Source organism: Garra rufa, chromosome 17, assembly GCF_049309525.1.
Source record: "Garra rufa chromosome 17, GarRuf1.0, whole genome shotgun sequence".
In the NCBI taxonomy this organism is placed as follows: domain Eukaryota; kingdom Metazoa; phylum Chordata; class Actinopteri; order Cypriniformes; family Cyprinidae; genus Garra; species Garra rufa.
The window spans coordinates 4,993,825-5,138,003 of record NC_133377.1 but is presented as its reverse complement, the minus strand read 5'-3'; the positions used below and the strand labels follow the sequence as shown (position 1 = coordinate 5,138,003).

General features: G+C 36.8%; 3 protein-coding genes across 7 annotated transcripts in view; 1 reads left to right on the top strand and 2 right to left on the bottom strand.

Moving 5' to 3' along the window:
• Positions 1-43,287: 43,287 nt before the first annotated feature.
• zbtb10 (zinc finger and BTB domain containing 10) lies at positions 43,288-71,436 on the bottom strand. Its single transcript, XM_073822190.1, has 4 exons — positions 69,958-71,436; positions 61,142-62,063; positions 49,350-49,525; positions 43,288-46,142 (listed from the first exon to the last, which is right to left on the bottom strand). Exons 1-4 carry the CDS (start codon positions 70,618-70,620, stop codon positions 45,843-45,845), a joined length of 2,061 nt encoding a protein of 686 aa, XP_073678291.1. The 5' UTR covers positions 70,621-71,436; the 3' UTR covers positions 43,288-45,842.
• Positions 71,437-72,738: 1,302 nt separating this feature from the next.
• Positions 72,739-110,404, top strand: tpd52 (tumor protein D52). 5 transcript variants are annotated; one of them, XM_073821404.1, is made up of 8 exons: positions 72,739-72,875; positions 98,821-98,942; positions 99,161-99,309; positions 99,558-99,659; positions 103,696-103,722; positions 106,655-106,696; positions 107,815-107,863; positions 107,945-110,404. In XM_073821404.1, exons 1-8 carry the CDS (start codon positions 72,857-72,859, stop codon positions 108,065-108,067), a joined length of 633 nt encoding a protein of 210 aa, XP_073677505.1. In that variant the 5' UTR covers positions 72,739-72,856; the 3' UTR covers positions 108,068-110,404. The 5 variants fall into 5 exon arrangements, with proteins under 5 accessions (XP_073677505.1, XP_073677502.1, XP_073677506.1 ...); XM_073821401.1 differs by lacking the exon at positions 72,739-72,875 and adding an exon at positions 87,007-87,477; XM_073821402.1 differs by lacking the exons at positions 72,739-72,875; positions 103,696-103,722 and adding an exon at positions 87,009-87,477.
• Positions 110,405-122,851: 12,447 nt separating this feature from the next.
• The window catches only part of znf704 (zinc finger protein 704), a 78,050-nt gene continuing 56,722 nt past the window's right edge, over positions 122,852-144,179 (bottom strand). The window contains exons 3-9 of the mRNA XM_073821258.1: positions 138,750-138,853; positions 136,925-137,166; positions 131,795-131,895; positions 127,413-127,671; positions 125,219-125,329; positions 124,687-124,784; positions 122,852-123,064 (exon numbers count right to left, since the gene is read on the bottom strand). Coding sequence (XP_073677359.1) covers positions 122,950-123,064; positions 124,687-124,784; positions 125,219-125,329; positions 127,413-127,671; positions 131,795-131,895; positions 136,925-137,166; positions 138,750-138,853 — 1,030 coding nt within the window. The 3' untranslated portion in view covers positions 122,852-122,949. The remainder of the gene's footprint in view (positions 123,065-124,686; positions 124,785-125,218; positions 125,330-127,412; positions 127,672-131,794; positions 131,896-136,924; positions 137,167-138,749; positions 138,854-144,179) is intronic.

Below are 144,179 nucleotides of genomic sequence, written 5' to 3'. Positions count from 1 at the left end.
GGGCTGGCAGGCGACAGAAAAGAGGGGCTCTGAGAATCCCCCTGACCACACCCTAACCACCAGCGAGAAAGAATGTGGGTAAGAAGAAACAGACGTACAGACAGAAAGAAAGTAAGACAGAAAGTTGATTGGAAAGAGCATGGGGATTCTTGTTGTTTTCCATCACTCTCAGGCCTTAACCACACCACACACGCAGAGGGGCCACAGTAAAGGACGGGGCCCCATCTGAAACACAGCGGTCCCAGCATTGATCTCCTTCAAAGAGCTCATGTTGACTGCTAGAGTTAACTGCTCTCTACCAAAGTCCCTTTAAGGCAAGTCATGTCACCCGGCGGCCATCTTTGAAATGCTACTCGGGCAGGCAAGTGCAGCTCCTATCTGTTTGAATGGGGAAACATCAAATTCTCCAAAACTGTTCACCAAGCTGACGATTAAATTTCATATTTTAAATCTCCAAAGAAATCCAACAAGAACTACCTCATAAATATGGTTCCTTGTGCTCCAATTGCTTTAAGAAACGCTTATTTTGTCCGGCTAAATGAGCAGTACTGAGCGCACGTCTTTGAGCGCCCATTGTTTCTATAGCAACCGGTACTTCTAACGGCAGCTGCAGTGACGCGCTGACTTTACTAATCAACGATTGGCTCTTTTACTAAGAAGGCGGGGCTTCGCAGCCATAATGAACGTTGCATTTTTCCCCATTCAAAACTACACGAGTGACATGTCTTGGGTATTCTATAGTCTTTGTCTCTACTTTCCACACAGCTCTCTCCGGGTATAGATGACAGTTCAGTCTGAAGTTGGGGTCACATTTACGATTGTTTGGCGAATTTTCATGAACAAAATCCCAACCTGATCTAACGACGAAACCATACCTGTGGGAACTTTTTTTTTAGAGTGCATTCTTTCACTGCATGATTCAGTCTATTAAAATGCATTTAGAATTATGATATGGGGGTAGATAATGTATATATTTATATAATTTCAAGTTACAATCAATATCACACAAAGAATGCCGTTTTTTCCTTCAAAAATCAGCAGGACTACAAATGATGTTATACAACAGTTCAATAAACAAGAAGTTAATATTAAAAGACTTCGCCAATTTCGCCAACAAAAATCATTCCAAACACATTACTGTTTTGCGTCTCCTGAGCAACAGGACAGTGTTTCGTTCCTGAATGAATCAACCATTTAAATGATTCAGTTCAACCGCAAATACTGGTGATTCTAATTTCACATTCAAAGTATCTTTTCACTTTTAAAATAATTTCAAATATCAGTATTCAACGTTTTAAGGCGAGACACTGCAGGTGAATAGGGTAAACAAATGAACTTAGTTATCACCTTATACTTACCCAGTTGATTGATTACATTGATAATTGCAAACATTTTTTGTATTACAAGTTTTCTAAAATGTTAGATTTAAATATGCAAATGAGGCATTATTTAATGAAATATGCGCTAATTTGCATACATTTCTAGTACAAAATTCTAAACACTGGTTGAAGTCAGTTTCAAAATTCTTGTTTAATTTTTTTGACATATTAAGAGTCAAAAGTTTTTCAGAGGGAATTATGGGTATCTAATTTCGTCACGACATAATTAAAAAAAAACAGACAGGAAACACTATAGTTTCCTAAATTTTTTAGGGAATAAAATGTAAAAAATCAAGCAAATGATATATGAACAAATCCCTCTGTAAAAACCTTCAGGACATAAAAAAGTGAAGTCTGGTGTGTGTAAGTGTTACTGAAGTAGAGATTTATGGCTCAGTGTAGGAGAAAAAACTCATTTTGAGAAAACGGCCTTTAAAAATATGCATTGTAATTGAAATCTGTTGACACAAATAGATAAAGTGCTATAAAAGAAACACTTAACAGTGTCTTTTGGACTTTTTCTTTCCATTAGTCTGAAAAAACACTTTATGAAAAACCAAAAAGTCCAAAATCTCAAACTCGATAGGTGCATAAAAAAACAGCATTTTTGCCTGCAGTGTCTCCCCTTAATGTTTAAAATATCAATACATTATGTATGCATTTGTAACTGCAGGTTAAAGCATTCCATGTCCCTCTAAGCTGCATTAAAACGTGTGTAAATGCATCTCAATGCCACTTCATATGCAACTTCTGCAAAGATGAATTTTGTTGATACAGATTTAATTTGTTTGGTATCAGCCTTAATGTATTATTATTAAAATTGACTGATTAAATGTAAGAATTTGGCTCAAAAGATAATGCACACTTTTAAAAAATGGCTTTTTAAAGGTTAAAATGCCAATAAAATGTAAAAATCAATTTAATTTCTATCACTTCTATAAACTAACCACACAGAATATGAAGAATATCAAAAACTTTAAGAGTCAGCATGGTAGTCCTTAAGCACAATAACATACACAGCAAAATATTGTCTAATTATTGTTATAGATAAAATCCCAGAAAATACTGAGATATTATTTTTTGTCAATATCGCACACCCCTAATATGTACTCATTGGTACGTATTACGCATTTTATGAAAAAGTTCCCACAGGTAGGTTTTCGTCATGAGATCAGGTAGATAATAACACATCTGGTTTAAACGGATAGTTCACCCAAAAATGAAAATGACCCTCAAGCCATACTAGGTGTATCTGGCTTTCAACTTTCAGATAAATGCAATCAGAGTTATATTAAAAAATATCCTGGCTCTTCCAAGCTTTATAATGGCAGTGAATGGCTGTTGAGATTTTGAAGCTCAAAAAAGTGCCTCCATCCATCATAAAAGAATACTTAACATGGCTACAAGGGGGGTTAACTAAGGCTTTCTGAAGTGAAAAGTTCAGATGCTGCCCTAGAAGATCAGTCCAACATTTCAAATCTCATTGGCAAGGTCTTATTCCTCTTATATTATTACTAGAACACATCAGTGAGGAATTTATGACTCAGGGCCCCACAGTGGAGCTGCACGAGTGTCCACATGAACCCTAGCATGGAGGAGATTTGTCCTCCTGCACCTGGTAAAATAACCCTTCCTGCATGACCAGGCCTGCTGCCTGAGGAATGAACTGTGTAGGTGAGGTTATGAAGGTGAGAGGTAGATCAGATCCAGAGCTCTCCAGAAGTGTTGAAGCCCTGAGGGGAGGAGATGACAATTAAACACAGGCTCTAGCCTTTCAAAGGAGGAAGGGAGAGAAATAATAGACGAATGACAGAGCGGGCTAATGTTGCATTCTGAAACTTTGAACAGTATCGTACTGAAGTGTGAGTTTAGTGTAAATAACCTTTGGGTCGGCTTGCCAGAAGTGATGTGAGCTCATGTGTCATAACACGGGGAATGAAGAAGGTCAGATTCACAGATTTAAAGTCGGCTGTCGCAACCCATTTTATCTATGTAATCTGACATATTTATGACTGAAACTGGATATTCAACAACAATACGTTTTTTATTTATCCGTCAAGAATTGGTTGGAGGGGTTTCCACCACATGGAAATGATGGTGGTGGAAATTATATTTTAAACATTTTCTTGCAATAAGCATCGCAATAGACTAGCATTGTATGCCTCCTAAATATACATATTAACTCTTTTTAGGGAAATAAACATTTTAGAGAAAAAAAGTTTGATTAAAAACAACACTTTTTTTTTTACATTTGAACATTGTTGTCTCCTTTACAAAAAAAAAAAAAAAAACATTTACTGGGAAGAAATTGTTGGTCATATACTGTATTTTTTTTTAAAAACAAACTTTTAGCTTTATTTCACTATTTGTTTAGGTTATATATGGTTTTTAAAGTCTATATATTACAATTTTTTAAAAATAAATATGTATCTTCACAACAATTTTAATTGTATCTTAACAATTTTATTGCATATTTAAGTATTTATTTGAATATATGTTTTATTATATTATATTATTTGATACATAGTAAAATTTTAAAATAATTTTGAAAAAATTGTAAATGATTATTTCAATTTGAAATAACTTCTTTTATTTTAATATATTTTAAAATGTAATGTATTACTGCAATGTGTGTGTGTGTGTGTGTGTGTGTGTGTGTGTGTGTGTGTGTGTGTGTGTGTGTGTATATATATACACACACAGGTTCAAATGTTTGGGATCAGAAATATTATAATGGTTTTTTTTTAGATCGTCTCTTATGCTTATCAAAGTTTTATTTTTGATCAACAATACAGAAAAAAACTGTAATATTATGAAATATTATTGCGTTTTAAAATAACAGTTACCCCTTCAGTCGAATCACTTCGACGTTACATTGGGATCTCGCCTGAGAGACCGATCACCTCTGAGCCTTATTAAAAAGGCCAATTGAAAATTGGCGAGTGGACGTGCGCGCCGGCCACGCCCCCGTACATACGGGTATATAAGATGGCTGCGCGCACCACTCAGTCAGTCTTTTGCTTTCAGAGCCGATGTGTCGAGCCTCTAAACAGCCGAGAAGAGTTCTTCAGAGTTCATGCTCCCTCCTGCTGCTGCGCTGCCATAACTAAAAGAGTGTTTCACAGAAAGAGCATTGTTTGGCAGCCGCCAGCGCGGTCCCGCGGGCGGCCGTTTTCACGGCCATATAAAGCCTTTTTGCATTCCAGCGAGCAGCCCCGGCGAGTGCATTGCCCCGCGGCGCCTCCCTGGGCAAACCGGGATCACAAAAGAGCAATTTCTAGCGGCCGTTTTAGACGTTCTTTTCAGGATGTCTTTTCGGCCGTGCGTTTCTGGATGTGGTAGTTTCCTCTCCTCAGCGAACGGACATGAGCGCTGCCTCACGTGTTTAGGCTTTGAGCACATTGGGGTGGTGCTCATGAATGGTTCATGCGGTGAAAGCATGACCATGACCACGCTGAAGTCCCGCCGCTCGTTCGCGAGCTGGCTCCCCCCGCCTCCCTCCCGTGGTCAGCCGTTGAGCCGCCTATGCTCTTCGGCCACCGCGGTGGGGCGCGGGGGGGGACATTCAAATTACGATAGACAGCGTTCCACCGGCTCAAAAAGCCCTGCGGACCTCTCTATCTCAGCGCGGTCCCGTTGAGTTTCCGCAGCAGACGCTTCCCCGCCTGGCGGGCTGAGCGTCTCCTTCGGTGCTCCTGCAGAGGATGAGATGTCTGTCACAGCATCAGAGGGAGAGTCAGACGGTGACACATCTCTTCCCGCGGCGCGGCGCCCACCCATGGTCGCTGCCCCCCTGGAGGTTGATGTCGAACTGTCGGCTATGCTTCTCCGGGCAGCCGGGGGGGATCGGTTTGAAGGTTCCTCAGGGGCCCGGCCGATCCTTCTAGGCTGGACGACTGGTTCCTGGGGGGGGCCCGGCGGCAGCGCCGCGCTCCCCCCCGGTCCCGTTCTGACCGGATGTGCATGAGGAGCTGACAAAATCTATGGCGCCCTATTCATTTGACGCGCTCTCCAGCTCCTCTCCCCTCGCCACTCTCCATGGCGGGGCAGCCAAGGGGTACGTGGCGGTCCCCCAGGTCGGGCGCGCCATCGTGGTGCACCTTTGCCCGCGGGCGCGGCCGCCTGGTGGGGCCCTCCGCGTCTCCCTTTTAGGGCATGTGAAATTCTTCCGCCCTCATCGGCTGGGCCTTTTCTGCGCCCCCCGACACGCTGCCCCGCCCTGCAGGCCATGGCAACACTGCAAAAGTGCCAGGTGCAGGCACCTTAAGGCCTGCACGAGAGTGGTCCTGACCAGGGGGTACTTGAAGAACTCCGCGCCGCCACTGACTTCGCCCTTCGGGCTACTAGGTCGCAGCGTGTCCCCTTGGTCAGGTGATGTCCACCTGCGTGGTCCAGGAACGCCTCCTATGGCTGACTCTGGCCGGATGGCAGAGGCCGACAAAGTCCGCTTTCTCGACTCTCCCATTCCCCAGAGCGGCCTATTCGGCGACACCGTGTAGGGTTTTTGCTCAGCGGCGTCGAACGTATCGCCGGCCCCCAAAAGCCTGCGATCCTCCGCCCATCAGCATACCCCGTCGAGATGCCAGAGCAGTACGCCTCCCCGTCGTTCGGGCTGGGCATCTCCTCTGGCGCTCCAACGGTCCAGAGGCAGACGGAGGCCGTCCAACATATCCTGCCCCGCCGCGAAGTTACCATTCCGCCGCCTGGGCCCCCGCCTCCGCCTGCCCGTCGCCGAGGGCGTCCCCCCGCAGCTCCGTCCCCTGCTGAGCCACACGATCACTCGCAGCCGACGTCGAGCCGCCCGTGGGAGAGGGACGCCGCTCGCCTCTCAGGGTCCTGCGACGGAAGACCCTCGCAGGCGAGCTTCGAAGCGTCCCTGATGCGAGCACCCCCGGAGGTGGAGAGAGCTACTCTGTCGGCACTCCCGCTGGAAGCGGGACTTAGCCGGTCATTTGAAATCACAGAAAGACCCAGCCTTCTCACCTCTGGGGCCCCGGCCCCGAGTTTCCTTCCTGAGCAGCACTTCCACTCCTCGGAACCAGACTCGGGACCGGATGTCGCCAGCGCGGGAACCAGGGAAGTAGGTAAGCACTGCTTAGTGCAGTTAGACACTTCTCCAGGACGTTTATCCTTCTGGGTTTTGTCTCCTTCCCTGTCTTTCCCCAGGCTGCCCCACCACGGTCACGCCGGTCAACGTTCCCTTGATACCACTACACTGGTTGATACGGACGGTACGGCCCGGCTCCAGGCGTCCGCCCAGACTCACAGGTACCCCTTACATTCTTTATTCAGAAACAGGCGTGCCTCTGTTCTGCCTGCGGCGGTCGCGTTCCTACTGGCGAAGGACGCGATCCAGCCTGTCTCTCCAGCCGGGACGAGGTCGGGGTTTGATAAGAGTCCTGACTTCACGTGTCCAGTTAGAGTGGTGGGTTAACATCCGCCCTGGATGGAGCTCTGTTCCGATCCCTTCTTAGGCTGTCGGCACACATGCTCACGACGACGCACATACAAGTATGTTTCCGTCTCCAGGGCTGGGTTGCAGCCATCTGCCTGAAGGGCACCCGCTGTCGCGTCTCGATCTTCCCCGGCGCACACCCCTTCGGCGGTCTGCCCCGGGGATTGAGCGCTCAGCGCGAGGTGCGTCCATTTGGCTAGTCCCTCTCCTTCCTGCCTTCTTAGGCCATGGGAGCTCCCCTGTCCCCTCTTCGGCAGACAGGTATTCGCGTCTTCAACCGTCTCTTCGACTGGTGCCTTACCAGCCCACTCGTGAGTTCCGTTGTGCGAACATTGGGACCTGGTGCCTCGGCACCCCCGCCATCTGGTTCTTCAGGCCAACCGAGGAAATTCGTTTCCTCGGTCGGGAGCCCGACTCGGTCCTCAAGACAGCCCGCCTTACTACCAAGAGCGCGCAGTCAGTGCTGTAGTTCCTGAGTCAATCAGGCACAACACAGCGGTTCTCTCAAACTGAGGCTCCTGGGGCACATGACAGCTCTAGCCGCTAAGAGCCGCTAAGCTTGTTCATGTGAGACCGCTTCAGCACGATCGAGTCCCATGATGGGCATGGCATCTCGGCCCACTCCGGACTGGCGTTTTCCCGCAGTTTGGCCGACAAGCCAGCCCGTGGCTTACCGCGGGTTGGGTTGCCATGTACGACAGAGGCTTACAGCCTCTCCATCTGCTCCCAGGGAGTACGTGGCAGATTTTGCTACTTGCCATTCACTTGAAGCAGGTAAACTCAACCGTGCAGCCTATCGGCTCTCACGGCAGTCCACCACCTGCAGGATGGCGACTCCACCCCGTGACGCAGCTAGTTTGGAGCATATCGGTAGGCCAGCCACATCCGCTCGCCCCCGATTGCTCTCATTACCAGCTGCCTCTTTCAGAGTAGCGCTGGCACTCAGCTGACCTCCGGGGCCCAAGTACGCCCTTCCCCAGCGAGCCTCCTTGCACAGACTCTGTGCAAGTCCAGGGAGGACGAGGAGTAAGTCTGTTGGTTGCGCTACAAGAATGGCCCACCCAGGCTCAGGTCTAGTAACCGTTCCCTCGCGGCAGTCCCTCCCTGTAGGGCACGGGATGACACCTAGACCTCTCTGGCCTTCGCAGGCCGTGATACAATTATCACTCAGTACCGAGCTCCCTTGACTAGGCAGGCTCGCACTGAGATGAGGTCTATTTGCTGGCTTTCCACAGAGTTACACGGTTGCAGTATGCTTCCCTTCCTGCAGGAGAGTTGAGCGCAGACTGTCCCCTCACTCTAAGTATATGCCGCTGCTTCGCCGCGTATCACATGCAGTAGATGGAGCTAAGTAGGTAAGCATTCACTGGCCGTGAGGTTTCCCAGAGGTGCCCAGAACGCACCCCACACCCTCTTGGGGCCTTTCCGTCGCCTTCAGAGCCGCGGGACGCTCCAATTGAGCCACTGGCCTCAGTCGAGCTAGCATTCCTGTCATCAAGACAGCGCTCCTGACCGCCCTGGCTCCCGTTAAGAGGGCAGGAGACCTACAAGTTTTCTCTGTCAAGTAACGCCTCATACCCTCTGGGACCCCCCCGTCGCCCTTCGGGGCCGCGGGGTGCTCCTCAGGAGCCTCGGGCCTCAGTCGAGCTAGAATTTCTGTCAGTAAGACAGCACTCCTGACTGCCCCGGCTTCCTTTAAGAGGGTAAGTTACCGACAAGCTCAGGTTCCTCAGAGGTGCTTAGCACGCACCTCATACCTCGTGGGCCTCCCCGTCGCCTTTCAGGGCCGCGGGTCGCTCCGTTGGAGCCACGGGCCTCAGTCGAGCTAAAGTTCCTGTCATTAAGACAGCGCTCCTGACTGCCCTGGCTCCCATCAAGAGGGCCTACAAGCTTCTCTGCCAGCAAAGTGTGTCGAGAATTCGGGCCCGGCGTTCTCCACGTTACCGTCGAGACCCCGGCTCGGTGCCCAAGGTCCCCACCACGCCTTTCCGCGACCAGGTGGTAGACCTGCAAGCTCTGCTCTGGAGGAGGCAGACCCAGTCGTGCGATGTAGTGTCGTTAAATATGTGAGACTGAATCACTCGGCACTTTAGCCGCACCAGCAGCTTCATCTGCCTCGGGATTCGCAGAAAGGGAATGCTCCCCGAACTGAGGTTGGCTAAATGGTGGTAGATGCCCCTCCCTGTTATACCCAGGGACAGCCGTGATCCTTGGTTCATGGCACCTCACCAGCAGATGTAAAAATCGGAAGCTGCGGGCTGGGCGACACCCTACCTTCGCTTGGTTTTCCAACCTTGCGTAGAGGCCGTTCTCCCGTGTCCTAACTTAGGGACTCTCAGGCGAGCGGGAAGACCGGCTGGTGTCGGCTTGCTGCGCCATTCCCACGTGGATCCGTGCGCTATTTCCCAGTATGTTCCCTCCGGCGAACCCTGGGTCCTCCTGCCCCGCAGTCAGGGCTAGGCGCGGAGTAGTCCTGCACTGTGATCCTGCCTGGGTTTCCTTCGCCCCGCAGGTTGTGGCTTAGTTTTTTATTATTCCAGCGGAGGAGACCGCTGTTTCCCTCGTATATCCCCAAAAAACTTTTTATGGATATATTGAATTATTCTTATTCCACATGTAAAATTTCATGTGCTCCGCCCCCCCAACCCATGCTTCAGTACAACTGGCATCCCTGGAGGGGCCCCCTTATTGGGCCCCAGGGCGTTGGGAAGGTTACGTTACACTTCGCCTGCCGGCACGTATACTTGTCAGCACGTGAAGCTGTTGCGTAACGCGGCGTCAGGGTCGTGGCCTTTTCCATGGGTTTGTTCCCAATGTAACGTCGAAGTGATTCGACTGAAGGGGTAACGTCTAGGTTACGAAGGTAACCCTCGTTCCCCGAAGGAGGGAACGGAGACGTTACATTCCCCTGCCACGCCCCTGGCGTCGCGCTGACGCCGGGCTCTCCCGGCTCTTCAGCAAAAGCCTGACTGAGTGGTGCGCGCAGCCATCTTATATACCCGTATGTACGGGGGCGTGGCCGGCGCGCACGTCCACTCGCCAATTTTCAATTGGCCTTTTTAATAAGGCTCAGAGGTGATCGGTCTCTCAGGCGAGATCCCAATGTAACGTCTCCGTTCCCTCCTTTGGGGAACGAGGGTTACCTTCGTAACCTAGACGTTTTCTATTTTAATATACTTTAAATCATAAATTATTCCTGTGGTGCAAAGCTAAATTTTCAGCACCATTCAGCAGTCTTCAGTGTCACATGATCCTTCAGAAATCGTTCTAATATGCTGATTTATTATCAATATTAACAACAACTTTGCTGCTTAATATTTTTTTGGAAACTGATAATGTGTTAAATTTATAAAAAGTGATGGCAAAGACTTATATTGTTAGAAAAGTTAGACTTATATTGTTTAGATTTTGAATAAATGCTGTTCTTTTTAACCTTTTATTCATCAAAGAATCCTGAAAAAAATATCACACATTCTAAAAACATATTTGGCAGCACAACTGTTTCCAACATTGATAATAAATGAGCATATTAGAATGATTTCTGAAGGATCTTGTGACACTGAAGACTGGAGTAATGGATGATGAAAATTCAGCTTTGCATCACAGGAATAAATTATATTTTACAGTATATTAAAATAGAAAACCATTATTTTAAATTGCAATAATATTTCACAATATTGCAGTTTTTTCTGTATTTTTGATCAAATAAATGAAGCCTTGATGAGCAAAAGAATCGTCTTTAAAAAAACATAATAGTAACAATATATGATGGGAAGGTTTTCAAGACTCTAGTCTAGTGCTTATAGTTGAAGAGACACTGTTATAGTATGGAGAAGAGTCTGCATACGCTCTGTCTTTCTCTTTCTTTCTCTCCCTCTCTTTTGCTCTGTGTTTCTCACTCCCTCTGCGTAGTTTGGCAGTCACAAACAGGCCATCCTTGTGTGGACAAAGCAACTGCCGCACGGCCTGCGGGCTGATCCCATGACCCCTGACGACATGGGAAAGTGTTCCTCTCAGCTGTCGGCCACCCCTCGTCCCAGCCGTGAGGCTCTCCTGAGAAACACGCACTTCACATCAACAACACGGCAGCTTCACTGTAACACATTATCTCTGCGACCTTCTGCAGAGCTGCGACCGCATTAATGGCACGCAGAAATGTCAGACAGCCTTTGAGAGAACTCATTAGTGATAACTGTATGGGCCTACTGTACCCTGTGAAGGACTGGCCGTGCTGCATTCATGGCTGTAGCGGTGCGTCCTGAGCCATACCGGCTATTCTGGTCTCGTGTTTTTTTTCGCGTGGTTCTCACAGCGGCTGGGGTCGGAGGAATGCGTGGTATCTGGGACCTCCGCAAGCGAAGGGCGGTTTGGGACGTGATTGAGCGCAGGCCTGGTGGTTCCCATGTCACAGGGCTGACAGCAGTGTTGGGAGTTTGTCACCGGCTGTGTGCCCTCTGACTGTCTGAGCCCCGCTGTGGCACTGCACAGAAACACTGCACGCTCAGCTGCTAACAGAGACATACACACTGAACACCTCACACACACATGGAAAGATTCAGTAACAAAAATCATTACCACTGTAAACCATTTAGCGCTGGCCAATGAGCCATCAGCATACGAGGTACAACTTTTGCTTAATGTATTTATTTCATTTATATAAGTTTCTAAGGCAATTTTTTGTGTCTGTTCTCTGAACACTGAAGTTTGATTTAAGTCTGGCCTAAATACACTACCAGTTAAAAGTATTTGAACAGTAAGATTTTTTATGATTTTCAAAAAGGTTTCTAACAAAGCCTGCATTTACTTGATCCAAAGTACAGCAAGAACAGTAACATTTTGAAATATTTGCACAATTTAAAATAACTGCTTTCTATTTGAATATATTTTAAAATGTAATTTATTTCTGTAGCATCAAAGCTAAATTTCTAAGCATTATTACTCCAGTCACATCCTTCAGAAATCATTCTAATATTTTGATTTGCTTTTTTGCAAATTGTTTCAGGTTTCTTTGATGAATATAAATTACAGAAGAACAACATTTATGTCTTTATCATCACTTTTTATCAATTTAAAGCAATCTTTTTTTATGTTTAAAGTATTAAGCTTTTGAATGGTATAGTGTATAATGTTACAAAAACTTTTTTTTTCAGATAAATGCTGATCTTTGGATCTTTCTATTCATCAAAGAATCCTGAAAAAATTTACTCCACTGTTTAAAATATTGATAATAATAATAATAGTAATAATAAATGTTTTTTGAACAGCAAATCAGCATATTATAATGATTTCTGAAGGATCATGTGACACTGAAGATTATATTAATGATACTGAAAATTCTCAGGAACAAATTACATTTTAAAATATATCCAAATAGAAAGCAGTTATTTTTAAATAGTACAAATATTTCAAAATTTTACTGATTTTGGTGTTTTTTGGATCAAATAAATGTAGGCTTGGTGAGCAGAAGAAAATTCTTCAAAAAACATGAAAAATCTTACTGTGCAAAAACTTTTGACTGGTAGTGTAATTAATATGATTAATATATAGTTATATTACTTTATTATTATTAATACTTTTTACATTTACACAGGTTCCACTTTAGGGCAGGATGATATACTATATGGGACAAATTGTCAAGTTTTTTGCCTTTTAACCAAAATGTAAACTAAATTAGAAAGCATTAAACCAAAATAAATAATACGTAAATTTTATAAATTCATTATGTTTACATTTTTATATTGAAAAATATAGTATAAATATTTTTTTTTTTACATTTACAAATCTATTACGAAAATATTTTATAGGATTTAAAAATTTAGTTTTGAGGATACATATAAAAAGTGCATAAAGCAATATTAAAATAAGATGTAAATGAACGAATAGGTAACACATTACAATAAAGTCCCATTAGTTACTGGTAAAAGGTTAGTTCACCCAAAAATGAAAATTCTGTCATAAATGATTCACTCTCATGTCATTCCAAACCCATAAGACCTTCATCATCTTCGGAACACAAATGAAGATATTTTTGATGAAATCCGAGAGCTTTCTGATTCGGACCCTGCATAGTGACACAACTGACACGTTTAAGGCCCTATTACTGTTTTAACTATTTAACAATTTCCTTGCTACCTTTTTAGGTCTTGAACATGTCAGTTGTGTTGCTGTCTATGGGTCAGAAAGCTCTCAGATTTCATTAAAAATATCTTAATTTGTGTTCTAAAGATGAAGGAAGGTCTAACGGGTTTGGGACAACATAAAGATGAGTAATTAATGACATTTAATTAATTATTTTTGTGTGAACTATCCCTTTAACTAACAATGAACAATACATTTGTTACAATATTATTCATCTTTGTTAATGTTAGTTCATGTTAATGCAGGTTAATTAAATAATATTAACAGACACGACTTTACATTCAACTTTTTTTGTAAACTTTTAAGTTTTACCCACAACAAAACTGAAACCATAGTACACAAGGTATACAAGTCTAATAATCATTAAAGGCAGATTAACAGGAATTAGTCGGATTGAGTGAGCATGGCAAGTGTTCAGGGCAGGAATTAGCAGATCCTCCCCCCTCGTTCCCCTGACCTCTTCCTCTCCCTCCTTGTTTTCTCTCCTTCACTGATCAGATGAGAAACACAGATGCACAGGCAGTGAGAGGGACATGCCGACCTGCCATTGTGTCCTAATTGGTAAAGGCAGAGCCGTACCTTTCATAAGACATGTGGTATGGGGTGTGCCGGGGGCCGGGAGGGCCCACCACTCTCTCGTACGCGCAGCTGACTCCAGTTAATATTTCATAGCAAACAAATGGGGACACATTCAAGTCTGACGAGGGAAATGGGGTGCATGGTTTAAAGGGGTGTAATTACCACAATTACGCTGTTGTCAGCGATGGGTCAAACGCACAGGACTGGTCAGAGATGAGGGCACTCGCCACTGCACCTTTCCTTACACGCTAATCCTAATCAGTCTTAATCGTGCCGAGAGAAATCACTGATGTTAAAGGATTAGTTCACTTCCAGAATTAAAATTTCCTGATAATTTACTCACCCCCATGTCATTCAAATGGTAATGTTTAGTCAAAAAGAAAGGAAGGTTTTTTAGGAAAAAAACTTAAGAATAGTGGACTTCGATGGGGATCCATAAGTTGAAAGTCCAAATTGCAGTTTCAATGCAGCTTCAAAGGGCTCTACACAATCCCGTACTATATTTCAGAAATATTTTGACTTTATTCTCGTAATATTTCAACTTTATTCTTGTAATTTCTTTATTCTCAAAACATTTCAACCTTATTTTGAAACTTTTCAACTTCATACTTGTAAATACAACTTTATTCTCGAAATATTACTTTATTCTTGTAGTATTTTGACTTTTTCTCGTAATATATTGACTTTATTCTTGTAATTTTAACTTTATTCTCAAAATATTTCGACTTTATTCTTTTATTATTTCAACTTTATTCTCATAGTATTTTGACATTATTCTTGTAATATTTCGACTTTATTTCATATTATTTTAAATTTATTCTCGTAATGTCAACTTTATTCTCTTAATTTTGACTTTATTCTTAAAACGTTTTGACTTCATTCTCGTAATATTTCGACTATTTTCGAAATCTTTCAACTTTATTCTTGTAATATTTTGACTTTATTCTTGTAATTTTTACTTTATTCTCAAAACATTTAAACTTTTTTGTTGAAACCTTTAAACTTTATTTTCAAAATGGTTTGACTTTATTTTTGTATTATTTAGACTTTTATCTTTTAATTTTGACTTTATTTTCTAAAAATTTTGACTTTATTCTCGTAATATTTTGACATTAATTTAAAAATATTTCGACTTTATTTTTTTAATATTTAGACCTTTTTCTCGAAATTTTTCGGCTTTATTCTCAAAATGTTTCAATTTTATTTTCAAAATATTTAAACTTTACTCTCGTATTATTTCGACTTGATTCTCATAGTATTTTGACATTGTTCTTGTAATATTTAAACTTTATTCTTGTAATTTTTACTATTTTTGAAATCTTTCAACTTTATTCTTGTAATATTTTGACTTCTTATAATTTCGACTTTATTCTCAAAACATTTCAACTTTATATTTGAAACCTTTAAACTTTATTATTGTAGTATTTCCACTTTATTCTCGTAATATTTAGACTTTATTCACATAATGTCAACTTTATTCTCATAATTTCGACTTTATTCTTTAAACATTTTGACTTTATTTTCAAAATGGTTTGACTTTTTTCTTGTATTATTTCGACTTTTATCTTATAATTTTGACTTTATTTTCTAAATATTTTGACTTTGTTCTCATAATATTTTGACATAAATTTAAAAAAATATTTCAACTTTATTTTCGAAATATTTTGACTTTATTCTCGAAATTTTTTGGCTTTATTCTCAAAATGTTTCGACTTTATTCTTGAAATATTTCGGGCTTTATTCTCAAAATGTTTCGGCTTTATTCTCAAAATGTTTCGACTTTATTTTCAAAATATTTCAACTCAACTTAATTCTCGACATATTTCAATTTTATTCTTGTAATTTCGACTTAATTATCAAATATTAAGACTATTCTCGTAAGTATTTCCATTTTATTCTCGTAATATTTTGACTATATTCACGTAATGTCAACTTTATTCTCATATTTTGACTTTATTCTCCTAATTTTGACTCTATTCTCGAAACATTTAGACATTATTCTCGTCATTTAAACTTTAATCTCAAAATATTAAAAATTTATTCTCAAAGTATTTTGACTTTATTCTCAAATATTACGACTTTAATCTCATAATCTTCGCACTTGGCACTAAAACTCGTTATACAAAACAATTGTTCATTTAAAAAATAATAATTTATTTACTTTTTAACCACAAATGCTTGTCTATATTCTTCAAAATATCTTCTTTTGCGTTGCACAGAAAAAAGAATCTCACTAGGTTTGCAACAATATAAGTGTAAATCTTCACATGTAAAAGTTTTGGGTGAATTATTCCATTATTTAATGATTAATCAATCAATTAATGTTTTCATAAATGCACACTCGGTATGTTGTACGATTCTGTGCAGTTTGCCTTTATAGTTATCACAGTAAGAAGTCTGAAATAGCGTGAGGATGTCTTAAACCGAACTCTGCCAAAAGAGCGCCGTGCGGAATGAAAATAGCAAGCGGAAAGGCAGATGAGAGCGAAGGAGCAGGAGCATCCTCTTTGATGTAAATGAAAGGCCGGAATGATTGTGATGGGATGAAATTGGTGCTCTGTGGGGAACGCCATAGGGTACACACGGACTGAATGGGAGCCAGACCGCATACTAGAACACGATCCGTCAGATAAAAGGGTGTGGTGAGGAGACAGATAAGCGGAGCGGGATGTGTGTAAAGATCTATGTTTGTGCCTGTGTAACCTAGCTGTACTTTGGCGACATCCTAAAATGGAACAGTGATTCATGTTTTTTTTTCTTACCGTTCAAAAAAAAAGGTTAGAAGGGTTCGAAGTAAGGTTAGTCTTAACACACCCCTGTGAACTTTTCATGCACTGTCTGATACATATCACAGGCAAAAAATGGCACGATTCAGCTGAAATTGTCATTTGCAGTCTGATTAGCTTCTGTCTAATCCAGGATTTGCATAGCGGTCAGACAAACTCTTCTTGTTTAAGAGTATTTTAAAGGTTGGTGAGACAGAATTTATACAGATAATCAAAAGTCTGGCTATTTGAGACTAAATTATGGTTAGTGCATAGCTTTTATAATTAGCTTTATTTAAAAACTACAGTGGCCTGTGGTATGTCCCCATTTAGACAGTTAGACAAACATGTGTGTGCATGTGTGGGTGTACACAACTATAGGTCACAACAATGTCTCCAGAAATGGGCTAAATATGTGTATGACCCTGGACCACAAAACCAGTCTTAAGTAGCATGGGTATATCTGCAGCAATAGCCAACAAATGTGTCAAAATTATAGATTTTTCTTTTATGCCAAAAATTATTAGAATATTAAGTAAAGTTAATACACTATTAAATTATTTTGTAAATTTCCTACCATAAATATATCAAAACTTAATTTTAAATTACTCAAAGAACTACATTTGGACAATTTTAAAGGCGATTTTCTCAATATTATGATTTTTTTTTTTTTGCATTTCGACCAAATATTGTCCTATCATAACAAAAATGTTTATTTATTCAGCTTTCAGATGGCCATTATATTAATTACATACATATACATACATACATACATAATACACTATTAAATTATTTTGTAAATTTCCTACCATAAATATATCAAAACTTAATTTTAAATTACTAATATTCAAAGAACTACATTTGGACAATTTTAAAGGCGATTTTCTCAATATTATGATTTTTTTTGCATTTCGACCAAATATTGTCCTATCATAACAAAAATGTTTATTTATTCAGCTTTCAGATGGCCATTATATTAATTAAAAAAATTGACCCTTATGACTGTTTTTGTTGTCCAGGGTCACATATACAGTATCTTTTAGAATAATAATAAAAATAGTAAACAATAAATTTTATACATAATAACTTACACGCAATGTATGATTCATTTATCAGCTCTAATGTATTAATTTTCATAGTATTGCAATGCGTTATTTAGAATGTGCTACATATACACTATTTAAAATGTTAAGATTTTTTATGTTTTTGGAAAAAAAAAGCATTTATTTGATCAGAAAATAATGTAAAATATTAGTATTATTAAAATTATTAATAATGGTAATATACGGAATATTTTGAAATATTATTACAATTAAAATTTTTAATTTTATTTCATCATTACTCCAGTCTTCAGTGTCACATGATCCTTCAGAAAACATTTAATATGCTGATTTAATAAATAAATAAATAATCAGCAAGGAAGCATTAAATGGATTATGAGAAGCTGCATTTAAACTGCATTTTGGAAGTTCAAACTCACAGACACCATAGAAGTCCATTATATGGAGAGAAATCCTGAAATGTTTTCCTCAATTATTTTACGACACAAGAAAGACATGAACATCTTGGATGAAAAGGGGGTGAGTACATTATCTGTAAATTTTTGTTCTAGAAGTGAACTACTCTTTTAAAGCTACAAAAGTTATTGATTTCCCTCTTTCTTTTGTTTTTTGATTAACAGACATCACAGCAGTTGGGTTATTAGCTTATTTGGCTGCTATTACTTTAAAAGCGTCTGCTGTTTGATTTGGTCGTAAAGACGTTCTGCGACTAAATAAATGCACTTCTTGTCAAGAAAAAAAAAGAGACAGAAGCAGCAGTTGGGAATGGATTTATATGATTCAAGATTCTTTCATTCAGAAAGCATCATAATAATATAATAATAATACTCGCTTTCAGTCATAATAAAGGATGCCATTAAGCAAATATTAAAAATATACTGTGTTTATGTTGTTTCTACATTATTGGAAGATTAAATGAGAAGTTATTTCAATAAAAAAGTATATTATTAGGTGAGAGTAATCACGATTCATCGCGATTAATTTCAGGGGAAATGTGTGATTAATTAGTTTTATTTATTTATTTATTGACATATATTTAAATATATTTAATTTAAATGTATACAATATAAACATATTAACATTATATAATGTTTTATATATTCACATTATTCAGCTTTAAAAAAAATGCTCACAAAGGCTGCCTTTCATTGATTAAAAATTATAGGATTCAATAAAAAAATTATAGGATGCAGTATTTATTTTTGGTATTTATGTGGGATTAATCACTTTTAATCATGATTATTTAAAAAAAGTTTGATTAATTAGTTACATTTATTTAATCAACGGACAGCACTAATAATATTACATATTTCATTATATTTAATTTTAATTGAAATGTATAAAATATAAACATTAATATTATATAATGTTTTATATATTCACATTCAGCTTTTTAAAAAATTGTAAAAATCTCTTATGCGCACAAAGGCTGCCTTTTATTGATTAAAAATCATAGGATTCAATTAAAAAATTATAGGATTCAGTATTTATTTTTGGTATTTATGTGGGATTAATCACTTTTAATCACAATAATTTAAGAAAAAAAGTTTGATTAATTAGTTACATTTTTTAATCGATTGACAGCACAAATAATATTACATTTTTAATTATATTAAATTTGAATTGAAATGTATAAAATATGATATATTAAAATATTGTATATTCTCATAATACACAGTACAAAAAAGTATCTTATGCTTGATGAAAAATACAATTAAAAAAATATTTTTCGCCATTATTATCAGTTATAGAATTCAAGATTCTTTTTTAAGGAAATTTCAAAACAACTGCATTTATATTTTTCAACACTTAAACTGGAAAAATAATATTTTCTTTTATCATTACTTAACTTGTAGGCAGTGCAAGGGTGTCGACGGTGTGCAGTACACTGCACAGAATGGTGTTGAGTTGACACTTGTGTGCATTAAGTGCACATTTGATCCTTGGTGTGCGTGCCTTGGATTTGAGTGGCGGGGCTGTGCAAGTGTTAACAGCGTGTGTGTCTGTGTGCGTGTACACTGGCCTGGCATGAGCAGGCCTGCTGCATATGAATGGCTCTGAACACTGACGGTCAGGTGGCCAGGCCTGCAGACAGGTGGTCACACACAGGCACTAATTGTGCTGAAGGTCACATTTACAAGACGTGCACTCACACCACACCACAGCACGAGAGAGAGAGAGAGTAATGGAGAAATTAAAAAGAGAGAAGGGGGACGAGGGAGGGTCGTATGGGGGAGTGTGCGTTCGCTCACAGGCTGTCTGTAGAGCACTGGCCGCTTGACCGTGTTGAGCGCTAATGGAGCTGGCAGGGCGGAATCAATTATTGGCCAGTGTGGATTTTCCCACAGGCTAGAGCTTGGGAAAGCCGGAGAGCATCTCGGCCAAGACAGCTGGCACAGAACAGCCACTGGGAAAAGAGCCGGTGCCCCTGAAACAAGGACCTTTCTCTCTGATACATTTGTGACAGACCATTAGTTATGTTTCTTTTCTCCTACACCCTGAGTAAACCAGCTAAACCTTATCACCTCTGCCGTCTTAATATCCAACAGAACTCACTTTAAAACATATAAGATCTGATTGTGACTTGCAGAAGTCACATTGTTATGATTGTGCCATGTGTGGTACCCACAATTCATCACTGACACCTTCGACATTTCTCACAGTTGATTTGCTATGGTTTAGAAAATGGTCATAAAATATGACAAGAACTTAGAGTTAAAACTTTGATAATGTCAGATAACTTTGATAGAAGTAATCTAAAAATAATCAGACAACTGTTAGTATGACAATATTTACACAGCTATTAATACTTGTTGACCAATTGCAATGCTTAATTTTGTTCAGTCTGTGATGTAAAAAGGTTGCATTAGCCAGCAAAACATGGTCAGGTCAAAGTGTCTGAATAATTTTTGGTCCCAAATTTACTGGTAGTCAACTGTATGAAAATTGTTTGTGTATAATATGTCACAGGTTACTTTATTTTGCTGTCCTCACTTACATAAATGAACTATATTGTCCTGTACCCACTAGTAAAAAAATGACAAAAATTAAATCTGGTGTCTGAATATTTTTTTGGTTTGACTGTAATTGCTTAAATACACTCTTAATAATTAGAATATTTTTAAATTCTGAATAAAATTTTATTTTTAGGAGTGACATGAAAAATATCAGGGTGATACAACCATCCTGATATTATAATAGGTGAAAGGTAAAAGCCTCATTAAAACAATGTCCTTTAAATGTGAACAAAACATTATTCAGTAGTTTGTCATAATGTTTTATCATTATTATTTCTTTCTTCATAATTGATCAGAACTTTACTGCTTATTAATATCTGAAAAGCTCTATCTACCATGTAGAAAAAAAAGTGATGCCATAGAGAGGACCCCAGTCCTCATCACTATTTCTTTTATATAGTTATATATAAATATATATTTGTGTGTGTGTGTGTGTGTGTGTGTATATATATATATATATGTATGTATGTGGGTCAAAGATGAAAAAGGTTTTAAGCATAAATATACATATTTGTAATACTGCTTTAAATTGTTGTTTTTCCAAAAAAAAAGTTTTCTGTTTAATTTAATTGCAATTTTGTTTTTGTATTTCTGAGCAAATAATAAATATCATACATTTTTCCCTAATTTACAGAAGACACCCACTAAAATCTCATTCAGTGTAGCAATTCTGTCAGGCGTATTTACAACAAAAATCTATTTATGACATATGAAAATACGAATTACTTTCACCCCAAATATTAATTAGTTTTAATTCTACATAATTCTAAATTTTTTACAAAATTTGCCACCATCCTAGGGTTTGCACAATGCCCATTTGTCAGTAAGAATTTTTTACTTATTTAAAACACAATAAAATTGATATGCTCACTTATTCTTTTATATATTTTTATATGTACAAGTCAAAATAAGCATGTTGTTTTAATTTTTACATAAATATTGTGTTACACTGAATGACAATGTAACATTATTTCAACCAAATTTTGACATTTTATTGACCAAAACTCATTTGAAACCCTAAAGATAGACACTACTTACATTTAATGTGCTTTCTACGGACATAAAATCACTTTTGTAAATTTATTTTGATGTGGACATCTTAAAATCTTTGATCCATGTACTGTATATATATATATATATATATATATATATATATATATATAGTTCAGGATGTAAAATGTAGTGAAACTCCTCAAAATCATAGTGATATTTATGAATTAATATTTCATGATATTTCTAAACAAAATAAACTTAAAATATATGGATCTGTACACTCACAAACTTTCGAGGTGTTTGGAAAACATCTTCTAAAAATTTTTACTTAAAGGGATATTAAAGGGATAGATCACCCAAAAATGAAAATTACCCCATGAATTACTCACCCTCAAGCCATCCTAGGTGTATATGACTTTCTTCTTTTGGACAAATTCAATTAGAGTTATATTAAAAATTGTCTTAGTTCTCCCAAGCTTTGTAATGTGTCAGTATTTTGTCCTGTCTTGTTCTGTTCTCCTAGTGTTTTTCCCCCTATGTTTCCAGTTCTAATGGTTTAGTCCTTGTCTCCCCCTTTAGTTCTGTCTCATTTGGTCTAGTCATGCCCATATTTGTATTTCCCCCTCGTCATCCTATTATCTCGTTTGTAACCACGCCCTGTCTTCAGTGTATTTAAGTCTGTGTCTGCTCACTACCCCTTGTCCGTTGTTAATGTTACTAACGTTACATGTGCCTGTTTCTTGCTCCCGGTTTTTGTTTGTTTGTATCATTTTCAAGTATTTTGTTTAATAAACTGTATTTATTCATTTACTCCGGTTCTCCTCCTCCATGTCCACTCCGCAACCCCGCCTGACTGTGACATAATGTCAGTGAATGGCTGTTGAGATTTTGAAGCCCAAAAAAACAGCATCCATCCATCATAAAAAGTGCTCCACGTGGCTCCAGGGGGTTAATAAAGGCCTTCTGAAGCAAATCAATGTGTCTGTGCAAGAAAAATATCTATATTTAAAACTCTAAATGGTGATTAACATATTCGCTTACACTACGCCAATGTCCTACGTCATTCGCTGAAACGCCACTCTCTTGTAAACGAACGTACAACAGTTAGCGAAAGCCAGAGATTACAGTTTACAAAGTTATAAATATGGATATTTTTATGACACAAATGCATCGATTTACTTCAGAAGGCCTTTATTAACTTTTATTCACTTTCTATTCACTTTTTATGACGGATGGATGCACTTTATGTTGCTTCAAAATCTCAACAGCCATTCACTGTCATTATAAAGCTATAAAGAGCCAGGACATTTTTAATTTAACTCTGATTGTGTTTATCTGAAAGAAGAAAGTGATATACACCCAGAATGGCTTGAGGATGAGTAAATCATGAAGCATTTTTCATTTTTGCGGAATCGCTTTAATGGTTGCACCATTTTCAATTGTAGTTCAGCTTTTCTTGAAACTGTTATAAATGTTTTTCCAAACCACATGAAACCAAAATAAGAGTACACTTCTAAAAGCTTGGCACCAAAACCTTTTTTTTTTTAAATAAAAAAGATTGTTCCTTTTTCTTTATTGTTGACACGCTTATTTTTCATTGACGCACATTGCGATATTAAATAAAACATTTAAAAATATTTGAATCCTGCAAGTGACCAATCAGAACGAAGCATTCCAGAGAGCCGTGTAATAATATCAGTGTCAATTTTCTGAAACGTATTCCATCATTGTTTTCGAGACCCATCAGCCTTCAAGCAGTGAGAGTCGAGAAGTCTTGATGTCTTTTAGACTTTTCCGCCCATTCAGACGCTGGTCTGGACCTCATGTGAGTCTCAGCATCACACCGAGGGCTTTGAATGGCCCTGTGAGGGTTCAGGGCCCTCTGAGTGATGTCATGTGTCACTCTGCGCACGAGGAGAGGGGACGTGGCGAGCGCTGGGGCCATTGTGCAGCTGAACTAGACCTTAGGGGGGCTTTCAATAGCAACAGGCCAGTGACACAACCCCAGTCGAATGGGTAAACTAGACAGATTGAAAGAAAAGGGGACAAGGGTGGACAGACAGACAGGGAGAGAGATGTGTGTTCATGTGTCAGCGTGCGGAGGGCAGAAGAGGAACTGCAGGGTTTGATTTCACCACTTGGTTTCAATTCATCCGAGACTCCCTCAAGACATGTGACAGTGATGCCACTCACCCAACCATCATCACACATATAAACACACACGGTTCATGTTCTCACACACACACTCAGACATGCACAGAAATAAGTGATTTATGTACACACATTTATGTTTAAAGGTTTGGGGTCAGTAAGAATTTCTTAAATGAAATACTTTTATTGAGCAAGTATGAACTGAATTAACCTAATTGGAAAAAAGTGACAGTAAAGACATTTAAAATGTTGCAAGAGATTTCTCTTTCAAAATAAATGCAGTTCTTTTGAACTTTTTATTCATTAAAGAATCCTCAGCAAAATACATCACAGCCTCCAGAAAAATATTAAGCAGCACAGCTGTTTTCAACATTGATTATAATAATAAATGTTTCTTGAGCAGCAAATCAGCATATTAGAATGATTTCTGAAAGATCATGTGACACTAAAGACTGGAGTAATAATGCTGAAAATTCAGCTTTGCATCACCGGAATAAATTACATTTTAAAATATATTTAAAAAGAAAAGAATTATTTTAAATTGTAATAATATTTCACAATATTATTGTCTTTACTGTAAATAAATTCAGCCTTGGTGAATATAAGAGACTTTTTAAAAATCGTACAGAACTTTTAAACAATAGTGTAAATTGTCATCCATAATAAATACATTATGCATCCAAAAATGTCTAATAGGGGCTTTACTGAGATAAAATGAGTACTATTCCATTGGTCATCTGATCTCAACATGCCGGATCACAATTATGTAGAATAAAACAGTTTTTTCCAGGCCGATGATATAACTGATACGCATATTTGTCATAAAGCCCATCTCAAATAAATAAATAAATAAATAATTTACTTTACTTAATTGAAGTGTGAGGTATAACATGCAATTGAGTTATTATTGAAAAAAAGAATTGCAAAAAAAGTCAGAATTACGAGAAAAAAGTCACAATTGTGAGAAAAGTCAGAATAATGAGAAAAAAAAGTAAAAATTGAGATATAAACTTGCAATTCTGAGGAAAAAAGATAGAATTGCAAGATATAAACTTTCAAGTCTGAGAAAAAAGTCAAAACTGTACGAAAAAAGTCAGAATTGCAAAATATAAATGTGCAATTCTGAGAAAAAAATTATTGCAAGAAAAAGTCAGAATTGTGAAAAAGGCAAAATTGCAAGAGAAAAGTCAAATTGCGAGAAAAAAGTCAGAATTGCGAGACATAAACTTGCAGTTCTGAGAAAAAAAGTCAAAATTGCGAGAAAGAATTCAGAATTGCAAGATAGCAATTCTGAGAAAAATGTCAAAATTGCGAGAAAAAAGTCAAAATTGCGAAAAAGAAGTCAGAATTGCAAGATATAAACTTGCAGTTCTGAGAAAAGTCAAAATTGCAAGAAAATAAGTCAGAATTTGTAGATACAAACTTGCAGTTCTGAGAAAAAAGTCCAAATTGCGAGAAAAAAGTCAAAATTGCGAGATATAAACTTGAAGTTCTGATAAAAAAAGTCCAAATTGACAGAAAAAAGTCAGAATTGCAAGATATAAACTTACAGTTTTAAGAAAAAAGTAAAAATCATGAGAAAATAAGTCAGAATTAAGAGATACAAACTTGCACTTCTGAAAAAAGTAAAAATTGCTGGATATAAACTGAATTCTGGGTCCTGTGCACTGACTCTGCTAAGAGGCCCCCTCAGAATTGTGAGATATAAACTTGTCATTCTGAGAAAAAAAGTCAAAATCGCAAGAAAACAAGTCAGAATTTGAAGATATAAACTTGCTGTTCTGAGAAAAAAAGTCAAAATTGCGAGATATAAACTTGCATTTCTGAGAAAAAAAAAGTTGAAATTGCGAATTTATATCTCACAACTCTAAATCATTTCTCAGAATTGTGAGTTCACATCATGCAAATTCTGACTTTATAACTCGCAACTGCCAGTTTATATCTCACAATTCTGAGAAAAAATTGTGAGATAAAAAGATAACCTTTTTTATTCTTTATTCAGTGGCAGAAATTGGCTTCCATAGCATAATTTCAAACTTAAAAAAAATACATTCAGTGTGCATACACAACATGCAACCCTTTTGCATATTGTGATACTGTACATCAATGACTAATAATTTTAAGCTTTGTCCGTAAGCTCATGTCACCTGTGCTCAGCGCTCACAGCCAGAGGCTTCTGGAAAGAGCAACAGTGAGTCATTTTCCATCTGCACAACTCACAAATACACACTGTACGCAGTGCACACACAAAAGTGATTGAATGAAATTACAGCTGTCAAAACTCAAAGACTGAGTGGTCCTCTGATTGTTTGTGGTGGTAGATGTAAAATAAAAGTGTTTCTGGGACTCAGGCTGAGCAATGGGGGAGGTGGAGGACCGTGAGAGAAGTGTATCGAGAGTGTTGTTTGTTTGACATGGTAGGTGGTAACGCTGAATACCTGACGTTTATTTTGAGGGGGCTGGGGCCGGGGGTGTGTGTGTTTGTGTGCGAGAGAGTTTGTTTATCATGGGGGTGAGGAACGAACCAGACTGTGTGTGTGGGTGTTAAGAGTTTGAGACGAGTCGTAAGACGTGTGACCGGCGATAGAAGACGTGTGTGTGTTTGTGTGTGTGCCCTGAGGTAAAGTGAGACAGACAAGCCCTGACAGAGCACAGGATCCACAGATGTCTGACTGACAGATCCGTGAGCAGTGTAACTGAGCCTTTACTCTAAACGAGACGCTGATGGCAGTGATTTACCGCAGAGCACATTTTGTAACAGTTACTGGCCAGCAGCAGTATAAAATACCAATCACAGCAAACCCATCAATCTGTTCCAACCTAGTAAATGTATCATTCACCGAGCCATTATTTACTCACGCACATGTCGTTCCAAGCCCACAAGACCTTTGTTCATCTTCAGAACGCAAAGTCAGATATTTTTGATATAATCCAAGAGCTTTCTGACCCTGCATAGACAGCAACACAACTGACACATTCAAGGCCCAAAGGTAGTAAGGACATTGTTAAAGTAGTCCTTGTGACATCAGTGGTTCAACTGTAATGTTATGAAGCTACGAGAATACTTTTTGTGCATAAAGAAAACAAAAATAAAGACTTTATACAACAATTTATTTTCTCTTCCGTGTCAGTCTTTGACATGAATTTTATTTTTGGGTAAACTATCCTTCTAAATGCTGGGTTTGGGTCTTTTTTTTTAAGATTTATTTTTGGCATTTTTTGCCTTTATTGAGATAGGACAGATCAGAAGTGACAGCAAACGAAGTGGGAGAGAGATGGGGGGCGGGATCAGGAAAGGTCCCAGAGTTGGGTTCGAACACGGGACGCCCAGAACGCAATGGCGCTGTATGTCTGCGCACTGCCCACAAGGCTATCGGCGCCGACAGGTTTGAGTCTTTTTGAACAATTTGTTAAAAGACATTTACAAAGAATATGTTTGTAAATAAACTGTAACATGTAATAAAATTAGTTTGTAATAAAAGTAATTACAGTAGTACAGTGCAGTTAGTTGTACGCTACATTTCGAGCCACTACATTTTTGTTTAGTGATTGTTTAGTGAGTTGTTCATGAATCTCTTGTCTGTCCTGAAGAGTTAAACTGCCCACAAATTCTTTGGTTTTTCAGCATTTTTGTGTATTTAAACACTTACCAACAAAGACTGTATGATTTTGAGATCCATCTTTTCACACTGAGGGACTCATATGCAACTATTACAGAAGGTTCAAACACTCACTGTGCCAGGGGTTGAAAACTTTTTGAATTTGAAGATCAGGGTAAATTGAACTTATTTTGTCTTCTGGGAAACAAGTATCCTCTATAGTTTCTGAAGAGCAGCAATAAATGAAAAAAAAAAACAAAAGAAAAAAAAAACGATATTTAGGCAAAATAAGAAAAATGTACACATCTTCATTATGTTCAAAAGTTTTCACCCCCGGCTTTTGATGCATTGTGCTTCCTTCTAATGCATCAGTAAATGTTTAAACCTTCTGTAATAGTTGCATATGAGTCCCTCAGTTGTCCTCGGTTTGAAAAGATGGATCATTGTTTGGGTTTAAATACACACAAATGCTAAAGGAATTTTCCCGAAGAACAGAGGGCAGTTTAACTGTTCAGGACAAAAAAGGGACTCATGAACAACTATCACTAAACAAACAAACAAACAAAAAACACAGCTGTGGATCATTCAGGTAACAACACAGTATTAAGAATCAAGTGTGTTAACTTTTAAACAGGGTAATTTTTATAAATTCAACTATTATTTTCTATGTATGTAAACATATTTTATGTGAAATATCTTATTCAGGTCAGTACTAAATAAAAAATAGCATGCATTTTGTATGATTCCTCTTAGTTTGGTAAAATAATTAACATTTTGCAGATTCTGCAAGGTGTATGTAAACTTTTGACTTCAAATGTATACGCAAGATTTTTAAATCTTATATTAACTGAAGCTGTATTTATTTACAGTGGAGACAGTATTGTTGCAAAATATTATTACAATTTAAAAGAACTGTTTTCTATTTTAATTAGTGGTGGGCCGTTATCGGCGTTAACGTGCTGCGTTAACGTGAGACTCTTATCGGGCGATAAAAAAAATATCGCCGTTAATCTATTCTCAAAGTTGGGTTGGGAGCTGGGTCTAAACTACGCAAGATATGATGACTTTCACCTTGATATTTTAGCGCGGATGACGTATACCTAGTCGAATTGCACTGTAGGAGGCGAGAACGAGTCTTCAACTTCTGTGAAATTACCACATCAAATGAGACGTGCAAACATGGATGCAGCTATGAAGCCGCTTCAGGGCAGGTGCGTTGCTAGACCCTTTTTACTGGGGCACGTGAGTTATAATTTACTTTGATAATCCCGAAATAAAGACATTAAACTATATGCAACAACTGAATTGATGCTTCTAAAAGCAACGCAGTTTAATGGAAGACTATGCACGCAGAAATCCATGCCCGGATTGATTGTATTTAATGGCAACGCGCACGTCGTGCAGCCTTTTGCGCAGAAGTACTTGGTTACACAAGTTTGTATAGGTAATTATGTTGTAAATGCAATTGTCAATCAGTTTGTGATGCATTTTGGAAACAGTAGATGAGCGCCTGGTCTAATGCGCCACCTGGCCCGTTCTCGAAGACTTACTTTTAGTCATTATTTGGGTAGCACACATATTCTGCCTTCAGCAGAATTCAAATTAGCCATTTTAATCTAGATTAATCTAGATTAATTCCAAAATTTAATCTAGATTAATCTAGATTAAAAAAATTAATCTATGCCCACCCCTAATTTTAATACAATTTAAAATATACTTTATTTCTGTGATGCAAAAATTTATCAGTCATCAGTGTCACACGATCCTTCAGAAATCATTCTAATATGTTGGTTTGCTCAAAAATAATTTCTTATTGTTACCAATGTTGAAAACACTTATGATTCTTATTATTTTCTGCACAAATTGCGCAACATTATAAATATGACCATGTTTGTATGAACACGTATGCTGGTTTCATGCAGATCTTGACTGCATGGACATTCTTCAAACTCTCTCCTTTTGGGTTCAACAGAAGAAAGCAAGAGATTCAGGTTTGACACAACCATGTGAACTCCGTGTGAAAATGTAAAACTGACATGTTCAGTTCTTCTTATTACCGGAGATGCAATGACAACAATCCTCCACCGCTCATACGCTTGCTCAACAACAAACCGAAGCCCTCCACCAAAACACCAGCATCCACCCGTCCCCCCACAGGCCCGGGGGTCCATAATTAACAAGCATTCTTTCAAGGACTCCTGTTATTCAACTCAGTGAAGCTGGCCTTTGTTCCACGCAAACACGCACACTCTCCCACACTCCTCCACATCTGTTTTTATTTCTTCTCTGTCTGTGAACCGACACACACACACACACACACACACACAAACACGCACTCTCTCGTCTCCTCTCTCTCTTTCCTCCCGACTGTCCCGGCAGGCAAAATGTCACGAAACCCGACGCCCCCCACCCACCGCGCCTCCCTGCTTCTCTCCTCCCTTCTGCTGTTCCCTCGTTCCTGCAGTTGCTGAATGTCAGGTATAAGGTGTCAGGATGGTGTGCGCACAGGATGCATCGGGGCATGTGAGCGCGGCTGCTGCTGCCGGCTCCCAGAGTTGACATAGTAAACCAATCCGGGCGAGCCGCTGCGCCGAGGGGCCTGAGGGACTAACAGGGGAAGTGGCTGCCACACACACACATACAAACACACACAAATGCAGCACCGGTGGGAGGGAGAGCGCTGGCCGAGCGGCGCTCACACGGAGATTGGGTTACAGCCGAATTAGATCAGAGCTGTGGGAACCAGCACCTCGTCAGGCGCACACACGTACACTCACACACGTGTGCACACATGGCCCGGCGCTCACATACGCAGTTGTGCTATGTACACAAACACACTCTGACGGATTGTCACACGCACAAGCATTAACGTGCGCGGCTGGAGACGTAAACACACCTGTATGGTGCGCATCTACCAACTGCGGACACATTTCTTAGATCGTATATGTGCGCTTATGGTATCAAAACACGCATGTACAGTTGGTCACAGCAGCAATTCTTAGTTTCTAATCATTTGTATTATTTTAACTAGGGTCCTGAAAGAGAATGTCAGCAGAAATATTCATTGAATATAATATATTAAGTTCAACAAGGTTCAACAAAAATACGATGAAAATTGATGAAAAAATACAGCACAAAACATAATATTGTGAAATATTATGTAAAAAAAAATTGAAGCCAGTTCAACAAAAAAAACTTAGTACCAATTTCCTTTAGTTTTTTCTTGTTTACTCAACTTTTGAAAACATCAGCTACACTGACTGAAAATAATTTGTCAGTGAAACAAAAAATGTCTAGTTGAGTCAACTTAACATTAGTAGTTTTCTGGAGACCTTCACCTGCAGGACAACAAATCTTTTTAAGTTGTGCCAACTGAACATTTCTTGTCTGAAGGGCCTGAAATGACAGAAGTTGAGTGAACAAAAAAATACTATTGGAAATTAATTGCTTTATATTTATTGTCACCATCGTTGAGATTCATATGCTGATTCTTCAGTTCTATGTCTGCCTCTCCGAAAACAAAAAAACCTGTATAATTTGACTATAAACTGTTAAAATTCAATCTGCAGATATAATGGTCTCCTATAATCAACGGTGTGCAATATAACATTCACTACATGATGATTATTTTCAGCATTAATGTGCCAGTATCTTCCTAATCATATTTTCTCTTAGACACTAAAACAACGTGTCCTTTGAACAGAACTATAGCAGTAAAAGAAATAACAGAATTATAGATTTTAGGGTCAGAACCAACAAAAGCAAACACTTACCACAGTGATGGTGATGTTTTAAGAAATGAAACATCTAAACCTCTGTTAATTCTCATTATGAAATTTTGTATGACAGAATAAAGTCAAACTGGTTAATAATGAGTGAAGCTGGTGCTGCTGTTTAATCCTCCTCTGCTGAGATCTTGAGAGATTTCATGTGCTTTATTTCAGTTGATTTCATGTATGTTAAGTTGACTCAACTAGACATTTTTTGTTTCACTAACTAATTATTTTCAGTCAGTGTAGCTGATGTTTTGTTGAGTAAACAAGAAAAAACTAAAGGAAATTAATACTAAATTAAAGGGTTTTTTTGTTGAACTGGCTTAAAATTTTTACACTGTACAATTTAAAAGAACAGTTTTCTGTTTTAATATTTTTTTAAATAGAATTAATTTATGTGATGCAAAGCTGAATTTTCAGCAGCTATTAGTCCAGTTTTCAGTGTCTCTTGATCTTTAAGAAATTATTCTTAATTGTTTAGATTTTTAATAATATTTAACATTTAAATAAAAAAAAATAATTTATTAATAAATAAAAACATATTACTTTATTAATAAATAAATATTCATTTATTAAAATGTATTAATCTACAATGTTTTTAGTTTTTTTAAATGTTACTAATTTTGCTGTATTTTACCTTTATTACTGATCAAATAAATGCAGCCTTGTTGAGCATAAAACAAAAAAAAATTGTATACAGTATAAATTTGATTAATAGTGTATATTTTAATAGCAGTTGTATTTTATTGTTGAATTCTTGCAAATATATTTAAAATATACATTTAAAATGTATTAATTTATTAATATATAAAATGTATTAATTTATAAATACATGAAAAAATATTTATTAAAATTATTAATCTTAATTGTTTTTCATTTTAATAATATTTTAAATTGTTACTAGTTTTAAATCAATGCAGCCTTGGTGAGCATAAAACTAAATATTTGATTAGTAGTGTTTTTTTTATAATAACAGATGTATTTTATTATTTAATTGTTGCAAATACATACTTATTTAAAATATAAATTAAAAATGTATTATTGTATTAATATATAAAATGTATTAATACATTTAAAATAAATATTGAAAAGTATTAATTTTCATTGTTTTAAATTCTAAAAATATTTAAGTTTAAATAAATGCAGCCTTGGTGAGCATAAAACCCAAAAATTTATTAGTAGTGTATATTTTAATAACAGTTGTGTTTTATTATTTAATTGTTGCAAATATATATTTAAAATATAAACTAAAAATGTATTAATTTATTAATATATAAAATGTATTAATAAGTAAAAAATATTTATAAACAATTATTAATCTTCATTGTTTTACATTTTGATAATATTTTAAAATGTTACTAGTTTTACGGTATTTTACTGTGTTTTTGACCAAATAAATGCAGCCTTGGTGAGCATAAAAAAAGATAAGTAGTGTATATTTTAATAACAGTTGTATTTTATTATTTAATTGTTGCAAATATATAATTATATTTGAAATATAAATTCAAAATGTATTAATTTATTAATATATAAAATGTATTAATACATTTAAAATAAATATTGAAAATTATTAATCTTCATTGTTTTAAATTCTAATAATATTTAAGTTTAAATAAATGCAGCCTTGGTGAGCATAAAACCAAAAAAAATTATTAGTAGTGTATATTTTAATAACAGTTGTGTTTTATTATTTAATTGTTGCAAATATATAATTATATTTAAAATATAAACTAAAAATGTATTAATTTATTAATATATAAAATGTATTAATAAATAAAAAATATTTATAAACAATTATTAATCTTCATTGTTTTAAATTTTAATAATATTTTAAAATGTTACTAGTTTTACGGTATTTTACTGTGTTTTTTATCAAATAAATGCAGCCTTGGTGAGCATAAAAAAAAAAAAAAAGATAAGTAGTGTATATTTTAATAGCAGTTGTATTTTATTATTTAATTGTTGCAAATATATAATTATATTTGAAATATAAATTCAAAATGTATTAATTTATTAATATACAAAATGTATTAACTTATTAATAAATAAAAAAATATTTATAAACAATTATTAATCTTCATTGTTTTAATTTTAATAATTTTTAAAATGTTACTAATTTTACTGTGTTTTACTCTGTTTTTTGTTCAAATAAATGCAGCCTTGGTGAGCATAACACTAAAAATTCAATTAAAAGCATATATTTTAATAACAGATTTATTATAATTTTATTATAATTATTTATATTATAATTATTTTATTTAAAATATAAATTAAAAATGTATTAATTTATTCATATATAAAATGCATTAATTTATTAATAAATGAAACATTATTTATTAAAAATGTTACTAATTTTACTGTGTTTTTGATCAAATAAATGGAGCCTTGGTGAGCATAAACAAAAAAGTTGATTAGTGTATATTTTAATAACAGTTATGTTTTATTATTTAATTGTTGCAAATGCGTAATTATATTTAAAATATAAATTAAAAATGTATTAATTTATTAATATGTAAAATGTATTAACTTATTCATAAATAAAATGATTTATTACAAAATATTAATCTTAATTGTTGTTTCTTTTTACTAATTTTACTGTATTTTACTCTGTTTTTGATTAAATAAATGAAGCCTTGATTACCATTAAACAAAAAAAAAAAGATTAGTTGCGTATTTTTAATAACAGTTGTATTTTAGTATTTAATTGTTGCAAATACATATTTATATTTACATTTTTTATTCTTTTTTAAAATAAATTATATATATTCAATTAAATGATTTATTATTATTTATTATTTACGTTAATTCTATAATTTTTTTAAAATAATTTTTATTTATTATTAAAATAATTTTAAGAAATAATAAAATAAAATAAGTGTAAATGTTTTTAGTATTAACATTTCATTCTGCTTTTTTAAGACTGATCTGTAATCATGGAATTAATCACATTTTTTTTTGACAGCCAAAGTTTAAAGTTTTTTCATATAAATTATAAGACACTAATTATGAGATGAAAATGGAACTGTGACAAATAATAGAAAGTATGACACAAAAAGTGTAAATTAGAAGATAAAAAAAGGTTACTTAATTCATTATTTTGGCTGTTTTATTCCAATTGTGTGTGTGTGTATATATATATATATATATATACATACATTTAACCCCTTAGCGTTCCTGTCAAACTTAACTCAATGCAAAACGTTCCGCCGGTGGAACGTTGGAACACTAAGGGGTTAAAAAATCAGTGGTAAACATTACACTTTATACAACCGACCACATATTTGGGGGTCAGTGGCATCAAAAAGCCGTTTGTATTTTTATATTTCTATTTGTTTGCGACCACTGCAAACACAAGAGTCATCTGAAGTGTGTTGTTGGGCATCGCTCCTGTCCTTGACTTCATGTTAAGTAGGGAAAACAGAGCTGGAATAAAGGGGTGCATGGGGGAGGCGGTGTGGACTGAGCGAACTTGACAACTTTATTTCCTCCTTTTTCACATGCTAATGCCCCCAGTGTGCCAGTGCAGGGGAGCGACGGCTCTTCAAAACTGACCCCCATGATTCACAATACTGAACATCCTTCCAGCGTGTGAACCGAAGCGGCTTTTGTGACACAGGCCAAGAAATTCCTCCCAAACGAATATATAACAGACAGATCTCTCACATCGCTCACATCTTTTCTCACAAAAGCAGCATAGTCTATGGAAAAGAAATGAAACATAGCGGCTTTCATAATTCCTCATGAATCACATGGAAGACAGTCCCCAATGACATTACTGCTAAACAAAGCAAACTCACCCGCTCTCATCAAACTCACATTTAAATAAGACTTTGGAAAAACAACATTATTACATGAAAATTCATAATTATGACATAAGAAAATTCAAATGTGGCTCTGTCTGTGAAATCCAGGATAAAGTCTCAAAAAAAGTTTTATATCAACCATTCATTATGGTTTCAGTCTTTGACATGGCCTTCCTCAGTCAATATTCAAGATATCAAGGTTATATTTTTACACAATGTTCTTTACATCATTAAGAGTGATTTTATGTAGAAAAAAAGTAAATCTCGCACACTCACAAATATTTTAGCTTGGTTGGCTTGAAATAAAACAGCTAAAATCATAACTAAAAACTTTTTATCTCATAATTTTCACAATGTCACAATTTAGAGTGTATCTCATTATTTTCCACTTTTTGTTTCATGCTTTCTGCTTTTTTTCAGCTATTTCTATTTTCTAATCTCATACTTAGAATCTCATAATTAAATATAAAGTATTTTATTACTGTGTTAACTCCTTTGTGAAATTTCCAGGCAGGTTTTATTATTATATTATAAAAAAAAATTCCACATAAGGGGTGAGTCACAGAAAATGTGTTAGGAAATGTATAACATTTAAATAAATGTATTATTTTTTTTTTATTCTAACATAAAAATTTTATTTACTTTTATAATATAATTTAGATTTATAACAGATTTTATCATAAATACGACATTTTATCTAATATTTTTCTATTTTATATCATAATTTAGACTTTTTATCTAATTATTTCCACTTTTTATTCTAACATTTTATCTCATATTTTAATTTTTATATCATAATTTAGATTTTTGTATCTAATTATTTCCAATTTGTCCCTAAAATTTCCACCTTTCATCTCATAATTATCAACTAAATAAATAATGAATTCTAACATTTAACATCTAACATTTTTGATTTTATCATAATTATGACATTTTATCTCATAATTTTCAATTTTTATATCCTAATTTAGACTTTTTTATATTTAATTATTTTACTTTTATCTATTTTTTTTTCACTTTTATTTCGTGATTCCCTTTTTAATCTTACAATTATGAAATAATATCTCAATTTATTTTAGTCTTATAACATATATCATATTTTTTTAAGTTGCTTATTACCGTGTAAACACCATTGTAAAATATTACCAGGCAGTTTTATTTTATATTATTAAAAAAATTACATACATGGGAAAATGTTGTAGGAAATATACATTTAAATAAATAATAAACCTTTTGAAATTGTAACATAAAATCTTGATTTTATCGTAATCATGACTTTTTATCTCAAAATTTTCACTTCTTATATCATAATTTAGACTTTTTTATATTATAATTTCCACTTTGTATGATGATTTCCACTTTTTAACCTCATAATTATCAAAGAAATAAATGATGAATTCTAACATAAAATTTTCATTTATTTATAATGACTTTTTAATCTCATAATTTCTACTTTATATCTCATCTCTTTCCACTTTTATATAATGGTTTCTACTTTTTTAAACTCACAATTATCAATCAAAAAATGATTGATTCTAAGATAAAATTTTGATTGTATGATAATTACGACTTTATCTCATAATTATTACTTTGACTTTTTGCCTCATAATTTCCACTTTTTAATCTCACAACTATCAATTAAATAAATTATGAATTCTAAAGAACAAACATTAAACATTTTATTTTATCATAATTATGACTTTTTATCTCATGATTTTCACTTTTTATATCATAATTTAGGTTTTTTGTCTAAATTATTTCCACTTTTTCTCATGATTTTCACTTTTTAATATCATAATTATCAATTAAATAAATTATGAATTCTAATATAAAATTAGACTTTATCATAATGACATTTTACCTCATTTTTATATCATGATTTTCACATTTTAATCTCATAAGTATCAAATAAATTATAAATTCTAGTTTTTATCATAATGACTTTTTAATCTCATAATTTCCACTTTTATATCATGATTTTCACATTTTAATCGCATCAGTTTCACTTTTTATAACATAATTTTGATTTTTTTTTCAATCTAACAGTTTCCACTTTTTAATCTTATAATTATCAATTAAATAAATGATGAATTCTAACAAAATGGTTTTGAGTTTTTATCTCATAATTTTCACTTTTCATTTCATAATTTGCATTTTTATTTAATTATTTCCACTCTTTAATCTTATGATTATCAATTAAATAATGATATTGGGTATAAATAATCAAACATAAAATTTTGATTTATTATAATTGATTTTTTATCTCATAATTTTCTTTTTTATAGAATTTAGACTTTTTAGAATTTTAACTTTTTTAAATATCATATTTCCACTTTTATTTCATGATTTCCCCTTTTCAATCTCATAATTATCAATTAATATCTCAGAATAAGTTTTTTTAAAGAAAAACTTTTTCGAAGTGTAAATTCCATTATGAAATATTACCAAGCAGTTATAAGTCAGAGAAAAAAATGTGGTGGGAAATGTATTCTATTTAAATAATCTAAATATTATGATGCAGCTATTACAGATATAGGATTAGTACCAACATACATAAACAACATGATTGATGGATTGACCATCAATCACTGCAATAAAGTGCTATTTCTCTAGGCTGACCTTACAAAGACTTTAATTGGTGTGAGCTAATATGCTAATAAATTGATTCAGTAATTTATTAAATTATATTGCCTTGAAATAGTTAATTTAGGTGTTACTAAATAAAGTATATTTTCAACTGGAAAATGTTAACCTTAAAAAAATACTTCATATGGTCACATATAAATTAACTGATATAGATTTAGTCATATAGATTAACTGAAAAATACATTTAATGATTAGATTAGGTACAAAGCTAACATTATTAGTTTTTTTAAATTAATTTTATGCTTATTTTAATTGTTTTATTTATTACACAAAGTAACACGCATGGTGCATAACCCCTGAAGTCCCAAAAATCCCAGCACCCACAAGCCAAAGCACTCCAGTTGAGATTGTTCCTCAAGTTAACACCTGCGATCCATCCCACCTGCCTCTGACGGCATGGGAGGTCCCGGCGATAATCTCTCCGCATACCTTCAAAAGTGCCTGAATCTCACCCCGTCCTCTCTCTGACCTCATCAGCTCTTGTGAAACTATGCCGTCACAGAGGACACAACCGCATGCAACAGGAGACACAAAAGAGAGGAAAACCGACCGCAAGCATTCACTCCTGCCCTCAATAAACGGCCGCCACAGGCCACCGTCAACAACTGCAGCTGTGACCGCACCATTACCTGCTGCTCTTTAATTTGCCCGACCACACTTTAGAATGAAATACGACAGCAGACAATAGCACCAGGGCACACAGAGAGAGAGAGAGAAAGAGGCAACGCAACCGGTACGCTGCTCAGAGGATCCGGTTTCAGGCGCTGACGGGCCAAGCCAGAGGGTCGGAGCATGGGAACAGGCAAAAAGAAGGTCCTGTGTCAATAAGGGACAGTGGTCGGGCACAATGGGGCCAGCTTCACACAACAGCACTGACAGACACCCACACAAAAGCAGCCATCCATTCTCACACAGCCAGCAGAATGAGCCAGTGTGTGGCTGCCCAAGGGCATGTTTGAACAGTGCACACACACACACACACACACACACACACACACACACACACACACACACTCTCTCACACACCGTGCATAAACAAACACACACACACACACACACACACACACACACACACACACACACACACACACACACACACACACACACACACACACACACACACACACACACACACACACACACACACGCATATACACAAACATTCACTCAGATGAATGAACTTGGCCAAACAAACACACTTGCAAATATACTCAAAAACTAATTTTAGGCCTTTAGGCCCAAAACCTATCTACCTACCTACCTATCTATCTATCTATCTATGTAATCTATCTATGTAATCTATCTATCTATCTATCTATCTATCTATCTATCTATCTATCTATCTATCTACCTATCTATCATCTATCTATCTGTTTATCCTTCTATCTATCTATCTATCTATCTATCTATCTATCTATCTATCTATCTATCTATCTATCTATCTATCTATCTATCTATCTATCTATCTATCTATCTATCATCTATGTATCTGTTTATCCTTCTATCTATCTATCTGTTTATCCTTCTATCTATCTATCTATCTATCTATCTATCTATCTATCATCTATCTATCTGTTTATCCTTCTATCTATCCTTCTATCTATCTATCTATCTATCTATCTATCTATCTATCTATCTATCTATCTATCTATCATCTATCTATCTGTTTATCCTTCTATCTATCTGTTTATCCTTCTATCTATATATTTATCTATCTAGCTATCTATTATCAATTAAATAAATGATGAATTCTAACATAACATTTTGATTTGATCATAATTATGAATTTATTTAATAATTTCACTTTTTTTATCTCAGAATTTCCACTTTGTATCTCATAATTTAGACTTTTTGTCTATTTCCACTTTTTATCTTGATTTCCACTGTTTAATATTATAATTCTAAATTAAATAAATGATAAATTCTAAGATAAAATTAGATTTTAGCATAATTATGACATTTTATCTCATAATTTTCAATTTTTATATCATAATTTAGATTTTTTTTCTAATTATTTTCACTTTTATATCGTGATTTCCACTTTTTTAATGTTTATGAATAAAAACAAACAAAAATCTATCTATATCCATCTATCTATCTATCTATCTATCTATCTATCTATCTATCTATCTATCTATCTATCTATCTATCTATCTATCTATCTATCTATCTCCATCTATATATGTATCTATATATGTATCTATATATCTATCTATCTATCTATCTATCTATATGAATAAAGAAACGAAACAGAAAACAAACTGTATGTATCTGGGAATCGTTTTGAATTAATCTACATGGTTTTAACACAGACAATAATTAACATTAACATTTTCAAATCTGCAAAACTCACCTGATTTAGCGTCTCGTATCGATGACAAGAACAGCTTCCGTTTGAAGGTTGACCTTGATATTGACTTTTCTCTTGATGTTTTTAGTTTTACTTTATATAAAGTACAGGTGGTGCTAGGGGAGTTATAATCGCCATCATTTTGTTAAAATTAACAGAATATTAACAACAGTCATCAACTAACTTCACGACGGAGGAACTTTATGTGACCTTATCACGTTAATTCTATTTAGGAGGGAAAGAAAGTAATTGTCTGCCATCTAGTGGACAGAAGTTGGACTGCATGAACCGTCAAATTCTCGGTCTGTTTTCAGTTTTTGTCAACATTTTTACACAAAACAACATGTAAACACATAATGCAAAACAAGGCCTGTTACATAACACACAGTTTTGGCGATATGTAGACTACAAAGCTGCAACTACCAATGCAAACAAACATAAATTAAGATAGCCAACAGGTAGACTGATGATGTATCAGAAAAGCAATAAATTAAGGTTTTCATGTGTGTGTGTTTTACTAACGTTAGCGAAGTTTTTAAGTGATTGAATTGTTGTAACAACTGACACTCCACTACTAGGCTACTTTCCATCTGAATCACGCATACACTAAAATATAGCTAAAATATAGTTCATGATCCATTAGACAAAACTGTTATATTAAATATTACTTGAAAATCCTAAACAAAAACTTTTTTGTGTAACTTTAAATGCAAGTAAGTAAATAAATAAACAAATTAAGCATCTGTCGCTAAAAAATAAATTTAACCTAAAGTGCACTTTCCGGGAATGTCCACTAGATGGCAGTGCAGTGTGATACAGAAGGGATGACGGTATGAGGAGATGATGAAATATGAAATATAGGATCACATGCATGTTTCATCAGTAGCTTGAAGAGGAACCCTGGGATCTTCATAAACACCAAATGTTTGGGGGGTTTCCGATGACAACTTCCTGTCTTTGACTGACGACAGTTTAAAAGTATTCACGAGATGATGAACAGTAGTATGTCATTTTGCCCATGTTTGCACAAATAGTAAAACAAATAAGGAAGTAAATATTATATAAACACGTCTGAGAACATTTCTAAGTTTGGTTCATGTGTGTTTAGAGGAAGTTAGATTTCAGTGTGAAAGTGCAGGAAAAACACATATTACATTAAACACAAATAATGCTAATTTATGTCAATTCACCGTGAATTTGTAAATACGATTGAGAAATTGTGATTTCAAATTGTGTTTTGCACTGTAACCATGTGTGTGTAATCTATTTGAGGACAAAAGTTTACACCTGCAGAATCTGCGAAACGTTAATTATTGGACCAAAATTAGAGGGATCACACAAAATGCATGTTATTGTTTATTTAGTAACGACCTGAATAAGATATCTCACATAAAAGACATTTACATATAGTCCACAAGAGAAAATTTAGCTGAATTTATAAAAAAATGATCCCATTCAAAGATTTACGTACACTTTCAAACTTAATACTGTTGTTACCTGAATGATCTGAATGATCTTACCTGATTTTTTTTTTTTTTTTTTTTTGCTTAGTGATAGTTGTTCCATTGTTTGTCCTGAACAGTTAAACTGCCCACTGTTCTTCAGAAAAATCCTTCAGGTCCCACAAATTCTTTGGTTTTTCAGCATTTTTGTGTGTTTGAACTCTTTCCAGCAATGACCGTATGATTTTGAGATCCATCTTTTCACACTGACGACAACTAAGAGACTCATATGCAACTATTACAGAAGTTCAAACACCCACTTGATGCTCCAGAAGGAAACACCATGCATTAAAGGGATAGTTCACCCAAAAATGAAAATTTGATGTTTATCTGCTTACCCCTAGGGCATCCAAGATATAGGTGACTTTGTTTCCTCAGAAAAACACAAGCGAAGATTTTTAATGAAAACCGGTGCAGTCTGCCAGCCTTATCATGGACGTGAATGGGCACCAAACCTTTAAAAGTAAACAAAAACATGCACAGACAAATCCAAATTACACCCTGCGGCTCGTGATGATACATTGATGTCTTAAGACACGAAACGATCGGTTTTTGCGAGAAACTGAACAGTATTTTTATCATTTTTTACCTTTGATACACAACCACGTCCATCTGTCATGAGCACGAGTTTGGCATCAGTCACGTCACATGTGCACGCGCTTCTGGCGTAGAATACGCAAACGCCGTAAGGGGAAATCAGTGAAAAGTCCCGGATGAGTTTGCGCAAGCAAATGTAATCTTTTAGCTTTAAATCGGTTTAAACAATCCGCGCAAGATACGTGCAAGTAATTACCATTTTCAATAGCCCGCTATACCCACAATCTCTGTGCACTGTGGAAACAATGAGTGTCGTATTCATGCGACAGATCGCTTCCGGCGTTTGCGTATTCTATGACAGATGGACGTGGCTGTGTATCAAAGGTAAAAAATGATATAAATACTGTTCAGTTTCTCACAAAAACCGATCTTTTTGTGTCTTAGGACATCAGTGTATCGTCACGAGTCGCAGGGTGTAATTTGGATTTGTCTGTGCATGGTTTTGTTTACTTTTAAAGGTTTGGTGCCCATCCACATCCATGATGAGGCTGGCAGACTGCACCGGTTTTCATTAAAAATCTTCGTTTGTGTTTTTCTGAGGAAACAAAGTCACCTACATCTTGGATGCATTGGGGGTAAGCAGATAAACATCACATTTTCATTTTTGGGTGAACTATCCCTTTAGGAGCCAGGGGGTGAAAACTTTTGAACAAAATGAAGATGTATAAATTCCTCCTATTTTGCTTAAATATCACATTTTTGCATTTAGTACTGCCCTTCAGAAGATACAAAAGACACTCAAAAGATTCCTTAGAAGACAAAATATGTTAAATTTACCCTGATAATCAAATTCAAAAAGTTTTACCCTCGGCTCTCAATGCATCTCTGGAGCATCAGTGAGCATTTAAACCTTTTGTAAATCATAAAGTCATTGCTGGAAAGGGTTCAAAAAACACAAAAATGCTGAAAAACCAAAGAATTTGTGGGACCTGAAGGATTTTTCTGAAGAACAGCAGGCAGTTTAACTGTTCAGAACAAACAAGGAACTCATGAACAACTATCACTAAAAATAAATAAATAAAAAACACAGCTGTGGATCATTCAGGTAACAGGACAATGTTAAGAATCAAGCATATGTACATTTTTGAATATCATTTTAACTATTATTTTCCCTTGTGGACTATATGTACATGTCTTTTATGTGAAATATCTTATTCAGGTCAGTACTAAATAAAAAATAACAAGCATTGTGTGTATGATCCCTCTCTATTTGGTTACTTCTGACCTCAACTGTACACCTTAAGGGATAGTTTACCCAAAAATTAAAATTCTGTTATTAATTACTCACCCTCATGTCGTTCCAAACCCATTAAAACTTCATCCCATTAAATGTTCATCTTTGGAACACAAATAACGATATTTTTATGAAATCCGAGAGTTTGGAACAACATGAGGGTGAGTAATTAGATAAATTACAAAATATGACAGACCACCCTCAAAATTTCCTAGTAGTAGTGTAATAAGACAGTACAGCACAGAGAAATATCAAAGTTTTATTTTAAAATTTATAATAGAGGAACAGTAGTACAATTGAAAGAGAAGGAAAATGTATTCATTTGAATTCTTGAAAAAACATAAAAAGCATAACCTGATTTGATTTGTGTTTGAGGTGAGCCCATGGCCCCATTTGCATCACTGTAAGAGAGTTGAAAAATACATCTTTGAAACAGCTTTTACAAAATACAGCTGAAAAAAACCTTCATCTGTAGTGTTTTTTTTTTCTTTTTTGTCTGTTATGTCCATATACAGCATAAAGTCAAAGGAGTACATTAATGTGAGTTGAACAAATACACAGACAAAACAAGAAAAACCATAAACCGACATGATGGTGAACGTGCACGTGTGAACAGAAAAAGAGTGTAGGTCCGTTAGAACAGTGAAAGCCAGGCCGAGGTTTTTAACCGGTTAACTGCAGCGACGTGCCATCATTTAAATCAACTAATTAAATATCTATATATATATATATATACTTTTCATAATCTTTCATATATATATATAACGTATATAATATCCCTCCCACAGTGATCTGAAGGTAAGCAATACAAACAGGATCTTCTATACAGCTTTTAAAATACACTTTCATCTCGAGTAAAGGGAAAGATAGACGATTTCTGTATCAGTATAGCACTTCAATATATCCACTGCATATGAACAGAAACTCCTGCTCCTAGGAATTAACCCACAAACAATAGCTCTTAAAAAATATGTGCTTAAAATGAAATAAAAAAGACAATGGATGAACAAAAACCTCAAAAAGGAAGGACAAATAAAACAATATATGCATCTAAGGGTAAAGTGAATGATTGATTTTAGAATAAAAACATTTAAATCTGACGACATACACGAGCAAGGATCTACACTAAATATTTACCTGGTTTTCTTATACATTAACAATTAAACAACGATTTTGGTAGGACAAATAAAAATTAACAGTCTTGATTGCATTTTGGAGTCAATACATATATAGCATTAAATAATGAAATGTCAAAAAAAAGAAAAGAAAGCTCCGTATGGAATAAAACACAACAGTTTTAATTTATTTCCATCCAGACCGGCTTTGGGGAAATAAGAAATTATCAAACGCAGAACAGTAAGTGCCCGTCTATGTACTTCCATAGACCTTCCGCTCTACATCAGCACAAGCGAAGTGTTTTCCACTCAGCAGACACACGACAAAAGTCCAAATAAACGAAACCGAAAGGATCGCGAAGGTTACAGGGGACCAAAACGACGTTTGGGAGTCTATTGCAAACCACCTCTCTCCATCTGCATTCTTCAAAAACGGTACACAGGTCGTTCAAGTGATTCAAAGTAAGCTCAGTACCACTAACCAACTCAGCAGGGTCTCGCTCCGTCTATACAAGTACTGCCAGTAGTTTTAACAACAACAAATGGTATGTGTGTGTACGTGCGTGTATGTGCATTTCATAGAAAAGACGTTAAAAACAGAAAAGCATACCTGATAGGCTCCTTAGCACAACAGTGTAAAATACAAAGCTGATTAGTATAACTGAGTTGAGTAGGCTTAACGATTATTAACATCATATACAGCTTGTAGGTCCAGTATTTAAAAATAATAATAATAAAAATAAAAGCGTTACAGCACCAAACGTTTCCATCATTTGGCAAAATTCAAGCTTTAAGTGAATGTCAAAATGCTTTATAAAGTGTTACTGTGATGCTGTGATTCAAATAAAGCTAGCAATAATATATTCCCCTTATATTTTTTTTTAGCATTTTCTCTTTTTCACTGTTTTTTTTTTTATATTTCTCTGCTTTATGTTCTCTCAGCATTTTCAGTAGTTTTGTGTCCTGCAAGAAATCTTGGTGTGCGTTCTGCTTGGCACGTTCTAACAGCCCCGTATAACTTAATCATAAATATGGCTGTGGTCAATTAGAGTCACAAAACAGATTTTTGGTTCCAAGATTTGTGCAGGGAAAAGGAAAATATATATTTATATATTTCATAAAATTTCATGACATTTAACTAGAAAGGAAACACACACACACAGAAAATCTTCCTGTAAGCGGAATTTCTATAATGCTCCTCCTTTGTCTGAGCAATATACGATCAGGTCTGTCAGGAAGCGCAGTTATGAACTGAAAATAAGCAGATGTACATTAAAAAAAAAAAAAATCTAACTCTATAATTTCCATAAGACCGTGATATCTTTCTTCATAAATTAAATAATATTTCTTTTAATATGATTGGCCTATTAGAAGTCAAAAACGCTGTACACCCTCATCCACTACAAAAGAAAAGGAAAAAAAAAATACATCACAGAAAAAACCTGATTTTTTTTGTTATATATCATTATACCTCTTTCTCTGACAGGCACAGAGCCTAGACTCTGACACATAGAACAATCTTTAAATATTGGAGTCCCTCTCTAACAAAGCTATATATCTCTTTGACATAACTTCACGTGCAACAAAGAGGTTTGATAGCACTTTGGAATTGTTGATTGTTTCCCAGCTATTTTTTTTTTCTTTGCATTTTGATTCGTTTCTCTCTCTACCAGGTTATGTCTGAGTTAGTCCTTCTCGGGGGTGGCACCCACATCACCCTCGCAGTTGGATTGGTCAATCTCGTTGGGCTCCTCGCCTTCCGCCTCCATGTCCTCGTCTCCCTCTCCAGCCTCGTCGAAGTCTTCGTCGCGGGCGAATTCCAGGTCCTGCATGCCCTCCAGACCCTCCTGCGTGCCTTGGTGGGAGTCTGCGCACTCTACGCACACGCCGTAGCGCCGAGAGCCGTGCCGTATGCCCACGCTGGCCGCCAACATGAAGATCTTTTTGCATACCATACATTTGTATTTCTTATCCTTTTTGTGAACCTGCAATTGAATGGGAAGAACAGGGATATCAGTGAGTGAAGAAAGATAACATTGTTTCATTGTTAATGAAAGGTGAATATCACAAAACCTGTCAAAAATGTATCATGTCACTCCAAAATATAAATACTAGGAATATAAAAATATATATTTTTATATATTAGTACTGGGCAACAATTAATCATGATTTTGCAAATATTTACATGTATATATTTACATGTATATATATAATCATAAAATGTAAAAATGTAAAACACATTTTACACAAAATATATACAAGCTTGTGTGTCTATTTATATAAACATAATAAATATACACAGTACAAAAAAATCTTTTAGATGCAATTAATCACTGCCCAGCACTAATTAACACACACATATACATACACACATATATATATATATATATATATATATATATATATATATATATATATATATACACACATACACACAGGTCCTTTTCAAAAAATTTGCATATTGTGTAAAAGTTCATTATTTTCTGTAATGTACTGATAAACATTAGACTTTCATATATTTTAGATTCATTACACACAACTGAAGTAGTTCAAGCCTTTTATTGTTTGAATATTGATGATTTTGGCATACAGCTCATGAAAACCCAAAATTCCTATCTCAAAAAATTAGCATATCATGAAAAGGTTCTCTAAACGAGCTATTAACCTAATCATCTGAATCAACTAATTAACTCTAAACACCTGCAAAAGATTCCTGAGGCTTTTAAAAACTCCCAGCCTGGTTCATTACTCAAAACCGCAATCAAGACTGCCGACCTGACTGCTGTCCAGAAGGCCATCATTGACACCCTCAAGCAAGAGAGTAAGACACAGAAAGAAATTTCTGAACGAATAGGCTGTTCCCAGAGTGCTGTATCAAGGCACCTCAGTGGGAAGTCTGTGGGAAGGAAAAAGTGTGGCAGAAAACGCTGCACAACGAGAAGAGGTGACCGGACCCTGAGGAAGATTGTGAAGAAGGACCGATTCCAGACCTTGGGGGACCTGCGGAAGCAGTGGACTGAGTCTGGAGTAGAAACATCCAGAGCCACCGTGTACAGGCGTGTGCAGGAAATGGGCTACAGGTGCCGCATTCCCCAGGTCAAGCCACTTTTGAACCAGAAACAGCGGCAGAAGCGCCTGACCTGGGCTACAGAGAAGCAGCACAGGACTGTTGCTCAGTGGTCCAAAGTACTTTTTTCGGATGAAAGCAAATTTTGCATGTTATTCGGAAATCAAGGTGCCAGAGTCTGGAGGAAGACTGGGGAGAGGGAAATGCCAAAATGCCTGAAGTCCAGTGTCAAGTACACACAGTCAGTGATGGTCTGGGGTGCCATGTCAGCTGCTGGTGTTGGTCCACTGTGTTTTATCAAGGGCAGGGTCAATGCAGCTAGCTATCAGGAGATTTTGGAGCACTTCATGCTTCCATCTGCTGAAAAGCTTTATGGAGATGAAGATTTCATTTTTCAGCACGACCTGGCACCTGCTCACAGTGCCAAAACCACTGGTAAATGGTTTACTGACCATGGTATTACTGTGCTCAATTGGCCTGCCAACTCTCCTGACCTGAAGCCCATAGAGAATCTGTGGGATATTGTGAAGAGAAAGTTGAGAGACGCAAGACCCAACACTCTGGATGAGCTTAAGGCCGCTATCGAAGCATCCTGGGCCTCCATAACACCTCAGCAGTGCCACAGGCTGATTGCCTCCATGCCACGCCGCATTGAAGCAGTCATTTCTGCAAAAGGATTCCCGACCAAGTATTGAGTGCATAACTGAACATAATTATTTGAAGGTTGACTTTTTTTGTATTAAAAACACTTTTCTTTTATTGGTCGGATGAAATATACTAATTTTTTGAGATAGGAATTTTGGGTTTTCATGAGCTGTATGCCAAAATCATCAATATTAAAACAATAAAAGGCTTGAACTACTTCAGTTGTGTATAAGGAATCTAAAATATATGAAAGTCTAATGTTTATCAGTACATTACAGAAAATAATGAACTTTATCACAATATGCTAATTTTTTGAGAAGGACCTGTATATATATATATATATATATATATATATATATATATATATATATACACACACACACACACACACACACACACATACATAATAAATAAATATAAAATATATTTAAAAACTGTGTAAGATAAAAATGACAAACATTAACATTAATACACTAGATTTTAAAATATTATATGTATTATTCACTAATTTATAATTGTACTTTAGAACTAAAACATAATAATAAAAATATTTTTATTTAAATAAATATAACATTAGGTGTTTAAAAAATACATAAATTAAATATTTACAACTAGGAACATAAAAATAGTTTTTATTATACATTTATTTATTTTAATATATGTCTGTGCCTATGAACTATATAGTTCAAAAGACATTTAAAATGTATGTAATATAAAAAAGACAAACATTAATAATTAATATTTAACACAACAGATCTTTAAGATATTATCAGATCTAAGATAATATACAGGAAAGGAGAGGGGAATTTATATAATGTTTGTGTATATGAAATAAACATTTAAAAATGTATTTAAAATGTGCATAATATAAAAGATGAATTTTAACAATAGACTTCAAAATGTTATATGTATTATTTATTTATAATTAGAATTTCATATAAGTATAATAGCTATTAATTATGATGAAATGTTTGTAATATAAAAGAGACAAACATTAATAATTAATATTAACACAATAGACTAAGATTTTATATGTATCATTATATTTGTAATGTATATTATATTATTCGGTGTATATAAAATAAATATTTAAAAATATATATTAAAATGTGTAATATAAAAAAAATTAATATTAACCCAATAGGTTTTTTTTTTTTCAAATATATGATGTATTAATTTAAAATTGTTTATGTAATTATAATAGATTATTAATTCTAATGAAATGGTATACTATTTCACATGCAGATTTATTAAAGAAAAAAAAAAGCTATGAAACCTCAGAATAAAAACATCTAAATGAATTCATATAATTTTGAGGGAAATATGGAGGGAAATATGCTCAATTGTCATGAAAACTGTCAAAATGCACAAATTCGTAGTGGTTTAAAAATGTTTTGTTCTCTTGAAAATAATTATTCTTTAGATGTTAGGGTGAAATGTTTTTCTGAAATTGTTGAAAAACCCAACATTTCAGTCTTACCAGGGAATGTCTCTTGACGTGTTCTCGGCGAGTGAACAGCTTCCCGCAGATGTCGCAGCTGAAGGAACGTACGCCCGAGTGGATGATCAGGTGTCTCTTTAGTGTTCGCCGGTGCTTGGCAATGTAGTTACAGTGGGGACACTTCAGCTTATTGAGGGCGTTTTCAGGCGCTTCGCCTAGGAGAAAACCACACAAACAAACAGGTTCTCAGCACTTTTCACACCGGTTCCTGAGATATAAACAAATTCAGCATGAGATCTGCCAAGCCAGCAGATGCACTTAGTCTTGTCAGAGACTAAGTCGAATTTCTCCATTCGCTTTATCAGCTCTAAAACATGTGACATGCAAAAAAGTCTTTGTGCAGCTAGGGGAGAAAATTAGCGTGTACCCTCAGTGTCACCCTTGCATTAAAAAAAAAAAAAAAAAGGTAGAAACACGCTGTGAAAGTGTGCCAGTTGCTATGGAAACCACATGCCAGAAGCCATAACTATATTAGTCTAATGCAATTTTCTACTGATAAACAAGCTGTATAAAAAGCAAGTCTTTCCTTCCAGCCACCATTTCTCTCCACAGAGATACATTCAGAAACAGCTGTATAGTGTATAAAACGGCAATCTCTGCTTTTGGCTTCCGAAAAGATTCATCCTAACACTTAAGCTCTCTTGAGAGCGGTGTCCTGTGACAATTAGACCGGAGCTGCCTGTACTACAGCATGTGGGATTGGGGGGTGGGATCCAGCTTTGTTTGAGCCAAATTGGGCAAAACAAAGAGTCGTCAAGCAGGTTGCCAAGGGGGTGACGAAAGCCAGATCACCTGGGAATTCAATCGAGGCTCTAAACACCACCTTGCGGGCTAAAGGAGGCCCAACAGCAGCTGTGCCGTTCGTTTGAGTCGGCAGGCTCGAAATTAAAGTTCAATCTGTTACGACGGGCTTGTCGGTACTTAAAATGGTTAACGATTAACTTAGATTCTCAATGGCCAGACCTGAGTCATAAGACTCTTCTCGCTGAATGAGACTTGCTAGGCCAGATCTGAGAGACTGGTGGTAAATGGGCTCAAGGTTTTAACTGACCCCACCCTGTAAGTGCTAAGACTGACCTCAACCCCCTGAGGAAACACTGCATTGCCTCTTAGGCCTGAAATATACTCAATTACGCAAATACATGAATGCTTCTAGCTAGTAGCTAGACATTGTTGTCCGAAATGTGTCTAAATGCAAGTGCGCAAAGGGTGTTTGCAGACATTAGCGTTAACTAAATAACTACATTCGACATGAGGAAAACAATACCTCCCTTTGAGTACTGATGTTTGCTGTACTTTGCAGATTTAAAGGGATAGTTCACCCAAAAATGACAATTCTGTCATTAATTACTCACTCTCATGCCATTCCAAACCCATAAGAGCTTTGTTCATCTTCAGAACTGAAATTAAGATTTTTTTTGATGAAATCCAAGAGCTTTCTGACCCTGCATAGACACCAACATGACTAAAACATTCAAGGCCCAGAAAGGTAGTAAGAATATTGTTAAAATAGTCCATGTGACATCAGTGGTTGAACCGTAATGTTATGAAGCTACGAGAATACTTTTTGGGCATAAAGAAAACAAAAATGAACGACTTTATTCAACAGTTTCTTCACAAGAGTACCACAACACATGCGTGTGGTGCTGCTGACGCAGGAGCCGGCATTCTGGCATAGAACGTCCATCTGTTCTAGATCATTGTTTGTATATTCTGGTTTAAATAAGCAAGTCATCCTCTGTCGAAATTAGAGACTCACAGATTGACCGGCCAGGGACCGAAATTAGCCGCTTTTTCGCATTGTCATCCCGGACCAGTGACCAGGTGGTCAGTCTGCTGATTCAGAGCCGGTCCATTTTGATGTCATACTTACGCCAACTGATAATGTATTTGTGCCATGCCTGATGAGGCTTGTGCAGCCTGAGTGAGTATGTGAGAGAGACTCGTGCAGAAATCAAAACAAATTAGCGCATAGTGTGGAAGAAAAAAATATATTTATAATATATGATTTAGGTAAGCAACATTGCACGTTTAACACCACTGCAACATGACACTGATTTTATACAATAGTTCAATAAACAAGAAGTTAAAATTAAGTGGCTTACATTTTAGGCCATATTGACTGTTTTCGCTTAACTTCACTGACGAAAATAGTTCCAATCAAAGCCACAGCAGAACTGTTGTGTGTCTCCGAGCAACACAGAGGTGTTTCATTACTGAATGAATCCACGTTTTTGAATCAAGTGAGTCAATGATTTAGAAACCAATTAATAAAAGACAGTCACTTGCCTCGTTTCTGAATAAATCTGCGGTTTAAACAAATCGGTTAAATGAATGACTAAATGACTTCCAGTCATTTGCTGCCATGTACTGGTATATTTAAAACATTAATCTTATAAAATTATTTATGCATTTGAAATTTTGAATATCTGTTACTGAGTCCAGATTGGGGGAATTGTAATCTTTAACATTTTTATGTCAATAATTTTTTTTTTTTTGCATTAAAAAAAACAAAACAAAACACAATTTAGATTTTTATTCGTATATGCTGTGGATTATAGTTCTTTGAAAGAAAATTGGAATTGGCAAAAATCGGTATTGGAAGGTCACACTGATAAAGGTCACACAAAAAATTATTGTAATAAAACTATTTTATGTACAGCGTGCGTTTTCTTCTTCAAGACACAGCACATCCAGGTCCTTCATCAGAAGAAGTTGTTAAATAAAGTCGTTAGTTTTTTTTTTTTGTGCACAAAATTATTCTCGTAGCTTCACAACATTTTGGTTGAACCACTGATGTCACATGGACTATTTAAACGATGTTCTTACTACCTTTCTTGGCCTTGAATATGTCAGTTGTGTTTCTGTCTATGGAAGGTCAGAAAGCTCTCAGATGTCTTAATTTGTATTCCAAAGATGAACGAAAGTCTTACAGGTTTGGAACAGCATTAAAAAGCTTGAGCGTCTAAGGGTGTGTTCACACTTGTAGTTCAGTATGTTTGGTTCATTTGGTCCAGACCAAAAAGGAAAATGATACATTTGGTCCTGGTCCGCTTAGCATTCACACTGGCATTTTTGACAGCGACCCTAAAGATAGCGAACCTAAAGGCATAGTAATACGTTCACAATCTGATTGGTCGGTTTGAATGACGTATATTTTGTGACGGAACTCACTAAACACTCCAAACAAAAGGAAAAGGTGTGTTCGACTTAAAGCAGCGCTGCTGGCAGGTGACAAAGTACCCATTCACAGATCAGCCTGCTCAGCGCCGCTTTAAGTCGAACACACCTAATGCCATCTGCCGGACTAAACATTCTCATTGTTGCGTGTATATGACTTTATTTTCACCACTTGCAAACTCACAAAGAGCTCATAAATGCACTTTACCTCCTCGTTGCTCCACATTTGCCCTCTGCTCATTTTGTTTTGGATACACCACTGTGAAATCATCTCGCATTGCGCGCATCTTGTCATTACTTCCTGTTTTTGGTTCGTTTAGAAGTACTTGGTCCGTGTTGCATTTATATTTCATTCAAACCACATCAGAGTTCGTCTGAAAGCGAACCGAGACCCATCTTTCTAGCCGTCTCTTTCCATTTGTTTGGTGTGCACCAGGGTTCGGATAGCAGCGTTCACACTTGCTCAAATGAACCGCACTAACACAGCAATCGCACCAGAGTTTGTTTTAATCTAACCAAACATGACAAGTGTGAACACACCCTAAAAATGGTAGACGACCATAATTCAGCGAGTTTATAATAAACAATTTTAGTGTGAACAGGCCCTTATTGTTTGCTCTCACACATCAGGGATAAATCCTTAATAATTTCACACCACTATGTGTGTCTATTTGTAAAGTTCACAACTTTGCGTAAGGCTGCAACTGTAAATGTGTGTCCGTATGGGTGTGTGGAGGAGATATGTGTAAATAAATGGCCGAAGCCCTAACAGTGGATCATCTTACACACTGTGGATTAGCAGGCAGGCGGGCCAAAGCCATCAGATCCCATTGTAAGTACCTCTGCAGTGGGTCCACTCTGCCTGGGTCAATATTTGGAATGGCAGAGATAGTTGGGCTGCATTAGCAGGATTAGGGCAGGACGGCCCCTGGCAGTGCTGCACCTCAGAAAAGCGAATCGGGGGTTGTGTGTGTGCGCGTGTGCTGCTAATCAACAATTCAACCATCCTGTTTGGAAAGAACTCAAGCATTTATGGTGACGGATCCTGCTGTGTGATATGTGAGAGAGAACAGACAGGGCTCATTCAAGCGTAACACAAAGTTTTATCGTAAAGTAATTTGTCTGTCCACACCAAAGGTGAAAATGATACATGATGTGACACCAGTGTTATTGTTAACTATTATTAATTGAAATTATTTCAAATGAATATTCAAATGAAATAAAATATATTAGAAATAAATGAAAACTTTAATTACACTACCAGTCAAACGTTTTTGAACAGTAAAAGTTTTAATTTGTTTAAAAGAAGTTTCTTCTGCTCACCAAGCCTGCATTTATTTGATCCAAAATACAGCAAAACCATTTAAAATAACTGCTTTCTATCTGAATATATTTTAAAATGTCATTTATTCCAGTGATCAAAGCTACATTTTTAGCATCATTACTCCAGTCTTCAGTGTCACATGATTCTTCAAAAATCATTCTAATATACTGATTTGCTGTTCAAGAAACATAATTATTATTAAGATTTAAAACAGTTGAGTACATTTTTTAGGATTTTTTTGATGGATAGAAAGATCCAAAGATCAGTATTTATCTGAGAAAAAAAAAAAAAAAAAAAGCTTTTGTAACATTATACACCGCACCATTCAAAATCTTGGAGTCAGTATATATTTTTTATTTCTTGGGGTAAGAAATGATAGAAATTAATACTTTTATTTAGCAAGGATGCTTATATTGATCAAAAGTGATGATAAAGACATTTATAAACGTTACAAAAGATCTCATTTCAGATAAATGCTGTTCTTTTGAACTTTAGTTAACCACAGAAACCTAAAAAAAAAAAAAAAAAATCTACTGAGCTGTTCTCAACAATGTTTTTTGAGCAGCAAATCAGAATATTAGAATGATCATGTGACACTGAAGACTGAAGTAATAAAGCTAAAATTTCAGGATGCTAATATTTTTTATATTTTTGCTTTATTTCTGATTAAATAAATGCAGGCTTGGTGAACAGAAGAGAAAAAACATTCATTGAAAAATCTTAATGCTCAAAACCATTTGACTGGTAGTGTTATTATTTAAAAATTCTAAATAAAAAAATGGAATGCTTCCTTGGCAACTAACTGAAATAAATTTGAAGTTTGAAGTACTAAAACTACCAAAACTGAAAGAGATTAAAACAAACTATTATTATTATTTTTTTCATTATTATTATTATTATTATTATTATTATTATTATTAGTTGGAATAAATCTGAAATGAAATAAAAATAGACAAAATAGAAAATTTAAAAACTTTAATTTTTTTTTTTGAAATGTTGTCTTGGCATATATATATATATATATATAAAAAAATAAGTTGAAGTACTAAAATTACTCAAACAACAAAAAAAAAAAAAAAAAAAGGAAATTAAAACCAAAACTATTAGTAGTAGTTAAATTTATATTTATTGAAGTAAAGCTAAAATGAAGCTTTTCATTTAATATTTATATATTATTTTTGCTAAAAAACCTAAATAGAAATAACTGAAATAAGTTTAAGTACCAAAATTACTCAAATGTAAATAAATTAAATAGAAATGGGCCTATATGAACATAAGTATTAAAACTTCAATTAAAATGAAATCACTGATGAGGCATTACCTTTTCAAAAGATACACGTTTGTACCTTTTAGGTACTAATATACAAAAAAAGAGGTAATGCTAAAATAAAAATGTGTGACACAACTGCAGCTAATTAAAACACATCTGATGTAGAGCAAAAGAGTGAGATTTATCTGTGGGCAGAGCTACTCATAATATTTATAATCATAAACATGTTTATATACTATGAGTGCTTATTAAAATGTTTTAATTACAGTTGAAGTCAAAAGTTTATACACCTTGCGGAATCTGCAAAATGCTAATTATTTCACCAAAATGAAAGGGATTCTACAAAATGCATGCTATTATTTTAACATTTTGCAGATTCTGCAAGGTGTATTAAACTTTTTACTTCAACTGTACATATAACAACTTATTTTAATACTGGAAAAATTAACAGTTGAATTACACCATGTATAAGACTTTAACTATTTTGTTTTTAAAAGTAATCACACTATAATAACTTGTTAAACTGACAGTGTTTAAGCAATGAGCAACATTCCCCTTTACGAAAAAAAAGCCCAATGTTGAAAAAGGAAGTGGTAGTCAACATGGACGCAAGTACAAAGGCGAGTACGTAAGCATACGTAGGCATGTGTAGACAAACACACCGTCACACACACATATGCCTTGCAGGTGTGAGCCGTCAGCTCGGCACATTTAAGTGCCCTCAGGAATATGAGCTAAGTGCATCTAAGGGCGTTTAGGAAGCCTGAGGGTAGAACGTTTCCCTCGCGTTACTTCATTATCCTGCATTAGAGTCGTCGACGACGGTGAGAGAAAGCCTCTTCTCAGAACCGCGTCACTTAAGACATGATACTATACCACGCACTGCTCTGTTTAATGGGGCAGAGAGTTTGAAGCATGACAGCTCGGCAGGCTAGAGATTACGCAGGTTTTTGTGGTATGAAGCAAAGGGAGGGCCGACTCCCTTAATAAGGGCAGAAGAAAACGGACTGGCCACTCTAATTAAAAAGGGAAGATGGTATTGTGGCCTTGAGCTACACAGGGCCTGAGGAGAAGCAATCATGACACGAGACTCTGGTTGGCCGACTGCCACGGTTGAAGGTTTAGACATGTGTGCTTGTGCACATGGGTGAGAATGTGCTTTAGTATTATTTAGTATTTAGTACATTTCCACTTGAAAAGAAAAGATGTGACAACATATCAGCTAATGTTATGTACAACAGCTGAGTGGAAAAAGAAATCACTATTTAGGAACTGCTAGGAATTCTTAAAGGGATAGTACACCCAAAAATTACAATCCTGTCATTAGTTACTCACCCTTGTGTCATTCCAAATCGGTAAGGCCTTCGTTTATCTTCAGAATACAAAGATTTTTTTTTTATTAAATTTGAGAGCTTTCTGACCCTACATAAACAGCATGGACGACCACAGTCAAGGCACAGAAACATAGTAAAGACATTGTTAACATAGTCCATGTGACATTAGTGGTCCAACCGTAATTTTATGAAGCTAAAAAACTACTTTATTAGCCAATTTCTTCTCTCCCGTGACAGTCCTCCGTAATTATTAAAGGTCCCATATTGTACACATTTCTGGAGGTTTATTTTAGTTGCTGATGTCCTTAAGAATATATATTTGCAGTATAAGTGCCAAAATCCATCTCAATATATTTTTACAGCTCCTTTTTTAGGAGCTCTGTCAAGAACAGGTCGATTTTGGCCCATCTAATTAATATTCATGAGCCTCTCTTCTGATTGGCCTGTTGTTTTCTGAGTGACGCACAGCCAGGCCAATCACAGGTAACTACGGTCATGTATGCTTTAGCCTAGCCCAGAGCCATAGAGAGAGCCTACCTTGCTGATACTCGACAGGATATTTCAGAATGATCATTAATGTTTTTTCTTTTTCAAACACTGAATGCAGTAAGCTACATAACTGTTGCTTTAGTAAAGCCCCTTTCACAATGCACGCTGATTCTGGAAAATTACGGGAACGAGCGCTGTGTGAACAAAAGCCAGAACCATAAAGGCCGTGTTGTAGTGATGATGCACGTTATCATGTGACTCTTCACAACGAAAAAATACGTGCAAAGTGGAATGAAGCAGCGATCAGGCAGAGCCAGCTCCTCACTATCAGCGCTGAAGCACAGTTTGTTCAGGTTAGTTTCAGTTTAGTGAAACGTACGCGTCGCATTACATCTCACATCCAAACGTCACATGTCTTTATGGGTTGTGTGTAAAGCACGCACAGATTCCGGAAAACAACTGTGAATGAACCAAATCAAACAACTCCGGAACAAATCATGGGACACATTATCCGTGTATTTACCGGAATCGCTGAGTGAAAGAGGCTGAAGTTGACTGCCTCTGGTCTCTTATATTCACGTTGTTCTGAAGCCTGTGCAATGATGTAGTTTCGACATCTATCGACTGAACAGGGTTTTCTCGACTTGTTTTCGTGTTGTTGTTGCTTAGCAATGTTATGAACGCGATGTTGTCTGGGTTTGACAAAAGGAGGGTGGGACGGTGGTTGGTGTTCTGGGTGGTGACTGAAGGCGGTGACTGAGTAGATCGGACGTCACATCGTTACGGAAGTCACAGTGGCTCATGAAAATGAACAGCTACTTTAAGCAGGCTGTGTGCAGTTTACTGTGGTTTGACTGTTTTGAAACTCATATGGTAGTTACATAGCCCCTAGACCTCAGTTATCATGAAAAAAGCCAGGAAATTTCGATTTTGACAATATGGGACCTTTAAGAGAACCACGATGCTAGTATCCATGCGGTCTATGCAGGGTCAGGAAGCTCTTGGATTTCATCAAAAATATCTTCATTTGTGTTCTAAAGATGAACGAAGGTCTTACGGGTTTGGAACGACATGAGGGTGAGTAACCAAAGACAGAATTTTCATTTTTGAGTGAACTATCCCTTTAAAACACTCCTCTGTAAATTACAATACACAGGAAAATAAACTAAATGACTCGAGAACGTCATTTCATCCTGACTTTATGGAAACAAGACATAATGTAGGAAAAAAAATAATGTTGGATGGGAATTAGGATGGTAAAAGTGGACATTTTATACCAGAGTTTGCAGTCAAAAGAACTACATGACTCCTTAAACATTTCCGGCATCCATTGGTTGAAATCTAAGTAGCCTTGAGAATGCCAGCAGAAAAGTACAGCAAGTTACATTTTGATAAAAGATTATGAAGACAAATATATTTTTAACATGCATTAATCTATCTTGCACCATTAATTATTAATAGAATAAAAAGCTTAATTTTGATATTAATGTGTTGCCAAATGCACATTTAAATAACATACTTCAAATCAGGAATAAAATTGTACTTGATTTGTCATAAATATAGTTTTTATAACTAATTTTACTTCATGATAATATATATCACCATGTAGTTCTTTATGCTTTACATAGAGGGTTAATGATAACATTTTTGATACTATTGAAATTTCACTATAGAAGTGGCAATATCACAAAAAAGTAATACTAGCTTAGTGAAGACAAGTAAACAGTCAGTAATTACAAGCAACAGAACAAAAAAACTACATTAGAACAAATAATGGGGCCGTGGCCTAATGGTGAGAGAGTTGGGCTGGTAACCCAACGGTCGCCGGTTCAATTCCCACACCGGCAGGAATTGAAGGTGGGGATTGTGAATGAACAGCGCTCTTTCCACCTTCAATACCATGACTGAAGTGCCCTTGAGCAAGGCACTGAACCCCCAGTTGCTCCCCGAGTGCTGGAGCAATGGCTGCCCACTGCTCCGGTGTGTTCACAGTGTGTGTGCGTGTGTTTGTTCACTTCTCACTGCTGTGTGTGTGCACTTGGATGGGTTAAATGCAGAGGGCCAATTTCGAGTATGGGTCACCATACTTGACAATACGTCACGACTTTCACTTTCATAAGAAATGCTACATACATTTGGTTCAGGTCCGCTTAGTGCTTACACTGCCATTTTTGAAAGCTACCCTAAAGATACCGACTGGCCTGCTCAGTGTCGCTTCAAGTTGAATCCACCCAATGCCTAATACTTCCTGTTTTTGGTTCGATTAGAAGTATTTGATCTGTGTCACGTTCATATTTCATTCGAACCACACCAAAGTTCATTTGAAGGTGGACCAAGACCCATCTTTTTAGCGGTCTCAGTCACACTTTTGTTTAGTGCACACCAGGGTTTGGATGACAGCATTCACACTTGCACAAATGAACCATCTAACCAAACATGACACGTGTGAACACCCCCTTAGTCAAGAGCAGTGAGGGATTTCCGCAATGATTAAAACCACATGCAAACTATAAGTAGCACAGCAATGCCACAAAAATTTCTACCAGTTGACAAATTTCAACTTTCTACTTCTAAACTGTGTCTACTGGTATATTGCTCAGCATTAGATTAATGTTAGAAATTTAACACGTCAGGTTGGTTATGCAAATGCGCAGGTGATATGCCAACTTTACCAATTGGCGATTGGCTCTTATTTAGTAGGCAGGACATTTTCCGCCATAATGCGCGTTGCACTTATCCTATTCAAAGAAATGCCAGTATGTATGTATATATGTATGTATATGTATATGTATATGTATATACACACCAGAGGTCGCGTTAACCGAAAATTGTCCGTCATTGACGGATTTTTTTTAATCAGTGACGGAAAAATCTGAAGGCTTTCCGTCATTTTGACAGATTACACTGCGGGTGATCTGTTGTAAATTATAAATGTAATTCCCACCCCTGTCCAGTTGGTGGCGACCGCGCTCTAATGTGGCAGCAGAGCATTGGATACAGAACAAAAACGAAACTGTCACGAGGAATCTTTTGATACACGCATGCGAGCACGCAGTATAAACTACAGCGGTCTCACGCCACATTAAAGAGCGCCAAAACAGTATTTATTGCTTGAATTTCCAGATGAAATAGACAGAATTTGAAATCTGAGACTTTCATATTGAAAGTAAGAAAGCACAGAGCGTAATCGCTTATTGTGATTTATTAGTTATGCGCACTACTGTTAATTCGTGATCTGAAAACAGCAAGATCCACTGAGATCCATCTGTTCTCTTCATAAATAAGTGCATAAACCTATACAGTATGCTCGCCTTGTAGGTTCATGATTAAAAATGAAAATGTGAACAAAAATAAAAGCAATTAAATGTGTTATTATAATTAAAATATGAAAATTAAAATGACGGATAATAATAGATTATGACAGAATTTTTACGACCCTGTCCGTCAAAATGACAGGCAATGTGGAAGTCTAACGCAACCTCTGATACACACATACATACAGGCTTTGATCAGGCTCACTACAAACTTGCATACAAACTCACAGAATGTTATTTTTTTAAATACAATTCACAATGATTGCATAATCATATTCAAATTGATGTAAACAACCTAAGATCTAATCGCCTTCCCAGATATGAGCCATTTTTCTAATCAACTTGTATGGAAATTCACAGTCGAATGTAAACTATTTGCATGCTGGACATTTGCACAGTATGTACTGAGCATATCAAAGTGACAAACAGCGCTAATAGTATGATAACATGCTGTTTGGAACATATCATGACCTCTTCCTCAAGGCTGTGTATTCTTGCTTTGACAAAACACTGATTATATTATTACCAAAGGCTTCACAGTGATGCATACTAGCCTTTGTGTGAGCGTTAGAGAGAGAGAGGTGTCAAAAACACTTGTCATACATGACAATCCTAATGACAGCAGTGAAGTATGCTGATGAGTCTACATAATAGGGCGGCAACATTATTCAAATAACCAAACTCCCACAACCTGAAAGAGCTCAATAGACACTTCCAGCACACAAGGAAATGAAAACATTTTCTTTTGAACTCGCTGGGTGTGTTTTTAATGACACATAAATTGTTATGACTGATGGACTTCATTTGAAAAGCCATTATGGCGCCTGAACAGGAGAGAAAAGGCGTGATGGGTAACATACCGGCATTCTCTGAGAGGTAAGAGAAGTCCTCTCTGGTGTAGGAGGCAGACGGTTGGATGAACATGCCCTCGTCGAAACCCTCTTCCGGCTCAGGTGGGATGTTGTAGACAAAGCGCTTGGCGGCCTGTTTTTTCCTCCTTCCACTACCTGGTTCAGAATGCACCTCTCTCTTCACGGTGACCCCAGTGCCAGGATGCGGCTCGTTCCAGACGAACACCGGCCCTGGACCCTGTGGTTCCGTCTCTGTAGACTCAGACGAGTTCTCTCCACCCCAACCGGAGCTCCCCAAAGCGCAGCCTTCTCCCCCAGACACCTCGACATCGCTGGGTTCATCCTTCACTTGCCCACTGGCTTTGATGGATAGCTTGGACAAGATGCTGGTGGCCCAGAAGTTGCTGGGCTTCTTGTCGGCACTCTGGCAGTCTTTCGCCACCGTCCGCCGCTTATTATAATCGACCACAACAGAATCAGGGGCTTCCTGTTTGATGCTGATGTTGAGGGCATCTTTGATAAAGGCGCGACAGGACTGGACCACCTCAGTCATCTGGAGGTAACTCGCCACGGACATCACCTCGATGGCATTCTGGCTGGTGAGCAAGAGGTTGCCAGAGTACAGGAAGTCCAGGATGACGGAGAAGCCCTGTACAGCCGCCACGTCTAAGTGCGTGATGGTAGTTTGGTCGCAGTTCTCGCTCTTCGTCAGGCAGTAGAGGGTCTTAAAGTAGCGGCTGCCGGCAACCAGGATGTTCTTGTGTGCCTTGAACACCTGGTCACCCACTATGATATTGACGTCACAGAGGATGCCGCTCTTGCGCTGCTTGTCCAGCTCTTGCAGCAGCTGGTAGCAGTACGAGTTCTCATTGGGCTTGTTTCTGTAGTCCTCCACCTCCGGGCTCTCCGCGTCCACTGGCCTTTCCATCTCCTAGTGGAGTGACAACAAACAAAAACGACAATCAGCATTAGTCTACAGTGTAAACATAAGGTGAAGGGCAGGTGTACGGTAACAACTCTTGACTGGAGAACTGGTCGAACAGGCTCAAAAGCTGCCGTTCTGTGGGAACTATAGCGTTAGTAAACCCCCCCGCTTACAGGATGTGAGCTCTCTGCCCTTGTTAATGCTCTTTAAGATGAGAAATATTCGGCTATTATCCCATCCCACCACCAGTCTCTATCATCTGCTTTCACAATTAAGAGAGAGAGAGAGAGAACTGGTGGGAGTGAATCTGCACAATATATTTCTGGATTGCAAAGCAGATGTCCTAATCCATGCAGAAATTTATACCACCCTACATTTTTTCCCCTCCTACCACACAGCTGGGTTTTTTGCTGGAGTAATTCAGATTAAATCTATTTCTCAGGGCGGAGGCCTTCCCAGCCCCCCTCCTCCACACTGCTGGGCTTGTCCTGGTAGATGGGGTTATTACTGTAGCCTGATCCAGCTACAGCAGGCCCAACCAGTAGTCAGAAAGGGAGAGAGAGAGAAAGGGAGAGAGAGCGCAACCCCATTTCTCCACACAATGCCAGTCCTTTCCTCCAGGCTCATTGTTCACTATTGCTGCTTTAGTGCTACACTGAAGCTTTGTGAAGAAAGCACTTACAATTCCCTCGCACACTTACTGGTGAAGGTTGCAAAAGACTTAGAAAAACACAGCTGGAATTACAAAATCAGAGCTGGAATAAAATCTTGTCATCGTTTACTCACTCTCTTTCTTCATGTTTTTTTAGAAGATGTCTCCTACCCCCACCAATGCTGTATTTATTTGAAAAAATACAGTAAAAACAGTAATACTTTCAAATATTATTGCATATTAAAATGTATTTTAAAATGTAATTAATTCCCGTCATGGCAAAACTGAATTTTCAGCATTATTACTCCAGTCTTCAGTGTTACACGATCCTTCAGAAATCATTCTAATAAGCTGATTTGCTGCTAAAGAAACATTTCTTATGATTATCGCTGTTGAAAACAGTAGAGCTGCATTTTTTTCAGGATTCTTGATGAACAGAAAATTCAAAAGTAACATTTCTTATTTTTAATCATCGTTAAAAACAGTTTTATATTTGGCTGATATATAACATTTGAAAATCTGAAATCTAAGGGTGCAAAAAAAATCTAAATATTGAGAAAAATCACCTTTAAGGTTGTCCAAATTATGTTCTTAGCAATGCATATTACTAATCAAAAATAAAGTTTTGATATAGTTACAATAGGAAATTTACAAAATATCTTCATTGAACATGATCTTTACTTAATATCCCAATGATTTTTGGCATAAAAGGAAAACGGATAATTTTGACCCATGCAATGGGTTTTTAGCTATTGCTACAAATATACCTGTGCTACTTAAGACTGGTTTTGTGGTCCAGGGTCACAAATATAAACAAATAAAAACAGTATTTATTTGAAATAGAAATCATTTGTAACTTTTGAAAAATGTAATGCATCCTTGCTGCATAAAAGTATTAATTTTTGTTTAATAACCAGGAACTGTCCAACTGTCAAAATGACAAAAAAAAAACACCATAAAAGAAGTCCATATGACTTACAGGGTATTCCAGGTCTTCTGAGGCCATATTAATGTTGTGTGCAAGGAAAAGACTGAAATTTAAAGCTTAAGTGTGTATTTTTTGTGTGTAAACACTGTGGCTCAGTGGCACTTTCAAAACATGTCTCTGCTTAAGCATCCTGACATTGACTCAACAGATACAAGATTGGGATCTGTTTGACAAACAATGGAAGACATGGGTGTGTTTGGGAAACCTGTTTGAAAACTGTTTTTTTTTTGTGTTTCTTACATAAAAGAGACATGACTAGCATGAATGAGAGCTGTAGGAAAAAGAGCAATTCTTCAAAATCTCCTTTTGGGTTACATTGACGTATATGGGTTTGGAAGGACATGAGGGTTTTAATGAGTAAATTTTGAGAAAATGTTCGTTTTTCTGTAAACTATTCCTTTCAAATAAACAAAAAGTAGTCTAAATGGCAGCGCTGTGGAGCTCGGACACATCTAATGAGGAGCAGGTTTGAAGAATGAGGATGAGCTGGAGGAACGGGGGTGTCAGACGAGAATGAACGTCCGTTTGTGGAGTCACAATGTCCCCACTATTGTTCGCCTCTGTCTATGCAGAGAAAGCCTGACTGTGTGCCAAGCCAAGCTATGGAGAGAGGGCAGATGAGGTGGCAGTCGAAAGTGGGTGTCAGGACATACTAGTCCAGAATTAACCTCTTTTTCTTTCTCTCATATATATATACACACTCACACACAGAGTTCATCCTTTCTCCAGATGTGCCACGTGTAAACGTACTACAAGAGAACAGATGCTTTTCGAAGATTCCCCCAATAAACCCTGTCAAAATGAGCATGTGGTGACAGTTTGACATTTGGCATAGTCTTTTTCTTAATTGAATGTTTGTTATTGTTATTGTCTACAGTTGTGCTGCTGGGTCATTTGTGCCCTCGTTTTGCAAGCCGTTCTGCCTGCGCAAACTGTACGACTAAACAACAAACGGAAAAGACATTACTTCTACAATATCTATAAATGCCAAGATTATGATCTCATACGGTTGATGCTAATTGTATTTCACAGACTAATTTTTTTTACTCACGATTGGCTGGATATTGTTAGAAACCCTGAGATGCTTGGGTTTCATTTACACCACTGTTCAAAAGTTTGGGATTAGTAAGGTTTTATTAGTATAGGTTAGAAAGTGTAGTTTCTAAAATACATTTCAACTTCTTATTCTAACATTAAAAGGTCTTGTGTTTTGAGCTTTTATGCTTTGGCACAGTATCTGTCAAACGAACTAAAACCAAAAGCACAATACAGCTTAATCCCTTCATCAAGTCTGTTTTTTGCTGCATGTTTCAAAGTGAAGCGCACACTTCGTTCAGGCAATCAGCTTGTGATCCGGTGTTTTCTACACCTCAGAACGGCTCAGTCCACAGTAAATGCAGAGAACTCAATTATTGCATATGCTGTGAGTTTAGCGTGTGTTTCAGAATGCAACAGCCACCAGTTATGCTTTATTTTAATGGCAGATGATAAAAACTAGGAAAGAAGTATTGAAATTTCAAAACTAATATACCTATGAAATAATAATTTTCCTTTATTTACAGTGCAATTGTTCTACAATATATGGCTATTACTAGGGCTGTAACGATACGCGATATGAAACCGAAATCGCGACACTCAGATCCACGATCCTGTGTCGCGGTGTGATAAGGGAGAATCGCGATACACCCCGTGACTACCTTTCCAATCATGTGACGCCTGCCTGCAGAAGTTGAGCTAGTTGAAAAAGAACGTGAGGAAACATGGCAACCAACCCAGAGATTGCGGACCCTCCCTCCTCATTTAAGTCAGCAGTATGGCAACATTTCGGAGCTGTATGATCCATAAAATACGGAGAAAGGCTATTAATAAAGAAAAAAAATCCAGAAAATGCGTGTAGTATAGCCTGCGCAGTAAAAATACAATTATGTGTAAAATGTCATAGTAAACTGTGTCTGACATGAAAACCATGCTAGTCATTGTCCCATAAAATGACAAATAGCAAATAACACATAGTATTTTCATTACGTTTCATTTATTTTGTTTTTGTAAAGTAAAATGAGACCTTTTTGTTTGCAATAAGTTTACCCCGAGACCGCGTCGCGAACACCAGCTCGACCGCAAAACACTTTCACTATGAGAGAAAGCGGCAGCCGCTCAGAGATTCCACCGCTTGACGCGTCCCACGTGAAATGGCTTTTAAATGGTCTTCAGACAGAGCGCGAACACAGGCACAGGACCGTTTGAGAGCAGCGCCAGTGTGTACCGGATTGAGTCCAAAGAGCAAATACCCGTGCATGTCACCTGCACTGCACCTGACAGATAAATATTATTCCACCGTTACGTCAGTTTTAGCGGTTCACTCGTTGGGTAGGACTCTGTTTCGCACACACATAGAATCTTGCATCGCTAGCAGGTTTAAAGAATTTGACATCTTGACAATTTTATCACTATCATGTTAAATTTAAAAAAAAAAAAATCAGTGACAGACAGACCTTATCAGTTGTTAATTTTAATACAGAAGGTTTTTATTAAACCTTAAAATGTGACCTTGTATGTAAAACTGATTGAAATTGATTTTTTTTTTTTTTTATAAATCTGTTGTTTGATTTTCAGTTTCATGTTTTAATTTTTGTTCAAAATATCGGGATACGTACCGTATCGTGACCTAGGCATATCGTTACACCCCTAGCTATTACTGTCATAGGAGTAACAATAATATAAAATTGTGTTATTATTATTGATAATACATTTGTTTGGCTTCCTAAAACAGCAGTGTGAATGTAATGTAGACTGAGATAGTACACCACAAATAAAAAGAGGGTTAAGTGCCCTTTAAAGTTCAGGTACAAGTCAATTTACTGACTTTTTCTGACTTTATTTTTTTTTTAGTTAAGAACATGGGTTGGAGCTCTTACTTCTGTACTCTCAAAGTGCATTAGATAGAACAATTTATCTTTAAATTGTACAAAATGTATTTATTTTTTCCCAGTCTTTATTTGTCTGCTTTTTTCAATATCATATCATGGACTTTTAATATTGTATCGTGAGATTTTGATAACATTTTAAAATATATGAATTGAAACAGAAACCAGCTATTTTGAATATACTGTGTTTTTAATTCAATAAATGCACAGAGGTGCTCTATCAAAAGCTATTTTTTTTAAATCAACCCCAAACCTTTGAATGGTAGTGTATATAAAAGAAAAAAAAAAAGTATGATTCAGAATGTGACACATCAAAGAAAATAGGAAACGGGGTGTTCTGATAAAAAAAAAAAAAAGTGTTGTACACGAAACTTGCTGTGGTTTCTCTCTCTGGTTTCCCACCCCAGACTTTCATTTTGATGCGAAACGGGAACATTATACAACCACCACCAATACTGCTGCCCTTCTCCTGCGCTGCAGTTGAACAGACAGTCGCCTAAAGCTCTTCAGGCGATGAGTTGCCAACACCCATTCTTCTATTGTACACTTCCAACATGTTCCATTCAAGGTAAACCAACAATAGCTCCCCAAAATTTAAACACACAGCCTTCAGCAATAGAGAGCTGTGCCTTTATCACCTACCAGGGCCATGTTGAAAATACTCTACACGAGTGGCACGTTAGGGGGACATTGTGCCTCAGACAACAGGGACGGTGGTTTTGTTTTCCTTGCGCATAGTCTTCCTGAGCCATCCCAGCCCCTGAGGCCAGCGCCTGGTCCCCTCATCCAGATGCATGAACAATGCAGCAGTGTGCTTGACCCAAGGTGTGGGAGGGGAATGCCAGGATCTGGGCCTCCCAACAAAGAGCAGGGCTCATCGATACAAAATTCCAGGGAATTCTCCCCCACCAGCACAACAACGCAACGGCCCCCCCAATACACACATATCTCACAGCGGCAGACAGTACAGGGGTGGAGACCCTCTCGTCTTCATTGCAGCTCACTAATAGCGGGCAAATACTTTGAGGCCGAAGTCCAGTCTGGAGAGTGAGGCAACCCAGATACCCATCTTTAGGGGTAATTCAATTACAGCAGCTTGATATGGACCAGTGAAGAAATTTAGCCTATTATGACGGACAGTTGCTGCACTGAAGAACATAATAGATCACAATTGGCTATTGGAGGATGTGGCCTATCCGAACAGCCTTTCTTTACTCAGACAGCAGACGACCTAATGTTTCGGCCAATTAGGCTACTTTAAGACAGATACTATTCTTTCACAATCTCGTGATCTCCATGTCCGCTACTCTTTTTCCTGAGATGTCAATGACAAATCATTCTCAAAAATAATGACTCTTTATTGGCATTAATGATTCCATCAAGAACCTTTAACATCGACATTCTTAAAAACAAAGATTCCAAAATATGTTTTCACAGCGATGTCATAGAAGAACCATTTTTAGTTCCAAAAAGAATGTTTTTCCATTATAAAGAACTATTTTGCAACTGAAAATGTTCCATGGATGTTAAAGGATCTTCATTGAACCATCAATGCCAATGAGGACCCTATATTACATAAACCCAAAGGGTTCTTCAAAGTATTAAAATATTTTTCACACTATGAAAAAATAGCCCTTTTTCAGAACGGTTCACTGAAAGTTTTTTGGGAAACCCACCATGGTTCCTCTATATGGCATTACTGTGAAAACCCCCTTTATTTTTAAAAAGTGTAAATCACAAATACTATATGTGACCCTGGATCACAAAACCAGTCTTAAGCAGCATGGGTATATTTGTAGCAATAGCCAAAAATCATTAGGATATTAAGTAAAGATCATATTGTGTAAATTTCCTACTGTAAATATATGAAAACTTAATTTTTGATTAGTAATATGCAAAACTAAGAACTTCATTTGGACAACTCTAAAAGCGATTGTCTCAGTATTTAAATTTTTTTTTTAAATAGTTGTATCTCAACCAAATACTGTCCCATCCTAACAAACCATATATCAATGGAAAGCTTATTTATACTTTCAGATGATGTATAAATCTCAGTTTCAAAAAAGTGACCCTTTTGACTGGTTTTGTGGTCGAGTGTCACATTACTACGTAACAAACGCACAAAAAGCTAAGTATTGTAAAAAGGTTGATTGACAGAGGAAAGTGATTGAACAGGAAAGCGTAACAGATCTTCTAGCGTCTTAACCTCTCTGTTGCTAGGGAGGGGGTGGTAATCTCTCCTCCTCCTTTCCTTCCTAATTAGTGAGGGGTATAAATTGAGTTAGTGGAACACTTTGTGTCACCCTGATTAGAGTGACTGGACATTATCATACCACACAATCATCAGGGATTTTACTGGCAAACCAGTAACGCAACGTCTTCTGGGCGGCAACAGATTGGATTTAGTACATGAATCAATCATTTTGTGGCTTGATAATGGACAGGCAATCAAAACCATAAAAAAAAAATCAATGAATTACCATGTCTTGGAATTGGACAGTTCCTTCGAATTTCTCTATTACACTCACAAAGTGTTTCTCAGCTACTGATATTATATGATTTATCCGAGCTTAATTGTATTATGCCCACTGCAGTGGTCTGCACATATCAGGCATTGCTGTCATTACAGGGGACATAATTCACTCTGAGCCAATGTAGCAAGTGAGACACACTATCTATGGATCTTGGGGAGTCACCTAACACAATGCCTCTAATTTAGGTGCCCTAAAAGGGGAGGGCGAGATGTGCCAGAGGTCACTTTTTACAGCGAGGGGGTTGGGAAAGGGTGCGGCTCCCCAAAGGTAGCAGGGTCAAACCCTTGCCATTGTGTGACCTCTGGAGCAATCAGGTTAGTAACCATGACAACCAGGGTTGATAATTACAGTGCAATGCAGGAAACAGTCAGGCAAACGAGGACATACATTTTGAGCCACGATCTCACTTTATGATACTTCTGTGGTCTGTTTAATAACGATTGTGATACAAAATCATGTAAATAAAGAATTCTGATCATATTAAACGTTATCGGCGTCCAAGTTTTTACAAGGTCTCAAAATAAACAGAAAATTGATTTTACGCTTTAAATCACCTAGTCGAGGGGCTTTCAGCTCATCTCACCAACTGACAGCGCTGATCCAGTTAGCTCACATATGCTAACCTGCTAACGTTACGTCCGACCTGTTAGTTCGCTAAACAGCTTTAAAAATAGCATTCCCGCCCCAAAATAGCCGGAAAAACTTCGATATTTGTTAACTAAAGACCGAGCAGCACAGCTCGGGTCGACTTCGTCGCCTATCCGAACGTCCCCGTCCCCATTATATCGCAGTGTGAACGTACCTGTTTGGTCGGGTCATTCCTGCCGTGCTCCGAGGACAGGTGATGTCTCAGCAGCAAGGCCCGCTTGTAATTCCGACTGCCTTTTACCAGCTCGTCGCTGTTTTTGGTAGCGATGTTATGGCACCAGGAGCAAGACATGAGTCCCGTTTCCTGGCTGAATTTGAGCCAGGGAAACTCCTGCAGCCAGGAGCCTTGGAAGAGCGAGTGTTTCTGCAGCAGCGTCTGAGGTCTCATCTCTAGCAGCGGCTTTCTAGCGGCCGTTTCCTCCGCGTCTCCCGTGTTACAGTCCTCCCGGTTAACGCCGTTGCCAGTCGCCCACTTGCAGCCTTCGGTTTTCACCATTACGCTGTTTGAAACGCCTCTGTCATGGTCTTTCCTCGCTGTCCAACTGCCCCCTTCCGGGTCCTCGTCCTCCTCTGCCTCCGGCTCCGTGCTGTCGCTCACGGACCCTCCGCCCTCGACTTTTCCCAGTGATGGTCCTTTCGCCCCCAAATCCCTGTCGTCCTCTTGATCCGGCCTGTTCCCGTTCAAATGTCGGTCTTGACAGGCCGGGGCCTCACAGCTGTTGCCGTTGCTGCCTCCTCCTCCGACGGCACTGGCACCGGTGACGGCTAATCCACCTCCTCGGAAAGCCAGCGACCTGCGGTTTCGCTCTCCGGACATTTTCTTGAAATAAATTACAATCTACACTTTCTCAACAAAACAAAAATCCAATCGCGGCTCTCTGAAATGAAGTATTCCGCATGAAATGAGCCGTTTTTCTGCGCTCCGGCCTCCTGGTGCGAGTATGTAGGTTATGCGGAAATAAATAGGGGTTTTAAAGGCATAATGAATTTCAGGGTTCTGTCTGCGTCCGCGCAGGCCCCGCAGAGGTCGAATGGCAACGACTTCCCCCACAATGCATCTCGGTCAGAGGGAGGAGGGGGGCTCGTGTTAAAGGAAGATGGGGGTGACGCCGAACAGCCAGGGGTCTTTTGTGTTGATGACTGCACCCATTTTCCGCATGCTTTTTCATCTATAGAAGTACACGTCTCGAACCAATAAGTCCTTGTATCCCTTTCACGCCCTCCCCTGTGCGTGACATTAAAGTCGTCGCTCCATGTTTGTCGTGCGACTCGTGATGGTCGGGACAGGTGGGTTCGTTCAAATTAGGAAGGTTCTCGCGACTAGCCAGGTGTATTTTACAGGTGGTGACGGAGATAGATGGATTGGTTTTTAGATATCAGTATGATATCGATATCTTGAGTCACCGCTATATTTTTCTTGTGCGTTTGTTTTTTTATTCGTTTGTTATTTAAACAAAAAAAAATATTTTAACAAAAATCTAGAAACTTTAATAACATTTTCTTTTAATAAATTTGAATGATGTAAAATTGTCATTTTTTTCCTGACAATTATATTATTCTATTGTGCTTAAATAAAAAGCAAACAAGTTTCGCATAGTTTAAATTGTCTTTTAATGTGTATAGCCTACATAATATAATATAATATAATATAATATAATATAATATAATATAATATAATATAATACACACACATGATTTTTAGATATATTCATCTTTTTGACAAATCCTAATGTAAATACGTAACTCCAGAAAACCGAAAACTTTAAGTGTCACGTTTAATTATATATAGTTTATATACAGCTGCCTTAATTAATTGCTGCATTAAAAACCGGCATTTTTACGTAAATCAATTTGGATAGGTATACATCCTCCAGTGATACGTTAATCGCACTTTTTCCGAATCACCTTGGATTTTATTACTGATGAAGGTAATCGAGTTGAAACCTCTACGATTTAAAACTACAAATAACATTTTGACTAATTGAGTTGATGCACAGCATAATGCTAATGTTAAAAACCTTGTGTTTTAGTTTTTGTAGTTTTATCGAATAGCAACATATGTGGATGTTCAAGAAACGTCCCAAAACACAAAACGAATATTATATAAATTGTTTTAAAATATACTTTACTGTAGGATTATTAAATCCTGTAACCCAGTGGGTGGCGTAATTTCCTTCAGTACCAACATGATAGACGATTTATAAACCAGCAATAAGAGCCTCATGTTTCCTCTGGGCGTGTCTTGTTTGACTGTAGGTAAATTAGGAATTTTGAGCCCACCCTGTGAACATGAAGGACAAGACTCATGTCCATTAAATTGCTGTTTAACCTTATATTTGCCCTCTCTGGTTTATGTTATTTTTTATTTGTTTTTTAGTTTATTTATTGTTTTACTTTTTGTATTTTGTCCTCTATTGTTTTTGAGGTTGTTGTGGTTATGTGCTTGTTGTTAAGTGTTTTGGCATCAATTAAAAGAATAAAGCTCTGCTGGTATCCCTTTGTCGAATATAAGGTAAAACGAGTTTATTAAAAGGCGTTCTGATGGAAAAAAAGTGGCTTCCTCATTATTCAAAAAATGTTTTTTTCTCTTTAAAACTGTTTGCGATATTTTTCTATTTAAAATGATTTGTTATAATACATTCTAATAATTATTTTAATTATAGGCTACACGCATTACATTTATTGCATGTATACAGTTGGTTTTAGTGAATTACCAAATATATTTATATTTATATTATACATTTTCTCTAATTAAAACAATTATTTCGATTAGTTTATTTTAGACAATTTATCTTTTAATGCTGATTATAAATTAATATTTCAGCTCATAAAATGCGTCTTCAGTGGGCGCGCCAGGTGGGTCCTCGTGCCCGTCTCTCTCTGTTTACATCTCTGCGTGCTGTGCGTCCTGACGTCACCTACGACCCCACCCCACCTCGCGCGGCAGCCTAGTTGCAGTGGCAGCTTTGAGCTCAAATTTGCAAGATTGAAGTGGGAAAGCGGGACCGCAAGGATCCGAATAACTCACAACATCAAGAATCCGCAAAGACAGGATGGAGGAAGCCGATCAAGGTAGCTGAATTCTTTTGAAAACGTGACATGACATGTTGGCACAGATTAGAAATGCAACAAAACTCAACTTTCTGAAGTTAGCTAGCTTGTTGGTTAGCACAGCCAGCAGCTGGAAAAAGAACAGCGGTTGTTTATTTTCTTAATGTTGATGAAAATTGGTACAGTGACAGTCAGTCAGGATAGACATTTGCAGGGATTTTATTCGGGTTACAGCACTTTCGCACATTTTAATTAGTTCGTTATCTTATAATTGATGCTGTCTATATATACTGTCAAAAATTAGAACCTGACCATAATGTCAAGTTTCAGCTGCAAAATATTTTATGTATTTATTTATTTTTTTTAGTCGATATGAATGTCTGTAGCTATTTACTTTAACTTGCGTGGGCTTAACTTGCAGCATCGTTGAACCATATGTTAACATTAAACACCTGCTGTAAATGTCCTCCTACTAATGAAACCTCTCTTTGCATCTCTGTATTAATTCAGTTTCAATATTTCACACATAAACCGTAAGATATAATGTTCTGGGAAGTCTAAAATTAAAAATAGAATACAGTTTATGTAGTCACAAGTTTAGCTTTCTATCTATTTCTTATCTCTCTAACCAATATCATCTCATGCTTCTTATTCCCTTCGTGTGATGTCTTTCATATGCAGTGTTTTAAAACCCAGAAATAAGAAGTTATGTTTTGGTGATTAGCAGGATCATATGGATCATAGCTGGACATTATAGCTTTTTGGCAATGTGCTCCATTCCTTCTGATGTTATTTAGTCAGCTTGGGTGCCTGTACAGCCACTGCATTATTATGTAATAAGTTAAGACTGCATAGTTTTTCTGGTGTGTGTTATTTTTCACGCCTGGTGTTGATGTTATTATCTGAGAGGAAACACATTGGCCTACATGCTGTTGATTTAGTCTGATATTGTTCTTCCACTACCTATGTTTAAAATTTTTTTAGTAACCTGCTGGAAATATTGTTTTTTTTTCTAACATAAAACTAGTGGTCAATTATTCAATAATTGTTTTTAGAAGTTGATTCTTTTATCTATAAAAAATAAATTTTGAGTACACATTTGAGTAATTCTGAGAACGTAAATTGATGAATAATGAAAAGAAAATCGAATTGGCTCTAAACATTCATGTTCAAAATTATTCAACCCCTAAAAGTAAATTTGGTGTAGAATCTTTTATTCTTTAAAACCACCAATAAACACTGCCTGGAAGTGCTTAGATGCTTCTGTCACCTTTCTGCTGCAATCTTCCTCGCCTGAAAAAGCTTTCAGATTTTTTTAAATTTATTTTCCTAACCTTACTAAATGTATGTGTCATCATTTACGTCAAATTCTGAACATTTATCAATGCATTCAATTAGAATAATTAGTCTCTGTATGGTTACCATTCAAATGAAATCAATATCAATAAACTCCATCTTTCCACTGCACAGGAAAAACCGAGCCTGCATTGAAAATGCTATTTAAATGTATATGTAATCAGGTTACTTGTCCGATTGGGCAAGTAAAATTCTCTTTCACTTGCCCTTTCACAAGATCCACTTATCCTGGACAAGCGGACAAGCGTTAATGTCGAGTTCTGCATTGTATGGGTCAAAATGATAGATTTTTCTTTTATGCCATAAATCATTAGAATATTAAGTAAAGATCATGTCCAATGAAGATATTTTGTAAATTTTCTACCCTAAATATATTCATTTATTTAATATCTAAAAATTATATATTATTAACAACATTCCTGATAATATATTATCAAAGTCTATATATAATTCCCCATTTTTTTAATGTTTATAATCCTGTTTTTAATCAGCACTTAGACACTTACTAATATAAAAATGTTTTTTCTGCCTTACTGTAATATAATTCTGTAATCATAATACTGTAATTTATTTATTATTATACATAATGTAATGCATATATTTCCATAAGAGATATATGTTGCCTGTTGGGTTGCATGGATGCAAAAAATATTCAGACACCAGATATAATTTTTGATATTATTTTATTAGTGGGTACAGGACGCTATAGTTCATTTATGTAAGTGTGGATAGCAAAATAAAGTAAACTGTGACATATTATACCCAAATAATTATTTATACAGTGGAAAATTGACAAAAATTTGGGAGCAAAAATTATTCAGACAATTTGACCTGACCATGTTTTGCTTTGATTGCTAATGTAACCTTTTTGCACCTCTGACTGAACAAAATTAACCATTGCTAAGTAACACTTTCTATCAAATTTCTGACATTATCAAAATGAATTTGTCCTGACACAGTTTAACTCTGAGTTCTTGTCATATTTTATTACCATTTTCGAAACTAAATCGAATAAACTATGATAATGTGAGAAATGTTGAAGGTGTCTAAATAAATTTTGGCTTGTCTGCGTACAAACCAAAGTGTTTCTCAAATCTACTTCATGTAAGGATGATATTTTAGCAAAAAGCAATATGTTCAGCTTCAAAACATTGCGTTTGTTTAACTATATAACAAAGGCCTGGTAGATACAGCCTTTTTGGCAGACCTTTGTGTTTACGTCTTGGAGAAATACCATTGACGTCACTGAAAGTCACACCGTGCGTGCTTTCTGACCTCCTGACCATCCTGTCTTCATCCCGGTCATCTAGTCTCCACCCAGCTCCCTGCATCCGAGCAGCCTGTTCTCTCTCCCATCCCTCCTGGGCTGCAGCGAGCCGATGAGCAGCCTCCCCAGGAGCCAGAGCCTTCCTGTCTGAATCTTCTGTTCCCCTCCCCTCATCTCTCTCACGCAGGGCCACCATCTGCTCATTCCTCTTTTCTGCGTGCCCATGTCTCTCTGCAGCTGGTGCCCATGGGCCATTGTGTGATCTGACAAGCAGGTTGCAGGACAAAACCTGAGATACCATTTGTTTGTTTGCTTAGCCTAGGTGTACCGTCTTTATGATATTACTCAAGTGGCAGGAACTTAGTGAACTGTCTGATTTGCAGAGTGATTTACCTCTGTTGTGTCAGTGAGTGGGTCATCAATGAGAGACCTTTCACCCAAAACTAAAAGCGATGGGTGTAGCCTTTTGTCTTTGTCTAGTGATGAACAAACCTGTGGATTAGGGCATCTGCTCTAACAGTGTGAAATTCAGTATGTGATTTTAATTGTTGCCTCAGCAGTCATTGGTTACTCATGTTTGCTCAGGTAGATCTGCACACTGTTCTCTTTTTGCTGTCATGGCAACATAGGAAAATAAAAAGTCGAGAGACTACAGAACTAGAGGGAGGAATGAGGAAGCTGCAATCAAGTGCTCAATAGCCATTGTTGTTGAATTTGTTTTCTGTTGTGGATGTGAACATTGCATATTTGGCTTGAATCAGTTTGGTGGGCTATTTAGCAACTCAAGGTTGAGAGTTTACATGACTGCCAAAAGCTTGCAGAGAATTCTTTTGATCTCATTGGTGGAAATTTCCACTCCTGGTGTTTGTTGGTGCGCTCACTGCGCTGTAGTGTTTAAACTCCAGTCTGCATGTTATGACAGTTACGCTGTTACTTCTTCATCTTTTTGATGTCGGTCCACTGAAAACAACATCAGAGCTCAAAGTGGAATGTTAGATTTGTGATGGCTTTGGTCATTTCTGTGTCGTCATGTGAAGTTAAAGTAGCACAGGAAACCTTTTTTTTCCAGTTTAATTTTAAAGTTCAGATATTGCTCCAACATTTTTATTGTTCTCTAAGGCTTTCATCTACATACTTGCCATTCTTTTGTTCTCTCTTGTTCTGTGCTTGCTTGCAGTGTGCGCACATACATATATTACACTACCATTTAGTCGTCCATTAAAGGATTAGTTCACTTCCAGAAGATCCAAAGATTTCTTGATGATTTACTTACCCTCATGTCATCCAAGATGTTAATGTGTTTCTTTCTTCAGTAGAAAAGAAATGAAGGATTTTGAGGAAAATATTCCAGGATTTTTCTTCATATGGCCTAGTAAGCCAAGGCAAGGCAAGGGGCTCTACACGATCTCAGCCGAGAAATGAAGGTCTTATCTAGGGATGCACGATATGTATCGGTCGATAACTTGCGCGTTTTGTCAGTAAAGCCGGTTCTGTAATCAGCGGTAAATGCCATCAGGTGCGTGATTTCACGTTGAGCCGTATATACTACACACAGCCGTTGTTTACAGACGAGCTGCGCACATTCACACTGATAATGAACATTGCTATGCGCAGCTCGTCGGTAAACAACGGCTGTGAGTAGTATATACGGCTCAACGTGAAATCACGCACCTGATGGCATTTACCGCTGATTACAGAACCGGCTTTACTGACAAAACGCGCAAGCTTTATCGACCGATTGGTATCGGTGCATCCCTAGTCTTATCTAGCAAAATGATCGATCATTTTGGAAAAAAAAAAAAAATTGCAAATGCTTGTTGTGCACTACCTTGACCTAATGCAAGTGTAGTCATGTTGGTAATAGGGTTGTGCCGATAGACGATAGTATCGTGTATCGACGATAGTCAGAGATATCGCCTGTTGCTGATGCCTTTGACGATAGTAAGACGATTATTATTATTATCCGTCAAAAAGGCACCTAACTTTAGCAATGCAGCGCAGAGAGTCAGTTCTAGGATGCCTCAGAAACTTGCCGCGGTATAAACACAAGCATAGAGTGGCCGCGCCGCGCCGCAGATGTGTGCAGTGAAAATGGGTAAGAGATTTATTCTTCATACAGTGTACATAGATTAAGTGTAGACAGTCATTAGTATAACAGAGGTAGTGAAATGTGGTTTAGGCTGAATTAAGTACAAAATATCAGAATCTGTCTGTATATAGTAAACATAAACATTCACCTCAGTAACATCTGTATGCATTAACTAGAAGTACGATGCGATAAAATGGCGCTAAACATACGCAGGTGAATTACACGCACATCGCTTCTCCACATTCTATATGAACTGAACTACAACATGAACTGATGACAAAGATCAGACATACAGCGGTAACATTATCGCAATATGACGGGTACAGAAAGATACATTCATTTACATTCATGCACGCACCTTTACCGCTCCATGAAGATAGCAGAGAATGAAACCGAAAGTAAACTTGAACTCTCCGACAGAACTACCATCAGCGCTCTGTACACGCACAACTGTGTCACAAGTCACATGCACTACCCTTACAAAACGAATAAGGACTTTATTACATATTGACACATTTACATATTATTAAGTAAATTAGCACGATAGTATTGTGTATCGGTGATCTCACAGGCTGACGATAGGACGATGTGAAAATTGAGCATATCGCCCAACACTAGTTGGTAAGTTGTCAAGTGACAATTGCAGAAGTACCGACCCAGTGTTTACAAAATGAACGTGCAAAGAAAGTCAACGCCATTTACAAAAAAATGTAAAGCAACGTTGGACAATTTTGAAGAGATTTCCACCCTACCCTACCCTTTTTTAACCAAAGTACACAGAGACGAAGAACTAATTGCACGTGACCTTTCCAGCGTGATTACATAATAGGGGTGGGGGAAAAAATCGATATTGCAATATATTGTTGTGCTCTCTGTCGCAATAAATAATCGATACACTAACGGCCAATATCGATATTTTATTACAACACAAAATGATTAATTTACCCATTGTCAGTGTCACTGTCACTACCCAATATATACCATTCTGTTTGCGGGGGGCGCTGTTCGAGTAAATAGGGGTAAAGTGGCGGAAGCAGCGGCCAGTGAAGAACACAAGTTAACTAACAACAACAGAGATGAAGCGCAGAAAAAAGAGAAGCGGGAAGAATGGCGGAAAATAATGAAAAACAAATCAAAGACCCACCCGCTAGTTGAGCATGCTGATCAGTTAGTGTTCCTCAAGAAGAATATGCCTTGATGTGTCCACTGTCCAGGTTAACATAAAGCACTTTAAAGTAACTTACTACTGACCTTTCAGTATTATGGTTTACACATGTTAATTAATGTTCATGTTGTTTTTGGTAACATTTTACAATAAAGTTCATTCGTTAAACATTAGTTAATGCACTAACTAACATGAACTAACCATGAGCAATACATTTGTTACTGTATTTACTAATGTTCATTAACGTTAGTTAACGAAAATACAGTTGTTCATTGTTAGTTCATGTTAGTTCACATTGCATTAACTAATGTTAACAAGATTTTAATAATGTATTAGTAAATATTGAAATTAACAAAGATTAATAAATGCTGTATAAGTGCAGTTCATTATAAGTTCATGTTAACTAATGTGGTAAACTAATGTTAAGTAAAGAACTTTATTGTAAAATGTTACCTTGTCTTTTAATGTTCATGCACTTTTATCTGTCTAGCTGTACAGTGTTTACATTTAAGACCAGGAGGCAGTGAGTTATTATGCAAATGCATATTTCTTTGCACAATGTTGGAAATGTTGGCATTAATAAATGCATAAGATTTCCTTATTATGGGTATTTTTTTCTTTTTCAGTCACATATATCGTGATATATCTTTGATGAATTTTTTTCCAATATATTGAATATCGTAGATATCGCGAATCGTGATATTATCATTATCGTGGGCCACATATCGCCACAGAATTGAATCGTGAGTTACCTGTATCGTCCCACCCCTATTACATAATGCGTGAAGTCATGCATCGCAGAGCTAGTGCAAGACGAGCATTTATGTTTTTTTTGTTTTTTTTTAGAAAATGACTCATCGTTTCGTTAGACAAGACCCTTATGCCTCAGCTGGGATCATGTTGAGCCTTTTGAAGCTGCATTAAAACTGCAGTTTGGACCTTCAACCCATTGGCTACTATTGAAGTCATTATATGGAGAGAAATACTGGAAGGTTTTTTTTTTTTTTAAACATCCTTTTTTTTGACTGAAGGCATTTTGGATGATATGGGGGTGAGTAAATTATCAGGAAATGAATTCAGGAGTGAACTAATCCTTCAAATTGTTAGAATTTGACCTGTTACGTTTGATGTATTATTGTTGCAAACTAAATTCTTTCAGATGAATGTAGTGCCTTTGAACTTTTTAATCATCAAAGAATCATAAAACAGAATCATGGTTTCCACAAAAATATTAAGCAGCAACAACATTTTTGAAATTGATAATAATAAAAAATAGACTGGAGTAATAGCTGCTGAAAATTCAGCCTTTGCCACCACAGGGATAATTTTCTTAATTTAGCAAAGAGTAAGAGTAAAAAAAGAGTTTTTTCTTTACTTTATTTTTGATCAGATAATGAGTGTTAGAACTTTTTCCAAAGTCATTAAAAGTCTTACTGACACCTAGTGTAGTTTCTGTGAATTAAAGGACTAATTTAAGTACAAAAATTACAATTTTGTAATCACTTATTGACCCTTACATTACACACTTCATGTTCCACACCTGACTTTCTTTCTTACACACACTGAAGAACATTCTGTATGCTCTTTTCCATAATGGGGACTATTGCTGTTGACTGTTCAGCTTTATACATGTAAATGAAACTTAAAGGTGTCTATATGTCTTGTACTCTATATTAGTAAGTCCTTTGAAGTCTTGATACAATAGCTACTGTATGTTGAAAAAACAGACCAAAATAGACAGAGTGAACCGCACACTTAGAATGCAACCAAAAATATTCAGATTTTGTTTTGTTCCTCACACAAAGCTAGTGTGAGGCTTTAGTAGTGTTTCAGGTACAGTATGTTTGTGATACCTGGCCTGTAAATGTGACCCTGGACCACAAAACCATCAATTAAAAAAAAAAAAAAAAAAAAAGCTGAATAAATAAGCTATTGATGTATGGTTTGTTAGGATAGAACAATATTTGGCTGAGATACAACTGTTTGAAATTCTACAATCTGAGGGTGCAAAAAAAATGTAAATATTGATAAAATCGCCTTTAAAGTCGTCCAGATGAAGCTATGCATGTTACTAATTAAAAATTAAGTTCTGATATATTAATGGTAGTAAATTTACAAAGTATCCTAATGGAACATCCTAATGATTTTTGGCATAAAAGATAAATCGATGATTTTGATCCATGCAATGTATTTTTGGCCATATACCCAGTGCTACTTATAACTGGTTTTGTGGTCTGGTCACACATGTTCCTTTTGACAGCCCCTGTTCACTTTCACTGTATGGAAAACAGCAGCAAGAACATCCTCCTTTGTGTTCCACGTAAGAAAAAAAGTTGTGTGGGTTTTGAACAATGCGAAAACGAACATGTAAATCATGACATAATACTGGATTTTTTTTAAAATGGTGTGAACGAGGACAGAACAAGGCGGTTTATGTTTTCCCGCGTGTCTGTAGAGCTGAATGTTGGCTACTGAACCAATGCAGTATATTTGCATTAATTGTAAAATGTATTGTGATTTTAATATTACAAAAAGCTTGGCATCAACCGGTTATTCTTTAGTGCAATAGCACGCATTTCACTGATAGACTTTTATCTGATTATTCAAGATCATTCTGAAGCATCTGCGTGAGTCTCACAGGTCCCTTTTCACTGTGTGAAATTGTAGCAATAGAGCTGCTTTTCTTACCATTTCTGAAAGATATCATAAAACAGAAGTAGAACAGGTTTGTTGTCATTTCAGATGTGTCTTATTTATTGTATTTTTCATAGAGTTGAGAGTTTTGGCCTAGAAAAGGTGTGGACTAACATTGCACTGAGGGGAGAAACTTAAGGCTTCACTGTGACCCTCCAAACTGAGTCTCTTCTCAGCAGTCTGACCACACAGACCATTTTGAACAGCCAGCCTTAAAGGATTAGTTCACTTCTTGAATAAAAAATTTCAACTGCAATTTGGATCTTCATCATAGACCTTCGATCCCCATTGAAGTCCACTACATGGAGAAAAATTCTGGAATGTTTTCTTCAAAAACCTTAATTTCTTTTCGACTTAAGAATGAAAGACATAAACATCTTGGACAACATAGAGGTGATTAATTTATCTTTATTAACTTAATCCTTCAATATTCAGTATTTGCAGTATTGATAAAAGATAAATGTAATTCACACACCATCTCAGTAAAATGTCCTCCAATTCCCTTCAGTCATGCTTTTGTCAATTCTTATACTCAAGTTTCCAGAAACCAAGTTGCCTTTTTCTACCACACAGTTGTTGGTTGGCAGATCTTCTCCATTTCCTGCCCATTGCATTATTCCTCTGCGTACATGTCCATCCAGACCACTGGAGTCGCACTCTGTCCCATGATTCTCATTTCCCCCCAATCACGGGACTCAATGCGCTTTGAATAACCCACTAATTGATTAGACGCTGTGGTTTATTAGGTGCTTCAAATGTCCTCTTTGTTTCTTTGCTGGGATGTTTATGTTCTTGAGCTCTGAGTTTAAATGCAAGTCATACAAGATCTAGTTCACAAGGATTCCTGATGTTGAAAAGGGACAAGGCCATTGAAAAGCTTGTCCAGCTCTATAGGAGGTCATGGGATTCCATGTCCATCCTATTACTGGCATTGTGAAGATCACAGGCGCCCCATGTGGGGGCACGTGAATGTTAGTGGGCCAAAGGCAGAAGTTAGCTTGCAACTAGTAAATATGTGTTGTTTAAAGGTAAATGATGATATAAATACTGTTCGGTTTCTTGCACAGACCGATCGTTGTGCGTTTCAAGACCTCAATGTATCACCACAAGCCGCAGGGTTTAATTTGGTTTTGTCTGTGTGTGTGTGTGTTTTTTTTTTTTGTTTTTTACACTTAAAAATTTGGTAACCATTGGCTGCCATTAAATGACTGAATGACTGCAACGGTTTGAGTTAAAAATCTTTGTTTATGTTCTACTGAAGAAACAAAGTCACCTACATCTTGGATTCCCTGGGGGTAAGCAGATGAACATCAAATTTTCATTTTTGGGTGAACTATCACTTTAACAAAGAATTCAGTCGAAACAAATGTGTGATTATTGCTTATTTCCTCTTTTAAACAATACTTCTCATCCGTTTGTTAAAATGGGAAGTTGGGCACCTTCCTTCATTGAATCTCTCTGTTCTATTTCCGCAGTTTGCTTCATTTTGTCATAGACAGACCCTCCTAACATGGGGGTTTACTGTAGGAGCTTGCCACATGATGTGAAACTCTCCCACAAAGCAAAGCTCACAAAAAAAGGCTTTGTCTGAACTTGCCATCAGGTGCCGAAGTGTTAATGAAAATTCATTGTATTAGTTTTGGGTGAAAATGAATTGGGATGCAAAGGAACAACTGCAGATTGCATTCGAGTCTCTATTTGAACATCTGCACACTTTTGTTGTGCAATCTAGTCTGGATGGAAGCCAACAAGGACTTTGGTGAAAGGCAAATATCCGGGTTCTAACCTGCACGCAGCAGCGTCAAGGCTTTGCCATCCTAGACGTGCGAGATGAATGTAGTTAGAGTGTTAATTGACGCGCACACACACACACACACACACACACACACACACACACACACACACACACACATACACAAGCGCACATATATGTTTGTCACTGCTTGGCTCTTGTACGCCCATGTGAATACAGCTGAATAGAGTCTCTGTGACTCTCATTATAACCTGATTCTTTGTATCTCTGACTGTTCTCGCTGATCTCTACTGGAGACAGGAGACCCGTCCCACGTAAGACAGCTACTGTAGTCAGGCAGTGATGTGTAATTCCAGCTCCTCAGGGACAAAGCTCTGTAGAGGGTGTGTCATACATGGCATGTGTGTATTTTAAAACCTGAGGAAATGAATTGGAAATGAGCAATTCATGCTAAAGTGCTTATGACTGGCGGTTCTGCACTAGTAGTGGCACCAAGTGGAATTTCAATTGACATTGTTGGCACTATCATGAAAATTGTGATGATTTCAGAACGCTTTTTAGTTTACCATTATGTCAGTTGTTATACCATCAGATTTGGTCCTGCCCCAGATCGAGCCAGTGTCGCTGTGTCAAGCTGCTCAAACAAACAGAGCCGCGTCAAAAGTGTTTACACTCTTTGTAGGCAAGTGCTGATAGTGAAATTCTGGCCAGCTATGAACATTTGTATATTGAACGTTTCTATCCTTGAGGTTAAAAGCAGCTGAAACTAGCGTATTGCACATTTCAATAAACTTGATACATTTTGCATGACTATTTTTAAGTTATGAACTTAACTCATTACTGTGTGTGAATGCACAGCTTTGGTTCTATCATTACATGCATAGAGAGAGAAAGAGCTATTCAAGTGAATCCTATTTAAGGATAATTCTGGAGAGTATGAAAAAGTTTTGAGTGGTGCTTTAATGCAACTTTTTTTATGTAACTTTTATGTAACTTTTTATGATGGAGTGGCTGACAGGTATAATTTAATAGAAAACAAACATCCATGATTAAGTATGTGTGGTTGATATGACCAAAATCTTACATCACGATATGAGTAATTTTATTTCACAGTAACAATGTATCACAATATAGTTATTTTGATATCTCAAATTTTAAAAACCATGGAAATCTCATGATTATTGTCACTAGTGTCAATATCACAAAAACAACTAGTACTAGCCCAAATTAAAAAACTAAACTAACCTAAAGTTCACTGAAGATAAGTATATTCAGTGATTAAATGAGAATAAGAAACAAATTATAAGCAATAGGACAAAACAACTACAGTAAAACATAAATAAGAAATGTTACTTACATTGTATAAAGTAGTCAAATGTATAAAAACACTGCATATTGTTCACTGTGTAAATTAAATACACAATTCTTATTATTAAACTTACAAATGTGATTTAGTCAAGAGCAGTAAGAGATTTTTGAAAGACGTTTGTAGTTTGATTAACATGAATGATGGACAGTAGGAATATTAGACTGCTGTCACTTTAAGAGCTGCCCGTATATATTAAACGTTTTCTTTCTCAGCTGTTTGCTTTCACCTAAGACCTTAATTACTGTGTTTATGAGGAAACTTGCAAAAACGAGCATTTTGACACATACAAGTGTGTGTATTTAACCATTCAAGGTCTGTCTCTCAGACAGCACACATATAGCAAAATGAGTTCTCTTTCACTGCTGTTTGCTTTCAATGGCTTAAAATCACTCGTTTTTAAACCAAAACCAAATTCTCTAACGGTTGACCAATTTCTACTGGTTAATCATGTCTACTGGTATATTGCTCACCCCTACAATTAAGTATCAAATATAAAAAATAAATGAATAAAATAATAATCTAAAATATACAACAGCGTTTTAGTGCCACGTTAAAAAATGAAGAAAAATAAAATCTAAAATTATGAGAATAAAGTCGAAATTACAAAAATTAAATTGTAGCAATTAAAGTTATCATATTTTGAGAGTATAGCCTGTGGATGCAAATGGACCACCGGGAGAAGTTGCCAGGCCACCTGAATTTGTTTGAATATATGTGGAATTATTAGCAGAAATCATACCATGTGTTATACTTGCAGGAACAGTATGCTTGGAAATAATATTTCACATCTTCGATTGCATTCATTAGGCCTATTTGTAGTGCGCCAGCTACCCAATAATAGCAATAAGCTTTGTGCTTTTGGTACTTTTAATATAAAACAAAGTCTCAGCTTTCCAAATCTGACAGTTTTATAGCGAAATACAAACTTGAAGTCTTGCAATAATCATGTGAATCATTTTCATTAAATTATACTGTTTTCTTAGTGAAAATTTCACCACAAAAATGTCTGTGGCGTCCAATCTTTCATTCCTCACATGTAATTAATTAAAAACAACAATAAATCAAACTAAAGGTTGAAGTGGACTCCAACTTGTTAACATACGTTATATTGTTGTCTTTTCTCAGTTATATACCTGACGTGACTATTCACAAGCTGTTTTTTTTTAATGGTACAATACAGTAAATGATTGGAAATAATATTTAACGTCTTTCATTCATTATTTGTAGTGCCCCAGCCACCCAGTATTACCAATAAGTTTGTACTTTATTGTTTTTGATATAACACAGTTAAACTTTCAAATTCTGTCAGTTTTATCATGAAATACAAATTAGAAATGTATTTTTCGTCTTCATTTTAAATTTATAGCATGATATAAAAGTGAAGGAACATCAGAAGAAAACAGTATAGCCTAATTTAATTAAACGAATGACTCACTGTATTCAGAAAGATGACTGATTCAAATGCCGCTTAAACTGAGGCGAATACGCCACATTAAAGACTGTGAAAAACACATTATTGTAATAGACATATTGTTTGTATTTTGCTATAAAACTGACAGATTTTGAAAGCGGAGACTTTTGGAATATCTCCCGGTGCTCCCAATCCGGGCCATTTGCATGTGCAAAAGGCTAGAATATAGGCCTACTCTCAAAGTATTACAACTTGTAATTGCTACTAATGAATTCTCATAATTTTGACTTTATTCTCAAAATATTTTGACTTTATTCTCAAAACATTTATACTTCATTCTTGAAATTTTGACCTTATTGTCGAAATATTTAGACTTTATTCTCATTATATTTAGACTTTATTCTCATAATTTTTTTTCTCATACTTTTTTTAATGAAATATTATAACTTGAAACTTTTTTTTTTTACGTGGCTAAAACTCCTTGTAAAAATATTAAAGGTAACATATTTTACTCATGTCCTAATAAGGAAAAAAATGGTAACAATTTTCAGTTCATGCTGATTTAAAATGTGTGTGTGTGTTTTGTTTCATGTGGATGAACTGCAATGCAGATTTTGCCATATGGTTGCTCAGATGACCGTTTAGAGTTCCATGTCTCTGGTGATTCATCTGACTGCTATGCATATGCAATTATTAAAAAAGATGCATTAAATCATGATCTTTTCCACAATTTGACAGGACCTATAAATTCTGCAGTATAATGCAGCAGAGATGTCAAATCTTACAGTATAATGGTACTGAAGACCCACGAGTGTATGTTGGCCTTTAGGTATCATCACTTGTGAATGTCTCGTGCTTGGCTGAATCCTTTTTAGTCTGTAATGGTTTGTGCATCTGGTGTGTATCTGAAGCGGTGTGGAGGCCCTTTGTAATGGATTAACACTGTAATCTAGGCCACTGCAGATTACAGCTTCCTTTCATGGGCTTGCCCCAGTGTCATGTGACTAGGGGACAAATGAATCTTCATGGATGATAAGATGGATGAAGGGGCTGAGCATGAGCTAGTCCAGCACAGGAACAGCTGAAGATGAGCAGTGAAAATCTGGCACTTTTTACAGGATCGTCAAAAATCCTTTCAAGAACCGCTGAGATTAGTGTCTGGGAGTGTCGGCTTGTGACGGAAATAGATCGCTCTGGAGAAGTAATTTATTAACGTGCTGCTGTCGTTGTCTCAGGCAGGACATCATGTGATCCCTGCTGGCACTGCAGAATCCGTAACACACAGTTATACTTGCAACCGTAGCTAGAAGAACAATTGGCGCTGTGATATCCTAACTGGCTCGGTCACATGCGATCACTTAGTGTCCGGGGAGCTTCCTATTCATGGGCAGCATGGAGGAACCTGTAGAGGAGTACAAGTCTCCATTCAACTTTGAGCAGGGAGTGAACACCAGCTACCTCTACCTGTCACCCGAAGAGAGTTTCACTCCCCCTGGTTCACCGGTACTGGCGCTCAGAGGTAAGAGTGTTTGTTCAGGTGCTCAGTGGGGGTGTGTGTTTAGGTGTGGACTGGATTGGACTGGTGTTTGTCACAGTATAGCAGGGGGAGACAGAGAATGCTATCGAAAGTACAGGAGAGCCCTCTTCCTGTCAAGTGCTGATGTCTTAAAGAAGCTCATCCGTCAGGAGCAGATGCTGTTCAGGTGGGCCGTATGGCTAATGCAGACTCAGAAAGTGCCAAAAATCATTAGGAAATATAAAGCAAAATTTTGGAAATTTCCTACCATAAATATATCAAAACTTACTATTTGGTTAGTAATATGCATTACTAAGAACTTCATTTGAGCAACTTTAAAGGCAATTTTCTCAATATTTTGATTTTTTTTTTTTTGCATTATCAGATTCCAGAATTTTAAATAGTTATATATCAGCCATACAAGATCATACCCTAACATACCATACATCAATGGAAAGCTTATTTATTCAGCTTTCAGTTTCATTTATAAATCTCAATTTCAAAAACATTGACCCTTATGACTTGTTTTGTGGTCCAGGGTCACATATTTGCAGGTCCACTTAGTAGTTAGTAGTTTTTCATGCCATTTTTCTGCCTGTTAGCATTAAAAGGTTTTTTGTGTCTGTTTGATTTGTGTTTTGATATGCCATTCACATCTCCTTCAAATGTGTAGTGATCAACAGTCCTGTCATGTCCCTTCTAATACTCTGAAAGATCAGACTGAAATAATCAGGGACCTTGTTAAAAATAATAACATGTAGTTTCTCATTTCTAACACTGGGATCCTGCAGGAGGACAGCAAGAGCTGTAGGTGCTACACCAGTGAAATAATAGTCAAGACTGCACTTTTGCACTCAAGTTTGAGTCTAAGACCATGTTTTCAGGAACATTTGAACTCTGCTTGGACTCAGGCTCAAATGAGTTGGTCTCGACTGGTCTTGAGACAGACATAAGTCAGTCTGGTCTTGTCCGATCTTGAGCATTATAACGCTGTGCTACATACAGCCAGGTCTTCTGGTGCTTAAAAGGGTCATTGGATGCAAAACTCTCTTTTACAAGTTGTTTGAACATTAATGTGTGTTGGCAGTTTGTGTACACAACCACCCTACAATGATAAAAATCAACCCAGTGGTATTTTTTTAAATCTTTAAAAGTAATATTCCCTTTTTAAAATCAGGTCATTCTCAGCTTCTTGTCAGTGTGACTACACACAGACAGAGGCCACTCCCACGATAGTTGATTGACATGAGCGCCTTACCTTAGACCCGCCCTCACCGAGCTGAAACAGTCCGACTCTGATTGCCATTGTGTCGACTCAGGTGCAGGGGAAGACAAGAATGTCTCCGATTGAGGTGTTGTGTTGTTGGATGTAATAATGAACATAGCAGTCGTCATTTACTCCTGACATCTGAGCCGCTGAAGACGCAGAGGATTAACGTTACATTCGGTTTTGAAAGGAAAGCGATGATCCCTGTTCTCCCTGTTCATGCGAATCATTCGTGATGCAGCTTCACCCACAGCAGAAGTGAGTATAAGGGTTTTTATGCATCTTTGCAAATGGCCTTCCTTAATAATGTGCTTGTCGTCAAGTTTCACAACTAAACGCAGCTAAACGTGGCTAAAGTAAACATTACGGCTCATCATCCCATGCAGAGAGCTCATTTACATTTAAAGGAACATGCAATAAAATGAATCGATTTTTTGCAGAGCTGATTTTGACAAGGTAAAAGGGTGTTTTTTTTACACTACTGTTGAGAATTACCAAAGTATATATTTATTAAGACCCTAAAGAATCATATGAACTTGTGGGAAATGGGCATCCAATGACCCCTTTAATACTAATGTTATCTCTGCTGCTTTCTGCTTATCATCTTATAAAGACTGGACAGGCCAAGTTTGTGATCAGCCAATAGGACATTGGACATACTGATGTGTAAATGTGGACAATTATGTTACGTGAATATTCTTTTTGCACTCAGGAGGAAGTTTTTAGTTCTGAAAATACAGTATAGTGTCGTAAATATAGGATGCACAGATATTCAAAATCTGTTTTTCTTCTTCCATATTTTGGCAGGTGACAGATAAATGGCCAATATTAAAGGATTAGTTTACTATTTCCTGTTAATTTTCTCACCTCCATGTCATCCAAAATGTTCTTGTCATTCTTTCTTAAGTCGAAAAGAATGTAAGGTTTTTGTGAAAAACATTCCAGGATTTTTCTTCATATAGTGGACTTCAATGGGAAACAATTGGTTAAAGGTCCAATTTGCAGTTTTAGTGCAGCTTCAAAGGGCTCTAAATTAGGGATGTTAACCGATGACCGTTTGACCGGTGGTTGACCGTATCAACGTTAACCGGTCAAAGTTGTCGGTAGTCGGTTAAAAAAAAAGTGCCGGTGCGTCTTTTACGCATTCTGAAGGTGCCTGTTTTATCCATTGGTTTTATCATGTTGCAGTCTATTAGGCAACATTCCGCATAAGATGGGCTTAGATTTGGAAATACATTACATCTACATTTCAGTGGTAACCGATAAGGTGATGATGATCATCATCTTTCTTTATTATGGTTAGCACTGTTACCTCAACTAAAGCGGCGTCTCTTCGGAGCTGTCATTTTCTTAAATGAGCCGTGTAGGGGTGTAACGATATGCCTAGGTCACGATACGGTACGTATCCCGATATTGGGTTCACGATACGATACGTATCACGATATTTTGAACAAAAGTTAAAACATGAAACTGAAAATCAAACAACAGATAAAAAAAAAAAAAATTCAATAGCTTTCTTAGTTTTACATACAAGGTCACATTTTAAGGTTTAATAAAAACCTGTATTAAAATTAACAACTGAATAAGGTCTGTCTGTCACTGATTTTTTTTTTAATTTATTTTTTTATTTAACATAAGATTGTCAAGATGTCAAATTCTTTAAACCTGCTATCAATGCAAGATTCTATGTGTGTGCCAAATAGAGTCCTACCCGACGGGTGAACCGCTAAAACTGACGTAACGGGTGGAATAATATTTATCTGTCAGGTGCGGTGCGGGTGACATGCACGGGTATGTGCTCTTTGGACTCAATCCGGTACACGCTGATGCTGCTCTCAAACGGTCCCGTTTTGTGTTCACGCTGTCTGAAGACCGTTTAAAAGCCCTTTCACATGGACGCGTCAAGCGGTGGAATCTCTCCGCGGCCGCCGCTTTCTCTCAAAGTGAAAGTGTTTTGCGGTCGAGCTGGTGATCGCGACACGGTCTCGGGGTAAACGTAGTTGCAAACAACAAGGTCTCGTTTTACTTAACAAAAACAAAATAAATGAAACGTAATGAAAAAACTATATGTGTTATTTGCTATTTGTCATTTTATGGGACAATGACTAGCGTAGTTTTCATATCAGACACAGTTTACTATGACATTTTACACATAATTGTATTTTTACCTGCTCAGGCTATACACGCATTTTCTGGATTTTTTTCCCTTTATTAATAGCCTTTCTCCGTATTTTATGGATCATACAGCTCCATTATAGCCTATTTTAAATGATCTTGATCATGTTTTCAACACTCCGACATGCGCTCAGTGAAATGCGCTTTTGGTTGTAAATAGTTATCTGTGCGGTAACTGCTTAAATCGTGGCTGCTGCTTATAAAAGGATTACAATACATCTTCGGAGGTTCCTGTGGCTAAGAGCCATAAAAGCTTTAAGATGTTTGTTCCAATGTGTGACTCGAAAAGCGGGTGAGTCTGAAGCACGGAACTTTTCATTTCCCACTCCGTGGTAATAACATGCACCGTGACTGTAATAATGTTTTGTCTGTAATTTTTTTTCTACCGTCGTACTGTCGCATGACTGTGAAACCAAAATGCTGTCGGACGTGAAGACAGGGTATCTTTAATTTAAGTTTCAGCCGAACTCATGTTGCTCTACTAATATTCAGTTCAAATGATTTCTGCATCTGATTCTGCAATGAAAGCACAAGCAGCGCTGTTGCAGAGGAGGAGACGTCGGCAGCTCAACCAATAGGATTAGATTGTCGTCATATCGTAAATGTATCGTCATCACTCTACGATACATATCGTAACATTTTTGCATCGCGAAATATCGTACCACGAAATATCGTTACATCCCTAGAGCCGTGGCAATGTTTCAAATGAGCTTCTAACCTAGACAAACGCCTTTATTTTCAAAGCGATTACCTTGTACCCAAACCATTTGAAACTAAGGAGCCATTTGTCCTACGATTACATACAACAAGCTCTTCGGCGCCGCGTTTGCGGGACTCATGTTTCGCGCTGTCTGGGATTTTAAAAAAGTGACGTGAGTGTGTAACGCTCTAACCCGGATAACTATTCAAGTTAGTGAAATGAAAGAGATAGAAAACGGCAAAGTTGGTGATCCACACATTTAATGGTTGGTACATGACAACGCGCCCCTCTCATACATGAGAGTTTAACTCTTTCTTGGCGTTACAAAATAAAAGTGAAGGCAAAATAATAGCAAGAAGGCAGAGCGAACTTGTCATCTGTATGGTTCTCATTAAAACAGTCACGTAGTCATTCTACGTCATCTCCACACAGCGTGAGTTATATGTTACGTGATCAGTCTCTTAAAGGGCACCTCACAATATAATGTAATGTATGCAAAAACATAGCTTTGGCCGTTACAAGTGGCAGTGTGTGCGTGTGTGTGCGGGAGGCAGAGCGGCAGAGAGATGCGACAGAGTTGCGAAATTGCAGGCGCGGCTCGAAATGGCTGTTATTTCAAATAGCGTACCATATTTTAAACTAATCGGTTAACCGGTTTCAACCGGCTAATGAGGCTCGGTGGTCGGTCAAGAAATTTTTTAGTTTTCGCCATCCCTACTCTAAATGATCCCAGCTGAGGAAGAAGGGTTCTATCTAGCGAAACGATCGGTTGTTTTCTAAAAAAAATGTACAATTTATATACTTTTTAAACTCAAAAGCTTGTCTTGTCTAGCTCTGCGAGGCGCATGTATACTCTGTGCACTCCTGTTCAAGACAGTTAGGGTAGGTTATTATAAAAAAGGTTATTATAAAAAAAACTTCCATCTCATTTTCCAACTTCAAAATCGTCGTACATCACTGCAGAAGTACCGATTTGGAAGAGAAAATGAGATGGGAGTTTTTCGGCCTACCCTAACTGTTTTGAACCGGAGTACACAAAGTGCACATCGCAGAGCTAAACAAGAGGAGCATTTGTGGTTAAAAAGTGTATAAATAATAATTTTTAAGAAAATGGCCGATCGTTTCGCTAGATAAGACCCTTATTCCTCGACTATACCCCTACACTTAGCCCTACCCCTCCGTTTGGCGCGTTCACGAGAAGGGGTAGGGGTGTCTCATTTCTCTTTTGGTTGGAGGGGTAGGGGTAAGGGGAAGGGCCAGATAGCCCTCCAAACGAAGATTTTTCAGGACCTCACTTCAAACGAAGGGCTAAGAGAAATTTCCAACATGGCTGCTCACTCGAGCAAGCAGACTCGTAAATAAAAGTAATTTTTGCTTTTAATAAGGATTTTGATGACAATGTTTCTTTTTATGTATATTACCTTCAATCTTGTGTTTGTGTTTATGGTGTTGTTTTGTAAATAAACGTTTGCAAAAAAATCGCTAAAGTTTGCTAGCAGATAGCAATGATTGCACGATATTACAAAATATATTTTTATGTCATATACACTTGACTGCATGTTAGAAACATAAAAGACCAGTGGCACGGCAATTTGCAACGGTGGTGTAGTGGAGGGTGTACGCAGGTATACGGTGTATACACACTTCCACTTTTTAAATCCCCTCTGATGCGCATTATTCAGTGTCCTGCATTCGCCAAAATCATGGCAGTCCACCACATCCAGTCATGTGAATAAATGTAAATATTCGCTAAAAACACCCAATAAAGGCAGTGATGCAGTCAGGACCGTGGAGCCGGCTTGCTTTGAAATGTATTTGATGATTGCGCCTAATGCACCTGCGCCCGCTATGTCTACCGCACCAGTAATTTAAATCAGTACATAATAATAAAAACGATACCTTACAAATAAAAAGAAGCAGATTTTTACGATCAGAAATTTCTTAAACCAGTGAACCCCTGTAAACATTTTAGTCCAAGGATCCAGAAAACGAACGCGTTCAAATAGAAAGTTGAAAATGAAATTCACAAATGAAGCATATATACTTCTCCAGGCACCACTACACTGATTAGCAATTTGCCGCGCATGTGATAATGCGTTGTTTGTTTTGCTTACGGCCACATGTGAATGAACGGTGCGTACACCGTACATTTGTACTTTTTGCAACATGACAACATTTTGACATCTTGGAATGATGATAAACATCTGCGCATGTCCTCTGACGTAACATTAGGAACTAGCGACAACCTATGATGACGTATAACAGTGTTGTAGTGGTGTCCCATTCCTTAGGGGAAATATTTTAGCCCTTCCCCTTTACACTTGTTTCAAGGGACAAGGGGAAGGGGCGAGGGGTAGGCGAAGGGGTAGAAAATAGAATTGGGATTGGGCCTTAGAGTCCCTTTAAGCTGCTCTAAAACTGCATTTTTAACCTTCAATCTGTCGAGCACCATTGAAGTCCACTATATGGAGAAAAATCCTGGAATGTTTTGCTCAAAAACCTTAATATATTTGCGACTGAAGAAAGAAACGGATGATATGGGGGTGAGCAAATTATCAGGACATTTTTATTCCGGAAGTGAGCTAATCCTTTAACCATTCTGTACAGTAAAACTGTACGTATAAATTATTCCATGGCCAACAGTGCTACTATAATATAGTTAAGATGTTAATCACTAAATGGAAGAGCAGTGAGTTTAGTTAACAAATTATAAGTGTGTTTACACAGGGCCCTCAGTCTCATTATGCAGACAGAGAGAGGTCATTGATCAAGCCTGTGAACCGTCACGGCACATCAGGGTTAAAATTTTTTCTTTTATATGGTGATTCATTCGTAATTTTGTTATTGTGTATGTGGAAATCCATGTGTGGAGAAATCAATTCACATACCGGACAGATGTGGATGTTGAAACTTATAAATAATGGGAATTGTTACGTTAAAGCTGGTGATGAAATCAGGGGTGTCTGAACAAGTCTTAAGCGCTTTCATCACACCTTAGGTGTTTGAAAGAATTTAATAAATGTCTTTATAAAGTCCACACTCCACAGTGATATTTTTCTTGGTGATTCAGTTTCCCCCATCATTTCAAGTTTTCATACTTGCATTAAAAATGACTCAAAGTGAGGAGAAAGGGAAAAATGTATCACCATGTTTACATATACTACCAGTCAAATGTTTTTGGACAGTAAGATGACATCTCTGCTCACCAAGCCTGCATTTATTTGATTCAAAGTACAGCAAAAACAGTACAATTTTGAAATGTTTTTACTATTTAAAATAACTGTTTTCTATTTGAATATTTTAAAATGTAATTTATTTCTGTGATCAAAGCTAAATTTTCAGCATCATTACTTCAATCTTCTTCAGTGTCATGTGATCCTTCAGAAATCATTCTAATATGCTGATTTACTGTTCAAGAAACATTTATTATTAATATTATTATCATCAATATTTTAAATGGTTGAGTACATTTTTTAGAAAGATCGGAAGTTTAGCATTTATCTTAAATAAAAAGCATTTGTAACATTATACACTCTCCCATTCAAAAGCTTGGAGTCAGTATAATTTCTTTTGTTTGGGGGAAGAAATTATAGAAAATAATACTTTTATTTAGCAAGGATGCTTTAAATTCTTAAGTTCTTTTGAACTTTCTATTCATCAAAGAAACCTGAAAAATTCTACTCAGCTGTTTTCAACATTATTATAATAATAATAATAATAATAATAAATGTTTTCTGAGTAGAAATCATTCTAATATGCTGATTTGCTGAAGGATGTGACACTGAAAACTGGAGTAATGATGCTAAAAATTCAGCTTTTAAATCAGGTTGTTTATGATGTCCGCGGGTTGAAGTGACCTCAGTGACGTCATATTTAGCCCCTGAAATACAAATTTACCAGGGGAACCCCGACAAAAAAATTGTATTTTATGCCCCGGAATGGGGGACTCCTCTCGATATGCGATTGGGCTAGTTTTGAGTAGCGATTTGGCGGGTTTTGTTGTGAAAACCTGGCAACGCTGTAGTGCACTGACTTTACAAAAAAATATATTGAAAGAATGAGAAAATGACATTGTGAAAGTAAACACAAAAGGTAGGAAAGCACTTTCATTTTATTCAAACTGCTTTTAATTTTACTAAGCCAGAACTTGTTAGATGTAGTGTAACAATATATGATTAAGCATACTATCCTACTCACTTTAAGCCTTATCAGCAGACTTTAAAACATGCCAGACACTCCAAAAATATTTAGTTAGGAATTTGTTGTCACACAAGCTATAAAAGATCCTCACTTCTGTTCCTAATTACCTTTGTGGTAAGTTAAGTGGGAGGCAAACCTACCAGTTTTTCCAGAAATACCAAACAAGCTGCTTACAAATGAGCTGCACACCCTCCTCATGTGATGCAACTTTCAAATTTCTTCCTGAAACATGTTTCAGAACTCAAACCTGAACCTCATATTTGACCTCTATTGAATGTGGGCATAAAATGGTCATGAACAGGAGTTCTTCCACAGAAAGAGCTCTGGAATCCATGTTTAACAAAGTGAATGGTCTTATCAAGTTATTCTGTTAAACCAGTAGTCATGGGATGCACAAAAACACTGATTGGACTAAATAAGAACAAGGACATCAGCTGATAGCAATAAAGTATAAATTCAGTGCAGTGCAGAGCTGTTCTTTCAGGGCTGTCATATTCTTGTCAGTTTGACTGACAGTGCTGAATTTTTGGCCTTTCCTTCTAGTTATCTGCCCACTGAATGGTGACATCCAGGAGTTTTATTATTTATGTTGTATTTCCATAGTATGGTCTGTCAGTGGAGGCATCAAAGTACAACTTCCAGACTTGTGTGAGCCCTTGGGTGGGTGTCCGTCATGTGACAAGCACCTTATAAAGTTTTAAAGCTCTTTGACACGACTTCTCGCTGACCTCCTTATCTTCCTTCATGTTTCTCTTTCTCCCTCCTGGCCTGACGTCTGACTATGATCTCTGAATCAGAGCCAGAGTCTTTCTAAGCACTGAGCTAACACAACTTATTCAGACTGACAGCTCAACTTAATATGAACTAAAACTAACCTGATGCAAAAATTTCACAAAAGATCGATGGACTTTGTTTCCAGAACTTCTAACAGGCTCAGAATTAAAAAAATGTAAGGACAATTGTGACTTTTATGCAACTTTTTACTTGTTATTCTGACTTTATATGTCACACAGTGTTTGTCATTTCTGGTAATTGTGACGTTTGTCTTCAAATTGCAATTTTATATCTCTCAGTGTGGTTTTATTTCTCATAATGTGTAACTTTTCTCATAGTTGTAACATTTGGACCTCACCGTGTGATTTTTATTTCTCGTAATTGTGACGTTTGTCTTCTAATTGCAATTTGATATCTTTTAGTGTGATTTTATTTTTCATCATTTGTAACGTTTCTCATAATTGTAACATTTGGACCTCACAGTGTGATTTTTATATCTCATAATTGTGACTTTTACTCATAATTGTACACTTCCAGTCAAAAGTTTTTGAACGGTAAGATATTTAATGTTTTTCAAAGTCTCTTGTGCTCATCAAGCATTTATTTGACCCAAAGTACAGCAAAAACTGTAACATTTGTGAATATTTTTACTATTTAAAATAGCTGTTTTCTATTTGAATATATTTTAAAATGTAATTTATTCCTGTGATTTCAAAGCTGAATTTTAGCATCATTTATTATATTATTATTATTATTATTATTATTATTATCATCATCAATATTTAAAACAGTTTAATTTTTTTTCAGGATTTTTGGAATAGAAAGATCCAAAGATCAGCATTTATGTAATAAATTCTTACTAAATTATAGAAATTAGTGGTGGGCATAGATTAATTTTTTTAATCTAGATTAATCTCACTGTAATCTTGGAATTAATTAACTATACAAACTTGTGTAACCAACTATTCCTACACTGCATGTACTTCTGCATAAAAGGCTGCGTGACGTGCGCGTTGCAGTTAAACACAGACGAGCACGGGCATGGATATCTGCGTGTATAGTCTTTGGTTAAACTGCGTTGCTTTTAGAAGCGTCAATTCAGTTGTTGCATATAGTTTAATGTCTTTATTTCGGGATTATCAAAGTAAATTATAACTCATTATAACCAGTAAAAAGGGTCTAGCAAAGCACCTGCCCTGAAGCAAACCCGGCGGCTTCATAGCTGCATCCATGTTAGCACGTCTCGTTTGATGTGGTCATTTCACAGTAGGCATACACACAGGTTCGAAGACTCGTTCTCGCCCCCTACAGTGCAATTCGGCTAGGTATACATCCGCGCTAAAATATCAAGGTGAAAGTCATCATATCTTGCGTAGTTTAGACCCAGCTCCCAACCCAACTTTGAGAATAGATTAACGGCGATATTTTTTTTTATCGCCCGATAAGAGTCTCACGTTAACGCAGCACGTTAACGCCGATAACGGCCCACCACTAATATAAATTAATGCTTTTATTTAGAAAGGATGCTTTAAATTGATCAAATGTGATAATAAAGACATTTACAATGTTACAAAAGATTTCTATTTTAGATAAATGCTGTTTTTCTGAACTTTCTATTCTATTGTTTTTTTGTTTTTTTTTGAGCAGCAAATCAGAATATTCAAATTATTTCTGAAGGATCATGTGACTGGAGTAATGATGCTAAAATTTCAGCTTTGAAGTCACAGGAATAAATTACATTTTAAAATATATTCAAAATAGTTTTTCAAAATAGTAAATATATTTCAAAATTTTACTGTTTTTCCTGGAATTCAGATCAAATAAATGCAGGCTTAATGAGCAGAAGAGACTTCTTTAAAAAACATTACACATTTTACCGTTCAAAAACGTCTGGTAATTGCAACTTTTTTTGTAATTGTAACTTTAAATCTCACAGTGTCACTTGATTTCTCCTAATTGTAATTTCATTTTTAGTGTCACTTATAAAGTTTCTCACCATGGCATTAGTTTGTCTCAAGTTCTATTTGTTTACATAAAGAGGGTGGGCTTTATGACCTATACTGCAGCCAGCCACCAGGGGGCGATCAAAATGTTTGGCTTTACTTTTCAGGATGTGTGCAGCACACTTGAATCAAGCCTGCAACCTTTTCTTAGACTAGACTAGCTTTTTATCAGCATCCTACATCACCTGAAAATGTTCTAAAGCGCATGTTTGTGTTTGTTTTTGTAGGGCCCAAGAGTCCAGACTTCATCCCAGAAGTAGGCGAAGATGCAGTGAATGCAGTGCCCAGTTCACCCTGCATGGCGCTTACCGAGGAAGAGCAAACAGAGCTCCGCAGTGAACTAGAAAAGGTCAACATCCTTCAGTCCTGTTATATTTCAGATTCCAGCCAAAAGTGCCTTATTCAATAGCTGAGATTGTCTCAGCCATTACTTGCATACTTTCTTCACTGTATGCTGACCTTACGGATAAACCCATTAATGATTTGAAATTTTTTTTTGAATGAGTGCCACCACACTTTACCATATTTTCCATGTCAGGTGAATTCTTCTATCCTGTTTCCCCACAGGTGGAAGATGAGATCCAGACTCTTTCTCAGGTGCTGGCGGCCAAGGAGAAGCAGGTGGCAGATCTCAAGCGGAAATTGGGCATCACTCCACTCAACGAGTTCAAACAGAACCTGAGCAAAGGATGGCATGAAGTCACCACCTCCACTGCGTACGTGCCCTCACTCGCCTCAGGCATCTGCGTGCCGCCCGCCGCCTCTCGCACTGCTGCAGAGGAGCAGCTCCATCTGTCAATGCTTCTGCTGTGCAATTCACACTGAATTGCATTAAAGACGTACAGTTGTGAACATGCTTGATTTTACTAGCCCCTCGCCAGCTGTTAGAATTACATGATCTTGTGGTTTACGGTTATGTTATATAGATTTCTGTACACATCTGTCCCCCATCTGTGCTTGATAGGTATAAGAAGACCTCAGAGACCCTGTCCCAAGTGGGCCAGAAGGCGACGACGGCGTTCTCCAGCGTGGGTTCTGCTATTACCAGAAAGCTAGAGGACGTGAGGTGAGATGGGAAATTGAATCCTTGTCCAACTTATCATCCTTTGATTAAACTACCCTTTTTACCCTAGTAACACATGAATGAATACTTACTAATACCTAATGTCTGTTCCAAACCACTGTGGTTACATTCACACAGCAGCAGATTTATTCAGCCTTTATTGTACCAGGAATATAAAAACTCTTGAGATTTAAAATCTATTTGACTCAAAATGAGACAAAGTACATGGGAACAACAACATTTAAAGGAACCGTATGTAGGATTGTGGCCAAAACTGGTACTGCAATCACTTTCAAAATACTGTAGAACGGTGTATCCCCTCCCGCTCCCCCCTGACTCGAGGTTGCCAGCTAAGCTGCAGGATCCAGCAGGAACCTAGGCTGCTACAAGGAGCTTCCAATGGCAAGTGACGAGTCCTACACAATAATTTTAATTATATTTAATTATTTTTGTCGCGCCCAGTGTAGACAGACTTTAGCTGTTGCGCCTCCGGTGTAGACATGGTGTAATACCACATTTCAGTCGAACATTCAGTTTTCATACCCTGCTAGTGGTGTGACATAAAGCTTTTTATGAACGCATTTAGCACGGGCGACCGTGGAAAATCCACTGTGTACGGAAGCAAAGTTAGCCAAACATAGATGAATCTTACCTGTCCAGGAGAAAATTAGCAACGTTGGCGTCTGCCTTCAAATTCTTCTCCGTTTTCAGCCGTCTGCATCTTTCAAAGGCATCTCCTATACAAATCCTTGTTTTATTTCGGACTTTGTCACAACGTATTTCGGATTCATAACGAGGTCTTTTAGGTTTCGTAACGTTATACATGTTTTATCCGGCACGTTCATAGCTGCAGCTGGAACAGAGCTGGCAACCCGGATGACAAAACTCTACTGACTTACTAGATAGCTGGAGGGTGGAGCCTCAGACCAAAACACAAAATGACAACATCAACATCAGTTGAGTGCTGCAACTTTCACTTTTAAATGACAATATCCTGGCCGGACCACTGTTGTCAGTGATATAAGTATTTGAAATGAACATGATTTCTTAATGTCTAGTGACATGTCAGGGCCATTTTATGATTAACTGAAATAAATTTCTTACATACAGTTCCTTTAAAGGGATAGTTCACCCAAAAATGAAAATTCTGTCATTAAATACTCACCCTCATGTTGTTCCAAACACATAAGACCTTCGTTCATCTTTGGAACACAAACTAAGATATTTTTTATGAAATCCAAAAGCTTTCAGTCCCTGCATAGACAGCAAAGCAACTGACACGTTCAAGGCCCAGAAAGGTAGTAAGGACATAAATAAAATAGTCCATATGACCCTAATTTTAGCTACGAGAATACTTTTTATGTGCAAAAAAAAGACAAAAATAGCACCTTTATTCTACAATTTCTGAACGAAGAACGAAGCACAGAAAAGAAGAAATTGTTGAATAACATAACATAACATAACGGTTGAACCACTGATGTCACATGGACTATTTTAACAATGTCCTTACTACCGTTCTGGGTCTTGAACATGGTTGCATTGCTGTTTCTGCAGGATTAAAAAGCTCTCAGATTTCATCAAAAATATCTTCATTTGTGTTTTGAAGATGAACGAAAGCCTTAAGGCCGGGACACGCCAACCAACTAGCGCCGACAAAAGCCGACCGTCTTGTCGCCTCTAGTCGGCTGCGTCTGCGGGCGTCTGGGCAATTAAACTGAGCTCGAACACTGAACTGACGACACCCAACTACAAACTAGAAGGTGCTTTCTGCGTATGTGTGAGGAGATAAACCGTTGCGTACCTGCAGATGGCAGTATTGTGTATATAGAATTGTGCGAATTGCGAAATGATGACAGCGAGCCGGTTCCCTCTTGACTCCTTCCTTTGCTTGTTACGTCACTTCACGTTCAAGTACTCCACGCGCTCTGATTCAATGTCTGAACAGCCAATCAGAGCGCTCTCTTTCCCAGACGGCCCCGACAAGCCCGACGCCGATTCAACATTTTGAATCGGGCAAACTTTGGCTGACGCGAGCCCGACGAGAGCCGACGTGCGGAACACACCGAACCGACGCACTTCACCGACGCCCACCAACTGCCCGACGAGGCCAGACGGCCGATCGTCAGCTTGGTGTGTCCGGCCTTTAAAGGTTTAGAAAGACATGAGGGGGAGTAATTAATCACACAATTTTTCTTTTTTGCGTGATCTGTCCCTTTAACAACACAGTCAACTCAAACAGTAGATATAATTATTGGTCATAACATTTGTAATCAGATAAACCAGATGTCAGATCATTTAAAATGATTTTAAATTCACTTAGCGAATACATTTAACAGTTTAGACTCTTTTTTTTAAAGTTCAAAATAGGTCTATGGTTTACAGAGTGACTAAAAATGGCAGAAGATTGCATTTACTAATCAACGTGACTATTTGAAGGAGTCACAACTGCATTTTCACAGCAAAATTGGGAGATTCTGTGGTCAGAGAATGAGCAAAAACTCCTGGTAAATGTTGGGTGGAGGATTTGAACATATCTGAGAAGATGAGAAGAATTTTCCAAAATTCCACAGTGGTTGGAATGCAAAACTAAACACTTAAAGGGATAGTTCACCAAAAAATAAAAGCTAAATCATGAGTCAATCATTTACTCCAAACCAATGAGACTTTGGTTCATTTTCAAAACACAGCTAAAGATATTTTAATGAAACCTGAGGGATTGCTGTCCCTCCATTGAAAGTCCATTCTACCATGACGTTTATGCTCTAAAAATTCTTATGACTCAAAGAGTTTAATCCAAGTTTTCAGAAGAGACAGTCACTGATACCATTAAACCCTGAAGCTCAAATGTGCTTTACTGTGATTTTTTTTTTTTGAAGCGTCAATTCCAGAATAAACATTTACTGATAATTTACTCACCCAAGATATTCATGTCTTTCTTTGTTCAGTCGCAAAGAAATTAATTTTTCTGAACAAAACATTCCAAGATTTTTCTCCATATAGTGGACTTCATTGGTGCTCAACAGATCAAAGGTTATAAATGCAGTTTCAGTGCAGCTTCAAAGGGCTCTATACGATTCCAGCCGAGGAATAAGGGTCTTATCTAGTGGAACGATCTGTAATTTTCCTGAACAAATTAATATTTATATAATTTTTAAACACAAATGCTCATCAGAGTACACATATGTACTCGGTGCACTTTGGTTCAAGACAGTTAGGGTATGTGAACTAAGCAAGATGAGCATTTGAGGTTAAAAAGTATATAAATTGCACCTTTTTTTTTTTGTAAATAAATAAATGCTTGTTTCGCTAGATAAGACATTTATTCCTCGACTGGGATCGTGTAGAATTTTTTGAAGCTGCACTGAAACTTCATCTTTAACCCTGAATCCGTTGAGCACCATTGAAGTCCACTATATGGAAAAAAATACTGGAATGTTTTTCTCAGAAAACTTTATTTCTTTGCGACTGAAGAAAGAAAATAATGAACATCTTTGATGGCATGGGGGTGAGTAAATTATCAGGAAATTTTTATTCTGTAAGTGGAGTAATCCTTTAATGGAGGGACAGTTTTCATTAAAAATATCTACCTTTGTGTTTCGAAAATGGTAATCTTACTGGTTTGGAACAACATGAGGGTGAGTAAATGATGACACAAAACTTTCAAGACACAAGTGAACATTCTGTCACTATGTTCACAGGCATTATTTGATGCTGATCATACAGACAGTATGATCACATTCATTCATACTCAAATACACACTGTGTGAATGTAGCCATTGTGATCTTACACATACATGTGCCTTTAGCATAACACTACTGGACAAAATGGCAAAGGACCAAATTGTACACCTACACAGTGGAATTACCAAAATTGAGATAGAATAAAACCATTAACCACAAACACCCACATCATACTCCTCATACTACAGTAAGTCAAAGCAACTGACATTTGCTCAATTTCACCATCTTACGACACTCTTGCTGCAACGCTGGCAACATTGTTAACTGTTTTCGCTAACGACACCTCTGCCATTTACAGATTACAGTCATTTTCCAATTCTTTTGGGTAAGACTGTTTACAGCGGCTTCAAACAAAAGCCGGTTATTTTGGCTGCTACACCTATCGGTAGTGTGATGAATGGTTTTATGGTGTGGCATGTACTTAGAGGTAGTGCTAGTCTCCCATTCCTTCTGCTGTGTTTCTCAATGCATGCTTACCTTTTCTTCTTAAACCTTTGCTTTAATGCGTGAATGGACATGTTGAATAGCTATTTAAACTTTTTGAGGATTTTTGTTTAAAATAGTTCATCCAAAAATGAAAATTGTCATCATTTATGCCAAACGTGTATGACTTTTTCTTCAGCTGAACACAAAACAAGGTATTTTAAAGAACTTTTTTTGTTTGTTTTTTTTTTACAATGAAAGTCAATAGGGTCCAAAACGACCTTACTGACTTGACAAAAATGAATTACAAAATATCTTCTTTTGTTTTCAGCAGACAAACAGTCATATGTGTGCCTAGACCACAAAACCAGTCATAAGGGTCAGTTTTTTGAAAATGAGATTTATACAACTTCTGAAAGCTGAAAAATGAAGAGATACAACTATTTGAAAATCTGGAATCTGAGGGTGCAAAAATTTAAGTTGTCCAAATTAAGTTCTTAGCGATGCATATTACTAATCAAAAATTGAGTTTTAATATATTTACAGTAGGAACTTTACAAAATATCTTCATGGAACATGATTTATACTTAATAGCCTAATGATTTTTGGCATAAAAGAAAAATTGATAATTTTGACCCATACAATGTATTTTTGGCTATTGCTACTGTGACGAGTCAGCTGCCTCCCCCCAATTATCATCGTCACCCTGTCCCTTATTCGCCGCCCTTCTCCAGGCTCCCGACGGGAGTGGGTGTGTATAGGAGAGGAGGGGCGTGAAAACATCCCGGGCTGGCGGCGTGTGATGAGGAGCACATGAATTGAATGAAGCCTCGTCACCGCCGCTGTTTAAATGCCGAGCGCGCCTCTCCTCAGGAGACCGGTCTCATCCCCTGTGCATGCACGCTGGTGTCCTCGTGGGTCCAGGAAGGGTGCGTGGAGGGACAACCCCTGCTGCTAGGAAGTCCGGATGATGACCGCAGTCGTTACGGCCGACGGGCCAGGATGCCAGTTCGTGTAATCCCTCGACAGTGCTGCGCAGGCAGAGGAGGACGTCGCAGCCAGAGAAGCCATCGCCCCTTTCGCCCCGGACCTCAGCGGGGAACGCGTGCGGCCGCCGGACTCCGCCCCTTGCCTAGACCCTTCCCTACCGAACACTGCCCCTCCTTCACGGAACCCCCAGCACTCGAGGACACCAGATCCCCTTTTTTATTTTGGACACTTTTTACCCCTTTGGACACTTGTTTTATTTTATTATGTTTAATAAAAGCCTCTCCGAGGCCTGACGCCACTCCCACTGTGTCTGTCGTTTGCTCCTCCCGCTACACTACAATATATTTGTGCTACTTAAAGGATAACTATTGCCAAAATGCAACCTGGGCTGTGTTTTTTACTGTAAACGAGACAAACATATATCTAAAAGCATAATTACGACAAACGAGCCCTTTTTGAGATTGACTGTGATTTCGTTTTGTTTTCAATGGCCGGTGAATGGGAGTACTAGTGGCATAACTTTGAGCACATCAAAATCAATCAATCTATCGAAGGCTCGACACACCATGAAACTTTGCTCGAAGTATCGCCTGGGTTTTCGAGCATTGATAACATTGTTTGTGTACACATAGTTTACTAAAAAGAAAGGTTTTGAACAACTCACTTACACTGTTTTGAGTTTCCGTTCGCGGCCGTCTTGCCAGTCAAGAGGTGTCGATCTCCGAATGAGAGGATGGAAAGCTCCTAAAGCATATTTCCATATAAATGCATTGCTAATTCGTTGTTTTGTCACAAGTGAAAAACAATATTAACCTTCTAGTTGTAAAAAGAGCCTCATATAAGCCTAATATTTCGTCCTATGGAGTCCATTCATTCGCATTCGGAGATCAACACCTCTTGACTGGCAAGACGGCTGCGAGCGGAAACCCAAACAGTGAAAGTGAGTTGTTCAAAATCTTTCTTTTTAGTAAACTGTGTGTACACAAACAATGTTCTCAATGCTTGAGTTCATGTGTAGAGACCCAGGCGATACTTCGAGCAAAGTTTCATGGTGTGTCGAGCCTTCTTAGTGTTGTAAAAATATCGATTTTGATGCACTCAAATTTATGCCCCTAGTACTCCCATTCACCGGCCACTGACCACAAAACTAAATCACGGTCAATCTCAAAAACGATATGAGATTGTTTGTCTCGTTTACAGTAAAAAAAAAAAACAGCCCAGGTTGCATTTTGGCAATAGTTATCCTTTAAGACTTAAGGTTTTGTGGTCCAGGGTCACATATAACTAACGTTCGGTGTAAATGATAACAATTTTCATTTTCGGGTGTACTATTAAAGCATTATGCTTTAAAACGTTTTTGTCATTTCGAGTCAATGAGATGCTTTCCCATCGGTCTTTTCTGATTTTCCTCCTGCTTCCTGTTCAAAAGCGGCATCATTTCATTATTTCTCAGCATTCTTCATAGTGTATGTGCTTATGTCCCACACAAATCTATCGATCTTCTGGCTGTCGCTCTGCTGAACATATCATCCCCTCTGACAGCGATGCAGACGTGCTTAAACCCTGTTTATTCCCTGCTAATTCTCTCGCACACCCTATTCATCCAAACCGGGCGTCCCAGCCGTGTCAGTGATACCGGTAATAAAGTCTTAAACCCCTGATGGATTAAAGCCTTATACTTTTACTCAATTTCACACAGCATGAAGGGCTGAGGTGTTTTTTCATGCTGATTATGAAGTCATAGACGTGTGTAGGTGCATGGCTTTATTTCCCCTCTCGTAATGTGACTGATACGCACAGCTTTGGCTAACTCCTATCTGCTCTTCTTTACTGCTGACGGATAGTATACGCTCCATACAGCATTCGGCTAGCATGCCGGTGATGAGGTAAGAATTAGTTCTGACAGACCCACATAAGCCTATGGATTTCATAAGAATACTTGATTCTGATTGGTCAGTTGTGGCATTCTGTGGTCAAACGTTGACTGCTGTGTTGTCATTATGATGCTAGTCTCGCTCCAATAAGTATTTTATAGAAAATAAAACATTAAAGGAATAGTTCAGCCAAAAATGAAATCATTACCCCTTGATTTACTCACCCTCAAGCCATCCTAGTATATGTATATGACTTTCGTCTTTTAGATGAATACAATCAGAGTTATATTAAATGATGTCCTGGCCCTTCCAAGCTTTATAATGGCAGTGAATGGCTGTTGAGATTTTGAAGCCCAGAAAAGTGCGTCCATCCATCATAAAAAGTGCTCCACACAGCTCCAGGTGACAAATGTGGAAATGGAGAGAGCAAAATAAAAAACACCGGTCACAAATTATAAGTACAAAATGAGGATTCGTAATGAAAAATGTTGGAGGATTTGGATATAAGCCAAAAGGAGACTGGTTTTCCTTTGATGTAAACAAAACTTGGTTCTCACGAGACTAGCATATTCTCACCGGAACTTATTCTAAGCCTACGCCATTCACTGGAACGCTACTCTCAACAGTTACGAGAGACCGATTAGAGTTTATAAAGCTTTAAGTATGGATATTTTTCGTACACAAACGCATTGATTCGCTTTAGAAGACTTTATTAACCACCCAATGCTGTGTGGAGCACTTTTTATGATGGATGCATGCACTTTATTGGACTTCAACATCTCAACACCCATTCACTGCCATTATAAAACTTGGAAGAGCCAAGATGTTTTTAAATATAACTCTGATTCGTCTGAAAGAAGAAAGTCATATACACCTAGGATGGCTTGAGGGTGAGTAAATCATGGGATAATTTAGATTTTTGGATGAACTATGCCTTTAATTTGATAAACATTTCTCTTTTTTCAGTACCGAGTAATATATTTATAATAAACGGCTCCTAGCTCGCTATGTTTTGAAGCACAGCTACAGAAGATGAATTAGCAAAAACATTTGATACACAACACCCTTTTTGCACCATATTGAGTGTGAAGTGTTAAGATTCAGTCTGTTTTACATCACGTCTCTTGCAGAAACACGCCCACCTTCAAGTCATTTGAGGAGAAAGTAGATACCTTAAAGGTAAAGCAACACTGATATTGTCAACACTGTGTATGCAGGTTGAAACTTCTGAAAACCCCAACCTCATTTCTGACTTTGCAGACTAAGATGAGCCCGACGCCATCGACAGGCGATGCCGAAGATGTTTCAGAATCCACGCCTGATGGAAATCCAGTGGCTGAACAACCAGAGCAAACGTGTCCAGCAGATCAAAAACCGCACTGAGGATCCACCCTCACCCTTTCATTTTCCCTTCCGTCCCCCTTCCACTCCACAACGGTACTTCTAGTCAAAGTGAGCTTTATTTTGCGGCCACTTTTATCCACTGGAGTCTGGGTCATCTCCAGACGGGACGTGGTAGTCCTACACTGGAGCAGAATGTGAGATGTATGTTCGCTCAGAGCATGATATTACTCATTCCACTGCAGCATTGACCTCTGACACCTAACTTTAAGTTTGAGTTGTTTTAGCCCACATGAGAGGCTCAGGCTGTCCTTTAGAAGTCCTTAAACACTTCTTTAAAAATATATATATTCAAATTCATTATATAAAGTTTAAATACGTATTTGAATTTGACTTGTTTGTGTACATTCTCTGTAACACATCCCGTAACATAAAATTGCCAGCCAAATTAAAAATGTACGTAGTTCCTTTTTTTAAACAAATGCCAAAAACTCAACATGAGTTCTGCCTCTAAGTGTAAAAGATTTTTGCATATAAATATATTATTAGTGTATTATTAGCATTAAAGGAGTAGTTCACTTTCAAAACAAAAATGTACAGATAATGTACTTACCCCCTTGTCATCCAAGATGTTCATTTCTTTCTTTCTTTCTTTCTTTCTTTCTTTCTTTCTTTCTTTCTTTCTTTCTTTCTTTCTTCAGTCATAAGGAAATTATGTTTTTGAGGAAAACATTTCAGGATTTCTCCATATAATGGACTTCTATGGTGCCCCCTGAGTTTGAACTTCCAAAATGCAGCTTCAAAGGGCTCTAAACGATCACAGCTGAGGAAAAAAGGGTCTTATCTAGCAAAACAATGGGTTATTTTCTTAAAAAAAATTACAATTTGTATACTTTTTAAACTCAAATGCTCGTCTAAATGCTTGTCTAGCTCTGTGTGTACTCTGTGTACAGATTAAAAAGTATATAAATTTTAAATGTTTTTAGAAAATAACCGATCGTTTCACTAGATAAGACCCTTCCTCCTCGGCTGGGATCGTTTAGAGCCCTTTGAAGCTACATTTAAACTGCATTTTGGAAGTTCAAACTCGGGGGCACCATAGAAGTCCATTATATGCAGAGAAAACCTGAAATGTTTTCCTCAAAACACAATTTCTTTACGACTGAAGAAAGAAAGACATGAACATCTTGGATGACAAGGGGGTGAGTACATTATCTGTACATTTTTGTTCTGAAAGTGAACTACTCCTTTAATACCAAATATGATCAAACAGTAGTGATGTTACACTATTTCATTGCTCTTTTTCTATATTTTGGATTCTTAGCTTTAGAGAGTTTGTGTCATAAAATGAGCAGACTTGAGCATACGTCTATTTTTGTAGCGTTAGTATAGTCACATCGCTGAGATCCCAGTGCCTTCTGTTGCTAAAACTGGGGAGGTTTAGTTTCACTTTACCACTGCTGTAGTTTTTTTTTTTTTTTTTCAGAACGTACTATGAGAAAGACAGATGTCATAGTCTTGACTATATGACTCTTCTTCCCTGTTTTCAATTATTAATGTTAAACAGTTAGCTTTAGATCCAGTGCAACTCCGTAATATTTACAAGCACTAATTCTAGTATTGTTTGGATAGTTCATGGAGGCACTTTAAAAAAAAAAAAAAAAAAATGTATTCATATTGTTAACAGAGTTTAACTGTAGATAAAATGAAGTAACATTTATGATTTGGTAGTGGTTGCTAAAGGCTTTGGCTGCTTGTGCATATTTAGATCGTACTTAACTGCAGATGTGTTCTCATAGGATTATATTTCGTTATTGGCTTGCAATTTTGATGGACTTTTACATTCTTACGTTTTGCTTTGATATACAAAGAAGCAAATGTTTTCTGCTTGCTGCTGCAAGAAATATTCATATAGAATAGACGTTTACAAAGGTTTAAGTTCAACATGCTTGATCTATCACTCTAGATCTAGTGTTGACATGATCTAAAATAATACTAATATGGAAAATATTGAATATTGTTATGAGTTCTGTTTAAAACTTTAAAACCGTTTATGTGTGTTTTGTGTTGTGACATATTAGATGGAGGATGGAAATCTCCAGTGGGACCAAAAATGTTTGAATTTTTCTTTAGCTCAGGTGTTGTTTGTTTTCTTTTTCCTCACATCATCTTTCGAATATGAATGTTGCTTTGTCCTGGGTGCCTCTAACAGGCTTTTGTCTTGGGTTACAGTTGTTGTAGTAGTAGTTGTAGTAGAATCTACTGTTATGTTCGTTTATAATTAGCATCCTCAACGTCTAGAACTACTTTGAGCACAAAAATACAAAACATTTTTTCCTTTGTATGTCTGATGCCTAATAAAGCACATTACACACTGTCTTTGTCCAGCTGTCGTTCTTTGAAATTGCAGGAAGGCAATGCAGCTGTGTAAACGCTAAAGAACACTAGATGGCACCCTAACGTTTGCTTTCTCAAGGTGACTTTACTATGTCAACGTAATTGTTTGATGCAGGAGAAAAATGGTTTAGCGTAACATAAGAATTTTTCATTAGGGCTGTCAATAATTGTTGCTAAATTATGCTGGACTGTTTGTAAATTAGCCGTATATGTAATTACTAGCTGAGAAAACCCTCTAACTGAAGGAGAAATTGCACTATTGGCATATCTTTGAATGTAACAAGTGGCTTAAAAACAGTATTTTTGTTATTTTCAAGTCACTCTCTGGCCTACAGTGATGTGTTTACACAGGACGTCTTTTAGCATGTTTACAGAGAATTGGTGTTAAAAGAAATATATATATATATATATATATATACGTGACCCTGGACACCAAAACCAGTCATAAGGGACAGTTTTTTTCGAAATAAATAAGCTTTCCAATGATGTATGGTTTGTTAGGATATGACAATATTTGGCTGAAAATCTTAAATCTAAATATTGAGAAAATCGCCATTAAAGTTGTCCAAATTACAGTAGGTTCTTAGCAATGCATATTACTAATCAAAGTTTATAGCTACGTTATCTTTACTTAAAGGAGTAGTTCACTTTCAGAACAAAAAATTACAGATAATGTACTTACCCCCTTTTCATCTAAAATGTTCTTGTCTTTCTTTCTTCAGTCATAAAGAAATAGTGTTTTTTGAGGAAAACCTTTCAGGATTCTCTTCATATGATGGACTTCTATGGTGCCCCTAAGTTTGAACTTCCAAAATTTAGTTTAAATGCAGCTTCAAAGGGCTCTTAATGATCCCAGCCGAGGAAAACGGGTCTTATCTAGTGAAACAATCAGTTATTTTCTAAAAAGCTAGACAAAACGAGCATCTGAGGTTTAAAAAGTATATAAATTGTATTTTTTTGTTTTTGTTTTACTAGATAAGACCCTTCTTTCCTCGGCTGTGATTGTTTAGAGCCTGCACAAAGAAGCTGCATTTTGGAAGTTCAAACTCGGGGGCACCATAGAAGTCCATTAAATGGAGAGAAATCCTGAAATGTTTTACTCAAAAACCTAATTTCCTTACGACTGAAGAAAGACAAGGGGGTGAGTACATTATCTGTAAATTTTTGTTCTGAAAGTGAACTACTCCCTTAACACCCTAGTGATTTTTGGCATAAAAAAAAAAAAATAGATAATTTTGACCTATACAATGTATTTTTGACTATTACTACAAACATATCCATGCTACTTAAGACTGGTTTTGTGGCCCAGGGTCATAAATGTATTATTATTTAGCTCAAACCAACCCCAGTCGGTATTGCCATAGGTCTGCAAACACTCCTAAACTTGAAAGCTTTGTGTGCTTTTCTTTTTTGTGTTACTAAACACAGTATGACCTATGGCTGCTAATTAGCTCTTAACAATTCAGTCTGAAACCTATTATAATCAAGCCCAGTTTCTGAAAAACACACATTACGCCATGTTATAATTAGATGAATAAATACACACACCAGCAGACGTTGTATAGTAAACAGCTGCCGAAAAAAATCGTTTTTATTTTTCCATGACCATTAACCAGGAGCTCATATGAACACAGGCACCTTGGAAAGGTCTTTACACCAAAGAAAACAACAACAGCGGCACTGACGAGCACCAGAACATTGTCACCGTAGCACAATTACAATGGCAGTTTCTATTTACACACAGCTCAGAGTAAAAACTAGTACAGCCAGCAAGTGAGATAGATTATAATAATAACAGTCACCAAGTGTTTTCTCCCTCAGGAGGAGGGAGATTAATATCTATTGAACTTTGGGGAAACGAAACGGTGCAATTAGATCAACAATATAAGACATTGTACACAAAGCAAGTGCTTTCAGTTAATGTATTGCGATATTTTATATATAAAGTCCAGATAGTGAAATATCCTCAGCTCCCTCTATAATCATATCCAGACTAATGCGAGCGGTGTAAAAATAATTTCTTTCCGTCTATTATGAGTTATACTTGTCAGGTGTTGCCGCGGTGAACCTGTGCACTAAAGCATAAAATTGCATAATTGTATCCGAGTGAACACAGACTAGACACAATGACAAAATATAGTGGCACGAAGCCTTAAAAATATCCTCTAATTAAGGCCCTCGTTTCTGCTGATACTTGACACCGTTTAACAATAGGGCTACATTTGTTTTCATTCCATTAGAGTTCATTGTTGCCGGCTAACAGCTTTCAGCAGCAGTCGTCATCGTTAAGAAAACCCTCTGAAACCTTCTCTTTCTGCACTGCGTTGTGATGGGTTTACAGAGATGAAAAGCTTAAGGAAGCCCGTGAGGTCAAAGCCCGACTGGGATTACGCACGTGAACGGCGGGAAACGTCACTGCGACGTCTGTATTAAACCCAGGATGAAATGTTATTAATGTCCAGATGGGCCGCTCATTTACATCATCACCTCAAATACAGGTCAGTGTATGTCAGGCGACATCTACATCACCAATAGATGCGGATAAACAACACTTTAACGTTTTAATTCGTGGCCGTTCATACAGAACGCGGTTTTTAAAAAACGCGGGAAGCAGCGAAGTACTCGCGAGTCCCGACGCCATTTTGAAGTATTTTCCAATGTATGATTTGCTACACTCACACCTTTTTAAAACTTGTTTCGAGACGCTGAACTCTTGTTACTATGTTGGCCTTTTCTCACGGTTTTGAACGCCATAACTTGTTCTGTGTGAATGGCCATTAAGGCCCTGTTTTCACTAGTGCGTTTTTGTTTTAAAACAGCGTTTTAAAATGAAAACGATCCTCGTCTACACTGGCGTTTTCACTCCGTTCCATGGAGTCTGCAGTGTTTTCAAAAGTCTTTGTTTTTGAGGGTTGAAAATGCCGGACTAGTGTAAATGACAGGCTTAACCAAAGCTAAAGTTATGCTTTTTAAAACAAAAACACACTAGTGTTAATGCAGCCTAAATGTGCATTCACATTTAGCTTTCTATGGTGAAATTCTGGGGCAAAATGCAGCCATTTCAATAGCAATCCAAGCGTTTGGGAATTTTGTGAGGGAAACATCAGGTAAAAATTTTTACCCTAGCGGTTTTTACTTTAGAGAAAGTCAATGCTGAAATTTGCCCTGTTTGCCAATATAAAGCTGCTTGGTTTGGAAGTGACCTCCAAGTTAAAAGGTTAGTTCACCCAAAAATGAATGTTCTGTCATTAATTATTCACCCTCATGTTGTTCCAAACCCGTAATACCTTGAATACCTTATATCTTCAGAAGCCAAATTAAGATATTTTTTGATGAAATCCGAGAGCTTTCTGACCCTGCAAAAACAGCAACACAACTACTACGTTCAAATATAGGACATCATTAAAATAGTCCATGTGACATTAGCGGTTCAACCTTAATTTTATGAAGCTTTTATTTTATGAAAAAGAATGACTTTTTACAACAATTTCTTCTCTTTTGTGTCAGTCTTTGGTGCGTGTTCACCTTAAACATGTCAGCTGTGTTGCTGTCTATGGAGGGTCAGAAAGCTCTCGGATTTAATAAAAAATATCATAATTGTGTTCTGAAGATAAACAAAGGCCTTACACTATTTCCTAACTACACACAACGCGATGCCGTGACACACGATAAAAGGTATCTTTTCCATGTTAATCTGAGTTTTTGTCCTAACTAGCAAAATTTCTCTTTCAGAAACGGCTTCTATTTCTGCGACTTTGTGGCGGGAACAACATACAAACTATGACAATTATAATTACAGGTACTGATTATGTGCTTTATTCAATGTTAAAAGGGTCTAATGTGAGTTTGAATATCATATGTGACCCTGGACCACAAAACCAGTCTTAAGTCGCTGGGGTATATTTGTAGCAATAGCCAAAAATACATTGTATGGGTCAAAATTATTGATTTTTCTTTTATGCCAAAAATCATTAGGAAATTAAGTAAATATCATGTTCCAAGAAGATTTTTTGTAAAATTCCTACTATAAATATTTCAAAATTTAATTTTTGATTAGAAATATGCATTGTTAAGAACTTAATATGGACAACTTTAAAGGTGATTTTCTCAGTATTTTGATTTTTTTGCACCCTCAGATTCCAGATTTTCAAATAGATGTAACTCGGCCATATATTGGCCCATCCTAACAAACCATACATCAATAGAAAGCTTATTTATTGAGCTTTCATATGATGTAAACATCTCTGTTTTGTAAAATTTAACCTTATGACTGGTTTTGTGGTCCAGGGTCACATATTGCATGACATTTGTGTGAAAGCAACAGATTTTACCTCAGATCTTGAAAATAATTTAAAACAAACATATACGCGTCTGGTGTAGACAGTCAAATTGCTTATCGCTGGAATCGTATCGCATGTAGTTAGGACCGGTGCTACGAGTTTGGAATGACATGAGGGCGAGTAATTAATGACAGAATTTTCACTTTTGGGTGAACTATCTCTTTAACGGCACTTTGCAAGTCAAGTTTAGCAAATGTGAATGCGCATTAAGGGTGGATTAATAAAACTTTAGTTGTACACATTAATTTTATGTTATGTTTAAATGACATTTCTACAGCTTATTTGTTATTTGCTCTGATACATCACGTCTAATTTGAGAAATAATCTTTGGGTTTCTTGATTTCGAACCATTCTTAATTTCAACCATAGGCCTAATCCTCAGTTCGTTAGTGCTAATGTCACAAAGTTATATGCATAATATGGTACAATCAAGTTCATTTTATAAACCTGCCAATTTCAAGGGTGTCCCTCTTCAGGATAACAGTGTTTTCTTTTATAAGCATATAAATATACCATCCATTTATTCATAGCTACATTCATAGCTATTGCATCTACAATAAAATCTGTCTGCCATCAATGACTTTATCCTTCACATTGGCATAGACACATCAAGTACCTTCTTCAATGAACAGCTTCAATATACATATAGTCAGAGTGTGCAATAATGAATAATACACAGTTATTGAATATAGTCTAGACATTGCTTACTGGTCAAAACAATAATTTTGGTAAATGGCATGGGTCACCCAAACACACCTCTTTTCCTTTATGGCTTTACAACTCAACTGCCGCATATTTCCTTTCTTTTTTTTCTGCTAGCAGCGGCATGCAAAGATGAAGACATCCTGAGTTTTCCCCTTTTTCTCTTTACACAGTAGACTTCCATCATGTGCACAGGGCATCAGATGCCCGTTCTTAACATCAAACAATACTTGTAAAATCAGGAATGTCAAAAGAACAGACAATGGGACAGAAATGTGTAAACTAAAAATAAAAAAGCACAGTTTGGGCTGACTACATTGGTCCTCTCGTTCAGATCATTTCGAAGTGCTCATGTAGTATCTGTCAGGTGTTTGTTATTATCACCTGTGCAACGGCGGTCAGAAGCTGGTTCTTTTATCGTCAGCATCTGTTTGTTTTTATGGCAGTCCCCCCCTCTCAATAGGCTATAAAATCACTAGATATGAGCACATGCTGCTAAGTATAGAACAGGTCTAAAGACAAGCCACACAAATTTGGCTTTCAGCCCAGACCCAGTGGAATGATGCAGAATGTGGCAGTTTCCATCAGCGCTTTAGCCAATCAGATTCAAGCGCTCTCTCTTAAAGTGATAGCTCACCCAAAAATAAAAATGGTAATTTACTCATGCTGCTTTTTACCATACAAAACAGCTTGTAGAGTGGTTCTTAACATTTTTAGACCCGGTTATCCCCAGTGATTATTGTTTGGGGGAACTGTCCCTTTCAAAAATAAGTGCCCTTTGTGTCAGAACATAGCATGAGAATGGCCGACTATGAAAAGATGCTGATGAAAATGAATACATTTTCAGAGGAAGTGGATTTCGCAAGTCATTCCTTATAGTAACAGTAGCCTGCCTGCCCTGTGCCTGTTTTTACAGATAAAACATCACAAACAACACATTCATAATTTCAGATCATATTTTTTTTGTTTGTTTTCTTCGGCATGCACATGCAGTATTAAAAAATACAGTTAGATCAGCAAATACTTGAAAAAGTGTAAAAATCCAGTGCGACAGTCTTTGAGTTCTTGAGGTTAACATGGTTCTTGATTGACAAAGGTCAGCAGTGAGATAATCCATTCAGAGCGCTTAGCCTACATTCCCATGGTGTCTTTTGGCATCTTTTTTTTTTTAAGATGTAAAGCCACATGTTTAGGATTTTTTGATGGGTTATGTTTTGTTTTTTCTTATTCTCTAAGATCTTTTGAGATAGGGCTGCATGATTAATCCAAACGAAACCAAAATTGCAAAATGGCTTAATGCGATGATCAAATCGCAAAGGCTGCAATTTAATTAAACAGTGAAGCGTGGCATGGTGTTTGTTTACACATGAGCAGCTCATGATCTGGTGTTTTCAGTGTCTCGGTTTGCAGTAAATGCTGCTCCATGTAAACCCATCTCTGCATCTATTGAATTTGGGTCACTTATACATTTGTGAACTCAATATGCAGCTAACATTGAGTTGACAAACATTTTTTTCCCCCCAAATCATGCAGCCTTACTTTGAGAGACACGATGGTAAGTGTAAATCAGTATCTGGATCCGACCAAGCTTGCGATTCATAATGCTAAGATCTTATGTGCATGGATCTATCTGTTAGGCTGGAGTTTTAGTCTCTGACAATAATGGATGATCTCACTGTTTAAGCATCTTGCAAGAAAAATGCTCCCCAGTTCTTAAAACGCAGACGTGTTCAACAAACCCCCTGTTTGAAATGTTGATTAAACGCATCCCGCTGCGTTTCCAAAACTGGAGATGAAAACAACGAGACAAAAACAACTACGATATTGTAGCTAAAAATCGTTTACAAAGCACAACCGGGAAAAGACACTCCCCCACCCCCCAAGCTTCAAATTCATCAAAAGACTCTTTGACCAGAAAAAAAAGCAAGAGCTAAGCCTCAAATCAGTAAAAAAGGGGCCTCCACTCCCACACGTTTAAATCCAGACGAAATGATGAACTCAGACAAGCCGACACCAGAAACATTCCTTTGCTTTTCTGTGCATCTCTACGCACAATATCAGACCTCACCAAGGCACAGTCAGACTCCTATATATCCTCATACAAATACATTCCTGAAAGCGGTCAGAGGGACTGGCCCCCTCCACGGAAAACAAAAACCTCTCAGGGCCCCTCTCCACCTGATCATAAACCACGGGAACCCGGCAGCTATTTAATCGGTAGTATGCATTGCAGAATGCCAAAACTGTCCAATGACAGCAGTGATTATAAGCCCTCTAAGAGAGAGTAAGTTCCATCCTGATGATGCTGTTTCATAACAAAAAGATTTAAATGTGCAGTCTGGAATGTTCCTTTTGACCACAGCCTTTTTCCTTTTTTTGCAGACTCAGTCCCGTCAACGGCCTCTACTCGGTCTTGCTGTTTGTGGCTCGACACAAACACACAAGTTATGTAAGTAGACTACTGAGTGGCCCATCTGCCATCTGGCTATAGCTGAGTGGCAGTTTGGAGTTACACAAACGATTCAGTCTACGCAAACACAGTAAGATTGGGTCAGTCTGACATGGGATATGCACACCCACTCTAAACATCTGCACAGATCCAACACTAACACCAACCAAAGACATATGGGTATCTGATTAACATCACACTTTCGGATTTTCCTCACATCGATGCGTGGGAAAAGAGATGGCATGACTTTTCTGTGTCTTTTAAAGGGAACCCCGGTTATTAAGACTTGTATGGCTTAATATAACAAATGATATATCTTACTGAAATATGTAGTAGAAAACCCATGATTGATTTACTTTATTTAAAAAAAAATTTGGACTATGTGGGCGCCATTATTTCAATGTGGTGAGCTACTGGTGCTACCTGTTGCTATTTTTACCGCAACACAATTTGGAAAATAAAATTCTGATACGATGACCACAGCTACTGAAAAAAACTTATAGGTGACGATGAATATAAGCATAGTCTTAAACCATATGCCGTACCATCTATATTTTTTCCCACAAGGAGTGAAATCTGCACTGAGAAACTCCTTCAATGGCTGCGGCGTCATGCCAGGCGTTTACATCCTGTCAGGATGGCATCTAGTGTTTCTTGTCTCTGCCATTTGATCTTAAGCACTTGTGTGGTGCATTTTGGAATTGAAAACGGCACGGAGAAAGCATTGAGAGCAGCTAAGAGCTTCAAAAAGGTTGGGCATTCCACGACTTTATACAAATCTCGAGCAAAAAAACACCTGGCAACAACCAATCGCTGTTAAAAGTAGGCAAGAAATTGACTTATGTTTTCAAATGTGTTTGCTGAACTTTTCATAATTTAGAATTTTATGTTTACCTAGATTGTACCAGTACAGTGTTTAGTTTGCGAACCGCCGTTAAAAAACAAAGATGAATGCAAACACGGTGTAAACATTGCTTTCAGAGGCGTGCTCGGCGCCAAATTTGACACGACCCAAAGCATTGGCATTGAGTGCAGATTTGACACTGTAGTGGAAATGCACTGTTAAAAGGCATTAGGGCTGAAGTGGAAAGAACATAGACGTAGGTCTTTAGGAAGTTGTATTCGTCCACAGGCATCTATGTTCCCATACTTTTCTTCTTATTACAAGGAAAGCAGTGAAGACTTAAGGTCCTTGCACACTGAGTATGCTTTTTTTGCAATCGTCAAAATTCACGCACAGAACCTCAATATGTCAAAACACCTCTCAAAGTGCTTGTTACAGATGCGAAACGCAGAAAATAGAACCCGAATTTTTTTATGATGGATGAAAGTTTAAGGCAGTGTATTAACATGACTGACACAACGTGAGGTCGTATTTTAGCAAGGACCTTTACGCTTTTCTTGTTGCCCTTTAACTAAAAATATGACCGAAAGCCACACAATCTGGCATTGTATCAGTATTTTATTTTCCGAGTTGAGTTGCGATAAAAATAGAAACAGGTAGCGCCAGTAACTCACCGAGTGCAACCATTTCACATAATTGAAATAATAGCGCCCCTCATAGTCTAAAATATGTATAAAACCATGTGGATTTTTTTAAATAAGCCATTCAAGTCTTAATACTCTGGGTTCCCTTTGAAGCGGCTAAACTAGCATGTTAAACTCTGGACCTGGTGAAAGTTCAGAACAGGAAGCATCTTAATCTGCTCCCTAGGATCTGTACAACGGTGTGTTAAAGTAGCATAGAATATGGATCAAAACAGTTACACACTTTGAGTAATATACTAGTATTATTAGTTATCGTTGTTAATTACCTATACGGTATGTTTACACAGAACCAGAGAAGACTTCTTAGGCTAAAGACAGCTAACACCTCGGCATCCTGCTGAATTTCGGAACAATAAAAGCTTTGTACTGCATTACTATGAGACGTGGACCCAAGTAGATATTCATGAGCAGCACTAGTCCTAAATACTGTTTACCAGGTAGCTTATATAAGTATTGTAGGTACATTATATACCGTGTTTAACCTGTGAACGAAGTTGACGATAAAGAAAGTAAATAGTGAAAACAAGACACACTCATGTTGCAGCTTGATATGCACCGTGTGCCTGCTAAACAAAACAAAGGCCTGTGCACGAGAAAACTAGCACCCCTAATGAACACGAGTAATGCGCCGTGGCCTAGCCAACAAAACTGCAGCCGATATATAAGCACCATGGTGACAGATGTGTGAAACATCATTAGAAACCAGACGCACCGTGATCTTAACTTTACATAACAGCTTATCCGAGGCAAGAGCACATTTTAGGTAACATTTAGAAATATATTCCCAAAACTCGTCGCATTTGTAGGAAACGTGATGGAAAAAGTTTCCCCAAGTATATACTGAATGTAAACAACTGTAGACATCAGCTTGCCCTCTTACGTAAAATGCCTGTGAGATCTCTCAGACCCTTTAAGGTCTAAAAATAGCACCAGGAAGGGAATGGAGGGACAAGCAGCAGCCTCTGAGATGTTCCTCACACCAGCGGAGGGGCCCAAATATGCAGCTATTAATTATTGAAACTCGTCTTCGTCTCTGGCATGAGATCACAAAACATTTCAATAAGCGTTGGAGAAGAATTGGAGTGCTAGAGCCCTTGGGTGCTGGTGTGTGGCTTCAACATAGCTGTGCTTTCACAAACAGGTTGCCTCCAGTCATACGGAAAGACGCAAGGCCCCAAAGACCCTTTCCATGCAAGATCCGTTGAATCGTGTCAACAGAATGTGAGAAAAAAGGAAAATTAGAGATCAAAACGCAGAAACAGTCATGATTTTTTTTTTGTCTGTGTCAGGTTTAAAGTGTTTTCTTAGAGATGTTATTTAAATGCATAATGATTTTACATGGATCTTAATTATCAATTCACATTTAAAATGCCCTTTTTTTTGGTTCTAGTATCTGGCTTGATTCACACTGGCAGCAAATATCTGAGGTTTTTTTGTAGAGTTTTAAAGCCCAGATCCAAACCACATCCATTTGTGGCTTGAAAGTCAAAAATCAAAAATCAGAGTTTTGTATTCTAAATTGCCACAAGACCACATGAAATCTTTATGAATCTGTTTATGAACCACATCCATATCTGGTGTGAAATCAGATTAAATCTTATTTATTCTTAGTGTAAACTGGAATCAGATTCCAAGTTGTCTACTGTACTTTTAGATGTTTGTGAGATTCTTTTCATCTCTTGTCAGGATGATGGTTATATAATTGCTAAATCACCCATGTAGATACATAGGATTTTGACTAAATTGTGCAAACAAACAATCTAATAATTAAAATCGGATTTGAAACCAAATCTGATTTATGTACAGTGTGAACAAAGCCATTCTACCAATAAAACCAAGTGTTACTCTGGGCTTAAAACATTTTGTTTGGGGGTTTTAATACTATATACCTTATCTATATACACATATCAACAGTAAATGAAAGGGGAACAATGTGATGAACAAAACAGACAATGAGTTGATCACAATAAGCATTGTTTGCACGTTTATGATGAGTTAACTAGCTTGTGTTGATGTTATGTAGACGATATCATATTAGACTGGATCAGAACCACCAAAACCAGATTACAATTGCCAACCGAGCTGCCATATTCTTTAAGATCCAATCCAAGTGTTTATGTGGGACAATTTTTCTGGTTATCCTTTGCAAAGATTCCCATCGTGAAAAGACGTCCATCCTCCTGTGACCAGCGTTCTGCTGTGTTACACAAAACTGTACCAACTACAGAAGAATAACACCACCACATCTGAGTGCTTCCAGCTCCTGTGCTGGAGGAGATGTGGCATTTGCTATTTTTATTACTTCCTACTTGAACCTGTGAGGTCAGGAAAAAAGGTGAGAGGTAAAGAGCTCTTCACCTTTCAGAGGTAAAAATTAACCACTTTGCAGAGTTTTCTTTACTTGGGCATGTTGGTCGAACCTCTCTAGGCAACAGACTGTGGTGTGAGACCACCGCGGGCTCATATATGGCTCTAATATGAATGCAGTTCATTCCTGCTGATGGAGTCCGATGAGAAGGAGAGGTTGCGTTGCCTGAATGGCTGCTTCTTGTGATCGCTAACTTTGATGCGAGTCCGTGCCGTTGGGTTTTAATGATTGCAGTCTTTGTACTTCACTCAGTTGAAGTCAGTTACACACAAAGCAAAAAAAGGAAAATGGCACGTAAAAAAACCCTTTTTGGTAGCAAGATATTCCTGTGACAAAAAGCACTGAGTTCTCTGCTGTTAAATCTTAACTGCTGGTTTTGCTTTTACTGATCGCATCCCTGAAAGAAATGTCCTATTGGTAAACGCAAATATAAAACCAGAGATATAAAATCCGTCCTTTGTAGGTGCAATTGCTTGTGTCAGCACGGCTGAAAGGGGGAGCTGAAAGTCCTTCTCTTCCCATACTTGTTTTTTTTTTTGCATTTTGAGGAATTTCCATTCAGGGGAGCTGTCCAGTCAACATCCCAAAACAAACCCCTGTGGTGGTACATTCTTGAGAATACAGGGTTTTCTGGCTGTCCAACCCTTAACCTTTAGTAAAATGGGCAGGAGAAATGTGAAAAACTGCCCATGGAAAAAGAAACATTTTCTCCAGTTGTGTTTTATAGCACTTACACAGTCTGAAAGAGAGCTTTCTTCTCTTTTAAAAAGAGCAAGGACAGAGGATGGTCTTGCCCTGGCTGGTCCTTCAGGAACTGACAAGAATGTTTTTAAGCAGTATGCTTGAACACAAACAAAAGAGATGGATCACAAGTCTTTTTTTTTTTTGCAGTGTAAAGCAACTTGCCTCAAAGGGAGAGTTGGAATTCTGGAAAGATTGGAGAGTGCGTCTGTTGGTTTAGGAGGGAATGCATAAGGGTTTGACCCTCGAAGTCCATGTGGGTTTAAGGTGAAGCAGGGTGGGGCTGTGGTCAGTAACAAAGAGAAGGGACGTATTTCATTATGCTATGCATGCAAAGGAAGCCCACCCTGTTTTTGTGTCTTAAGCCGTCACAGCTGTTTCAGTCAACAAATCTCTGGCAGGCTTTCTTCCAGCGGCAGGCCGTGCACCACATGTCTCTGTTTTCCATGCCGTACACCTTACGACACTTCTTTCCCTCGCCTCGTGACTTCCTACTGCACAGCAGATGACACAAAAAAACACAAAAAAAAATTTACAAAAAAAATGTTCATTTATCAACATTTTACAAAAATGTGTACTTCCATAACCAAAATTTGATTAAATAATTAGTTGTTGCTGGATCGTGTGTTTGCACCAACAGCGAATTTAATTATTTGTGCAACTAGATTTTAATACAAATTCAATGCAAAGAAGAGAATGACATGAACTGAGGACACATTTCCCACGAATATGTGATTATAGTTGAAAAAATGTCGACACATTATTGCGCAAGCCAATCAGCAAAGAGAATATTGAAACATCCTGTGACTAATCTAGAGCAAGTAACGTGATCCAAATATTTGCTTTAATTTCTGGTGTGCACACAGCATTATTGTGCCACATTTTAGAGCTCAAGGCAAGTTCATCTGAAGCTTGTAATTTTAAGACATCTTAAAATCATGCTAATGAGGGTAATAATAGAGATTTTTCATGGTGACTAAGTGTAAGTGTACATCTTTTAATAAAAAGAAAATAATAATTAATAATAATACTTTTGTTTTTTGTATGATTATAAAGACGATACAAGCAATATCTAATTAAATCTAATCAAAAATGCAAAACAAAACACAAATAATAAAATTAGGCATGCAATGATCAAATTCTGGCCAATAATTATTTTTTTGTCATGGACAGTAGATTATTATTAAAATTTAAAATTAAAATAAATTGCAAATGCTACAAGTGAATTTACGCATCTCAAAATTATAAGGTACAGTAAATATAATGTACAGTGTCATTACATTGGCCGTTGACAACTGTTATCCAATTGCAAGATAAAAAATATCTAACATCAGATACCAATATGGTACCTTCCAGTATCCATGATCCTACAGTCTATTTAAGGGATAGTTTACCCAAAAATGAAAATTGTGTCATTAATTACTCACCCTAATGTCGCTACAAACCTTCAAAAGACCTTCGTTCATCTTCAGAACACAAATTAAGATACTGTTTATGAAATCCGAGAACTTTCTGACCCTGCATAGACAGCAATGCAACTACCATGTTTAAGGCCCAGAAAGATAGTAAGGACATAGTTAAAATAGTCCATGTGACATCACTGGTTCAACCATAAATTTATAAAGCTATGAGAATACTTTTTGTGTGTAAAGAAAAAAAAAACACTTTATTCAACAATGCAGGGTAAGAAAGCTCTCGGATTTTTTATCAAAAATATCTTAATTTGGGTTCTGAAGATAAACAAAGGTCTTACAGGTTTGGAACGAAATGAGGGTGAATAATTAATGACAGAATTTTCTTTTTAGGGTGAACTATCCCTTTGACACCACACCACTGGGTTTACAAACTTTTCACATGCTACTGGCTTTATACCAAGTAAGCAGAGAACAGACCTTATTAATAATAGTACTTTTCCACACTACTTAAAGAGTTTATGATGTGCAACTAAATTCTTACATCTGGACGATCATAAAATGTGTAAGAATGTCCCTTACGGGAGCCACACCTCCAGCATTTATCAAGTCTAACCATTTTACAAAACCTTTTCAAAGTACTATGTTCATTCCTTCAGGTGTAAAACTCTTAATTTAAGACTGAAAGGAAGTGTAGACTATACCTGAGTGAGCCTGCGGCTCTGGGGGGAGATGAAAGCACTGCAATGGTCTGAGAGCGCTGCTCCCCAAAGCCCTGCGTCCGGCTATGAGTGGGAGAGGCCTGCAGTCAGACAGAAAGAGAGAGTTAATATCCTTTACACAAGGCCAAACACATCATTCATCTATTTCCTGTCATAAAAATCCCCAAGCACAATTTATAGAGACACTGAGCACAAAATTCAGTCTGTTCAGCTTGTTCTCAGAGCATCTGTGTATACGGTTATGTATCTGTGTTGAGATATTTGTCAGACTGACTCACATCTAACAGTTGTGTTTGCACATTAGAGTTACCTGACACCACTGTCATCAAATTAGAGGCCAAACTGTGGTAGATCAGTAGGCGATTATGAAACTCAATTGGTCAGGACTGTATTGTGTGTGTGTGTAAAGGGACAGTCTATTGCAAGGCACACTGGAGTTCAGTGTGTGCATGTGTGTGATGGGCACATGAGTGAGTGAGTGTGTGTGTGTGTATGTGTGTGTGTGTGTACTCACAGAGGTGCCAGTGAAAGTGACGGGTGGGGACTGCCAGGAGATACTGAAACTGCTGCTGGAGGGGGTGAAGCCAGTGGAGCTTGTGGAGGGGATGGTGACGGGGGCTGTGGCCTGTGGAGTGACAGTCACACTGATATACTGTAGTCTCTATGGGCCCACAATTACAATTGGGCTGTATGTATGTAATTACCATTTTGACAGCATCTAATATTCAAAAAAGGGCTTTCCTTTATTTGTCACCCTATTGTTGATCATTTAAAAGCTCTGTAACAGTTCAGTACAGGTAGGGCCCTATGATTTTCGCTATGCGGAAAAAGCAGACAGAATCACGGAATCCAGTCATAAAAATAGAATTGTTGTTACGGAATTTGGCAAATTTTGTATGAATAAATCAAACGTAGGTCCGTGTCTAGTGAAACAGGACTAGTGTCTATGAATATTAGGCCACAAAAGACTTTAAATATAAATTCCTGCATGTTTCTGTGTGAATGAATCGGTGCAGATGCACGGTTTCATTTATTACACACATACTGAAGCGCATGTGACACGTGCAGTGTTTTCAGCCTCTCAATATATGTGAACATGAACATATGAATATAATCTGTAGAGAGTCACTTCATGAGCATTTTTTGAGAAAACTAATGTCATGTCATATACAAACAGAAACTTAAAGGTCTTCACAGCAACCTGCCAAAATAAAAGTTCGGTTTAACTTGAAGAAACCGTGACAGAAATATATTACTTAATGATACTACTACTACTACTACTACTACTACTACTACTACTACTAATACAATTATTTAATAAAATATTATTTTGTTAAGGAATATTTACCAGAAAACATATTTACCAGAATGTATTAAAAATGTAAATACACAACAGTTTTTCTGAAAAAAATAAAATAAATAAATATAAATAAAATCAATTAATTAGAGATGCTTTTGATTATAGAAGTTTATGATACCATTAAATTGGAATCCAGAAAATTAACAGAAACAAAGAATTTGGCACAAATAAAACTAAATAAAAAAAATTGCTGTTAAATGATTTCAATTAATTAGACATGCTTTTTGAGTAATATTTTTAAATTGAACAATTAAAATAGAGTCTAGAAAAAATAAAACTGAAAAAAAGTAATCCAGAAAAAGTAAAATGGAAAAAAATGAATTTGGAAAGAAAAAATAAAACTGATTTTATAGAGCCCTATACAGGTTTTACAAGCATTTTTTAACAGGGTTATTATAGTTATTACACTAATTTCCTTTTTTTTTGTGTGTGTGTGTTTTGGTTTTCAGATTTAGTGTTTAGTTAAACTAGTTTTATTATTTTTAAATAAATGTAATACAAGTTTAAATTATATATATTTTTTTACTTTGAAAATAGTTTTCATAACCGTTAATAAAAATATCATTGATCTGAGTTGTCATCTTTGTTCTACATTTTTTTGTGTCTTTGTACAATGCCATTCAATAATTCAGCATGGATGAATTAAATTGTTCAAATATGACAGTAAAAACATTTATAATGTTACAATAAAATTATTTAATAAACAGTTATTTTTTTATTATTAAAGAATCTTGAAAAAGAAATGTATCAGTTTCCACAAAATATATTAAGTAGAACTGTTTTTAACAATAATAATAAGGAATATTTCTTGAGCAGTAAATGAGCATATTAGAATGATTTCTGAAGGATCATGTGACACTGAAAACTGGAGTAATAATGCTGAAAATTCAGCTTTTCATTGCAGGAATAAATTATATTTTAAGATATATTAAAACAGAATTGTAGTAATATTTCACAATATTAATGTTTCTGTATTTTTATTAAATAAATGCAGCCTAGATGAGCATAAAGAGTCTTTAAAAAAAAAAAAAAAAAAAAAAACTTTTAAATGGTAATGTATGTGATCCCATTAAAAAGAACATGTGTCTTCTCATCATAATTCTCCTCACGTGTGACCTTTTCATGCTTTATATTATGATCGAGGGGGTGTCTTAATGCACAGCTTGACCTGTCTTCATATTGAGAGGACGTTCTGAAATTAAATGTTCTGCTTGCTTTCTGAAATTGCATAAAAATACTAGGTCATATCCATATTGTATTTGTCTAGTGGTTGTGTTTGGAGCAAATCTCTCAAGTGATGTAATGTTATGTAAATGTGCATAGTTGATCGTGATTGGACGGGCTGTACCTGGTAGGCGTGGTCTGTGTGCACTAGGTAGAGTGCGCTGGGAGCGGAGCGGCTGAGAGGGGTGGTGGTGCTGTTCTCGCTCTTTGCTCCGTTTGTGCCATCCGGCTGTCTCTGGTCCAAACCCGGCGGGGGGGACAGCACAGAAGGGGACACAGGAGACAGACTGCTCAAACCGTCCGCCACAGAGTCGGTGTTCAGTTTAATCTCAGTATAGTAGAAATCCTCCTCTCCGTCACTGCACTCTGAGTCACAATTCCTCCTGAAGAGAGACAAACCATTGAAATATTTTAATGTTGACACTATGATTTGCTTTCATTTAATGTGCATAACTAATATAACTTCTTTATAAGTTCTACACTATACTATACTATACAGAACAAAACTATAATAATACAGCAGTATAACTTACTGTCATACAAAGGCACGTCGCAGTATTTCAACACAGAATGTCCTTCCACTGAACCATATATCTGAAAGATGAGATCTTCTTAGAAATCCTCCCGGTATCTCCCAGCAGTACTGACACTTGTGCGGTTTAATTAGACTTCAGCCGAGAGAAACATAAACCTTCCTTCACAATCATCTGGCGTTTGCTGTCATTACATTGTGCCCAGCAGTAATAGTGTAAGCCTGGCGATAATCCTGCTGGAATTAGTCTCGTGTTTTGACATTGAATCAGGAGCAGGCTGCAGTCTCTTATCTCTCACTATAGGCTATCCAGAGTTCACTGTGATGGATGTCAGCCAAGAGATGGTGTAACACCATAAACATGTGAATGGCTTTCTGTCTGATCAGAAACGTACTTTGAAAAAGTTTTTATTTTTTTTATTTTTTTATAAATGTAAATTTTAAAGAAATCTTAAGTTTTTTGTATGTACATGCTGATGTACTGGGTTTAGTTTGAGGTGCAAGCATGACTTTAAAAATATCTGTGCAGATATGTATCAACATTTAGTTTTACATACTTGTATATGGGCCATTCTACAGAATTGGTGCAAACTGCTGTCCCACCACCAAAAAAAAGATCTAGAACATTTTTGGGGCACCTGAGGCACCTGTACATTTCTTTGTTGTTTTTTTTTCAGACCTATTCTAGCAGTCAGCATCAATTGTCATATATCATTCTAAACATAAGAGCTTGAACTTTATGTCTAGCTAAATTAAAATTACAATTTCCTTTTGTTTTCTCTAAAAATGAGTGAATTTCCAAAATTTTAGGAAAATGCTAGCAAAAATTAGTTTTTTTTTTTTTTTTTTTTTTTTACTGTGTACTCAAACAAAAACTCCTGAAGTTTGGATTTTTGTTTGCTTTAGAAATTTTTATTTAGGTGTTTTACACTTCCAAATAAAATTTTGTCTATATATAACATTCCCCAAGCAAGTTATAGCCATTTATTACAATATTATTATAGGTGCTTTTCAGAATATGTACTGAACATGATAAAAATCCACATTTTATGGATTTAGTTTTACATACTTGTATATGGGCCATTCTACAGAATTCGTGCAAACTGCTGTCCCACCACCAAAAAAAAAAAAAAAAAAAAAAAAAAACTGGCCTATTTAGTTTATTGACAATATAGATCTGTCCAAAAACGTTTCAGGAGTAAAGTCATAGCGCTCACAGTAAAAAAGTTACTTTTTTCAGATAAATATATTCTTAATCTGAGTATGAACAATAAACACGAACTGTGTAGGAAGTAGTGAAAACAATTGCACAAATTGTCTTGTGCAACAAAAATATTCAATATCCAAATTATTCACAAACTACACACAAAATGAGAGAGAAATATACAGAGTGCAACAGAAAAAATAGTGCAAATAATCTTTACAAACTATATAAGAATTAGTTACATAATATAACTAAATAGATCGATGTGCTGGCTGTAGTCTGCGTCGGAATCTATTTTACCGAGACACCGCCTAGTGATGCGAAAACCTAAATATCAGTGCTTTATCCGATATGTACTGCTGTTTCATCCTTGTTTTTGGTTTGTGTTATGTCAAAGGGCTCTGTCGTGAGTATTTCTGTGCTTTTTCAAAGAATGCTGTCATGCAAATGTGTTATTTTGCGTTTGTTTTCATGCACACAAGATGCAAAGAAACATGCTAAAAATAAAACCTATGTTTATTGGTTGAATAGATGACAGTTTGAACCAATCTGGGCACAGGGGTGGGACTAAGCATCAACAATCGTTCCATTTCGCTCAGAGGACCGAAATGCATTGGTTTCATCTGACGAATCAGTGCTGAGGAAATGTTATGACGTAATCACGCTCACTACGGAACCTCTAAATATCTAAAATGAAACATGAAATGAAATATCACTAAAAAGAGTAGACCCTGTGCATTACACGACTTTTTAAAGCATTCAAATTGGATTAGTGGTTCAAAAGTTATTAAACATTTAAGAACAATAGTTATTTTTAACAGTGGGCAGCTGTCTTGGTCTTTGAGGGTTAAAAGGCATTTAATTATTCAAATCTTAGGTGTTTACTAAGATCCTTCTATTATCTATTAAAACCCACACGTAATATTTAAAATATTAGTAAGCTTAATATATTTAAAATCATCATTTATTGGGTACTTTCAATTGGGAATTGGCTGTCCTGATTGGATATATATATATATACACATACACACATCGTGTAAAAAAAAATGTATACTGAATTATCACCTAAGATGTTACGATATTTTTTGGTTTAATGTATATTCAAACTAATGAATCCTTTGAAATCAGTATGATCAACTTTTTGCCTTTTACAAAGAAAAATTGGTTTCAAAATACAACAAATTTAACAAATTACACTTGAAATATTTAAAAAAAAATTAATTGTTATTAATTTACCTCTGAAAAGAAATTTAAAAGAATAAAATGTCAAAATATATATTTACAATGTAGATGTAAGCAAAATCTAAATAGGTCAATATAACCCTTCTAATTAAATTATATATTATAATGTTTTAGTAGTGATAAATTTGGGGAGATTTGACAAATATTCCACAACTTTCTGAAAATACAATGTGAGAATTAACTGCACAATTACTAGAAATGTGTAATTTGGATATTATATAATTAGCTTTTTTTTTTAAATACGTTTCTAACTCTGACTTTGGACCAATTCTGTAGAATGGCCCATATACACTACTGTGCAACAGTTTGAGGTTGGTAAGACTTTTAAATGTTTTTGAAAAAAATCTCATGCTCACCTAGACTGCATTTATTTGATAATACAGAAAATACAGAACGAATACAGAAAAACAGTAATATTGTGAAATATTATTATAATTTAAAATAACAATTTTATATCATAATATATTTTAAAATGTAATTTATTCATGTGACACAAAGCTGAATTTTCAGCATCATTACTCCAGTCTTCAGTGTCTCAAGATCCTTCAGAAATCATTCTAATATGATGATTTGCTGCTTGAGAAAAATTGTGTATTATTGAAAACTGTTGTCCTGCTTAATATTTTTGTGGAAACCACAATAAGTTTTTTTAAGAATGTGTTTATGAATAGAAACGTATGGAGATATAATTGTTGCATAATTCCAAATTAATAGTTTATGATCTACACATAAATGTAAAGAGATTAACAAAAATTAGACATTGACAAATAAATAGAATGATATTTACAAATTAATCGTAGAGTTTCACAAATATGATTTAAATTCACAAATAAATAAAACGAGATTTTCAAATAGAAAACATTCACAAATATGTTTTATGTCACAAAGACAACTTTGAAAATGTGTGGTGCTGACAAATCCACAAATGCATAGGCTCCACCCACCCTCTACTCAAGCCAATCAGGTAACAGCCACATTTCGCTGGCCAATTGTAGCACATTCTCACTATAGCCAATCATGTTTAGCTTTACAATCAGGGCGGGAGCAGATTCATTATTTTATTTGTCAATTTGTTTAATTTTTGTTAATCTCTTTATTCGTGGATCATTATTTTTTTTCGGAATTATGCAACAATTCTATCTCCATACCATTTATATATATATATAAAACAAGATATATACTTATATATAAAAATAAATATAAATAAATATAAAAATATAATAAATATGCTGTTACTGATACCTTTGATCAAATTAATGCATCTTTGTTGCAAAAAAAAAATCATACTGACCCCAAACATTTGAAAAGTAGTATAACAAACACTCCTCCTATCAACAGTTTGTATTAGCGTTAATGCACAAAGCAAATAAGGCATAAAATAGAGGCATATTTGTGCTGAAAATAATGACGATGACTTCATTTAAATATGGCGCGGTGCAATTTCATTGCATTCAGTGCCTGGTTAAAATGTATTGCATTGTTAGTGAATAAGAGACATTTTGTGTGATACCACAGGTGCCTTACTTACCCCAGGTGGACGGTTCGAATGTGCCTCTGGATCCCGGCGGCTGTGCTCAAGACCTTCCCACAGTTCTTCCACAGACACTTGAACATCACCTTCATGGAGTTCTGTCAAGGACACAGGTGCACAGTGAGTACACTAATCCACATCAAATGGCAGACCTCTTGTCCTCAGCATTCAAAACGCTCACAAAGGACTGACACGAGGGGATGCAAGGGGTGCGAGCGGAGCGTAGAGCCTCAGCAGGACGCCCACCTTTAGACGTCTTTCTTGCTTTATTCTGAGACTGGTAATTGGTCGGCATTGAGAGTGACACTATAGCGCAGGCTTTCAAAGCTCATGTCATCTTTCACAGAATGTGTCTGCACTAATTACACAATTGTCATTTGAGAGCTGCAGCTCCTGAGTCAAAACTGCACCCAGGTTGAAAGCACAAGTGAGCATAAGTGAAGATGAAAGTCTTAATACTTCGATCTCTCGACATATGCTATTATGCCAGTGGCGTGCGGTACGATTGTTTACCATTGTCATGACGCTAATTTAATTTTCACTAGATAGCCATTGTCTGGCAACAAAGCAGCTCTTTCCCGCTTAATCGGTTCGTCATGTCCCTGGATGACAACAGCACCACAATTCCCAGTGCTATAAAGCAGCTACTAATTAATAACAGTTCAAACTGGCTGGTATCCTCGTGTTGAAGTCAACTCTCTAGAAGGCAGCTGAAGGTCAAAGACGAAAGCTTTGCCATTTTTCTTCTTTTAGGAAAGGCGCTTTAGAAGAAACCGCCAGGAAAGACGCTGAGATATGACTGATTGATGAGTTGGGAGGCAACTAATGATTCCACAGAGCAATTCCTAGAAATTACTTTAAAAGGAACTGCACTTCTTCATCAACAGCGTTATTAATTAGATATATTTGCAGGAATAATGTACCATGGTAGTGTCATGATGTTATCTTTTATTATCGTGTGAATGCCATAGTAAATATGGTAATACCATGTTATATAGACTTATATCCACCTATCAGCAAACAAAAATTCTCATGGTAATACCATGTGTGTTTTTTAAACATTTACCTTGGTAGTGCAATGATTTTCTTGGAAGTACTTTTTAAACACAAAAATTAGTCTTCCTATTACGAGGTAATGTTTGACTCCTTGAAGTGATTTACAGCGGAATTTTGTTTTTACATTTGTAATGATATTTTTTCTAACTTTATTATTAATTATAAAACGGTTAGTTCCATTCCTCAATTCTGATTGGTCAGCAGCTGTGCCGTATTCATGATACGGCACTGCTATGACCGCTTCACTCAACGCTTTTGTATATCATTGAACCCCCTTAGCAACCACCCTTAGCAACGTAAACACAGCTGCAGCAGTTAGGGACTACTTTTTACAGCGGAAGGCAGTTAATGATTTTACTTTATGAAAACGTACAACTTAATATATATAAATTAATATATATTTTTGATTTTAATATTTTTATTGTGTGGTAACCGTTTTATAAAAGCAATAAGGTACTTGAGGCCGTGCTGTATCATGAATAAATCACGGCTGAAGGGCGTTGTTAGGCACGACGCGAAGCTGTTAGGCACGACTTATTGCATAAGTATGTCATCTTTGATGTTAGATTTAAAAATATATATTTCTAAGCTTTTTAAAATTTCTAATTAAACAATAGAATAAGTTACTAATTAAACAAAATCAGTAATAACAAAATAAATTTGTACTAAGAGGTGGCACAGAAGAGCACAAAAGTGGTTTGTAGGTGTATTTTCAGATATTTAATGAGGCTCAGAGGTGGCATGAGTGCACTTAAATTCATAAAGTCATGTTGAGATTAATGTTTAAAATATAACATTTTGAATATAGAAATATTAATTTAAATAACTGTCAAGATACTTTAAAAAATTAAACTAGTAGGTGGCGGCAAGTCACTGACTTTATTACTAAATCATTCATTAATTTCATTCGTTCGAACGGCTGATTCATTCAGGAATGAAGCAAGTGACTGTCTTTATGAATAGGTAATTGAATCATTGAAACACTAGATTCGTTTCAAAACACTCATTCATTTATAAACGAAACAACGCTATGTATGAATGAATAAGCGCAGTGGCTTAGCTGTGACTTTGTTTTAAACTATAAAAAATAGAACATAATCAGGCAATAGTGTTATAGTCTGACAATGTAAGTCACTTAATATTAACCTACTGTTTATTTAACTGTTGTATTTAACCACTATCACATTTACAAACTCCCTTAATAATCACTAAAATCTGTCATTCATTCATCTTTGTTCGCGATCCCACAAAGTTCCATAATAAGCAACAAAGCTCTTTGCGACTGAAATAGACACAGAGTAGAGCCCTGTAATGATACTTTGACTTCGTTTTCAGAATGATACTTTTTTCAGATTTCTATGGATGAAACATGAAGCTAATAAACACACGATTGCAACAGTATGAATTGTATGTGATTTTCATGAGATTCTGCTTATTTTCATAACAATAAAATGCGTTTACATAAGAAATGCAAATATAAAAGGCTTCAAATAGCATATTTCAGCAACATTATATGACCAAAGCACAGATTAGATCGCAATCGGAAGTTAATACAAACTGTCACGTGGTGGTTTAAAGTGAGTTTTGAGTAAAAGCCTATAAATTTTATAAATTGTCTTGTGAGGATGGTGCTATAGCATGCATGAATGTTCACATAGTATGCGTTTTCGGTCATGTAGAGTGGTCAGAGAGATCTTTACTTAAATTGAGTTGAAATGCCAGTATGGCCGAGGTGGATCATTTTCATCTTAAAATGCAGTTTTAAAACGAAAATGCACTAGCGTAAACAGCCCAGGGGAGCCTAAACCCGGTCTTGGAGGGCCAGTGTCCTGCAGAGTTTAGCTCCAATTCCAATTAGACACACCTGAACCAGCTAATCAAGCTCTTACTAGGCATACCTGTAACTTCCCAGCAGGTGTGTTGAGGAAAGTTGGAGCTGAACTCTGTAGGACACCGACCCTTCAGGGCAGAGTTTGGGCACCCCTGACGTAGCCTTAGATCTATGGGGGTTTGGTTGCTTGCACACTACAGCCTCACGTGTGAGCCTTGTTTCTGGGTATAACCTGTGTAAACTAGTGTTTGTCCTTGGTGCCTTGCCAGAGCCAATCACCAGCACTTGATTTAGGCACATCAAGCATGCTGGAGATTAGGTATTTGGTACTGAGCAACAAGACAGTTTTCAATAATCAATGACATTTCAGTTGGTGCCTAAAAATGATAGAAATCCATACCCAGTCCAAGTAATAACATACTGACAAGTTGCTTAATTATTTCTGTATAATACATCCATGAAATGCATACTGTACAAAACAGTAGTGATAATGAAAACAGGACACTGACAAACACTGGCATTGCTGCTGTCCCTTGAATCCTAAGCTGGAGAGACAATAACAGAGATAAAGGAGGTCTATTCATTCCCACAAATGAGGGAAGACTGACAGAATCTGGGATGCACCTGACACGAGCCTGATGAACTGGAAGATAAAGTAGATTGGTGTTTGTGAGCAGCCTAGTGTATTGGTAACTTATCTTCGTAAAGACAAGTAAATTGCCTCTCTACACAGCATCATCATGTCTAGTAACGACACCTCCAAATGAGCCACATCCTAGAGAGGACAGTATGTTATTAAAAGTGAAGAAATATGTGCCCACGACTTCTCGAGTAATCTGTCTGCAAGGCTAATATAACACCACATATAAATCTATTTTACACATTTTCCTCTAAATCCAGGAAATAGTCATGTCACATGCAGAAATAAAATACAAATTACAAAGGCTGTCAGTCAGTTAAAATAAACGAATCATAATTCATCTCTCAAACTGCATTGAAATACACAGGTAAAATGCACTGAACAGAGGTTTTTGGAGTTGGAAGTAGGGCTGTCACGATTCCTTGATTCAATTCGAGTACTCAATTAAAAAAAAATCCTTGATTGCATTTCACCTGTGTCAAATAACTAGCAAAATTTTATTATTTACATGCATGTAGGTTACATGTGTGCGCCAGAGTGGCTTTGTTCACAGTAAATGCTGCTCCACAGGAACTGTTATCGTTTACATGTGTGGAGCATCTCAAACTCTATCTCTGCTGAGTTTGTGTTTATTATAACGTTCATCTGGGAACGTAACGTGTGCCATTTCATTAGATTTGTAAGGTAATTCAATTAGATAATCCTACGCAAACTCAGAAGAATGCATAATTTTTTTCTAACTATGCAAATTTTTCATTGCGATTTCAAAATAAAAGTTTATGTCCACATATACAAGAAATTACAGTGGCTGTCGATTTCTGTTGTAAAGAAATGGTTAAATATTAATGATTAAGTAGACACTTGAATTAAATTAAACATGGATTAGATTGCACAGTACAGTGTAAAAACAACTGTCAGACTGTTGGCACCCTCTGCAGTCATTTGTTATAATGCGTAATGTACATTAGCTCTATTGTTTATAATACAATTAATTATTATTGCCTCATTGCTATTATATATGTATTAAGTAATTTTAAAGACTATTGTTCACTTACGTCTATTATTATTACATTTTTTTTTAGATTACTCGATTAATCGTTAGTATAATCGACTGGTTACTCGATTACCAGAATAATCGTTAGTGACGTAGTTGGAAGGTTGTTGTATTATATTTGTTAAATTAGGGGTCGACCGATATGTGGTTTTCAGGGCCGATGCCAATACAGATTATTTCAAAACAAGTAGACCGATAACTGATATTTTAAACCGATAAATGAAAATGAAAATTAATGTCAAAATTAGGAATTACAAGGGCTTTGACAAATATTTGCAAAAGCTGTTTTTAGTACCAATGCATATGCAAATCAATCTCTAGTACTCTGCACTCACCAACGAGTCTGTCTCACTTTAAATTGCATTTAAATTTCACTTCAAGGATCACAAACCCTGCCAGGAACATGGGCAGCAGGGTAGCTACGGATTTTTGTGCCGCTAGTTGTAAATCTATTACCCCCCTTTATCCATTATTCCTATAGTAACGTTTAACTAAGTTACGCCTGATCAAATCTCCCTAAGTGAAGGTGAGATGACGGCGGCTCACCTTGCGTTTGCGGGGGATGGGTTCGTCAAACAGCAAGCTGTTCCCATCATGCTCATCGATGTTGTCGTCTGGTGGGCCCGTGAGGCTGGGCATCCGGAAGGGTTTAAAGCTGTCAGCAGACAGGGGTGGGGACGGCGTGGATGGGTTGGACTGGTCACTGGGTGCGCTCCAACTCCAATATCCACTGCTGCTGTAGCTGGATGGAGTAAAGCCTCCATCCTTCCATGAGCCGTTTAGACCTTCTGTATGGAGAGAATGGGACACGTTAAGTGCAGTAATTACCATCATATATACTGCTTTATAATACACTAAACTTTCAATTAAGTGTAATGAGGAGTGAAAAAGACATAAACGTCATGTTAGTTTATGAAACCCTCAGTGTGCAGCGGTGCTGTAACACACTGTAATAACAGAAAGTTAAAGTCCTAATTATATTACATGAAAGCCACAATTATAGTACTCCATTAAAGCACTTGAGAAGGTACAACACATCGCCATCAAGGTCTTAAAGAGACAGTTCACCCAAAAATTTAAATTCTGAAAATTCTATAAAAATCTAAAAGTCTCATGTCGTTTCAAACCCGTAATTCATCTTCAGAAGACAAATTAAGATATTTTTGATGAAATCCGAGAGCTTTCTGACACGTTTAAGGCCCAAGTTAGTAAGGATATCATTAAAATAGTTCATGTGACATCGGTGGTTGAACCGTGATTTTATGAAGCTATGAGAGGTACATGAATGGGACTCTCAAAGACTGACACGAAAGATTAGAAATGATCAAAGTCATTATTTTTGTTTTCTTTGCACACAAAAAATATTCTCACAGCTTCAGAACATGATGGTTGAAGCACTGACATTACATAAACTGTTTTAATGATGTCCTACCACCTTTTTGGGCCTTGAACATGGTAGTTGCATTGCTGTTTATGTAATTTGTTTTCCAAAGATGAATGGTTTCTTACGGTTTTGAAATGACATGAGGGTAATTAAAGACAGAATTTTCTTTTTTGGGTGAACCATCCCGGTAACACTTTACAATAAGGTTCATTAGTTAACATTAGTTAACCACATTAGTTAACATGAACTGCACTTATACAGCATTTATTAATCTGTGTTAATGTTAATTTCAACATTTACTAATACATTATTAAAATTTTGTTAACATTAGTTAATGCAGTGTGAACTAACATGAACAAACAATGAACAACTGTATTTCCGTTAACTAATGTTAATAAAGATTAGTAAATACAGTAACTAATGTATTGCTCATGGTTAGTTCATGTTAGTTAATACATTAACTAATGTTTAACTAATGAACCTTATTGTAAAGTGTTACCACTATCCCTTTACTTTTTATGGCACGTCAGCACAAAAAAAACTATTTACATGGCATTATCAGTACAATGGCAAACAAAGTCATAAATATAGAAGTCTTAAAGGTACAGTATCAATAGTATTCAGTGTGGGAGGTCAGAGAGAGGGTCTAAATGGCAGTTTAAACAAAATTATGACTGTTTTGGTGCAAGACACCTTTACTAACGTTATATAGTACTTCAGGGAACAAAATGCTACAGAAGTGTAGAATATGGCCCCTTTAAATTATTAGTAGATGACAGCTTTAAGACAAGACAGCAAAAGTCAGTCTCATGACAGCTGAACTAATGCACTACCATCTCATGTGACAGTTTTTCATGCACATGTGACAGTAAAAACAGGAAATAGCTGAGCGAAGAGCAAGCTGTTTTTGCAGCTCAAAGCAGATAGTGTGAAAAAGACTTCACGCGGGCTGAGATCACGATGTGGTTGTGATCTAAAGTTACTTACCGCTGACTTTTACAGGAGGGCTCCTCACCAGAGGACTAGTGGATAGACTGGTCAACACCATGGCAGCCGTCACTTTGTCCATGTCCACCTCCTCCTCTGATTTCCTGTAAGAGCAAGAAACATTACTTAAAAATGACAAATAATGAAAATCTGACTTTTTCGGTGTTTGTTTGCACCCACATTTTGTTTTTGCAAGCGACAATGGTGTACCAGTTCTAATGCAATGGCAAAAGTTCGAGCAAAGCATACTAACTGTTCTGTCATTGGCTGCATAGACGAGCACAGAAAACTATATATTGTTCAAGCCTCAGAGGAGACAAGAGAGCAGTGGATTTATTGATTAATTTACTGTATATTACGCTGCTGCCACACTAATATAATATTCTAATATAAACATGCAATTTCTTTCTCAGCTGTTTACCTTCACAGACATAAATGTTTTTGTAACGCATGTGTGTTTTTAGCATACGCTTGTGTGTATTTGACATCAATAGACAAAACAATTCTTGAGATGCTTTTTTTATTCATATACAGGTCCTTTTCAAAAAATTAGCATATTGTGATAAAGTTCATTATTTTCTGTAATGTACTGATAAACATTAGACTTTCATATATTTTAGATTCATTACACACATTTGAAAGTAGTTCTAGCCTTTTATTGTTTTAATATTGATGATTTTGGCATACAGCTCATGAAAACCCAAAATTCCTATCTCAAAAAAATAGCATATTTCATCCGACCAATAAAAGTATTTTTAATACAAAAAAAGTCAACCAAATAATTATGTTCAGTTATGCACTCAATTCTTGGTCGGGAATCCTTTTGCAAAAATGACTGCTTCAATGCGGTGTGGCATGTAGGCTATCAGCCTGTGGCACTGCTGAGGTGTTATGGAGGCCCAGGATGCTTCGATAGCGGCCTTAAGCTCATCCAGAGTGTTGGGTCTTGCGTCTCTCAACTTTCTCTTCACAATATCCCACAGATTCTCTATGGGGTTCAGGTCAGGAGAGTTGGCAGGCCAATTGAGCACAGTAATACCATGGTCAGAAAACCATTTACCAGTGGTTTTGGCACTGTGAGCAGGTGCCAGGTCGTGCTGAAAAATGAAATCTTCATCTCCATAAAGCTTTTCAGCAGATGGAAGCATGAAGTGCTCCAAAATCTCCTGATAGCTAGCTGCATTGACCCTGCCCTTGATAAAACACAGTGGACCAACACCAGCAGCTGACATGGCACCCCAGACCATCACTGACTGTGTGTACTTGACACTGGACTTCAGGCATTTTGGCATTTCCCTCTCCCCAGTCTTCCTCCAGACTCTGGCACCTTGATTTCCGAATGACATGCAAAATTTGCTTTCATCCGAAAAAAAGTACTTTGGACCACTGTGTTTTATCAAGGGCAGAGTCAATGCAGCTAGCTATCAGGAGATTTTGGAGCACTTCATGCTTCCATCTGCTGAAAAGCTTTATGGAGATGAAGATTTCATTTTTCAGCACGACCTGGCACCTGCTCACAGTGCCAAAACCACTGGTAAATGGTTTACTGACCATGGTATTACTGTGCTCAATTGGCCTGCCAACTCTCCTGACCTGAACCCCATAGAGAATCTGTGGGATATTGTGAAGAGAAAGTTGAGAGACGCAAGACCCAACACTCTGGATGAGCTTAAGGCCGCTATCGAAGCATCCTGGGCCTCCATAACGCCTCAGCAGTGCCACAGGCTGATTGTCTCCATGCCACGCCGCATTGAAGCAGTCATTTTTGCAAAAGGATTCCCGACCAAGTATTGAGTGCATAACTGAACATAATTATTTGAAGGTTGACTTTTTTTTGTATTAAAAATACTTTTCTTTTATTGGTCGGATGAAATATGCTAATTTTTTGAGATAGGAATTTTGGGTTTTCATGAGCTGTATGCCAAAATCATCAATATTAAAACAATAAAAGGCTAGAACTACTTTCAAATGTGTGTAATGAATCTAAAATATATGAAAGTCTAATGTTTATCAGTACATTACAGAAAATAATGAATTTTATCACAATATGCTAATTTTTTGAAAAGGACCTGTATATACACACACATTACAATAGACTTTTTTTTGTTTTAAAAATTGCAATTCAGTCAAAGATTTGACTTATTTGCAATGGATCTATAGTCACATGCATTTCCGGGTCAGGTGTTAGGAGTTAAACAGCATGGCTGCACATACAAATATGTTTATTTGAATATTTTGGTATATAGGCTAAACTAGCAAACTACTCTCTTAAAAATAATGGTGCTTTATAAGGTTTTTCACTGTGATGCCATAGAAGAACCATTTTTCATTCCACAAAGAACCATTCAGTCAAAGTTTCTTTAAAGAACCATCTCTTTCTTACCTTTCTTACAATCTGAAAAACCTTCTTTCACCACAAAAAACCTTTTGTAAAACAGAAAGTTTCTTAAGATGTTAAAGGTTCTTTATGGAACAATTTAGACAAAAAAAGGTTCTTCTATGACATCGTAAATCACCTTTATTTTTAAGAATGTAGTGTCATTTGTAGCTTTGTTTATATACTGTTATATGCAACAAAAAGTTCTTGCCATCAATGAAATCCAATGACCAATGACAACTGTTCATGCCATCAGGGCTCCTAAGATTAATGCGAATGCTTATGGTTAGCTCTCTCTCTGTATTACAGACTTCCTTGATTCTGGCCACACAAATGCTATTACAAACATGTTGCTCTGAGCATCCATGCCAGCTGCTGTGTTCATTGTTGTGGGATCTCCTGCACAGTATTCCTATGATGGACAGAACAGGAACATCTGTCCTGACAGATGACTCTCATCACTCACAGATGAAGTGTACACGTCTCTTTACGATAGCATGATGGCATATCATGATATCTCAGCGCAACCCATTTTCGCAATGGGAACGGACCGGCTGGTCTCACGGCATTTACAGATTTGTAAACAACAAAAGAAGGCTGTTTTTATATAGCAAAGGACATCTGTAAAATCTCAAATGGCTATTTTGTGCTTGTGATTGAAGGATGGACGATGAATGCGTTGACGTGTGGAAGGAGTAATAAATCTTCTCACCTGTCAGCTCATTCTCTCCTGGGAAAACCTGAGCCGCCCTGCCAAAGGCGCAGCATGAAATCTCATAAGCGAGAGAGACGGAGAAAGTGAGAGACCTCTGGCTGACAGAGAAGCCCGGGACCTCCATTAGAGATAGGCCTAATTTATGTTTCTCATGCGGCGAGAATGATGTCATTACGGCTTTCGGATAAATCACGATAGGCTGCCACCCTCTTCCGATGCTGCTTTTCCCAAGACTCTACTATTATAGGTACTTCCTGGTCACCTTGGGAGAGCAAGGTGGGCTTGATGGAGCTTTCCAGATAATGCCACGCTGGTGCTCCTGGATGGCGGCTAATTAAGAGCTTTAATATCTCTCATCCAATGGAATATTGTAAATTTCAGAAAACGCATTAGATCCTGTGTAATTAACATGTGATATATTGCCACTTGAACAAAAAAGGATCTCTGAAGTCCCAAATCACATGAGTCATTAGTGTTCTTATCAAGCCATGCGAGTGAAGCTGGGTGCACATTTATGAATGGTAATTAAACGAGGTGAACAATACATCCAGTTGCAAAACTTGAATCTGACAGGAGACAAAGTGGCGTCTTTAGTTGCGCATCTACACTGTTTACATCATTTGCCCACTATGACCTATTCTACATAAACTCTACATGAGGCTTGCTTCATACAGCATAGTCATTTTGCAAATGCATTGTGGCTTGGAATGGGTCAGGATGATCAAATGGTCATCCATCAAACAATTAGTAGATTAGTGACTGGGGGCAGAGGATCCCCCAAGAGGCCACAAAGGGGTCCTTAGGGGTCTGCCCAGAATTTAGAAGAAAACACTACAGAATGAATCTTTAGGTTTATTAAAGTATTTTAGATTTAATTACTGTTAATTTTGCTTTCTAAAGTTTGACAATAAGATTTATCACAATGATTTTATTTAGTTGACAGTGCTGGTATTTATAAAATAAAATAAAACTATTACATAAATAGGGCCCTATGATTTTTGCAATGCTGAAAATGCATAAACAATCATAGAATCCAGTCATAAATGGAATTTACTGTGTAATGCGGAATGTCATGGAATTTGCCCAATTTGAGATGAACAAATCAGAAGTTGGTCAGTACACTTAAATCAAAATGCAATATAGGAATGAATATTAAGCTGCAAAAAATACAATTTAAATATGAATTCCATGAATGAATGGCACAGACGTGCAATTTTGTTTACTACTGAAGTGTTTACTGAAAGTCACTTTAAGAGCATTTTACTGAGAAAAAAAAACAATTGTCATATTTAAACAGAAACATACAGGTCTTCACAGTAGCTAGTCACACTAAAAGTTTGGCTTAACGTGTAGAAACTGTGACAGAAATAAATTACTGTATTAATGTATATTTACTAGAAAAAAATATTTATCAGAATTTATTTATCAAAGAAAAAAAAATTTAATATAGAAAATTAAATGGAAAACACATTTGGTCAAAATGAAACTGAATTTAAGAAAAAAATCAAACATATTTTATAGGGCCATAAAAATGTTTAATAAATTTCTGTTAAATTGTATACGTTTTATGATTTCAATTAATTAGACATTGCTTTTGCTTAATATTTTTTCAGTTTTAACAATTTAACCATTAAGACAAAGTTTAAAAAAAAATGAAAATGGAAAAAAATAAATTTGGAAATCTATCTATCTTGTTTTAACGCCATAATGACTATATTAATGGCAACATCAACAGTAACATTCCAATACATTCCAATTCCATCATTTACGTTAATTTAACATTTTTGTATGAAGTAATCACTGTACAAAAACATACAACAGTAAGTAACAACAGTATTTTTATTTTTTCTGGGAGAGACCTTTTTAAAACAATAATATTAATAGTTTAATAATTTACTTCAGCTTTAGTGCAGTTACTATAATAATAATAATAATAATAATAATAATAATAATAATAATAATAAAACAGATTATATTTTATTTTAAAATCAATTTTGCAGCATGTGAACGCCCTTAAGAAACTGTCTGATCAGTCTGTGGCTGGTTTCTAACCATATAACCATAAACCAGCCTAATTACACAGAGCTTCTGACTAGTCAATTATGAAAAGATGCAATTTTGCATCTTCACATCTCTAATCATGGCCTCTTCCCATCCTCACTGGAACATCTCCAACTATGAAGCTGGAAAAACACATTATGGGAGTTACTGTTCTCAAACAGAGAAGAACAGACAAACAGATGCTCTGCTGTGAACCAAGCCAGTGCTGCATCTCATTTGCTGTTGGCTCGCTCTCATCTCGGTTTTGGTTTTCTCAATGGGAGCGGGACAATATAAT

What these genes read in the sequence shown, in the direction of transcription:
- zbtb10 (XM_073822190.1), bottom strand. Translation starts at nt 70,620, where the DNA reads ATGTCCGGAGAGCGAAACCGCAGGTCGCTGGCTTTCCGAGGAGGTGGA. An exon ending in GGAATGACCCGACCAAACAG is followed by an intron (nt 62,064 to 69,957) that starts GTACGTTCACAC and finishes TCACTCCACTAG; the next exon opens with GAGATGGAAAGGCCAGTGGA. An exon ending in TTACCTCTCAGAGAATGCCG is followed by an intron (nt 49,526 to 61,141) that starts GTATGTTACCCA and finishes GTTTTCTCCTAG; the next exon opens with GCGAAGCGCCTGAAAACGCC.
- tpd52 (XM_073821401.1), top strand. Translation starts at nt 87,342, where the DNA reads ATGGGCAGCATGGAGGAACCTGTAGAGGAGTACAAGTCTCCATTCAAC. An exon ending in GAAGTCACCACCTCCACTGC is followed by an intron (nt 99,310 to 99,557) that starts GTACGTGCCCTC and finishes TGTGCTTGATAG; the next exon opens with GTATAAGAAGACCTCAGAGA. An exon ending in TCATTTTCCAATTCTTTTGG is followed by an intron (nt 103,723 to 106,654) that starts GTAAGACTGTTT and finishes GCTGACGGATAG; the next exon opens with TATACGCTCCATACAGCATT.